We start from the raw sequence: 136,470 nt of genomic DNA, 5'->3' as shown, positions 1-136,470 counted from the left end.
TACCCTCACCCTGGACCAGCTAGTGGACATGTCCATCAGGCTGGATAGCTTGCTGACTACCCGCGGGCGTTCGGACGGGGTCCTGTTGGTTCCACCCTCCAGCACCTCTGCTCCTACCCCCAGGGAGTTAGGAGGTGCTGCAGCGAGGGTGACCGGAGGAGGAGCCTCCTCCTGCACCGGAAGTGGTCGGAGAGGGCACACTACCGACCGGTGTTGGAGGGGCTTGTCTGGGAGTTGAGATGGCAGGCAGAGAACTGTTTGGACACCTCAGGTAAGTCAGCACCAGGCTCACCCAGAGCCCCCTGTTGGTCACATGTTTGTATTGATTTCTTTCCCTGAGTTTTTCCCTCATTCCCAGCATAAGGCGCTAGTCGATTCAGGCACAGCAGGGAATTACATGGATGGTGGTTTCGCACAGAGGTTAGGGATCCCCCAGGTTCCGCTGGATAAACCCTTTCAGGTGCACTCCTTAGACAGTAGACCACTAGGGTCAGGGGTGGTCAGGGAGTCCACGGCACCACTGGACATGGTTACGTGGGGGGGATCATGAGGATACATTTTTTTTCCCCTCATTGATTCTCCTGCGTTTCCAGTGGTGCTGGGGATTCCTTGGTTGGCCTTTCACAACCCTACCATTTGGCAACAGATGGCTCTAAAGAGGTGGTCAGAGGAGTGCTTAGGCAGGTGTGTGGGAGTTTCCGTCGGTGCAACGATGGTGGCGAGTCCAGACCAAGTCCCCACAGTGCACATTCCCCCCGAGTTTTCAGATTTGGCTATCGCCTTCTGTAAGAAGAGGGCGACTAAATTACCACCTCATCGACAAGGGGATTGTGTGATAAACCTCCAGGTAGACAGTGTACCCCCCAGGAGTCACGTGTATCCCCTGTCCCAGGAGGAGACGGTGGCTATGGAAACATATGTCTCCGAATCTCTGAGGCAGGGGTACATTCGGCCCTCCATGTACCCCGCCTCCGCAAGTTTCTTTTTTGTGAAGAAGAAAGGAGGAGGGTTGCATCCGTGCATTGACTATAGAGGTCTAAATTCGATCATGGTGGGGTACAGTTACCCGCTACCTTTCATTGCTACGGCGACGGAGTCATTCCACGGAGCACGCTTTTTCACAAAATTGGATCTCCAGAGTGCGTATAACTTGGTGTGTATCCGGGCGGGAGATAAGTGGAAGACAGCGGTTAGTACCACATCCGGCCATTATGAGTACCTCGTCATGCCGTATGGGTTGAAGAATGCTCCAGCCATCTTCCAATCCTTTGTCGACGAGATTCTCAGGGACCTGCACGGGCAGGGTGTGGTGGCCTATATCGATGACATCTTGATATATTCCGCTACGCGCGCCGCGCATGTGTCCCTGGTGCGCAAAGTGCTTGGGCGACTGTTGGAGCATGACTTATACGTTAAGGCTGAGAAATGCGTGTTCTTCAAACAGTCCGTCTCCTTCCTGGGGTATTGCATTTCCACATCAGGGGTTGAGATGGAGTGTGACTGCATTTCGGCTGTGCGTAATTGGCCGACTCCCACCACGGTGAAGGAGGTGCAGCGGTTTTTAGGGTTTGCCAATTAGTACCGGAGGTTTATCCGGGGCTTCGGGCAGGTGGCTGCTCCCATTACCTCACTGCTGAAGGGGGGACCGGTGCGACTGAGGTGGTCGGCTAAGGCGGACAGAGCTTTTGATCACCTGAAGTCGCTGTTCACCGAGGCTCCCGTATTGGCACATCCGGACCCCTCTTTGGCATTCATGGTGGAGGTGGAAGCGTCCGAGGCTGGGGTAGGAGCCGTGCTCTCACAGCGCTCGGGCACTCCACCGAAGCTCCGCCCCTGCGCTTTCTTTTCGAGGAAGCTCAGCTCGGCGGAGCGAAATTATGACGTGGGGGACTGGGAGCTGCTAGCAGTCGTAAAGTGCTGAAAGTGTGGAGACATTGGCTCGAGGGGGCTAAACACCCTTTCCTCATCTGGACTGACCACCGGAATCTGGAGTACATCGGAGCGGCGAGGAGACCGTTACCTTCCTCTGGTCACCCAGGCATAGATAGGATGGTGCGAAGCCTTAGGGGGAAGTACTGTTGGCCCGCGTTAGCTAAGGACGTGAGGTTTTATGTCTCCTCCTGTTCAGTGTGCGCTCAGAGCAAGGCTCCTAGACACCTGCCTAGAGGGAAGTTACATCCCCTCCCCGTTCCACAACGGCCTTGGTCACACCTATCGGTAGACTTTCTAACCGATCTCCCTCCTTCCCAGGGGAACACCATGGTCCTGGTCGTTGTGGATCGGTTTTCTAAGTCCTGTCGTCTCATCCCTTTGCCCGGTCTCCCTACGGCCCTACAGACGGCGGAGGCCCTAGTTACTCACGTCTTCCGGCACTACGGGGTGCCTGAGGACATAGTTTCTAATCGGGGTCCACAGTTCACGTCCCGGGTGTGGAGGGCGTTCACGGAGCGTCTGGGGTCTCGGTCAGCCTAACCTCAGGTTTTCACCCCGAGAGTAATGGGCAGGTGGAGAGAGTGAACCAGGATGTGGGTAGGTTTCTGCGGTCGTATTGCCAGGACCGGCCAGGGGAGTGGGCGAGGTATATCCCATGGGCAGAGATGGCCCAGAACTCGCTCCGCCACTCCTCAACTAACATTTCGCCGTTTCAGTGCGTGTTGGGATACCAGCCAGTCCTGGTACCATGGCATCAGAGCCAGACCGAGGCTCCTGTGGTGGAGGATTGGGTACAGCACTCGAGGGAGACCTGGGAGGCCGTCCAGGAGCACCTCAACCGGGCCGAGGCCCGGCAGAAGCTGAGCGCTGACCGCCGCCGTAGTGAGGCCCCAGTGTTCATGCCTGGGGATCAGGTCTGGCTCTCGACCCGAAACCTGCCCCTCCGCCTGCCCTGCCGGAAGCTGGGTCCGCGGTTTGTGGGGCCATTTAAAGTCCTGAGGAGGATAAACGAGGTGTGTTATAGGTTACAGCTCCCCGTTATTACTGTATTAACCCCTCGTTTCATGTGTCTCTCCTCAGGATGGTGGTGGCTGGTCCGCTTCAAGACGCTGAGGTACTGGAGGTCCCTCCACCCCCCTGGACATCGAGGGGGCCCCGGCGTACACAGTACGATCCATACTGGATTCCAGGCGTCGGGTGAGGGACCTGCAGTACCTCGTGGATTGGGAGGTGTACGGTCCGGAGGAGAGATGCTGGGTGCCGGTGGGGGACATCTTAGATCCTTCTCTGCTGAGTCAGTTTCATCGCCTCCATCCGGATCGCTCTGCACCTCTTCCTCCGGGTCGTCCTCGAGGTCGGCGTCAGCGCGCTGCTTGATCGACGCATCGGGGGGGGGGGGTAGTCGTCGCCGGCCTACTAGCTGCCACCGATCCCCTTTTCCTTTTCATTTAGTGCTGTCTAGTTTTACACACCTGTGTCTTGTTTTCTCTGATTTAGGTGGGTATAATTTTCCCAGCTGCATTTTCCCCGCTGCATGTACCCTTCTGCTCTCCTGCTCCTGATTCCACACACCTCCCTCTATCGAGAGGCGTTGTTACAACAAATACAATTCTCCCTCGTGGGGACATGTCCCACAAGGACAAAGACTATTTTAAGATTAAGGGTTAGGTATAGGGGTTAAGGTTAGGGGAAATAGGATTTTGAATGGAAATCAATGTTTGCACAAGTATGTGTTTATTACAAAACTCCAAAGAGAAAATAAAGTCAGTTTCAAATGATTTCAAATTGACTAAGTACAACACGCAATAATCCAGTCACTTTTTCACCAAACTTAAATCAGTATTTCATCTAGAAATACTTGTTTCACATTGCATATAAAGTAATAGCTTTTCACAATGCAATGCTCACATTACCTTTGATATGATTGTTTTCTCAAACCAACATTACTGACGCCACACACTTACACCCACACTGTTACGTTCCCCAGCAACAATACCAAAACTTGTTGGTCAAACAGAAGGGGGAACTAACAATGAGCCACTGACAACCAAAACGAAACAGGTGTGGTTTTAGGAGGGGTTCTGAAAGACACCCATGGTGTTCACTGAAAGTTGACTAGCAACAACATCTGGGACCTAAAAGACACCCACCATGAGCACCCACACAAATTTCCCGCTAAGAGGCATACAAAATAAAAACCCACAGCAAACTTAAAGACAGGAAACAAACCAATAAGTTGAGCAAAACGAAAACAGGGAAGACATTTCTAGAAACAAAACAGGGAGCGCCAACTAAAGGTGTTAACATCTCTCAAGACCACTGGAGCACTGGGCCAGCCACTCTTAAATATAACCTGGGCCAGCACAGGTGAAACAGCTACTGACTAACGAGGTGACACCAATCGGTGCGCCCCACGTGCTAAACGTGCTAACGTCCAACCTCGAAATATAAATGGAAAAAAACAATTGCTGTAACACACACGCACACACCCCCTCTTACCTACGCTCCTGCTAAATTGATTATCACAGGAGCATACCATTATGTTTCTGTTCCTTGATTATTGATTGCCATTATAAGTATTTTATTATTTAATACTGCATTGTTGGGAAGGGCTCGCAAGTTAAGCATTTCACAATGCATGTGACAAATGAACTTGAACTTTAAAATAAATTTGCTGTTGCGGTCGTTCCACCATTTGGGTGCCTTTTGATTGTATCTAATTTTAACATTCTGTCATAAAGAGCACATGTTCTGGTACTGGTACTCCCTGTATATAGCCTCACATTGATCAGGTACTGGTACTCCCTGTATATAGCCTCACATTGATCAGGTACTGGTACTCCCTGTATATAGCCTCACATTGATCAGGTACTGGTACTCCCTGTATATAGCCTCACATTGATCAGGTACTGGTACTCCCTGTATATAGCCTCACATTGATCAGGTACTGGTACTCCCTGTATATAGCCTCACATTGATCAGGTACTGGTACTCCCTGTATATAGCCTCACATTGACCAGGTACTGGTACTCCCTGTATATAGCCTCACATTGATCTGGTACTGGTACTCCCTGTATATAGCCTCACATTGATCAGGTACTGGTACTCCCTGTATATAGCCTCACATTGGTCTGGTACTGGTACTCCCTGTATATAGCCTCACATTGATCAGGTACTGGTACTCCCTGTATATAGCCTCACATTGATCTGGTACTGGTACTCCCTGTATATAGCCTCACATTGATCTGGTACTGGTACTCCCTGAATATAGCCTCACATTGATCTGGTATTGGTACTCCCTGAATATAGCCTCACATTGATCTAGTACTGGTACTCCCTGTATATAGCCTCACATTGATCCGGTACTGGTACTCCCTGTATATAGCCTCACATTGATCTGGTACTGGTACTTCCTGTATATAGCCTCACATTGATCTGGTACTGGTACTCCCTGTATATACTGTAGCCTCACATTGATCTGGTACTGGTACTCCCTGTATATACTGTAGCCTCACATTGATCTGGTACTGGTACTCCATGTATATAGCCTCACATTGATCTGGTACTGGTACTCCCAGAATATAGCCTCACATTGATCTAGTACTGGTACTCCCTGTATATAGCCTCACATTGATCTGGTACTGGTTCTCCCTGTATATAGCCTCACATTGATCTAGTACTGGTACTCCCAGAATATAGCCTCACATTGATCTGGTACTGGTACTCCCTGTATATAGCCTCACATTGATCTGGTACTGGTACTCCCTGTATATAGCCTCACATTGATCTGGTACTGGTACTCCCTGTATATAGCCTCACATTGATCTGGTACTGGTACTCCCTGTATATAGCCTCACATTGATCTGGTACTGGTACTCCCTGTATATAGCCTCACATTGATCTGGTACTGGTACTCCCTGTATATAGCTCCATTCTTGTGTATTTTATTTTATTCCTCTTGTGTAGTTACTATTAATTTATTATTAGCATTTTTTAACACTCTGCATAGTTGAGATAGGTTAGTGAGCAAGCATTTCACTGTAAAGTCTACACCCGTTGTATTTGGCACATGTAATCAATACAATTTTATTTTATTTATTTTTTACTTAAAAATAAATAAATACTTTCCCCATCTCAAGAGATAAAAAAACAATTACTATAGTAAGTGCCTATTAAGTGCCAAATTAGGTGACAGGGTTGACTGTATCAGGGTTGACGATTTCATCATACAGTTTTTTTCAATCGCTTTGTTGCTATTTTCACAAGTATGTGGTGAATTTTCTAAATTCTTAGTACAAAACTCCAAACTAGTAACACTTGTAACACAGCAAGTGTTATAAATTCAAAACTTGCTGATCGCGCACCATGTCTGTGAGTTTATAATGTGATAGGCAAGGTCAGGGCCCACCTCTAATACTGGAACCTCATCATGCTAATAGCTAATATACTATGAAGTGTTCACTTTAATAATAAATGTGAAGATCTGCAACAGCTCTGTTTTGGTCCATCACTATGGACCAAGGAATTGCACATGAAGGCGTTATTCAATTCTAACAAAGCCCCAACATGTCTGCTGAAGAAAGAAACCATGAAATAAACTTGCAGGGGTTTTTACATTTTTATTTTGATATTGGGAAGTATGTTATTTTAAATTAAGCACCTACAATTGAAGTCGGAAGTTTATATACACCTTAGCCAAATACTTTTAAACTCAGTTTTTCACAATTCCTGACATTTAATCCTAGTAAGAATTCCCTGTCTTAGGTCAGTTAGGATCACCACTTTATTTTAAGAATGTGACATGTCAGAATAATAATAGAGAGAATGATTTATTTCAGCTTTTATTTATTTCATCGCATTCCCAGTGGGTCAGAAGTTTACATACACTCTGTTAGTATTTGGTAGCATTGCCTTTAAATTGTTTAACTTTGGTCTAACTTTTTGAGTAGCCTTCCACACGCTTCCCACAATAAGTTGGGTAAATTTTGGCCCATTCTTCCTGACAGAGCTGGTGTAACTGAGTCAGGGTTGTAGGCCTCCTTGCTCGCAAATGCTTTTTCAGTTCTGCCTACAAATTTTCGATGGGATTGAGGTCAGGGCTTTGTGATGGCCACTCCAGTACCTTGACTTTGTTGTCCTTAAGCCATTTTGCCACAATTTTGGAAGTATGCTTGGGGTCATTGTCCATTTGGAAGACCCATTTGCGACCAAGCTTTAACTTCCTGACTGATGTCTTGAGATGTTGCTTCAATATATCCACATAATTTTCCTTCTCATGATGCCATCTATTTTGTGAAGTGCACCAGTCCCCCCTGCAGCAAAGCACCCCCACAACATGATGCTGCCACCCCCGTGCTTCATGGTTGGGATGGTGTTCTTCGGCTTGCAAGCGTTCCCCTTTTTCCTCCAAACATAACGATAGTCATTATGGCCAAACAGTTCTATTTTTGTTTCATCAGACCAGAGGATATTTCTCCAAAAAGTACGACCTTTGTCCCCATGTGCAGTTGCAAAGCGTAGTCTGGATTTTTTATGGCAGTTTTGGAGCAGTGGCTTCTTCCTTGCTGAGCGGCCTTTCAGGTTACGTCGATATAGGACTCGTTTTACTGTGGATATAGATACTTTTGTACCTGTTTCCTCCAGCATCTTCACAAGGTCCTTTGCTGTTGTTCTGGGATTGATTTGTACTTTTCGCAACAAAGTACGTTCATCTCCAGGAGACCAAACGCGTCTCCTTCCTGATCGTATGATGGCTGCGTGGTCTAATGGTGTTTATACTTGCCTACTATTGTTTGCACAGATGAACGTGGTACCTTCAGGCGTTTGGAAATTGCTCCCAAGGATGAACCAGACTTGAGGAGGTCTACAATTTCTTTTCTGAGGTCTTGGCTGATTTCTTTTGATTTTCCCATGATGTCAAGCAAAGTGACACTGAATTTGAAGGTTGGCCTGGATATACATCCACAGGTACACCTCCAAGTGACTAAAATGATGTAAACTAGCCTATCAGAAGCTTCTTAAGCCATGACATCATTTTCTGGAATTTTCCAAGCTGTTTAAAGGTACAGTCAACTTGGTGTATGTAAACTTCTGACCCACTGGAATTGTGATACAGTGAATTATAAGTGAAATAATCTGTCTGTAAATAATTGTTGGAAAAATTACTTGTGTCATGCACAAAGTAGATGTCCTAACCGACTTGCCAAAACTATAGTTTGTTAACAAGAAATTTGTGTAGTGGTTGAACAACGAGTTTTAATGACTCCAACCTAAGTGTATGTAAACTTCCGACTTCAACTGTATGAATCAATAGAACCCAGGAAATGATTCAGTTCCATTTCCATGTTGTTATATGAAATGTGGGCCTGATAAAGTTGATTCTTTCTTGGCATGGAAATACAGTGATTCACACACAGAGCATTTCAACAGAGCACCTTCACAACTGAGAACTTTAAACAGCTCTTCTCAGCACAGAACCCAGTCAACAGGAAGTGGTTTTCAGTTTCTTGTCGCAGTCACTCACACTTTGAAAGGGAGCTACACCCCCTGACCCTAAACATATGTGTTAACGTCTCATGTTAAAGTCATGCTAAATGTTTAGACACAGCTCTCTATAATGTTTAGTCATTGTGTCTAATTTCAGCACTTATAAAATGTGTTAGAAATAGCCAATATCTCATTCCCATAACTAAGTCAGACATTTAAAGCTGAGCTAGATTATGGCTCATGAGAATAGCCTTATACCTGTAAAGACAGGCAAAGATAGTTTTTCACACTGTCATTGAAATTCTTATTAATGTTGATAGGAATAGCTAATTTAAGCAACTCAATGTATAGTACCAGTCAAAGTTTGCATACAACAACTCATTCAAGGGTTTTTCTTTATTTTTAGCATTTTCTACATTGTAGAATAATAGTGAAGACATCAAAATTATGAAATAACACATATGGAATCATGTAGTAACCAAAAAAGTGTTAACCTCTCTGGGCTAGGTGGGACGCTTGCGAGCCTCAGTCTGATGGCCCTCTGATCGACCACCATCCAAACACGCTAAAGTTCTTCAGCCAGCGGCTGGAATTACATCATTCAGCTTTTTCCCGGGTTCTGAGAGCCTATGGGAGCCGTAGGAAGTGTCACGTTACAGCAAAGATCCTAAATGTTCAATAAACAGAGCCAAGAAGCCCAAGGAATGGTCAGAGAGGGTACTCCCTGTTTGGAATCTTCTCAGGTTTTTGCCTGCCATATGAGTTCTGTTATACTCACAGACACCATTCAAACAGTTTTAGAAACGTTAGGGTGTTTTCTACTCAAAGCTAATAATTATATGCATATTCTAGTTTCTGGGCAGGTGTAGTAACCAGATTAAATCGGGTACGTTTTTTATCCAGCCGTGCAAATACTGCCCCCTATCCCCAACAGGTTAAACAAATCAAAATACATTTTAGATTTTCAATTCTTCAAAGTAGCCATGCTTTGCCTTGATGACAGCTTTGCACACTCTTGGCATTCTCTCAACCAGCTTCGCCTGGAATGCCTTTCCAACAGTCTTGAAGGAGTTGCCAAGTATGCTGAGCACTTGTTGGCTGCTTTTCCTTCACTCTGTGGTCCAACTCATCCCAAACCTTCTCAATTGGGTTGAGGTCGGGTGATTGTGGAGGCCAGGTCATCTGATGCAGCACTCCATCACTCTCCTTCTTGGTCAAATAGCACTTACACAGCCTGGAGGTGTGTTGGGTCATTGTCCTATTGAAAAACAAATGATAGTCCTTCTAAGCGCAAACCAGACGGGATGGTGTATTGCTGCAGAATGCTGTGGTAGCCATGCTGGTTAATTGTGCCTTGAATTCTAAACAAATCACTGTGTGTCACCAGCAAACCAGCCCCACACCATCACACCTCCTCCTCCATGCTTCACGGTGGGAACCACACATGCGGAGATCATCCATTCACCTACTCTGCATCTCACAAAGACATGGCGGTTGGAACCAAAACTCTCATATTTGGACTCATCAGACCAAAGGACAGATTTCCACCGGTCTAATATCCATTGCTCATGTTTCTTGGCCCAAGCAAGTCTCTTTTTCTTATTGGTGTCCTTTAGTAGAGGTTTCTTTGCAGCAATTTGACCACAAAGTCCTGATTCACGCAGACTCCTCTGAACAGTAGATATTGAGATGTGTCTGTTACTTGAACTCTGTGAAGCATTTATTTGGGCTGCAATCTGAGGTGCAGTTAACTGTAATGAATTTATCCTGTGCAGCAGAGGTAACTCTGGGTCTTCCTTTCCCGTGGTGGTCCTCATGAGAGCCAGTTTCATCATGGCACTTGATGGTTTTTGCGACTGCACTTAAAGCAACTTTTAAAGTTCTTCAAATTCTCTGGATTGACTGACCTTCATGTCTTATTAAGGATCTGCCCCTTTTAAATTTTTTACCTGATAAACCCATGATAAAAACAATAAACCCAAATCTAACTGCCTGTAGCTCAGGACCTGAAGCAATGATATTAATATTCTTGATACCATTTCAAAGGAAACACTTTGAAGTTTGTGGAAATGTGAAATTAATGTAGGAGAATATAACACATTAGATCTGGTAGAAGACAATACAAAGAAAAACTATGTGTTTTCTATATTTTTTTTGTTACATAATTTTTGAAATGCAAGGAAATAGTAAAAATAAAGAAAAACCCTGGAATTAGTAGGTTTTTCCAAACGTTTGACTGGTACTGTATATATTTTGTTATTCAGATTTTTCAGAGGGTGCTGCAGCACCCTCAGCACCTCTACGTCCTGCAGCTATGGCTGCTGATGCACCAGAGATACATATACTGGAAGTAGCTTTAAGATATTGGATATTTCTACGTTTACGATAGCAAAAAGTAGTGCTGAGAGATTAACCTACATGTTGGGTTGTGGAGGTTCCATTTTTTAAACAACTAATTGACTGATGTTTGTTCAATTATTTGAATTCCACTTTGTTCAGTTTTTTTCTGCGAGCTCAATGCACACAATGCACAGTTTCTCTATAGATAAATCAGAACCAGCCTGAACTGTGCGATGAAGTAGGGAGTTGTAGTTTCCAACAGGCCAATATTCTACATAGTTTAGTGCATAAAACGTGGCAATTAACTACAGTGACCATAATCCATTGCGCATCTACTTGTCCGGTTTGTGTTTCTTTTACGCCTGCTACAGAAGAGACAGAAGAATGCATGACCGTGAGGGGACATAGAGAGCAGCTGATGCTTTGCGAGCTATCTCTACCTGGAAATACATGATCATAAAAGTGTGCGTTATTAAAGAACTGCAAAATAGCGATTTTGTCAGACAGCATAGGCAGCAGCTCTATAGAGATGAGATGAAATGGAAAGAATTAATAAACCAATCAAATAAAACAAATGTAATTTACACAACAACTGACATTTTATTAAAGTAAAGTAATGTGAATAAATGATAAGCAGTAATAGACAGTCACTACCATCATGGGACCTATATTAATTGTTTATTTCTTAATTGTAATTTTTTTTTACAGTGTTCAACCCAAATAATCACAACCGAAATCTGTGATTATTTTTTAATAATCGAACCGAAACCGAACAGATCTCAAAAAGCACTAATCGCTTAGCACCAGCAACAAGACTGTAGAGCACAGATCTGTGAAAAAATACTGTCAACCTCATTATTATCTGGCATTATGATTTAATTTGATGCTTTACTTCAGCAAAGTGTGTCATAAGGAAGTCAACTTTGCACAACACAGAAGTCCCCATTGAGTCATAAACAACTTCAAAGAGGACGGAGGAAGTAGTGAGGTGAGTAAATGCTACCGTTGTTTATTTAGACTTTGAGTCATTCAAAGTTGACAGATCAGGGTAAGATACCAGATTTAATCTCCCACACTTCTAAATTGAACATTGTGTGGTTTCTACCTCCTTCTCCTTCTCTTCAGGCTGAGGTTCACATTACAGTTTCCTTTAAGATAGTTGTGAAGTTTTCAAGTGTTCTGACAGTTTGTTGTGTGTATGGTTTTTGTTCTTCTATCCTCGTGGGGACATGAAATCTCCAAAAGTCCCCACAAGGATAGTATAACAAGGACAACTCTCCCTCGTGGGGACATTTACCCACATCCCCACAAGGGCAAAGACAATTTAAGATTAGGGGTTAAGTTTAGGGTTACAATTAGGATTAAGGGTTAGGTTTAAGGGTTAAGGTTAATGTTAGGTCCCCACAAGGATAAAAAAACAAGTGTGTGTGTTCAATTTTCACGTGTATGTGCTTAGTACAAAACTCCAAAGAGAAAATAAAAAAGGCAGTTGTTTCAAAACTCTAAGCAAATTAGAGAGAATATAGTAGACGGTTGCTGTCAAAAAGTGATTGATTAGTTTTTTCTGTCTCCTGTGTTTGACTTGTTAATGTTCTCACAATATTTTGTGTGTGCTTATGTAACTTGATAGTGCAGCTGTTTCTTTGAAGTGAAGCACATGTTTGAAATAAAAAGTGATGGCCTGGTGATTGATCTGTTGCGTAGTGACCTCGTTGAACTTAAAGAAAATGTGTTTGAAAAAATTATTTTCCGGGTATGTCTGCCTGAGTATTAGTAAGTCTTAGACTTGTCCTGTGAACACTATGAGCGAGAAGAAACCTCAAGAGAGGTAAACCACAGAAAACTACAGAAAAATGTCTCTAAGACCTATTCTAGGTGAATTATGTCCTTCATGTTTGGGGCACAATGACAAAACCATTGATGCTGTTCTTTGTGATTCACCTGCTTGTTTTAATGGTGGGATTGATATGAGTGAGGGCCATATGGGTTACATTTTCCAACCGGACGATTCAACAGTGAAGATTTTCACACACAGCTGCCTCAACATCCTATTCCAGCCCAAAAATGGGAGATTTTCTCATGTGTTAACAACAAAAGAAAACATGTATTGTGTAGTGATGTGTAATAATAACAGGTCTGATCCATATAAAGGTTTAGTAATAAACATTTGTGTCATAGTTTAATATTTAATATTGTATAGTACAACGTTTATAATTTGTATACTATACTTAAATGAATGTAGTAAAGTTTTTGAAGAAAATAAAAGATTTGAAAGAAAATTGTATTTACCTTCAATGAATTAAATCTCTCTCTCTCTCTGTCCCCCTGTCTCTCCCCTTGGATGGATGTGTGTGGGTCTTGGTTGCATGGGGTGGTCAGGTTATAATTTGTGGGGTTTCAAGCAGAGAGGGCCCTGCTCAGGGTCTTCTTTTCCAGGAAGAATACATTTCAAAAACAGTCTTTACAACAAAAACAATAATTACACATATAAACATTTATTGGGCATTACGGTGTAGTATTGTGTAATAATAATATGAAGGATTTAAAAAAGGTTTAGTAAAAAAAAACGTTAGTTTAATAGTTTTATATTGCATAGTAAACTTTTAATAATTGTAAATGTATGTTTACATGTCTGTACTAAAGTTTTAGAAAAAAAAAGGTTCTAAAGAAAATGTAAGTTACCTTTAATGAAATCTCTGTGTCTCTCTTTCGCGCTCTCTCTTAGGTTTCAGGTTTTTAGGCTGGATATCTGTAAAAAACTTTCTGACAACTGCTGATGCGAAAAGTGATTTTAAGAAATACATTTGATTGAGTGACAGATTTGTATTATTCTAAAATAATATAATAATATGATTATCATCATCATAATCATCATTATTGTTATTATTGTTATTATTTGTTACAGGTGAGACATACCCAGAAATGTCAACGTCTTGTCAAGTGCTCAAACCCGGCCTTATGGATAAACCCCCCAAAAGACTACATGAGATTGGAGGAGCTGACCGTGAGTGATATAAAAATTAAATAGATGCACTACGATTTCTTTATACAGCAGCCCCAGACAATCATGTACAGTAGCTCCAACTTACAAGAATGGGTTTACATGGCAGTGATAAACAGTTTATATGAGCGCTAATTCAAACATACAATGACATATTTTTGATTCAATTACCCATTCAACATTTTTGTTACAAAATCACTTGTCATTGTGTACATTTCAAGGTTTCACAAACATAAAACAGCAGTTTAACATAAACAATATTTGTCTCCCCTCTAAAAATATACTTTTCGATTATAAACATATAAATATAATAATCTGTTACCTGCAACTGTATGTAAACGATACAGTTGTGTAGTCTATCGCCCTCCCTGCTGATCATGCTCTATCTGAACTACATTATGCTTTCATTATTTTGCAGAAAACTTTTATTGACCTTAAATTATTATTGAATATGTGTAAAACTAATTCAGACTGCTGAATGTGGCTTGTTATACTTATAAAACCTTTAAAGGAGTTAATGTAACCATTCAGTCATGGATGTATGTAAACATATTTAACACGTATTGCTTGTTACAGAAGACTACTGTTGTACATTGAGTAGCCCCTCATCACTGTTACACCTCCTTGATGTGATAGTTCTCTATGTCTGTACATGTTTATAATCCACATAGTGTGAATAGTGGTTTCCATAAAGTTATTACCCCACTAAACCTAAACCTGAATCTGAAATTACCTTTATGATCTTTCTTACCACTATTACTTTTGGGTTCTAATCCCCCTCTTTCAGAATCCCCAGTGTGAACAAATCTTTAACATTCACGATTTTATTGGTGGAGTTTATGGATTTGCATGTGGCTGTGCATTATATAATGCCTGAATAGGAAAGAGGATCTGATCAAGCCTATTGGTATTCTGGATCAATTCTTGAAAAAGACACACAACTGTTTGGGGTTTAATTCCACATCTGTTTGCATTGCTTGGGAGTGTATTAGCATGGTATGAGACAACATAAATAATTCAATTTAAGTAAAATAAAAATGAACAGTATTATCCCAAATTGAGATGTGAATAAAAATGGTGTTATGACATCAACAACATCTTTCAGAATGTACCTGTTTTCAGTATAGAATGACATGTATACAGATTATATTACAACTTCTTGTGTTTTATCTTAATGATTGTTATTTAGTAAATAGAAAACTCAACAGCATGTTAGTCTGAGAAACATTAACTAGATAGTTGTTTTAAGTTTGTGAAACCTTTCAATGTAGAAGTGATTTTGTAACAAAAGTTTTGAATGGGTAATTGTATCAAATATATGTTTGAATTAGCGCTCATATAAACTGTTTTCAGCACTCCCATGTAAACTCATTCTTGTAAGTTGGTGCTACTGGACATGATTGTCTGGGGCTGCTGTACAGAGAAGTCATTGAGCATCTTTTTTAAATACATGTTTTTATATCACTCACGGTCAGCTCCTCCAATCTCATGTAGTCTTTTTGGGGGTTTATCCATAAGGCCGGGTTTGAGCACTTGACAAGATGTTGACATTTCTGGGTATGTCTCACCTGTAACAAAATAATAACAATAATGATAATAAAAAACATAATAATGTTATATTTTTATAATAATACATCTGTCAATCACCTACATGTGTTTCTTAAAACCCTTTTTTGCATTGGCAGTAGTCACAAAGTGTTTTACATATATCCAGCCTAAAAACCTAAGACTAATCAATGAATATGCTGACGCACAGCATCTAGTAAACACTCCCTATAAGTCATAAACTAGGATTAAACATAAAGAGGAACAATGCTCTGAGAGCTGCGCTGGGTGCACATTTAAGAGAACATGTGCCCCTTATTGTTATTCAAGATGTTCCAACGCTGATAGATGACCCGCAGGATCAGATATTAACCAGGGTGGCTATAGAGTGGGCAAAAATTCAACACTCAGGAGTTAATGTCGTGTAATTTGTATTTTATCAGCGAGAGAGAGACAGAGAGAGAGAAGTTTATTTCACTTTTGTATATAATCTACTTCACTTGCTTTGGCAATGTTAACATATGTTTCCCATGCCAATAAAGCCCATTGAATTGAATTGAGAGAGAGAGAGAGAGAGAGAGAGAGAGAGAGAGAGAGAGAGAGAGAGAGAGAGAGAGAGAGAAACTATTACATAAAGTTATCGCAGATGCACACTATGTAACACATTATATTACTAATTCCCCATAAATTTGATGTCATTGTCTATCAGAACTGTTGCAATACAAAACATTGAAACGTTGTTAAATATTATTTACTTTGATATACATTGAGGGACGTAGTAGAAAGAGAGAGCAGTATTACACAATGACATAATAGATCTTCACACCCACAGACATGGCTTCAAAGTCGGTCATAGTTTCTTATCATAGTTTGATCATAGTTTGTCATAGTTTCTAATCATAGATTCCAATCATAGTTTCTAGTCAGAGAGGTTTTGATACGATAAGAGAGTCAAATGGAACCTAAGAAGGCAGAAGCTATTGTCTACAAACAGAATGAATACAAACAACGGCTACTGCTCAATGGATAAATAGCCTTCATTTAAAAATTAAAAACATACATGTCAACGAAAACAACGAATACATATGTCTTAAATAATATATATCTATATCCAAACATCACATTGAATATTCAAATCACCTTCAAAAAGCTCAATGAGGAAGAAAGGATTCCCAGATGATCTTTTAGATGTTCTGACTTCAGGGCATTCTGGGCTGATGGCTGATGGAGAGGGGAGTGGCAGTTGAGTGAGCTAGGGACTTTTGAGGCCCTGTCTCTGGGAGTCTGCCAGCTTGTGACATGATGAGAGAGAAAGAGAGAAATGGCCTACCTGTAAGATATGTTGTGCTACAAACATAATTATATTTGAAGAGGTTTTTGACCAATCAGGGACCTAATCTCAAACACTCATGAAAAAAAATTGTCGCCACTAAAGAATGTGAATTTGGTCATAAAAATGCTTTTTGACAAGCTATATGCACGAAAATAAAGATACTTAAAAACGTGACATAGATATAAAAGCCTTATTCATATTGGAAATTCAACTCACATTCAAAATGCTCCATGAGGAAGAAAGGATTCAAGGAGTCTCTTTAGATATCTTCAGGGCCTCTGTGCTGGTCCTCTGGGTCTTTTCTTGGTTGACTGAGACTTCCAATGGATGTTGAAGTACAAGTCCTGGGAGTGCATTCTGACGAAGAACAGCAAAGGTAATCCAATTTTTCTAATAGTAATTCTGAGTTTACTGAGCCCCGACGTTGGCGGGTCTGAATAGCTAGCCTTGATGGCCGAGCTATGTACTCAGAATATTGCAAAATGTGCTTTTGCCGAAAAGCTATTTTAAAATCGGACATAGCGATTGCATAAAGGAGTTCTGTATCTATAATTCTTAAAATAATTGTTATGTATTTTGTCAACGTTTATCATGAGTAATTTAGTAAATTCACCAGAAGTTTTCGGTGGGTATGTTAGTTCTGAACATCACAGGCTAATGTAAAAAGCTGTTTTTTGATATAAATATGAACTTGATTGAACAAAACATGCATGTATTGTATAACATAATGTCCTAGGAGTGTCATCTGATGAAGATCATCAAAGGTTAGTGCTGCATTTAGCTGTGGTTTGGGTTTATGTGACATATATGCTTGCTTGGAAAATGGCTGTGTGATTATTTGTGTCTATGTACTCTCCTAACATAATCTAATGTTTTGCTTTCGCTGTAAAGCCTTTTTGAAATCGGACAATGTGGTTAGATTAACGAGAGTCTTATCTTTAAAATGGTGTGAAATATTTGATTGTTTGAGAAAATTGAATTGTGGCATTTTAGTTGGTTTTGTATTTCGCGCCATGCGATGCCATTGGCTGTTGTCTAGGGGTTCCGCTGGCGGAACGGGGTTCCGCTAGCGGAACGTCTAGATGCAAGAGGTTAACTTCCTGACTGATGTCTTGAGATGTTGCTTCAATATATCCACATAATTTTCCACCCTCATGATGCCATCTATTTTGTGAAGTGCACCAGTCCCTCTTGCAGCAAAGCACCCCCACAACATGATGCTGCCACCCCCCGTGCCTCATGGTTGAGATGGTGTTCTTCGGCTTGCAAGCCTCCCCCTTTTTCCTCCAAACATAACGATGGTCATTATGGCCAAACAGTTCTATTTTTGTTTCATCAGACCAGAGGATATTTCTCCAAAAAGTACGACCTTTGTCCCCATGTGCAGTTGCAAACTGTAGTCTGGCTTTTTTTATGGCGGTTTTGGATCAGTGGCTTCTTCCTTGCAGAGCGGCCTTTCAGGTTACGTCGATATAGGGCTCGTTTTACTGTGTATATAGATACTTTTGTACCTGTTTCCTTCAGCATCTTCACAAGGTCCTTTGCTGTTGTTCTGGGATTGATGTGCACTTTTCACACCAAAGTACGTTCATCTCTAGGAGACCAAACGCGTCTCCTTCCTGAGCCGTGTGATGGCTGCGTGGTCCCATGGTGTTTATACTTGCATACTATTGTTTGTACAGATGAACGTGGTACCTTCAGGCGTTTGGAAATTGCTTCCAAAGATGAACCAGACTTGTGTAGGTCTACAATTTTCTTTCTTAGGTCTTGGCTGATTTCTTTTGATTTTCCCGTGATGTCAAGCAAAGAGGCACTGAGTTTTAAGGTATGCCTTGAAATACATCCACAGGTACACCTCCAATTGACTCATTTTCCCACATTCTACCCCAGCCAGGTGCATATTGGGGGAGGGACACAACAAATAAATAGCTTTGCATGTGTGGCTCCTTACCACAATCAATCAGAATGGCAAAAATAATCTCTGCTCAGATGGCCTTAGAAATAATTTTTGCAGAGAGAAAAGATAGTGTGGAAGGAGCGTCTTCGGAGTCTGGCGGTGAGTTGGAAGAAGAGGATGAAATTGACCCTCAGCCAGCTTCAGGACCAGCGCATCAGCAGCCAGCCTGAGGACCAGCCTGTCAGCAACCAGCTCATCAGCAGCCTGCAGGAGGAGAAATATGGATGTCAACTAATGGTGAAATTGAATGGTCTTCTTGCCTAAGGAATGAGCAACCCTGCATGGCTGCCAATGTGATAAAGATGCAACCAGAACCAACGGGGATGGCGGTCACTCATGTGCAGGACATAAAGTCTTCTTTTGAACTGTTTATCCCAGACACTATCCAGAAAATCATTCTGGACTGTACTAATTTGGAGGGAAGGCGTGTTTTTGGAGACATGCATACTTTGAGGTTCTTATCCTTGCTGGTGTTTTCAGATCCAATGGGGAATCCACAGAATCCCTGTGGGATGCAGAAACTGGCAGAGAACAACAATGTCCCTGGAAAACTTCCACATTATTTCCAGGATTATCCACTTCGATAACCGAGACACCAGACCAGCTTGGCGGCAGAGAGACATGCTAGCTGCAATCAGGTCAGTGTGAGACAAGTGGGTGGACCGCCTTCCCCTGTTTTACAACCCTGGGCCCAACGTTACTGTTGATGAGCAGCTTATGCCATTCAGGGGCCGCTGCCCCTTCAGTTAGTACATACCGTCAAAACCCCCAAAATATGGAATCAAGATCTGGGCTGCCTGTGATGCTGCTTCATCATTTGCGTGGAACTTGCAAGTGTGTACAGGGAAGCCAGATGGAGGAGCCCCTGAGAAGAACCAAGGAATACAGGTTATCCTGGACGTGACACAGGGACTCTGTGGCCACAACATCACATGCGATAACTTTTTACTTCGCACAAGCTGGGACAGGAGCTCCTCAGGAGGAAGCTGGCGGTGGTAGGAACAGTACGAAAAAACAAGCCAGAGCCACCTCTGCTGTTGAATACAGGGAACAAGCCTATCAATTCCTCTAAGTTTGTGTTGACGGCCGACACGTCCCTAGTGTCCTATGTGCCAAAGAAAGGCAAAAATGTGGTACTCATGAGACGCTGCATAGGGATGGGAGAATCTGTAGCCAGGAACATAATGGATTACAATGCCACAAAAGGAGGGGTGGACAATTTAGACAAGCTGGTGACTGGCTACAGCTGCAAAAGAAGAACCCTACGCTGGCCACTTGTGATATTCTTCAACATCTTGGTGTACAACGCGTTTGTCATCTGGATGGCGTTGAACCCAGATTGGAACAGAGGGAAGCTCCAGAGGAGACGGATCTTTCTCGAGGAGCTGGGCAAGGCATTGGTAAGACCTCAAATCCAGAGGAAATTTGTCCTTCCAATTTGTTCAGTTCAAAGTAATACACATCAATAGTGATGAAAACCTTGTTTCATTTTTATTTATTCAAGATAAACATGATTTATTACACCCATGTCTTGATTATAAAAACGAATAGCACTTTTATTAATTAATGTGATTTAGCAGAGGTAAATGGCAAATATTAACCATGTGTGCTGTCTATATTGCTTGTTATTGATATAAGTCAACATCTTAGTCTAAAGTATTTCTATGTACATTGTTATGGCTGTATTGCTTTAAAAACCCAATAGTGTTGTGGCGCCATCAGACCCGTGAACACTTGGTGAATAACAACAACGTGAAAGGGGTAAAGATAGATGATAAGATGTCAAGTGGACAGATCTACTAAATGGTGCGCCTGTATTTTCCAAATGGAATTAAGCATTGAGGACAGAAGAAAAAGGATAAATACTTTGAAAAGTAAATTGTAAATGAACACAGTTTCATGTTTTAGCCTGGTTTGTTTTTGGTGTTTTATCCCTCGCTGAAAAAACAGGTACAACCTCTTTCTCTCTTTAGGTACCTGGGCTGAAGTCCCCCCAAAGGACCAGTATGGGGCGGCAGGTAGCCTAGTGGTTAGAGCTTTGGACTAGTAACCGGAAGGTTGCAAGATTGAATCCCCGAGCTGACAAGGTAAAAATCTGTCTTTCTGCCCCTGAACAAGGCAGTTAACCCACTGTTCCTAGGCAGTGAAAATAAGAATTTGTTCTTAACTGACTTGCCTAGTTAAATAAAAAAATGGGTTGAAGGGAGATTCAGTGTGTCTGACTGTAGCAGAACCACCTGAGGAACTTAAAGGACTTAGATGGAAGGTCAATAGTACTGTAATAGTTGATGATAAAGAGATCTCTCCAAAATACAAGTAGAAGGTGGATTATAATACAGTGAACCACACACTGCATTATGAATCTGAGTGAAAAAGACAGGGGAACTTACATTGCCTCCTATTAGAGAAATTGGTAAGAGTCAACTATTATGTACAGACTAACAGTGCAGGGTGAGTTTTGTGCAGTTTCGTTTCTGGTACAATCTACTGCATGTTTCTGCTTACATGTAATATATCGTAATGTCTAAAGTCATGCAACATTCTTTCCCAAATCCACTGGTTCTTATAGAAGCTGTTTCCAGACCAGTCATGGAGGTGTTGTCTCTTTACTTTAACTCTACTGGTTCTTATAGAAGCTGTTTCCAGACCAGTCATGGAGGTGTTGTCTCTCTACTCTAACTCTACTGCTGGACGTCACAGTCAACTGTTCAGTTACAGGTGTGTGGGTGCTGTCTGTCTGCGATGGAGGTCAGTGCACACTGTCACAGCAGTCTCTGTCCACACCAGAGTCAACATCACCATCTCCAGTGGCAGTGGCAGAACCCAGCTAGTACAGTGGATTGGGGCCGATTCCGGCTGAGAGTTGGGGAACTCGGCTGAGAGTCAGACTCGGCCGACGTCGGCAGTATTACTTATGGCTAGGATGCGGGGATTGAGCTCGGGCCGATTCCGGTGTGAGTTATGTGGCCCAAATGTATTACATGGGGCTCAGGCCGATTGTGGCTACTCTCTGGCAGATGATTACACGGGCTGCTTTATATAATTAACATTTCATTATTTATTTATTTTTCCATATTTTGTCATTGTTTCTGTGATCAAAAAATGTAATCAACATTTAAATTAAATTCTTTAAGAGTCCTGTTTAAGTAGTATTTAGTATTTTGATACTTTGTGCAAATTGAAAATCATTAAAAACTTGGTGGATGGGACCTCCAGGTGGTGCAGTGGTCTAAGACACTGGGTGATACTACAGATGCTGGTTCGATACCCGTGCTGGCCGTGACCGGGAGACCCATGAGGCAATGCACAATTGGCCCAGCATCGTCTGGGTGAGGGGAGAGTTTGGCTGGCCGGGATGTCCTTGTCCCATTGTGCTGTAGCGACTCTTGTGGTGTGCCAGGAGCAGGCACGCTGACATGGTCTGCTATCGACCTTTGCCTCTCCCGAGGCCGTACAGAAGTTGCAGCGATGGGATAAGACAATTGGATATGACAAAAAAGGGGTAATAAATAAATACAATTATAATTTTTTTGTGGATGGGTATAATTTGTATGTATAAAATGTACAATAGTAATATTTAAAATGACTAAATAAGGTAATTTTGTATACATTTATTTAAATTTACATCGGGCCGCTTCTGGGGGGATTCTTGTAAGATGCAGGCAAAGTCGGCTAAATTCCGGTAGATGGATAAGGCCTGATGTACTTGGGCCGATTCTGGACAGTCCTTCATTTTGATTCTGGGCCGAGTCCGACATCCGATTCCAGGCCGATTCAATCAGTTCCGGGCCCCCGGAAGAGGGCCACTTCTAGGCCGATTCCTCATTGCTAGTTGGGAAATCACTTCGGTGCAGAGACCAACTCACAATGCATGGAGTACATATAAGTCTAATTTAAAAAAATGTTGAACTGTTTTAACATCTTTGCAGTTATATTGTTCTCCAGGAACATTTTGAACAACAGGTAGGTCAGAAGGATGGGCAAACTTCAGCATTACCAGTTGGCACCATTGTGGGCAGTGTAATTGGTGTGTTCTTCTTCGTTGGTGTGTTCCTTGTTGTAGGAGGTATCCTATCTGCCAAAACATGGCCATCCCCTAAAGAAGAACAGCTACTGCAGGTAACATCTCTGTCAATCATTTATTTGGTTTAAACACATTTTTTAAGAATTATCATTTAAATGTTGTTATGATTTCTCATCTCCTAACAGGTAGTTGTTCCAGAAGTTGACAACCCAGTGAACGCTATACCAGATAGACCAAAACCACAGAAACCCTTGGATCTGAGGTGACATCTATCTACGTTAGTGCAGGGAGACCAGGAGCGGCAGTGGAAGTCCACCACCCAGTGGACAAAGTGAGCACTTCATCAAAATAGAAGACTGAATCACAGTCCCCCCCAGCAACCAGCGGTACAAGAGTGCCATCCAATGGAACTCAATTTGTTTGTATGTTCATTAGCACAGAATACATGAACCCAATTTTTGCTTCAAGACGCTGGCAATTTGAAAAAGTAGATTGTGCTGATTTATTGGCACATTGAACCATGTATAATTTTGTTTATACATATATATTTTACAGAGCTGCTACTCACTGTTTATTATCTATGCATAGTCGCTTTACCCCTACCTAAATATACATATTACCAATTTTGTTTAGATATTTTATTTAACCTTTATTTAACTAAGTCAGTTAAGAACAAATTCTTATTTACAATGACGGCCTACACCGGCCAAACCCAGACGACGCTGGGCCAATTGTGCGCCGCCCTATCACGGTCGGTTGTGATACAGCCTGAAATTACCTCGACTAACCTGCACAACTTGGTACCGGTACCCTCTGTATAAAGCCTTGTTATTGTTATTTTCTTATACTACTTTATTTATTTTTTACACATGGGAAATTGTGAAGAAGAGAACTTAAAAAAAACTAAAAATAAGTTCAAAGGCTAAAGGTTACATTTTCCTGAATAGAAGGTTGAGATGACAGTCTAAACCATACAGGCTAAGCCATACAGTCTAAACCATACAGGCTAAGCCATACAGGCTAAACCATGCAGGCTAAGCCATACAGGCTAAAAAACTATGCAAGCTAAACCCATACAGGTTAAACCATACAGACTAAACCATACAGGTTAAATATGTTCTCTAATACTACTGTATTGATCTGTATATCTAATTATTCACTAAAATGCACTAATTGTAGGTCACTGTGGACAAGAGCGTCTGTTAATGAACTAAAATGTCAAATGTTACATGAGAAAACATATTTACCAATATAAATAGAAAAGTTAAATCCATTTCAGTAGGATCTGTCAGATCCAGCTGGCTATGTGGAGGAACCACACAGGTATGACAGTCAATTATAGCTAAAAGCAGAAATATTTGTTGTGTGGACAAAAGCTCAAATAAAGGTAGTACTCTGCATTAATCAAAATGACATTGAACATGTTTAGTCCAGCAATACACTCTTAGAAAAAAAAGGGGCTATCTAGAACCTAAAATATTTTTTTGTCTATCCCCATAGGAAAACCCTTTGAAGTAGTGTTTTTGGTTCCAGGTAGAATCCTTTTGGGTTCCATGTAGAACCCTTTCAACAGAGAGTTCTTCATCTACACAGAACACAAAAGTGTTCTACCTGGAGTCAAAAATGGTTCTCCTATGGGGACAGCTGAAAAACCCTTTTGGAACCCTTTTTTCTAAGAGTGTAGGTTTGATCTGTGTCTAGGAAACTGGCCTTTTATGCTGTCCTACCCAACAATATGGTGCCATGTGCTGGTTACTCATTCAATACACTACATTTGGCTTCACTATGGAGTGGCTGCCCGACTTTCACAGACTGCCCGACTCTCACAGATTCTCTTAGATGGATCGGCACATGGAAAGTCAAACCAACAATTTAGTTTATTGTGACATGTTTGACCAATTCGGACACAGTTTTCTACTTCACCAATAGGCCCGTGGTTATTTGGTTCGCCATAGTCCCAGTATCTAGAAAAGGGAGAAGAGAACCCATTACTCCATACAGTATGTCCCAGAATAAATAAATATTTGCGACCAAATATATTGGCACCATGGATTTTTACAATTTTAATTTTGAAAATAAAGACAAATGGCATGGACTAAATTATTGGCACCCCTGAGCTAGTACTTGGTTGCATAGCCTTTGGCCAAGATCACTCCAGACAAATGCTTCTTGAAGCCATCAATAATCTGTTGCACCTTTCGACTGGCAATTTGGCCCAGTATTTAGCAACAAACTGCTCTAATTCTTCAATTTGAAGGGTGCCCTCCACCAAATGCTGTTTTCTGATCTGGCAATAGGTTATGGATGTGATTTAGATCTGGACTCTTCGCTGGCCACAAACAAACAAAACTAAACTTGAGTTACAGATCAGCACTGTGTTTACCAATGACCAAATTAAGCATTCAATGAAAATAACACCCTCCCTACAATCAAACATGGGGGAGGTTTGCATCTCGTCCTGGGGGCCTTGAACATGAGCAAGGCGTCATGAAATCAGCAGATTATCAAGGTGTTTTGGAGTCCAATGTTAAACCAAGTGTCCAAAAACTGGGTCTCCATTGAAGGTTGTGGGTCTTCCAGTAGGACAACGACCCCAAACACACATCAAAAAGCACCCAGAAATGGTTCAGGAAGAAACGCTGGACTGTTCTAGAGTGGCCAGCAATGAGTCCAGATCTGAATCACATCCAAAATTAATTGGCGATATCCTCCCAAAAATGTTTTATTGTCACCGGATAGGTGTAGTGAAATGTGTTGTTTTACAGGGTCAGCTAAAGTAGTCCTCCGCAAACTAAGCTCAAAGGCACATCAGCAGATTCTTTCACCTTGGGTATTCCAATCAGCAACCTTTCGGTTTAGCTCTATTCGCTAGGCTAACTGCCGATAGGCTAACTGCCGCTAGGCTAACTGCCGCTATAACTGCCGCTATAACTGCCGCTATAACTGCCGCTAGGCTAACTGCCGGCCATCAAAGCAGCTGGTGGAGGGCACCCCTCAAACATTGAAGAATTAGAGAGGTTTGCTGCTAAATACTGGGACAAATTGCCAGTAGAAATGGGGCAGCAAGCTCATTGGTGGCTACAAGAAGCATTTGTCTTCAGTTATGTTGGCCAAAGGCTGCGCAATCAAGTCCTAGCTTCAAGCACATTGTCGATGCCATGAAAATCCAATAACAAAGTGTGGATATCAAAGGTATTTTTTCTATTTCAACTTATTTGAGAAGAAATATGGAATTATTTCATAAAAGTGCAAGGGTGCCAATATATTTGGCCTCAACTGTACAAGGCTTACAAAACTATATATACAACGCTGTGCTTTTGAGTGTACAGCTGATTTGTCCTTGTGTGTGTGTTTGCATGTGAAGCGCGTTCCTGTGAGTGTAGATGCGTGCAAATCTATGCCTTACAAACATCCTTACTTGAGGTTCTCATTAAGAGTTGTATTGTCCATCCACACCCACACATTCTCTTGCTTCTCATCTGTCAGTCCAATCCAGGGGCTGTGTTCATAAGGATCAATTCCAAGTGTTACCACTCTCTGTTTTAGAAACTCCTATGGAGAAAACCACACGTTCGTCAACCAATAGACCAACGGTTCTCATCCTGATGAAAGCCTTGATGGCTGAACGTTCATTTTTTATACTATTCTAAATAAAGTATATTTTTAACTTGAAGAGCGAGAGCCCTGTCTGCTTTCCACTAAAATCAACCAATTGAGACAGACATGCAAAACACAGAGAGACACTAAAAGAAGGCTGTATCCTAACTTGAAGTCTGCCCGTTATGTGTGAGTCATGTAGCAATTAATTACACTAAATTACTAAAAGTAAGTGGACACCTGCTGGTCAAACATCTCATTCCAAAATCATGGGCATTAATATGGACTTGGTCCTCCTTTTGCTTCTATAACAGCCTCCACTCTTCTGGGAAGGCTTTCCACGAGATGTTGGAACATTGCTGTGGGGACTTAATTCCATTAAGCCACAAGAGCCTTATTGAGGTCAGGCACTGATGTTGGGCGATTAGGCCTGGCACGCAGTCGACATTCCAATTCATCCCAAAGGTGTTCGATGGAGTTGAGGTCAGGGCTCTGAGCAGGCCCGTCAAGTTCTTCCACACCGATCTCGACAAACCATTTCTGTACGGACCTCACTTTGTGCATGGGGGCATTGACATGCTGAAACAGGAAAGGGCCTTCCCCAAACTGTAGCCACAAAGTTGGAAGCACAAAATTGTTTAGAATGTCATTGTATTATGTAGCTTCAAGATTTTCCATAACTGGAACTAAGGGACCTAGGCCGAACCATGAAAAACAGCCCCAGATTTTACAGTTGGCACTATGCATTGGGACAGGTAGCGCTCTCCTGGCATCCACCAAACGCAGATTCGTCCGGACTGCTATGCGCTTCAACACTTTGTGGTCCCGTTCTGTGAGCTTGTGTGACCTACCACTTTGCGGCTGAGACGCTGTTACTCCTATACATTTCCACTTCACAATAACAGCAGTCACAGTTGACCAGGGCAGCCTTAGCAGGGCAAAAATGGAACTGACTGTTGGAAAGGTGGCATCCTATGACGGTGCCACGTTGAAAGTCACTGAGCTCTTCAGTAAGGCCATTCAACTGCCAATGTTTGTCTATGGAGGTTGCATGGCTGTGTCATCTATTTTATACACCTGTCAGCAATGGGTGTGGCTGAAATTAACTAATTGACTAACTTCAAAAGGTGTCCATGTAATTTTGTATATATAGTGTACTACACCTCCAATCTTACCTGCTCCTGCTGACTCTCTATGATGACCAGATGTCCTCCATCGTGGATGCAGGCGTACTGACTCTGTTCCCAGGTCAGTTTGTTTTTAGAGAAGTAGTAACATGATCCATTGTAGAACTCCCAGCCAGGAGAACACAGCTGACTGGTATTACATCTCTTCTGATTCCCTGTAAGAGAGAGAGGAGAGACAAGAATGCACCAGAAGACAAGGAGACAAGAGACAATGAGATGCAATTTGTATTTGATCACTTACTACAGTACTACGGTATATACTGTATTTATATGTATATCCAGGATATACAGTAAAATACAGTATAATATTCAGTACTACAGTATATCCTATATTTATATGTATATCTAGTAAATACAGCATAATAATATAAGTACAATATAATACAGTATAATATTCAGTACTACAATATATGGTATATTATAACTGTCCATGAGGCATCCACTTTTGTACTCTCATGCATGGGAGGAGGATAGAACTAACCTTGGATGGTTGCCAGGAGATCTTTGACCCTAGTAAGGTTGGCATTACATTCTTGTAGCTCTGAGGATAACAGCTCTCTCTGGACTAAGAACAGAATAGATTGATATCTTATTAGAATATTTTTCCCATCTTAATCTTTTATTTTTATTGGCCAGTCTGAGATATGGCTTTTTCTTTGCAACTCTGCCTAGAAGGCCAGCATCCCGGAGTTGCCTCTTCATTGTTGACGTTGAGACTGGTGTTTTGCGGGTACTATTTAATGAAGCTGCCAGTTGAGGACTTGTGAGGTGTCTGTTTCTCAAACTAGACACTCTAATGTACTTGTCCTCTTGCTCAGTTGAGCACCGGGGCCTCCCACTACACTTTCTATTCTGGTTAGAGCCAGTTTGCGCTGTTCTGTGAAAGGAGTAATACACAGCGTTGTACGAGATCTCCAGTTTCTTGGCAATTTCTCGCATGGAATAGCCTTCATTTCTCTGAACAAGAATAGACTGATGAGTTTCAGAAGAAAGGGCTTTGTTTCTGGCCATTTTGAGCCTGTAATCGAACCCACGAAGGCTGATGCTCCAGATACTCAACTAGTCTAAAGAATGCCAGTTTTATTGCTTCTTTAATCAGACAACAGTTTTCAGCTGTGCTAACATAATTGCAAAAGGGTTTTCTAATGATCAATTAGACTTGTAAAATTATAAACTTGGACTAACTAACACAACGTGTCATTGGAACACAGGAGTGATGGTTGCAGACAATGGGCCTCTGTACGCCTATGTAGATATTCAATAAAACATCTGTCATTTCCAGCAACAATAGTCATTTACAAAATTAACAATGCCTACACTGTATTTCTGATCAATTTGATGTTATTTTAATGGACCAAAAATGTGCTTTCTTAGTGACCCCAAACTTTTGAACGGTAGTGTATATATTATTTAAAATATGTACAGTACCAGTCAAAAGTTTGGACACACCTACTCATTCAAGGGTTTTTCTTAAATTTTTACTATATTCTACATTGTAGAATAATAGTAAAGACATTAAAACTATGAAAAAACACATATGGAATCATGTAGTAACAAAAAAGTGTTAATCAAATCAAAATATATACATATATTTTTTAAATATATTTTCCTTTATTATAAAATAACTGTTTAATTAAGACCATAATACAAAGGTATGTATTTGACGAACAAAACATTTGAAGTACAAAATTGTCACGCCTGCTCCCGCTCCCCCTTCCTGGCACTCAAAGGCGCCAGGCTCCCCAGCTTTACGCACTCCTGCCACCATCAGTATGAACACCTGCCTTTCCCCGTCACGCACATCAACGCATTATTGGACTCAATCACCTATTTAATACCTTCCCTATATTTGTCATTTCCCCATCTCTGTTCCCCGCTGCTGCATTGATTGTCGTTTGTCGCTGACGCTGTTTCTGTCTTGCTCTTTGTCTGTTCCTAATTAAATGTCAACTCCCCGTAGCTGCTTCTCGTCTCCAGCGTCGGTCCTTACACACAATTACTTTCCAATACACTTCACCACACTGATATGACTAGGTTTCCATTAGGACCAGAAGTCTTTCCTGGTCATGTAAAACCCCTCTGCTTCCTCATATACAGTACAATGATAGCATATACAATATTCAAAGAACATGTTTTGGGGAAGCAATACTACTGTAAATGTATTCGTAACCTTGATAACATGGAACTTTGTAAGGAAATGAGAAGTTTGAGTTAAATTGGGTTCAACTTCCACTTTTGAACTTCACGTTAATAATTAATGAATATATGATATGAATAGGAGCATTGTGGCCAGTCAGTCCCATGTCAGTTGAGTCCTGTTCTAGACTACCTACCTGTTATGTTGTGGGTCTCATTCTGCAGTCTCTTATAGTTGTCTTGCAGTTCATGCAGTTTCCCTGTTATGAAAGAGCAAATAATATGGAGGAATAACATGCATTTATTTACACATCTAACCATAAAGTAAGTAAGTAAACCTTGACCAAGCTAGAATGACCTATTAACAAACAATAGTCCTATTCAAATTAAACAATATTTTATTAATCTATTACAGCGAAACGGCAGTATTTTAATCTGAGCCACACACCCCCATTGACAAACTGCATTTTAATGATTTATATGAAGGGGTCTCTCCAACATTTATATAAGGGGTTGATCATGGTAAAGATCTCTGGATCATTGATATTCTCACCTGTTAGATTCTCTTTCATCTGGGCAAAGCGAGCCTCCTCAGCTTGAAGACTAGTCATATTGGAACCATCTGGAACAGAGACAATGAGACAAGATGGAGGGATGTTATTTTTCTCTTGTGTTTCACACTATCGTACCAACCTGAAATGTACTGGTCTGGGCTGGCTTGGATATTTTTTTGGCACATTGTCATTTTCAGCAGAGTTCCAGGCCAGCAACTATGGTGGATGCATAACCAGTCCAGTTCAGTTCAGTAGTGTAAAAGGGTTCAGTAGTGTAAAAGGGTTCAGTAGTGCAAAAGGGTTCAGTGAAATGTTTCTATACTCACAGAGGACTCCCAGAGTGATAGCCAGGCCCAACAGTAGAACACAGAGACACACCAGGGTCGCCACAGGAACGCTCCCAGACCCTCCCTCAGGGATTGTAGCCTTTGACCCCACTGGGGGAGTGGGGTCACTATTGCCAGGGTCCCTTCCTGTAAAAGGAGTGGGTGTCAGAGGTTAAAGGGTCATAAGGTTTGTTAGATTCGGGGTAAACTTTGAACATTGAGATATTAAAGACATGATAGATCAGACGCATAGTCTATAAGGAGTGAAAGAGACTGGGTTTTATGTCAAGAGGTAATGGGTCTCTGTAGAAAGACAGATGGTTTGGAATGTGTTGGGTGGACGGGGGGAGATCACAGGATTGCTATAGGGGAAGCGGATGGACATCTGTGGATTAGGCGAAGGAGGGGTTGAGGTCAGGTCAGATCCCCTGAAGGGAGTAATAAGGGTTTATTATCATAGTACCCTCTTCCTGTGGAACCATAAGATGTAAGGATTGGAAAGAAGGAGTGTCCAAATTGGAGTATATATACTTGTGATGGTGAGAACATGTTTTTGTCTGAATTACAGCTGTAATGAACCTTTGGGAAGAATTAAACTTGATTAAAGATTCTCTAGTGTCTGTGAGTTATTGACTCTGAAAATTAGAACCTAACAGGTTAAATAAGGGGTATTTAATGTAACCCTTAGCTAACTGTAACACACACACACCTCACCTTCCCCAGGATCCTCCTGCTCACTAGCTCTACCTCCCGGTCTTCTAACCTCAGAGTATGTGACATCTTCTTCACGTTCGGCTACTCCCATGGTTACAGAGAGATGAAGAAAGAGATGGTTCCTTTTTTCACTTATTTTATATATATTGCACCAAATGCGTGATTATATTATTTCCTTAAAACCAACCTCATGGTGATTACCACCTATTAGAATTGTATTATTCTAGTTCCTCTCCCACAATCCACTGTCTCAACATTCTTTTAGAATTGTACCATTCTAGTTCCTCTCCCACAATCCACTGTCTCAACATTCTGTTAGAATTGTGCCATTCTAGTTCCTCTCTTACAATCCACTATCTCAATATTATTTTAGAAATATACCATTCTAGTTCCTCTCTCACAATCCACTATCTCAACATTATATTAGAATTGTACCATTCTAGTTTCTCTCTCACAATCCACTATCTCAACATTCTATTAGAATTGTACCATTCTAGTTCCTCTCTCACAATCTGCTATCTCAATATTATTTTAGAAATATACCATTCTAGTTCCTCTCTTACAATCCACTATATCAACATTCTTTCCTTTGAGCTCTACTAGGTTACAGTTCCTTGACTGGAAGGTCTAACATGCAAATCACTTTATTAACTGTTAGGGTCACTAACCAAAATATACAGTGTCTAATATTCTAATTCAACATATCTGAAGAAAAGCTGACATATTGTTATGAGAAATGAGGAAATACTTTTGGCCATAAACCAAATGTTAAAGGTTGATTCTGTCTGTCTGTCTGTCTGTCTGTCTGTCTGTCTGTCTGTCTGTCTGTCTGTCTGTCTGTCTGTCTGTCTGTCTGTCTGTCTGTCTGTCTGTCTGTCTGTCTGTCTGTCTGTCTGTCTGTCTGTCTGTCTGGAAGTTGGTTCACAGTGTGAAATCCAACAGATACGTCTAGAGTGTGACTAATAACTCATTTAGATGGAACTTTCATCTTCTCATGCCCTTTACATTGCACTAATACTGTACATATCCTTTAAAATAGGATTCTATATGGAGAACCATTGTTGAGGTCGTGTGGAATGTATTCAAAAGGAAATGAACATGTCTGAAAGTCATTAATAAAACACAAACATTGCACTATACATAATTATGCTATAGTACATTCTAAAAGAGATGCCCAGTGTCTCATACAATACCACATGTTAAACATATAGTACAAATTCATATTAATAAGTACAGTTACAAATACACTTCAGAAAAGTTCATATTGATCCAACCAAGATACTGTCTTCTTTTCCCTATAGCCCCTGGGTTTACACAGTTATTGTTCGTAACACAACCACACAGTAAATCATCATCACTATAACTTTAACCAGTTAATAACAGTCTATACAGCCTTCTTCTGTTACTAACTCCTTGTTGAATTATAACATCTCCACCCTCGCCCCCAAAGTGATGAAATGTCGTATTGTAAACTTATGCTTGAAAACTAATAAAGCGCTATAAGTGAGAGAGAACTCACCATTAGAAACTTCACTTTCTGCTCTAGTATCTTGGTTCTGATGCCGAGTGAATGTAACATCGGAGTAGATGATTTCACCAGACATCATCACTACTTTAAGTCCTCTTTCAAAGTGGAGACCAGAAGAGGAAAAAGGCCCTCAACATCACACACTCACTCATTCAAATCCCACAAACACTCAGACACTCAACCACACACACACTAGTAGTACACAAACACAACTGTTACGGAATACACAGGATGTTATGTAAATAACATTCTCACACACACACACACACACACACACACACACACACACACACACACACACACACACACACACACACACACACACACACACACACACACACACACACACACACACACACACACACACACGAATGCCCGCACACACACCCACACGTCCCAGGAGAATGATGAGTAACTGCAGTGTAGGGAGGTGCAATAAAAAACTCATATTCAGTTCCTATTTACAGCTGGGCTTCATTTGAATATGAGGTAAACTAGAACATCATTTGAATATGTTGGAAACTAGCAACCCTGTCATTGAACTGTATTACTGATATAATTTCTAATAGCAGTACCAAGACACTTGGCTTGTCATCGTCATTCAAACATGGCCTGTAGAATTTACTGTAGGTAGGATTCTAGCTAGCTGTAATCATGTAGCGATATAAAATATTATATTTCAGATAAGTTTCATTCATGATAGATGGTTAAAGAGAGCCAGCAGATAATACATTATTTATATAATCCTAATATATTATAGAACATCAGATATCATCAAATAATGTGTTATAATAATCATTTTATAATGACAGCTCCTGTCAATTTGACTCTTTTTGAGGGCTCTCTTGGAGCTCGATACTGACAGCTGTGGAAGCAACTGTTGTTTTCTGTAAATCTATTTGTATAATTGGTGACAGTGACACTGTTGTCATATTTACATACTGTGTCTGCAGCCTGTTGTCCAAGGCAGGTAAATGATGTGGTGAGGTGTATTCAGATGAGATATTGGTCATTTGATCCTCTTTCATGGTTTTAAAATGACCAAATATGGACCTATGTGTCTGAAAAACTAAATTACTTCTACTACTATTACTACCAAGCATGTCCTACAATACATTTGACAAATATTACTGTTTCCCACTGTGTTATTCTAGCATGACTCAACAAAAAGAGAGATGTGTGTCAGTGCACCAATGTCATGTTACTGTTGTCAGATGAAAGAACTCTGTAATGTGTTACATGGAGAAGGCATGTTGAGCTCTAGAACCATCTAACTGAAAAGATACTGTCAACAGCTGTCCACATTACATTCATATGATACTGTCTGTGTGTACTGTAGTGTACATCCAATCCACTACATTCCACTAGGTGTCTCATCAGTCCCATTATTTACAATAGTTACGTAATCATCAGCAGTGGTAGTAGCAGAGACTTAAGAATATGCGAGATATCTCACTAGCTCCTTTTTTGTGCTTCATATGCAGTCAGTCTATGAATTAATCAGATCAATCCCAGCTGCTATCACATTGGTGTCTATGGGAGAGCCACGCCTTAAAGCTGCAATATGTAACTTTTTGGGTAACTCCACCACATTCACATAGAATTGTGAGTTATAGATCTGTCATTCTCATTGAAAGCATGTCTAAGAAGTTGTAAGGTAGATCTGTTCCATGGGCGCCATTTCTATCCTTCCCGTTCTTAAATTACATTTTCTCGTCTTTTACTTTCGGTTTTGTACACCAGCTGAAATACAATAGTTTTGGTTACTTTGGTCACAGCGGTTTAGATGGTAAAACTGGTTCTGTCACATAAATGGAAATTAGGCAAACTATTCGAATTTTTTCATACAGGAAATGGTGAAGCAATTTCTGAATATTGCACCTTTCAGGATTATAAGCAGACCGAAACTGTGACAATTGTTTTTAATGGTAAGCTTTTTGACTGATTAAAAACAAAGGTTGGACTACTTAAGTCAGTTGTTTGTGTCTATGCCTCTCAAGACACAAAATACTGTGCACAAAGGCTGAGAAACTTTACACTAGTTTGTCATAGTGACCACAAACCAACAACCCTCCTCAAACAGAGATGAGTTGAGTGGTTATGGTTTGATCCCTTCCTCTTTAGCAGTGAGGGTTTGTGAAGGAGGGTGGTGTGTGTGAAGCTGTCTTTTTCCACTGTGGGCAGAGAGAGAGAGACATATAGAGAAATGGTTGTAGATGCTGATGAGCAGGCCTATACATGGAAAAAGGGTGTGTTGCTTTTTTGGCAATGCTATTAAACAGTACAGTATACTGTATTTCACTTGTCATATTCATTTCTCAAGATATACACACAGTTTACCTCCAGATAGTTACAGTTGGGACCGAGATTATTGACACCCTTGATAAAGATGAGCAATAATGACTGTATAAATAACTCATTCAAATTCTGAAATATATTTCAAACAAAGAAAGGGGGAATTTATGTAATTTTATACCAATACAATTGCACAGAGAAAGATATTTTGTTTAACAAGTTATTTTTTTCTCTCTAAAAGGTAGGGGTCAAAATTATAGACACCCCTAAAGATTCATAAATAAAGTAGTCAAAAGTTTAGTGTTTGGTCCCATATTTGTAGCACGCAATGACTATATCAATTTTGTGAGATGCATTTGCAGTTCGTTTTGGTTGTGTTTCAGATTAGTTTGTGCCTAACAAAAATTAATGGTATTTCATATATTGTGTCATTTTGGAGTCATTTTGATTATTAATAAGTATAGAATATGTTTCTCAACACTTACATTAATGTGGCTGCTATCACGCTTATAGATAATCCTGATTGAATTGTGAATAATGATGAGTGAGAAAGTTACAGAGTGTCAAAGATAGCATGTCTCGGGGGTATTAACCTCTCACCATTACCAAAAACAGGGGAGTTTCGCATGTCTTCTATTCTTGGTTACGGTAAAGGTGACTCCAAAATGACAAAATACATTACTTACCATTAATTTCTATTGGGCATAAAATAATCTGAAAAACAACTAAAACGAACAATCATTTTGACTCCTACTTTTTTGAGAATTTGTTTTATAATTCTTCTTCAGCCTAGGGTCAATTTTTATTCATTTCCGCCTGACTGACGTGCCCAAAGTAAACTGCCTGTTGCTCAGGCCCTGAAGCCAGGATATGAATATAATTGGTACCATTGGAAAGAAAACACTCTGTAGTTTGTAGAAATGTTCAAATAATGTAGGAGACTATAACAAAATAGATATGGTAGGAGAATATCTAAAGAAAAACCAACCTGAATTTTTTTTTGGAGAGCCCTTGCTCTTCCATTAGAACGTATCGGGAAAATATTTAATCTAGCTCCCAGCATGCAATTCCTATGGTTTCCACTGGATGTCAGTAGGCTTTGTTCAAGGTTTCAGGCTTGTTTCTTCCCAAACGAGGAAGAATTATGAGCTTTAGTACTGGGATACAGACTTGGAAATCAGTCTGTGCGCGTGTGATGAAGAGGATGCACACCTGCTAATATCATTTTCCTATTGAACATACTTCTTTCCGTATGAAATATTATAGTTTAATTACATTTTAGGGTACCTGAGGATTAAATAGTATTTTGACTTGTTTTAACAAAGTTTAGCTGTAGATTTTTGGATTCCTTTCTCTGCATGTTGAACGAGTGGATTACTCAAATCAATGGCGCCAACTAAACTGACTTTTTGGGATATAAAGAAGGATTTTATCTAACTTAACAACACTACATGTTGTAACTGGGACCCTTTGGATGAAAAATCAGAGGAATATTTTCAAAAAGTAAGTGAATATTTAATCGCTATTTGTGAATTTATGAAACCTATGCTGGTTGAAAAATATTTTGATGTGGGGCGCCATCCTCAAACAATCGCATGGAATGCTTTCGCTGTAAAGCCTACTGTAAATCGGACAGTGCAGTTAGATTAACAATAATTTAAGCTTTTAACCGATATAAGACACTTGTATGTTCCTAAATACTTAATATCCACAATTTTTATGATTATTTATTTGAATTGCACTCCCTCCAGTTTCATTGGAAGTTGTCCCACTAGCGGGACGCCTAGCCCAAACACAATCTCTTCTCTGAGCAATCATTTAAAAAACAATTTCCCCATTTTGGGGGGGGAACACACAATATACAGTGCATTCAGAAGATATTCACACCCCTTGACTTTTTCCACATTTTGTTGTGTTACAGCCTGAATTTAAAATTGATTAAATGTGTATTTTTTGTCAATGGCCTACACACAATCCACGAAATGTCAAAGTGAAATTATGTTTTTCTAAAGATTTACAAATTAATAAAAATGAAATCTGAAATGTCTTATAAGTGTCTTATATATGCCAATAAGTATTCGACCCCTTTTTTATTGCAAGCCTAAATAAATGATGGCGTAAATGTGCTTATCAATGACTTTTAATGACTACTTCATCTCTGTACCCCACACATACTGTCACACCCTGATCTGTTTCACCTGTCTTTGTGCTTGTCTCCACCCCGTCCAGGTGTTGCCTATCTTCCTCATTATCCCCAGTGTTTCTCTGTTGCCAGTTCGTCTTCACTTGTCAGGTCTTTCCAGCATGTTTTCCCGTCTACCTGATTTCTCAAGTTCTGTGTCCTAGTTTCCCCAGTTCTAACCATTCTGCCTGCCCTGACCCCGAGCCTGTCTGCCGTTCTGTACCTGCCTGACTCTGACCCGTTAAGAACCTCTGCCAGTCCAGACCCCGAGCCTGCCTGCTGTTCTGTACCTTATTGATTCTGCCCTGGATTACGGGCCTCTGCCTGCCTTTGACCTGTCTTTTTCCTAACCCATGTTCAGGTCAATAAACATCTGTGACTCTAGCTGTCTGCATCTGGGTCTTATCCTGAGTTCTGAAACATACAATTATCTGTAAGGGAGGTTTTCCAATGCCTAGCAAAGAAGGGTACTTATTGGTAGATGGGTAAAAAAAGCAGACATTGAATATCCCTTTGAGCATGGTGAAACTACTAATTACACTTTGGATGGTGTATCTATACACCCAGTCACTACAAAGACACAGGCGTCCTTCCTATCTCAGTTGCCGGACAGGAAGGAAACTGCTCATGGATTTCACCATGAGGCCAATGGTGAATTTAAAACAGTTACAGAGTTTAATGGCAGTGATAGGAGATAACTGAGGATGGATCAATAACATTGTTGCTACTCCACAATACTAACCTAACTGACAAAGTGAAAAGAAGAAATCCTGTACGGAACAAAAAATATTCCAAAACATGCATCCTATTTACAAGGCACTGAAGTAATACTGTAAAACAAGTGGCAAAGCAATTGACTTTTTGTCCACATTACTGAGTACCGCTCTCCATATTTTCAAGCATAGTGGTGGCTGCATCATGTTATGGGTATCCTTAAAACATGTTACTTGGGAGTTTTTCAGGATAAAAAAGAAACGGAATGGAGCTAAGCACAGGCAAAATCCTAGAGAAAAACCTGGTTCAGTCTGCTTTCCAGAGATTAATTCACCTTTCAGCAAGACAATAACCTAAAACACAATGCCAATCTACACTTGAGTTGCTTAGCAAGAAGACAGTGAATGTTCCTGAGTGGCCGAGTTACAGTTTTTACATAAATCTACTTGGAAATCTATGGCAAGACCTGAAAATGGTTGTCTAACAACAACCAATTTGACAGAGCTTGAAGAATTTTTAAAAGAATAATGGGCAAATGTTGCACAATACAGGTGTGGAAACTATTAGGTATTTACCTAGAAAGTAATATATATATTTTTTTATTAAGTTCAACAAAAAAATTAAAAAAATTGGCTCAGGGGTGTGAATACCTATGTAAATGAGATATTTCTGTGGTTATTTTTCAATAAATGTGTAAACATTTCTAAAAACATATTTTCACTTTGTCATTATGGGGTACTGTGTGTAGATGGATGAGAAAAAAGAAATTAAATCCATTTTGAAGGTAACACTACAAAATGTGGAATAAGTGAACGGGTATGACTACTTTCTGAAGGCACTGTAAACCCTTGATGGTTGCTATGCAGCGCCAGTTAACCATCCTCCTGCGAGTTCTTATCTTTGAGGCATGTCACTTTTCCCATCTTTTAACATAGCCCACCACTAAGCATGCGCTGTTTTCTTAACCACAACTGGATGGACCCATAAAGAATTACTGTGAGAATAGAAATCACTGAACCTAGAAAATATTGGAATAAAGTAGATTAATACAATAGAAGTCAGGTATCTAATTGTTGCTTACTGAAACCTCCTAGTCATCCAATCATGATAATACATTTGAAGCAATAGCCTACCAGTGTGTGTTCAACTAGATGACAACTTAAGCACCGTTTTGATTGGGATAGCGCCATCGCACTATGGGGACTCCGATTTTTGTTTTCACTGAATCTCCATTTGGATATTGGTTAGGCTACAATTAAGCTGTGGAAATGTTAGCTAAGTTGAGGTGAGTGCTGACTATGATCACCTTGTCTAGTTGGCTCGTTTATTAGAAACTTTAGCCAGCATGTTATGTAGTTTAACATGGGTAGACTAGTCCTACTCCTGACTTAAAGCCTGTGACTTCACTGTCTTGTCTTTATCAATGTGATTTTGTTTCACTGAATCTCCATCTGTATAGGCTACTTGGTTCATTGGTGTCTGGCTGGGCCAGTAAGGGAAGGTGGTATAGCTCATCTATTCACTTGATCATCTATCACTGATCTGAAATATTTAGGATCCAAAATAGCGGCGGTTCCATATGTTCCCGTGACGCAAGTTGTGTGGGAAAAAATATAATTTGGGTTTTATTCTGTTATATTCCATTAAAATCTTATTACAAAATATATGTGTGTTGACTGTGATCAGGGTAGGTGTGTCTTGAACGCTTAATGAACAAAATAATGAACTAATGATTTCATTCATTTGGACCTAACATAATTCAACTCTACATATGCCATTCTATTGGTTTTACAATACATTTTATTAGTCTTATAATGTTTCTTAATAAGACCTGCCTAAACAAATGAATAATGGATTTATTGTTGATGGTGTATATTCAATGGACCTATTAATCTAGAAACTCACTCACATCCGCACTATACCTCTCTCTCTCTCTCACGCTCTCTCTCACGCTCTCGCTCTCTCTCTGTCTCTCTCTCTCTCTCTCTCTGCATTATTCATCTGTGGACACACTCAAGGAGAGTCGATCTGTGACTAAAAATGTTGTTGTTTAATTCAAGAATCCACTTCACAAAATATCATTAGTTAATATACCATTACCATTATTAGCAAATCAGACAAATTATGCTGCGCTCTGCCTATTGGCTACTTAACTTATTCAAGGCCGTCTCAAAATACAACACTGCCCCTTTAAGAAAAAAGAAGCTCTTTACCTGACTCCTTTTCAAAGATGGTGTAATGTCTCTCTACGAGAGATGGGTGTAGGAGTCAGGCGCAGGAGAGAAGATCATTCCAATAACCAGAGTTTAATAAAGTCCATCAAAAAATCATACAGGCACTGAACAAAAATACACAGTCGAACAATGACCAAAAGAACGAAATCCCAATGACAACCTGAATGAAAAAATGATGAACAAAAACAACGTTTCCCAAACATAACACAGGGAAACGAAAAATAAACCCGCACGACACAAAGCGGGTAGAAAGAAAATAAATACCCACACTAATCAAACCAAACAAGAAACAGGTGCACAACAAAACAGACATGACTAAACGAAAAGGAAAAAAGGATCAGTGGCAGCTAGTAGACCGGCGACGACAACCGCCGAGCACCACCCGAACAGGGAGAGGCGCCACCTTCGGTGGAAATCGTGACAGATGGCTAGAAATGTACACATGTTGTGCTCTTGTAGGAAGCCACCACTCCCCCATTGTTGACTAGAAATGAGCTATAACTGGGCTAATAACTCAGTAACTAGCAAAGAATATGAACAGATGTGCACACATTGCCACTTGTAGCCATCACTTTGAGATCAAATTAAGCTCATGTACTTGCGACCTCTCATACAGTCCAGTTCAAAGTGAATGGCACAGATCCATATGGCAATGGCTATTTGCATAATATGCCTATTGCAGCTCTGATTGGTTATGGCGCACCGGTCTGTGTAGAGTACTGGCCTCTGCCTACAGGAACATCTCTTACACGGTTAGTTTTGCATAGTAAGTCTTGCATAGATTGTTTTGCTTCGGTATGTTATATTGAAAGTAGCTAATATTGTGTTGATTCGATCACAATTCCCACAGTAGAGCGCAACGTTGATAGTGTTACCTAAAGGAGAAAACTGAAGTTCAATCTAGTTGATGTTTCTTCTGCACACAGCAGTTCCCCTGGTCCGCAGGTGCACAGTTTAGAGGTGACATTGCTGGTCTGTATGTAAATCCAAAATAAAAGTGACCATATTACCTACTGAAGTCAGATCATGCTTTGGAAAGATTGGTGCTGTGACTGTAAAGGTCTTCATATAACTGTTTCCACAGCTCTGCCCATTGCCTCAGTGAAGATAGTCACTCCACAGGGTCTCCTCTACCCTGGAGAGACAGTCACTCTGCAGTGTGACATATCAGACTACACAGACTGGACGTACGGCTGGTTTAGATACAGTGAAGAGCTTCCCATTTAGACCAGAAAAACCATCACCATCTCTCTCCCTGACCAGGCTGGTCAGTACCAGTGTGTTGGGACGAGGAGAGCTCGGCCCCAGAAGTCATATTACAGCTCAGATCTCCCCATCATCATCACTGGTAAGCTCACTGTTTAACTTAAACTACAGAGTCTTCTGAATGGAAGTTTTACTGGTACAGACACAGACCAGACTCTACACCAGTAACCACAACCTCTGGATACTCCTACACACTCAGCTGGGTCAATGTCTCTGATGGAGGACAGTACTGGTGTAGAGCTGGGAGAGGAGACCCAGTCTACTACACCCTGTACAGTGACCCAGTCCAGATAAACATTACTGGTGAGTCAAACAGTTTTATGATAAATGGTTGTTATTTTATATGGATAGAAAGTCATCTAGGGTATAATATTTTGTCTGCTCATTGTATCACAACAATTACAGCTAACTTGACGCTATATTCATGAGTAGACCTATTGATAAATTAATACATTTCAAATTGTGTAACTGTTTATTCAGTTAGTTGTCTGTGTTGTGTCTGTGCAGAGAGACCTGTTGCTGTTCTGATCCTCCAACCCAACTGGACCCAGATATTTATTAGAGAGACTGTCACTATGAGATGTGACATACAGGGAGGAGGAGACACTGACTGGGACTACAGATGGTATAAGAATAGTCAGTTATTCAGCCCCTTTAACACAAAGCCTGAGTACAGAATCAGTCCTGTCTACAGGTCTAACAGTGGTTCATATACCTGTGAGGGTGTAAAGGGAAACAAGCTCTCCAATATCAGTGATGCTGTGCAACTGACTGTGTCTGGTAAGTCTATCTAATCATGTAAACATTTCCATGGGTAACAATAATCAATGCAAAGACTGAAAGTTAGAAAACTGAAACATGTCCTCTGTCTGATCACAGATCAACCCCAACCTGCTCTGAGTATCTCTCCTCAGTGGCGGAACCCTGGAGACTTAGTGTCTCTGAGCTGTGAAGTTGACAAGACTTCTACAGGCTGGAGGTTCTTCTGGTACAGGACTGTTCCCTACAGAGCTGGGTTACCCTCCCTATCAGACAAGTCTTACTCTCTACAGCCCCTATCTGACAATGTGACTAGTGAAGACTCCTACACTCTGATCCCTGCTGGTGCTACTCCCACAGGAGGATATGTGTGTAGAGCTGGGAGAGGAGACCCAGTCTATGAAACACTTTACAGTGAACCTTGGTTTCTCTGGTCAGAAGGTAACCAACCTCAATGAACCTGTATTGAATAATATTTAAGTTAATCTCGTGTGTGTGTGTGTGTATATATATATATATATAAAACTATAGGATTGACTCTGTCTCTTCTTGTTTCAGATCTGCAGCCTTCAGTGTCTCTTAGAGTAAATCAATGCATGACGTTATGTTACATTCTGTAACTGAATGATTGCGTCTCATAAAATAAAATACAAGCTCATAAGATGTTGATATATTGTGAGTGATGATTCCAGATTTACAGTATTATTTATATATTATGTTACACAGCTGGTGATGTGATCCTGGAGAGCCCTGTCCATCCCGTGACTGAAGGAGACTCTGTAACTCTGACCTGTACATTTAGATATCAGGAAACAAATCCTAACCCCAAGGCTGATTTCTACAAAGATGGAGTACTCATCAAGAATGAGACGACAGGAGAGATGACCATCCCTACAGTATCCAAGTCAGATGAAGGATTCTATAAGTGTAAATCTGGTCAAGGAGAATCACCAGAGAGCTGGGTGACAGTGAGAGGTCAGAAGAGCAGAATGTGTGCTTGTGAGAAGAGCATTGTGTGTGTTCAAGTGTCTTGATGGTTAAACATGTGTTTTACTAGTCCCTCCAAGTTCCGTTGTCTCCATCTCTCTGCCCATTTATCATCACAAGTTAGTTACCGTTTTATTATCTGCGTGAAAAACATGTGATTTAAGTGTTGATGTTAATATTTGCACTCCCCTAGAAAAGATCTCTCAACTAAATTGTCAAAAGACTGGTCAGCCCACATTCTGTTCATGCTCTATACTCTAAACCTATATAACCTCTCTCAGAGTCTGTGCTGTTCTTTCTCCAGTCTCTCCAGTCTCAGATACATACAGGAATTGAACTACTTTATTTATGTTCCACCTCAGAGTCTGATGGTGTTGTGCTGTTCTCTCTCCAGTCTCTCCAGTCGTATCTCCTGGATCCTCTACTTCAGTCCTAGTAGGAGTGGTTGTGGGTCTGGTTGTTGCTGGTGTTCTACTGGTCATTCTCCTGGTCCTGCTGTGGAGATATCAAAACAGCAAAGGTGAAACTCATCTTCTCTCATTTCATGGAAAACTTCTTATTATGTCTAGGGTAAAAATCAAAACATGAAATTAAAATAGAAATAGTTGAAGAAAGTTCAGTACATAACACAATGTGTTTGTCATCACAGGTTCCTGTTTCAACAGAATATTATTGTGAGTACACCTGTCTCTCAACTATATTGATACACAGTATTCTCTGTGCTTCTTAAGCTGAGTATCTCTCTCCCTCTAGGCCCCCTCAGCCCCGGAGCACAAACCAGGACCCCCAACAGGACCAAGGATCTACCCAGGGCCAGACTCCTGATACTGTTTATACATGTCTGCATGTTCAGTCTCTCAGTCCAGACCTCAACCACTCTTCACTCTGCAACCTCATACACTGACTCATCAACATCCACTTTGTATAACAACATGTTACCATACTCTCTGTCCATAGACAAGCTGAGGGATAACCATCCTAACTAACCTGCCTCTCTCTTCTTTGACCAACAGGTGACACTAACATCTACGATACGATCAATCCCTCAGACAACAATGATAATGGTAGTGTAATGTAATGTTTTCAGTATGAATGTGTAGTAGTCTACTGCTCTTCATTTAATATGACATGTAGTTTGACTAAGTGGAGGTGTTTGTGTATTATGTCTCAGATGCTGCTGGTGCTTCTGCTGCTGGACCAAGTCATGTGACTTACGCCCAGATTCAACTCAAAAGGTTGGACAAGAAAAAGAAAGGTGACTCAACTGTGACATATATTGATACAATTTTTTTTAGCAGTGCATCTAAGATGAGTAAAAATGTGCACATATATATATATATTTACAAATTCTCTGCTTTTCCTCCTCCTCCTCAGAAAAGAGAAATGATCCTGAAGAAAATCCAGTCTACTCTGAGGTGAAGACAGGGAAAACCACAGGTAAGACCCATTCTACAGGTTGGCAGTCATTAAAACCTTAATTCATCATTTCTGAGTTTGGGACGAAGAGGCAGAATATGCAATAATCTAAGTCCTTCATTTGTTGACTGGAAATGTCCATTGTCAGCAGCAGCTGGACCTGTTGATGTGATCTATGCTGAGGTGGACCTTCAAAAGAAGGCCAAAGTCAAGAAGAAGAGAGGTAAGTCTGGACATCCCTCCCTCCATATTCCCCTTATCAGAACCTCATATCACACATATACAAACACACATATACAAACACAATCACACGCACACACACACACAATAATACATTGTAAAAATGTTTTATTTTTTGTTGTTGATAAAAACACATTTTATTGAGTCATGGTTTAATTGTGTATTACTGTAACAGCTTTTTAAACAATGATATGGTGTAATGATGATGGATCTTATCTGCAGCTACAGTAATTGTATCTGTATTGTATTGTGTATTGAATTGTATTGCTTGTGGCTTTTTAAATTTGAGTCATTTCGCAGATGCTCTTATCCTGAGTGATTTACACGAGCAGTTAGGGTTAAATGCCTTGAGGTACAGACACATTTTTCACTTAGTCAGTTCGGGGATTCAAACCAGCAACCCTTTGGTTGCTCCTAACCACTAGGCTAGCTGTTGCCCTAGTTTAGTTTATATATTTTATTGCAATAAAGAGCAGCTAAAAACTGAATTGCTTATAGAAGAACAAACAAAAAACATCAACAAATCTATAAATTGTGAGAGTAATGGAACTGGAAGAGATGATGGATGATCAGGGAAGCAGATCTGATGGTATTGAGATCTGAGGAAGCTTTGATGGTCTGATGATCCTATGAGTGGAGGAGGGAGCCAGTCAGAGTAGAAAGACAGTCAGGGTCCGTATCCTCAGCAGAACCCCATGCTGTCCCCTCATGTCCTCCGTGATCTGGGCTGGTGATAGTTATCTTAGCTGGCTAGCCACTCCTCTCCACTAACTCTATGTAGCTCCCACTTAGGTAATGCTATTATGCTGCCACACAGTCACTAGAATAATAATATTAACAGTCAGAGTATCTTATGCACTAGTCCCAGCCATCTCCTCATGCAGTCCTCTCACTTCTTCTGCTTCTCTCCAAGCCAGTGTTGTGGCATTCTAATCCATTCAAATCCAAACAGTCTCCAAGCTAGCAAGTAAGCCAGAAAACTGGCACGGTCGAACTTAAAATTCAATTATTATTCACGGATTCTGAAAAAGCAATCAAAAATCAAAAATCTGATTGAAAAATAGCAATACGAAAATACTTAAAGGCCTAGCGCAGCCAAAAATGTGATTTCCTGTGATATTTATATATACGTATATATATCCACCCTATGAGGTTGGACTAATACTGTGAAATTGTGAAAATGATAATGCCCTATTAGTGTTAGAGATGTTTGAAAGGACTTCCTGGAATTTCAAAGTTTTGGCCTACCTGGTGTCATCACCAATTCAGTTTTCCCCTCCCCACTCAGACCACTAACAGTCAGTCCTAGCAACATTTTTGCTTGGGAAATTGCTATTTGCTAAGAAACTATAAGGTACTTAATTGTTACCCAGAAATGATTTGGTATTAAGATAAAATCAGTGACATTGGACCTTTAAAAACAACTAATATGATTAAATGTTTAAAATTATGGGAGCGATCATCCATGACTGCCATAGCGGTGCCATCATTGCAATTCAAGGACCTCTCACTATACTTTAACATTAAACTACAGTAGTTCTAAAACCATCACACACAAATGCATTGTGTGTTTTTTAATATTGAAATTTGGACACGCACGGCCTATGATTGCAAAGGGGTCTTCCAAGAACATGATGGGGTCAACTTGGGGTCATGATAGGGGCTGCACCAAATGTTTGATGTATTATAATAATTGATTATGCTTATGTTGTATTAATAGAAGGGGAAGGGCTATTAGACCCCTTCCCCACTACATGTATAGGGTCCTGGACTAAAGATTAGCAATATATATATTCATTATAAGGTTTAATATTGTTCCCCAGTTCTTTTATAGTCTTTTCTTATTTTAAGAAACGGTCTGAGAGATGTTTGAGTTATTGCAGTCAAAACAGGGTGTCTGTGAGAAAGCACCTCAAGGCTAAAAGAGATTCATAGACACAGAACCCTGCAGGGGAGTGAAAGAGATAAGACATACCACTATAAAGCAACTTGGAGAGTGGAAAATTATTGCTGAGCCCTTAGAAATCACTGGAACTATTGTCTCTCCTGCAAGTTTGTAAAACTGTATATGCATGGTCTTGGTCTCATGAGTAGAAGGTGTTGACCTAGGCAGTTACATCATTAGGGGTTGACTGCAAGCATATTAAAAGCAACATGGAATTTTCCTATTTTGCAGAACTCAGGAGAGACATCAGTTGTATGTTTGATGTTTGATCTTTGACTTTTGTCTACAGCTGTATTTTGATAAAAATTGTTATGATTTATAAGTGCACATTTTGAGCATTCCTTATTTGTTAAGTAAATAACGGAGCCCAGAAAAGCGGAACCAACAAACGCAAGGTCAGACTCATAAGTGTGGTGTGGTATCTACATGGAAATAGTATCAATATTTCCATTACTGTGTTACATTCCATGTATAAACTACCTGACCAGGTCTTGCTCATAGCCTCACCATCCTACAGACAAGGTCACCATGATTAATGACAGTGTCCCTGCATGGTTGGTAAGGCCACTGTTCCTGTTAGGGATTTCTGTGTCTATGTGTTTATATCCAACACAATCTCACACTCAATTAGTGAAAATATGTACTAAAAGTATTTCAGCAGATTTTGTGTGTTTTTGTGCATTTTTGTGTGTCATGTCCTGATCAGCAGAGGGAGTAATTGTATTAGTTTTGGTCAGGACGTGGCAGAGGGTTTGTGTTTTGTATGTATTTCTACGTTCTGTCTAGTTTAGTTTTTCTATGTTTAGGTTTGGGTGTTGGACTCTCAATTGGAGGCAGGTGTTTCTAGTTGCCGCTAATTGAGATTCCTATGTATAGGTGTGTGTTTGGTTTGGGTTTTTGTGGGTAGTTGTATTTGCACTGCTGTTTGTTTAGCCTGCAAATCTGTTAGCTGTTGTTCTGTTTCTTTTTTTTCCCCGTTACTCACTTTAAATAATAATATTAAAGTATGAGTATTCAGGTACCCGCTGCGCCTTGGTCTCATCTCTTCGACAGCCGTTACATTGTGTGGCTCAATTCGTGTTAAAATACATATTTTGTGTGACTTAATTCGTAGAAAAATACATTTTTGGGGGGACACCCTTCGGAACAGTCTTTCGAAAGTTTTGGGAGCAATGCATTTTGGAAAATTGTGTTCTACACTGCCTTTTTTTGTGTCCCATATTTATTTATATAAAAAACAAGTGTGTTAACAACCCAATATTGTTAATTAACCAGGTTGTCACTGAAATACTTATAATATAATAGTAGACTTATGTTTTTAAATGTTTTATTATTAATACCAATACTGTATTTTATGCTTGTTTTTCGCATAATATTTTATGAGGGTTGCCAGATTGGAGTAAAAAAACTGTATTTGTCAGGTTTTTTGTGTGGTATCGTAATTTGCAGAAAAAGACACATTTTTGTGCAACTTCATTCATAGGAAAATACATTTTTGGGGGGCAAACTTCGGAACAGTCTTTTGAAAGTTATTAGATCAATGCATGATGGGAAATGGTGTTCTACACTGCCTTTTTTTGTGTCTCACAAAAACAAACGTGTTAAAAACACACAGAAATAATTATAATATAATAGTAGCTTTGCGTTGTTTTTTATTTTATTAATGCCAATACTGTTTTATATGGTTGTTTTCACTTAACTTTGGGATTCTGGTGCACTTGTAGTAAGGAAGGCCTTTTTTTGTAGGCAACAGTAGGCCTACACGATTTTCTTCATAACGCATTTCATATTTCCTGGAGCTTACATTACACAATGTTCTTAAATGCATTGAGTACACGTCTCCACTTTTTCATGTATATTACACAATTTCTTTCATAATGCGTTTTATACAAAGCTATGTCGAATTTTATGAAGGTTATCAGATTGGGAAAAAAATACAGATCTTTTTTTTGTGGTATCGATTAAAGTATTTGATTGGGGAATGGGGATACATTTCATGATGGGAAATTATAATACACACCACCTCTGGGGAATAACATGTTGGGCAAAGTGGTATAGGAGAGGCTGACAAAAAAGTATTCACCAATTGGAACCAAGAGCGGCCTAGCTTTGTCCTTCATGATTGGGAAAGGCCTTGATTCTAGGCTGTAGAAAATCCTACATCCATTACATTAAATCAGAACAGGATGGATCAACAGTGATTCATATTACTGGTTTGCATCCAAAAAAAGGATAGTTTTTTTTTTGTTGCTTCATAACACAATTACATTATTTGTCTACCCATATGATGTGGATATTGTCAGGTTATTGTATATATAAGCTTCAGTAACAAACTAACAACATGGTTGTAATAACACTTTAAACAGGTAGTTTGTAAATGTGAAGAGTGTGTTTGTTTTGGGTCAACACTGGTACGTTAAGTTATTTAAATTAGACAGTCACAGAGGATTTTCTACTGAATAACTGGTCAGGGCTTAGCACTTTCCATTCAGCTTCAGGCAACTTTGATCACAGCTGGAGTGACTACATCTGTCTGTCATGCTCATTGTTGCTCATCCATTGTTCACTAGAAATATCAATGGATTTACACCCAACTCTATGTGGAAAAAAATAATGCTTCCCACCACTAGATGACATAACTAGACGTGAGCTGAACGTGATTCCAACGCTGCCACCAATGTAGCAGAAGAAAGTGAAAGCTGCAACAGGGACTCTAACCAGGGCTCATACACGGCAAAGTGAGCTCTAACAGCCATTGCCATCAAAGCCTAGTATTCCTCTGGACAGAGGCAGAAGGCCTACAATGCTGGCCTTGTTATAATAGACTAAGTACTGTATATACAGTGCATTTGGAAGTATTCCTTTTTCCACATGTTGTTACGTTACAGCCTTATTCTGAAATGGATTAAATACATTTTCTTCCTCATTAATACACACAATACCCCATTATGACAAAGCAAAAACAGGTTTTTAGAAATGTTTGCAAATGTATTAAATATAAGGGGGACTTTGTCAGTAAGTTAGGACCCACTTCCTCCTGAAAACGCACAAGTGGGCGGGTGTTTCATGTACCTCAGCCACACTGAGCAATGAGCATGGAAGATAACTCATGCAAACCCTTCTGCAGGCATGCAACACCTACATGAAAATACACACACACACTGTTCTGATACCATCAGCCTGATCAGCACAGTAACAGACCCCAAACACACCCACTCCTCTTGGTCTAACTCTCCAGCTGAGTGAAGGGGTATTTTCAGAGAATGACTATAGAGTGTGACTTCCTTTTCAGCTAACATACAAAGCCCCCCTTCAACTGACATGACAAAGGCCTCCTTCTACTAGCTACCAGTCTCATCAAAATAAGTCTCATCTCTAATCTCTCTTCTCTGTGTGTTTTGGTGAGTCTAGCAAGCTACTAGTCAGTCACAGAGAAAATACAGACTTACAACACCTAACGGAGATGTCTGGTGGTCCCCTCTCCTGCTTCTCCAAACAGGGAATACTCCTACTCTCTATACTCCACTATGGTTAGTATTGTATGGATTATTTACTTTCTCCTGCTCATGTTTTGTATCTATTAAATGTGCTTGCTTTCATGATACAGTTAGGAATACAGTTAAACAATTAACTTCTTTGTTGGTTTTTACATGGTGTGTTGAATGTACTGTAGAATGACTAGTCATCAGTGATTGTGTGTTAAAGTGTTTACTTGCATGATAAAGTTAGGAATACAGTTAGCTTTCTCTAACTTGTTGTTAGTTTTTCGTGGTGTGTGATACCGTATATTGATGATGCTTGTTTTTAATGAAACACATTCACATATATTTGATGTGTGTGTCATTGGTGTGGTTGGGTCAGCAGCCCTTGCAGTGCTTTCAGAAAGCAAGATCTTATGATCCTGTGCTAGAAGCATGTGATTCATTTAAGGCGATACTGGATTGTATCCAATTATTGTTTATAAATCGTCACTTACAAAAAAGAACTGGTAAATAATAAGACAAGGACAAGTACAGATATGTCCTCAATTGTAGTTATCTTTGTATTTTATTTCTTACGTCATGACAGAGTTATTTCTTTCTAAAGTTTAATAATATATGATTGTAGACTGCCCCCAGCAGGCCAATTAAACCTTCTGCATCTTATTGATAACTGTAACGTGGGTCGTACAAAGGGGACCAAGGCGCAGCATGTTGAGTGCTCATCTTCTTTTATTGAAGTAACGTGAACACTTAAACAAAAATAACAAAATGACGAAACAGTTCCGTAAGGCAACACAGGCTATACAGGAAACAACCACCCACAAAACACAAGTGAAACAACATCAACTAAATATGGCCTCCAATTAGAGATGACAACCAGCTGCCTCTAATTGGAGGTCATGCCAAAAAACCAACATAGAAATAGAAAAACTAGATTTAACCATAGATATAGAAAACATAGAACAAAAATCAAAAACACCAAAACACACAAAACAAACACCCCCTGCCACGCCCTGACCATACTATAATGACAAACAACCCCTTTTACTGGTCAGGACGTGACAGATAACAACCTGTAATACAGTATATGGTTGTAGACTGCCATGTAATAATCACCGTTTTCAAGGTGTGTATATACAGTGCATTCGGAAAGTATTCAGACCCCTTGACTTTTTCCAAATTTTGTTACATTACAGCCTTATTCAAAAAAAATATAAATACCTCATTTACATATGTTTTCAGACCCTTTGCTATGAGACTCGAAATTGAGCTCAGGTTCATCCTGTTTCCATTGATCATCCTTGAGATTTTTCTACAACTTGATTGGAGTCCACCTGTGGTAAATTCAATTGATTGGACATGATTTGGAAAACCATACACCTGTCTATATAAGGTCCCACAGTTCACAGTGCATGTCAGAGTAAAAACCAAGCCATGAGCTCAAAGGAATTGTCCGTATATCGCCGAGACAGGAATGTGTCGAGGCACTGATCTGGGGAAGGGTACCAAAACATGTCTGCAGCATTGAAGGTCCCCAAGATCTGGTAAAAGATAATACAAAGAAAAAAACACGTTTTTGTTGGTATTTTTTGTTCCATCATCTTTGAAATGCAAGAGAAAGGTCATAATGTATTATTCCAGCCAAGGCACAATTTAGATTTTGGCCACTAGATGGCAGCAGTGTATGTGCAAAGGTTTAGACTGATCCAATGAACCATTGCATTTCTGTTCAAAGTGTTGTATCAAGACTGCCCAAATGTGCCTAATTGGTTTATTAATAACTTTTTAAGTTCATAACTGTGCACTCTCCTCAAACAATAGCATGTTATTATTTCACTGTAATAGCTACTGTAAATTGGACAGTGCAGTTAGAGTAACAATAATTTAAGCTTTCTGCCAATATCAGATATGTCTACAGTATGTCCTTGGAAATGTTCGTATTACTTACAACCTCATGCTAATTGCATTATGCTACATTATGGCCTTTCTCTTGCATTTAAAAGATAATGGTACAAAAGAAATAGAAAAAATACAGTTTTTTCTTTATATTATCTTTTACCAGTGTTTCCTTTCAAATGGTGTCAAGAATATGCATTTCCTTGCTTCAGGGCCTGAGCTACAGGCAGTTAGGTTTGGGTATGTCATTTTAGGCTAAAATTGAAATAAGGGGTGGATCCTTAAGAGGTATTAAGTAAGAGTAGTCGGATTCAGTAATAGTAAAAAAAAATAGAGATGAGAAGACAATCATATTAAAAGTAATGTGAGAATTGCGTTGTGGAAAGCTTTTATACTGAACAAAAATATAAACACAACATGTAAAGGGTTGGTCCTGAAATAAAAGTTCCAAAGAAATGTTCCATATGAACAAAAAGCTTATTTCTCTCAAATTCTGTACAAATTGGTTTACATCCCTGTTAGTGAGCATTTCTCCTTTGCCAATATAATCCATCCACCTGACAGGTGTGGCATATCTAGAAGCTGATTAAACAGCATGATCATTACACAGGTGCACCTTGTGCTGGGGACAATAAAAGGCGACTCTAAAATGTGCAGTTTTGTCATACGACACAATGCCACAGATGCCTTAAGTTTTGAGGGAGTAGGAATGTCCTGCAGGAATGTCCACCTTAGCTGGTGCCAGATAATTTAATGTTCATTTCTGTTCCATAAACCACCTCCAACATCGTTTTAGATAATTTGTCAGTACGTCCAAACGGTCTCACAACTGCAGCACAAGACCTCCACATCCGGTGCTGAGGAGTATTTCTGTCTGTAATAAAATGTATTTCAATTGACTGATTTCCTTAAATTAACAGTAACTCAGTAAAAACATGTATTTCTAGATTAACACTTATTAACATTATCCCTATCTGAATAAACAGGTGCCAACTCCGAGCCCAGTGAACCTCTTCCTCTCTCTTTAGGGACCTGGGCTGATGTCCCTCCAAAGGACCAGTATTGGTTGAAGGGAGGTTCGGTGTGTCTGGCTGTTGCAGAACCACCTGAGGAACTTAAAGGACTTAGATGGAAGTTCAATAGTGCTGTAATAGTTGATGATAAAGAGATCTCTCCTAAATACAAGGAGAAGGTGGATTATAATCCAGTGAACCACACTCTGTGCATTAAGAATTTGATGCACACAGACAATGGAATTTACATTGCAAATGCAAAGAAAATAGATTGGTCAGATTCAACGTCTTCATACAGACTTAAGGTGTTGGGTGAGTTTAGTGTTTTTTAGTGTTTTGGTAGTCTGCTATGTGTTTCTGCTTTGTTTCAAAAAGCTAATCTCCTTTAAAGTGTCTTCACCAGTCATACATGTAAAATGTATCTTTCTGAACTGTATTGGTTGTTGTAGAAGCTGTTCCCATTCCAGCCATGCAGGTGACCTACTCTAACCAAGTAACACTACTCCAAAGACACCCAATTGGGAGAATGACCCTAGATGTATTTGTCACATGCACAACTACAGTAAAATGCTTAACTTGCGAGCCCTTCCCAACAATGCAGTATTCAATATCAAAATAGTATAACAGAAAAACTAACAAAAACAAGAGAAATAAGAAAGAAAAAATAAGAAATGAATAAAGGAGAGTGTAAGCTATATACAGAGTCAGTGTCAGTACATGGACCGCAAGTCCGCACGTCCTTGGAACAGGAAGTTGAATTTTCGTCAACGGGTTTATATAGTGGTGAAAGAAGGGCGTGTTTCATAGTTTTCAACCGATGTCTGTTCACTTGGGCGAGGCCTTTGAGTGAGCAGAGTTTCTCTGTTATGTGATCCTTCCTTAACCCATAGAAGTCCCACCCAGTTGACTTCTTCAAAATCGTGAAAGCCCTCAATGGCGCTGACCATGCTAAAATACTATTTGGGTACTATAGTTCTCTATCTATCTCTATGGATACACTAGCCAAAGGCGATCATCTCCAATCAAAGAAGTGAAGAGGCAGTGGAGCGCTGCGTCAAATCGGGTTTCCAGAAAAACCAGAACTGCAGCCATAAAGCATTTTTTAATCTGAGAAAGCGGTTGCATTTAGGAGAAGTATATCTATAATTCTGTGCATAACATTTGTATATTGATCAAAGTTTATGATGAGTATTTCTGTAATATATGTGCTCTTAGGGCTCGCAAGTTAAGCATTTTACTGTACTTGTGCATGTGACAAATACATCTAGGGTCATTCTCCCAATTGGGTGTCTTTGGAGTAGTGTTACTTGGTAAAAAAAAAAAAGATTTCCGCTCATTTTAACATATCTGTATTCCCAGTCAAATGAAATTCATAGACTAGGGCCTAATGAGTTTATTTCAATGAGGAAATCAGTCAATTGAAATAAACTCATCAGGCCCTAGTCTATGAATTTCATATGACTGGGAATACAGATATGTTAAAATGAGCGAAAATCTTTTTTTTACCAAGTAACACTACTCCAAAGGCATGGGTTCAGTGGCACGCGCAGAGACTTGAATGAATATGAACTCAGCTCGCTCCCAAGTCTCTGCGCGTGCCACTGAACCCATATCTTATAATGGGACACCTATATCCTTGGGCTGTTATTCCCTTCAAATTCACCATAGAATCCTCAAACAAGGTTCTAAAGACTGTTGACATCTAGTGGACGCCTTAGGAAGTGCAAAATGAACCCTAAATCACTGTGTACTGTAAAGGCAATCAATTGAAAAAACTACAACCTCAGATTTCCCACTTCCTGGTTGGATGTTTCTCAGGTGTTTGCCTTCCATATGAGTTCTGTTATACTCACAGACATCATTCAAACAGTTTTAGAAAGTGCAGAGTGTGTTCTATCCAAATCTACTAATAATGTGCATATCCTACCTCCTGGGCCCGAGTAGCAGGCAGTTTAACCTACTCAACAGCCAGTGTAATCCCGTGGAGCAATATTCAAATACCTTAGAAATGCTATTACTTCAATTTCTCAAACATATGACTATTTTACACCATTTTAAAAACAAGACTCTCGTTAATCTAACCACACTGTCCGATTTCAAAAAGGCTTTACAACGAAAGCAAAACATTAGATTATGTCAGCAGAGTACCCAGCCAGAAAAAATCAGACACCCATTTTTCAAGCTAGCATATAATGTCACATAAATCCAAACCACAGCTAAATGCAGCACTAACCTTTGATGATCTTCATCAGATGACACTCCTAGGACATTATGTTATACAATACATGCATGTTTTGTTCAATCAAGTTCATATTTATATCAAAAACCAGCTTTTTACATTAGCATGTGACTAGCATTCCCACCGAACACTTCCGGTGAATTTACTAAATTACTCACGATAAACGTTCACAAAAAACATAACAATTATTTTAAGAATTATAGATACAGAACTCCTTTATGCACTCGCTATGTCCGATTTTAAAATAGCTTTTCGGTTAAAGCACATTTTGCAATATTCTGAGTAGATAGCCCGGCCATCACAGGCTAGCTATTTTGACACCCACCAAGTGTGGTACTCACCAAACTCCGATTTACTATTAGAAAAGTTTGATTACCTTTGCTGTTCTTCATCAGAATGCACTCCCAGGACTTCTACTTCAATAACAAATGTTGGTTTGGTTCCAAATAATCCATAGTTATATCCAAATAGCGGCGTTTTGTTTGTGCGTTCAAGACACGATCCGAAGGGTAAAGAAGGGTGACGCGCCCGACGCGTTTCGTGACAAAAAAATGTCAAAATATTCCATTACCGCATGTCAAACGCTGTTTAAAATCAATTTTTCTGCGATTTTTCTCGTAAAAAAGAGATAATATTCCGACCGGGAGTCGTTGTTTTCGTTCAAAGAGAGAGAAAGTAAACATGGTGTCCGCTCGTGCACGCGCCTCCAGTCTCATTGTCCTCAGATCGACCACTATCCAAATGCGCTAATGTTTTTCAGCCATGGCCTGCAAAGTCACCATTCATCGTTCTGGCGCCTTCTGAGAGCCTATGGGAGCGTTAGAAAATGTCACGTTATGCCAGAGACCCCCTGTTTTGGTTAGAGATGATCAAGAAGGCCAAGAAATAGTCAGAGAGAGCGCTTCCTGTTTGGAATCTTCTCAGGTTTTGGCCTGCCAAATGAGTTCTGTTATACTCACAGACACCATTGAAACAGTTTTAGAAACTTTAGGGTGTTTTCTATCCAAATCAAACAATTATATGCATATTCTAGTTACTGGGCAGGAGTAGTAACCAGATTAAATCGGGTACGTTTTTTATCCGGCCGTGCAAATACTGCCCCCTATCCCCAACAGGTTAATTTGGGTACATTTTTCATCTGGCCGTGAAAATATTGCCCCCAATCCCTAACAGCACACATATTACAGAAATACTCATCATAAACTTTGATCAATATACAAATGTTATGCACAGAATTATAGATATACTTCTCCTAAATGATACTGCTGTGTCAGATTTCAAAAATGCTTCACGGCGAAGCACACTTTGTAATAATCTGAGTACTGCGTTCAGACCACAACAACAAGCCAACCAGAAACCCGCCATGATGGAGTCAATAAAACTAAGAAATTACATTATAAATATTCGCTCCATCATGGCGGGTTTCTGGTTGGCTTGTTGTTGTGGTCTGATAGGAGTGCATTCTGATGAAGATCATCAAAGGTAAGTGAATATTTATAATGTAATTTCTTAGTTTTTATATTTCTATGTTTTTTTGGGGGATGATCTCCAATTAGGGGCAGCTGGTCATCGTTGTCTCTAATTGGAGATCATACTTAAGTAGTTGTTTTTCCCACCTGGGTTTGTGGGAGATTGTTTTTGAGTTAGTGTATGTTGCACCTCTTCGTCACGGTTTGTTGTTTTGTTTATTAGTCTCTTTATATGTCTTGCATAGTTTCACAGTTAAAATAAAGAAAATGTGGAACGATACACACGCTGCGCTTTGGTCCGCTCCTTCACACGACAAACGTGACAGAATCTCCCACCACCAAAGGACCAAGCAGCGTGGTCAGGACAAATGGATATGGGAAGAAATCCTGGATGGGAAAGGACCCTGGAGGCAGGCCGGGGAGTATCGCCGTCCGAATGAGGAGATTAAAGTAGCGAGAGCAGAGTGGCGACGATACGAGGAACTAGCACGGCAACAACGGAAGCACGAGAGGCAGCCCCAATAAAAAAAAATGTTGGGGGGGGGGGGGGCACACGGGTTGGTCGGCGAAGCCGAGGGGTGAGTCTGAGAGCGAAGAGGAATATTGGGAGAGACTGAGCGAGGAGTACTGTGAGATAGTGGAGGGGGGGTGATGACAGAGAGCTGTTGGTTTGGCGTAGTATGTATGGCATTTTCCCTGAGGAGCGGGTTAGCCGTCAGATGCCACCTGAGTCAGCTCCCCATACTCATCCCAAGAAGTGTGTTAAAGTTCCGATACAAATGAGGCCGGCTATATGCACCAGGTCTTCAGTGCGCATTCACAGCCCAGTACGTCCTGTGCCAACTCTCCATACTCACCGTGGGGAGCATGTGACCTGTCAGGCACCATGTTTTGCAGTGATACGCACGGTGTCTCCAGTGCGCATTCACAGCCCAGTGCGTCCTGTGCCAGCGCCCCGCACTTGCCAGGCTAAAGTGAGCATCCAGCCAGGACAGATTGTGCCAGCCCTACGCTCCAGACCTCCAGTGCGCCTCCACAGCCCAGTACGCCCTGTGCATGCTCCTCGCACTTGCCCTGAAGTGCATGTCACCAGTCTGGGGCCACCTGTCCCGGCTCCACGCACTAGGCCTTCAGTGAGTCTCTCCAGTCCGGTGTGTCCTGTTCCTGCTCCCCGCACTCGCCCTGAGGTGCGTGTTACCAGTCTTGCGCCACCTGTGCCAGCCCCACGCATCAGGCCTCCAGTGCGCATTCCCAGTCCAGAGCTTCCGGCGACAGTTCCCAGTCCAGAGCTTCCGGCAACAGTTCCCAGTCCAGAGCTTCCGGTGACGTTCCCAGTCCAGAGCTTCCGGCGACGTTTTACAGTCCGGAACCTCCTGAGACGGTCCGCAGTCCGGAACCTCCTGAGACGGTCCCCAGCCCGGAACCTCCAGCGGTGGCCCGCAGCCCAGAACCTCCAGCGACAGCCCGCAGCCCAGAACCTCCAGCGGCGGTCCGCAGTACAGAGCCTCCGGCGATGATCTACAGTCCGGTTCCTTCGACAACAATCCACGGTCTGGTGGCACAAAAGCAGAGGGATCAGCGGGCGGAGCGGGGGTTACGCCCCGAACCGGAGCCGCCTCCTCTGTTAGAGGATCCGCGGGATGAGAAGGTTATGTGTACTGCACCAGAGCCACCATAGACAGTAGTTACCCACCCTACCCTCCCTTTTTTTTGGGGGGGGGGTTTGTTTAGGTGCGGTCGGAGTCCGCACCTTTTGGGGGGGGAGTACTGTCACGTTCTGACCATAGAAAGATGTTATTTTCTATGGTAGAGTAGGTCAGGGCGTGACAGGTTTTTTATTCCTATGTTTTCTATTTCTATGTTGTCATGTTCTAGTTTTGTATTTCTATGTTGGGTTTCGTTTGGGATGATCTCCAATTAGAGGCAGCTGGTCCTTGTTGTCTCTAATTGGAGATCATACTTAAGTAGGGTTTTTTTCTACCTGGGTTTGTGGGAGATAATTTTGAGGAGTTTATGTTTCACTTCTGCGTCACGGTTTGTTGTTTTTTGTCATTCAGTTTATTTATGTATTGCATAGTTTCACAGTATAAATAAAATGTGGAATGACACACACGCTGCACTTTGGTCCGCTCCTCCTTTCGACAACCGTGACACCTGGTTTAGAGAGCATGTGAGAAAACCAGATTGGGCAAGAGAAATAGTGATTTTTATGTGCACTACCCCTTATGAAAAAAACATGAATTTCACATGTGAACAAGTGACCGCATGTTATCTCGTGTGATAACATAAAACTACACATGGCAACATGTTAGCACATGTGAGAACATGATCTCATGTTAAATAACTGTAACAACATGGGGATGCAAAATCTCAACATGTGATAACATGAAACTACATGTGACAGCATGTAAGCACATGTGAAAACACAATCTCATGGGTTATAAATGTGATATGGTTAGGCAAAATTTCAACATGTGATACCATGAATGTGATGCTGTATTTTTACAGCTAAATTAAGGTGGTAATGTGAAAGGACAGTATGATGCTGTATGCTGATTACTTGGGACTCAATTTACTTGGGATTTGAACTCATAACATGTTGGTTAATAGCTACCTGAAGTTCCTGCAGCGCCACCAAATCTACAGACATAACGGAGATCGTCTGTATATTTTTTGCCAAGAATACACTTCTGCCATTAGCCTAAAGTTGCAGTAAGGATTAAGTAAATCTATACAAACATTTCAAGGTGTTATTTCTATAAAATTACAGTATGCTGCTGTATTCTGATTTCAATTACCATAAAATGTTCTATTGTGACCACAATTAGGACTTACTTATTGTAAAGAATGCATTTCTGCACTTTGATAAAAGCTGCCCAGAATCAGGTAAATAATTGTCCAATTATTACCACCAATGTAACATTAACATACAACTTGCAGTGCTGAAGGACATTAGATATCAGAGAGTATACATGAATTCTTTGGGGATTTGAACTTGCAACCTCTTGGTTGGGAGTGCATTCATGTTTCTGCAGTGCCACCAGGTTCATCCTTATTGCTTGGACCATATATTAATATGCCAGTGTTATCCATTTAATCAACTTTATTTGTAGATTTGATTAGTAAAATAGAGTTATAGTAATGAATAAAGTCCAGTTACAGTTTGTTTTCACAAAATAGAAACAAAAATATTATAATAATATAACCTACCAGGTGCACAGGTGAAATGATTTGTACTATTCCTTAAAAAAACGCACCATTGCATGAACAATCGTAAAGGATGAATTGCATAAAGAAATATTAATGGAAATATATTCATGGCAAGATATAAAAACAGTCATTTGTTATTGTATTGGAAACTATTGTGCCCTTATACGCGTCTTGTGCCTTCACGCATTAATCAATTTCGTTGTCGCTTTATCCTTTGTGTCCACAGTCAGCACAGAGCTTCGGGGCTTTGTGTGAACAATTGTCACAAACAAATCGGTTGCACTGGACAAAGTTTTCATGGGCCTTGATTCGTGTGCACTTGCCGCAGATGTGGAATAATCTCTCTGAAGCAGCTGTGTGGCATGGTCTCTCTGGAAAAAGCAATGAGCAACAGTACAAACTCTGATGTGCTCCAACAAAATTTGATTTGTCACGTGCCGAATACAACAGGTGTAGAGCTTGCAGTGAAATGCTTACTGACAAGCCCTTAACCAACGAAGCAGTTTTATGAAAATGCCTAAACAATAAAAATAAAAAGGTAAGAGATCAGAAAATAGTCTGGGTAGCCATTTGATTAGCTGTTCAGGAGTCTTATGACTTGGGGGTAGAAGCTGTTTAGAAGCCTGCATGTCACAAACTGCTCACTATTTTCTACCCAAACTGTGCCATCCCTCCCAGACTCCTGTCTCTCCGTCTCAGTTGGCTCTGTTCTGTTTTTTTCTCTGGTGAGGCTCAGAGATCAGAGGCGGAAGCTCGAAGTCAACATCAGAATCAGATGAAGCCTCTTCATCAGAAACGTTGATTTCAAGCTCAATACCTGATCCTCGATCTGACTCCAACTTATCTAAATTCTGCAGCATTTTACAATGCTGGCAGTGCATCCCTTCGTTTGGTTCGGCTTGTCATTGTGAACTACACACATTGTATGTTGTATTCCATTTCTGATTTCTCTCAGAGGGGAAATTGTATCCCATTTCCAGCATTTCATAATTTTTCACACAATTTTTCATCATTACACTATTGTTCTAAATTCAGTCATCCTCTTCACCCTCATCATTCAGATCCATCAAATTGAATCACCCTCATCATTCAGCTCTGTCATGACTTTGCCCTGTTGGGATAGGTTTATGACCCCCCATAAATACCTTTCCCCATTTTTCTCTCCACTCTACAGACTGGACTCTTGGAAAGCCCTTTGTTAACATAGAGAGAGTATGGTAACATCAAAAGTTTGGTGAAAATAACAATCTTTCTGTAATGCAACCAGTTGAAAGTGTCCGTTGGTACTTAACGAGTATGATGTCAGATCAGTTGTCATCTGAGACATTATTACTGATGATAGGACAACATGAATTGAATTTTGGAAAGTCTACACATTCTAGTTATCAGATTCACATGGAATTGTTGTGCAATTTAAATGTTTAAATATGAAACTATTTGTGAAAAGATTAAATATAAATGTAGCTTCTAAATGAGAGAATTGTTTTCATAAGTGAACTATGCTCACTCAGTGGCCCTGCCCAAGTGAACAGACATTGGTTGAGAACTATGAAACACACCTTCTCTCCCCCACTACAAAAGCACGTTCATGAAACTCCACCGGTGTTCCCGATGACGTGAGGACTGATGTCCATACGTTCAAAAGGGCTAATTTCAACATGGAGGTGACGATCACCACGCTGGAAGGATACATTTCAACTACAGCAGCCAGAATACAGCACGAGCTAAGTATGGCGACTTGGTATGAACTTTGAACTCTTATTCACTAAAGTGATACATACCAGATGTTGAGTTATCAGCAGCAGCTGTTCTACTATACGACGACAGAGTACAATGTATCTCCCCTACGACCAGAAATATTCTTCAAAGGACAAAGGCGATCTCTGCTGGACAACCCAGCCTTCCATCTTCGACCAATCTATTGAAGTGTAGCTCAGAGTAAATATATTTCTGGCACTTTCCTTTTCCGAATGGGTGGTTATTTAGGATGCATAAGATTCTGTATTTACGATAGCATAGCTTCATAAGGTCCGATAGAGACCCAATCCTTTTGTTCCTCAGTCTTCCCGCTCTTTCATTCAAACCAAACCCCATTTCTTTGTGTAACCAGCCGTCATATCGGTTTTGTCCTCTAGGGACGATTTTTATGACATGATTTGTAATCAATGTATGATCCATCCTGTGTATATGTAATTTTGTGTGATTATTTAGTAGATAAATAATTCAACCAAATTTTGTATTACTGATTCAACTTGTTAGCCAGGGTTCGTGAAGATAACCAAGAATGTTACGATGCTCAGGTGAGACTGATAGAAGGTAAAGAAAAATTCATGACTGACTGCTATTGATATAAAAGATTACCAAATCTTTAAGAGTTTATTCAGAAGACAACAGCTCTGTAAACATTCTTCCATGGTGCCCCGACTTCCTAGTTAATTACATATACATGATTAGTTTAATCAGGTAATATTAATTGGAGAATTGATGAGCATGTCATATATCAAGACACTACAGTTCATTGAAGTCACATGGACTATTATCAGCTTCTATCTGGTTTCTATCACCCATTAAGTTACTAGTTTTTGCTTAGTAGCCAGAGTAATGCTGCCGTGTGAGTGGTCATATACTGAATGCATAGACAGCATGGATATTCTTGGAAAAAGTGACATTTGGAAATATAGGTTTTGAGAGTTATTTGACAAAGGTAAGAGTCATAGAAACTGCCGAATATGCTCTTTCGGATATTATATAGAAATCAAAATATTTTACCTGCATGTGACTCTGAAGGAGGATTTGATAAAGCTCCTTTCCCTGCATCGGTCAATGACAAGATACACCCATCCCTTCATGTATTATTTGACAACTGATACGCCTAATATTGTCACTCATCAGATTATTGTCAATTTAGTTGTGTCTATAGGCTAACTCTTATGTGTGAAATTAGTTTCAGTATAGTTTAGGTTTCGATGGGCCGGCTGTGCAGGCTGACTGTCATCATTTCTTTCCCTTTCATCAACTTAGTAGAGTCAAGGATATGTTTTATACTATTCTAAAAGCTTACTTGCAACATGTAGCATGTTTTCGTTTCCCTTACAACGCATTAGAATAGTAATGGAGTTAGAGTAAATAAAACTGTCCCATAACAGCTTCTTTTTACAAAGACTAAAAAGAGAATGGTATCAACCCACAAGGCACGCAGTCAAATTATTTGATGCTGATAAATAGGCATAAAACAAACTCATCATTACACTATTGTCTTTCTAAATTAAATCAACGTCTTCACCCTCCTTATTATTCAGTTAGGCCTAATTTAAATTAAACTGTGAACAAGGTGCACAAAAATGGCCTGTTCATCTATTCATTCAGTGAGGAGAGAGAGAGACGCATTAGCGCCTGGCTGGTTAGCAACATTATTTGTTGTTACAAAATCAAACATCAGTGGCAGTTGGCCTGTGGCGGTTCTAGTGTTAAATCAAAAACAAGACATTATTAATGAACGCAATCTATTTTATATGGTTTTTGTAAACAAATGTGTTTACAAGCATGACAGCTGTACTTTTAGTTTATGATTTACGCAGCTTGTTGGCCATTAGAGTTCAAAGCAAGTGAATGCGTCCAACTGGTGTATACGATTTCACAACTGGTAAATTTCCATCTTCCAAATGGTCCCGGAAACAGCATTAAATGGAATATATTAGGCAGAAACATTATACTAGATTATCTGAACATTTACCCTAAAAGGTACCGACCAGTACCATGTGAGTTCCTCTGAGGGTGCCTTATGTGTACCTTTGACCTTTTTGTACACCATGGAACAACACCGTACCATAACTCAGATACACCTCTGACACTGCCAAAACACCAGCTATGTGGGTGTCGGCTGTCACGTTTTTACACTTGATCTGATTGAATCTAGGCCTTAATGTCATGTGTCCCTGAGCAGTGCTACATTCTCATTGGTGTTGTCAGATAATCTCACAATTATTGACTTGATTTCAGGCAACTTTTAGCAACGTGCAGAAATGTACACTGAGTACACAAAACATTAAGGACACCTGCTCTTTCCATAGCATAGACTGACCAGGTGAATCCAGGTGAAAGCTATGATCCCTTATTGATGTCACTAGTTAATACACTCCAATAGGTGTAGATGATAGGGAGGAGACAGGTTAAAGAAGGATTTTGTGGTAGGCCAGGGAGGAGACAGGTTAAAGAAGCACACAAGCTCACAGAATGGACGGCTGAGTGCTGAAGCGCATAGAGCGTAAACAGTTTGGTTGCAACACTCACTATTGAGTTCCAAACTGCCTCTGGAAGCAACGTCAGCACAAAAACTGTTCATCGGGAGCTTCATGAAATGGGTTTCCATGGCCGAACAACCGCTCACAAGCCTAAGATCACCATGCACAATGCCAAAAGGTCGGCTGGAGTGGTGTAAAGCTCGCCGCCAATGGACTCTTGAGCAGTGGAAACTCGCCATCTTGCAGTCTGACGGGTCGAATTGGGTTTTGGTGGATGCCAGGAGAACGCTACCTGCCCCAATGCCTAGTGCCAACTGTACAGTTTGGTAGAGGAGGAAAAACGGTCTGGGGCTGTTTTTCATGGGTCGGGCTAGGCCCCTTAATTCCAGTGAAGGGAACTCTTAACGCTACAGCATACAATGACATTCTAGATGATTCTGTGCTTCCAACTCTTTAGCATTATTATTATTATAATTTTCTTTGTATTTATCTAGGCAAGTCAGCTAAGAACAAATGATTATTTACAATGATGGCCTACCCCGGCCAAACCCTAACCCGGATGACGCTGGGTCAATTATGCACCACCCTATGGGACTCCCAATTACGGCCGGTTGTGATACAGCTTGGAATCCAACAAGGGTCTTTAGTGACACCTCTAGCACTGAGATGTAGTGCCTCAGACCGCTGTGCCACTCGGAAGGCCATTTCCTGTTTCAGCATTTACATTTACATTACATTTAAGTCATTTAGCAGACGCTCTTATCCAGAGCGACTTACAAATTGGTGCATTCACCTTATGATATCCAGTGGAACAACCACTTTACAATAGTGCATCTAAATCTTTTAAGGGGGGGGGTTAGAAGGATTACTTTATCCTATCCTAGGTATTCCTTAAAGAGGTGGGGTTTCAGGTGTCTCCGGAAGGTGGTAATTGACTCCGCTGTCCTGGCGTCGTGAGGGAGCTTGTTCCACCATTGGGGTGCCAGAGCAGCGAACAGTTTTGACTGGGCTGAGCGGGAACTGTGCTTCCTCAGAGGTAGGGGGCCAGCAGGCCAGAGGTGGATGAACGCAGTGCCCTTGTTTGGGTGTAGTGCCTGATCAGAGCCTGAAGGTATGGAGGTGCCGTTCCCTTCACAGCTCCGTAGGCAATCACCATGGTCTTGTAGCGGATGCGAGCATCAACTGGAAGCCAGTGGAGAGAGCGGAGGAGCGGGGTGACGTGAGAGAACTTGGGAAGGTTGAACACCAGACGGGCTGCAGCGTTCTGGATGAGTTGTAGGGGTTTAATGGCACAGGCAGGGAGCCCAGCCAACAGCGAGTTGCAGTAATCCAGACGGGAGATGACAAGTGCCTGGATTAGGACCTGCGCCGCTTCCTGTGTGAGGCAGGGTCGTACTCTGCGAATGTTGTAGAGCATGAACCTACAGGATCGGGTCACCGCCTTGATGTTAGTGGAGAACGACAGGGTGTTGTCCAGGATCACGCCAAGGTTCTTAGCACTCTGGGAGGAGGACACAAGGGAGTTGTCAACCATGATGGCGAGATCATGGAACGGGCAGTCCTTCCCCGGGAGGAAGAGCAGCTCCGTCTTGCCGAGGTTCAGCTTGAGGTGGTGATCCGTCATCCACACTGATATGTCTGACAGACATGCAGAGATGCGATTCGCCGCCTGGTTATCAGAAGGGGGAAAGGAGAAGATTAATTGTGTGTCGTCTGCATAGCAATGATAGGAGAGACCATGTGAGGATATGACAGAGCCAAGTGACTTGGTGTATAGCGAGAATAGGAGAGGGCCTAGAACAGAGCCCTGGGGTACACCAGTGGTGAGAGCGCATGGTGCGGAGACAGATTCTCGCCACGCCACCTGGTAGGAGCGACCTGTCAGGTAGGACGCAATCCAAGCGTGGGCCGCGCCGGAGATGCCCAACTCGGAGAGGGTGGAGAGGAGGATCTGATGGTTCACAGTATCAAAGGCAGCAGATAGGTCTAGAAGGATGAGAGCAGAGGAGAGAGAGTTAGCTTTAGCAGTGCGGAGAGCCTCCGTGACACAGAGAAGAGCAGTCTCAGTTGAATGCCCAGTCTTGAAACCTGACTGATTAGGATCAAGAAGGTAATTCTGAGAGAGATAGCAGGAGAGCTGGCCAAGGACGGCACGTTCAAGAGTTTTGGAGAGAAAAGAAAGAAGGGATACTGGTCTGTAGTTGTTGACATCGGAGGGATTGAGTGTAGGTTTTTTCAGAAGGGGTGCAACTCTCGCTCTCTTGAAGACGGAAGGGACGTAGCCAGCGGTCAAGGATGAGTTGATGAGCGAGGTGAGGTAGGGGAGAAGGTCTCCGGAAATGGTCTGGAGAAGAGAGCCAGAGGATGACAATGACCAAGTGCACATGGCAAGGTCCATACAGAAATGGTTTCGCCCCTCACCCTGACCACAGATTTTAACATCTTCTTTTCCTTGGGGTTGTGTTCAGTAAACGTTTGGGAACCCCTGTAGTAACTAGTTTAGACACAACTGTTCAGACATTGGCAAAGACAATCTTTACAATTTAGAGAGAGTCTTTCAACCATTTTGAGATTGAAAGGTAGAGCTAGTATACGCAGTCTGTCTATGGTGAGGCCAGTTATGAGATTGTTTATTAATAACTCTTTCTCATGTGCTTTGCAATCATCAGATCAATGTTATGGTTGGATGCACTCAAAGAGGAACTGGTGAAACAAGAATAGCAAATAAGATTGTGGTGCAAAACAGCCAACCGTTTGCTATGAGACTCGAAATTGAGCTCAGGTGCCTGTTTCCATTGATCATCCTTGAAATGTTTCTACAACTTGATTGGAGTCCACCTGTGGTAAATTCAATTGATTGGACATGATTTGGAAAGGTACACACCTGTCTATTTAAGGTCCCATAGTTGAAACTGCATGTCAGATTAAAAACCAAGCAATGAGGTCAAAGGAATTGTCCATAGAGTTCCGAGACAGGATTGTGTCGAGGCACAGATCTGGGGAAGGGTACAAAACAATTTCTGCAGCATTGAAGGTCCACAAGAACACATTGGCCTCCATCGTTCTTAAGAGGGAGAAGTTTGGAACCACCAAGACTCTTCCTAGAGCTAGCTTCCCGGCAAACTGAGCAATCGGGGGGAAAGGCCTTGGTCAGGAAGGGGACCAAGAGCCCGATGGTCACTCTGACAGAGCTCAAAAGTTTCTTTGTGTAGATGGGAGAACCTTCCAGAAGGACAACCATCTCTGCAGCACTCCACCAATCAGGCCTTTATGGTAGAGAGGCACATGACATCCCGCTTGGAGTTTGCCAAAAGGCACCTATAGGACTCTCAGACCATTAGAAACAACATTCTCTGGTCTGATGAAGCCAAGATTGAACTCTTTGGCCTGAATGCCAAGCATCACATATGGAAGAAAACTGGTACTATCCATATGGTGAAGTATGATGGGTGCAGCATCATGCTGTGTGGATTTTTTTTCAGTGGCAGGGACTGGGAGACTAGTCAGGATCAAGGGAAAGATGAACGGAGCAAAGTACAGAGAGATCCTTCATGAATACCTGCTCCAGAGTGCTCAGGACCTCAGACTGGGGCGAAGGTTCCCCTTCCAACAGGATAATGACCCTAAGCACACAGCCAAGACAACGCAGGAGTAGCTTTGAGACAAGTCTTTGAATGTCCTTAAGTGGCCCAGCCAGAGCCCAGACTTGAACCCGATTGAACATCTCTGGAGAGACCTGAAAATAGCTGTGCAGCAACACTCCCCGTCTAACCTGACAGAGCTTGAGAGGATCTGTAGAGAAGAATAGGAGAAACTCCCCAAATACAGGTGTGCCAAACTTGGAGTGTAATACCCAAGAAAACTCAAGTCTGTAATCGCTGCCAAAGGTGTTTCAACAAAGTACTGAGTAAAGGGTGTAAATACTTATATAAATGTTATATTTAAAACATATGTTTTTTTTGGGGGGGGCTGAAATGTCAACAAAAAAATCCTTTGTCATTATGGGGTATTGTGTGTAGATTGATCAGGGGGAAAAAAACGATTGAATCCGTTTTAGAATAAGGCTGTAACATAACAAAATGTGGAAAAGGTCAAGGGGTCTGAATACTTTCCGAACGTTTTCTATATGGGGTGACTCAATTAAAGAAGGTGAGAGATGAGTAATGCTACAGTACCTCATTTTTTTTTTTTTGTCACTCAATTTTGACAGAGATCAGGGAACGATGCCAGACTGTATCTCTCTCACTTCTAAATGGAATATTCTTTGGTTTCTACTCATCCTGACAGGTAACCTATATACATTTATTTCAAGGGATTGAACGGGATCTTAAGGACAAAAAATGTCTAACGATTTGTATGAATTAGATTCATATATCAATTGGATTTGTAAACAATGTTAAGAATAGAGAAACATTTACAGATTCAGGGACCAGTTTTGGATCGTGAGCACTACTTAAAAAAAATATTGGTTGATATTATACAAAACGGATAGATTTACTAAATAAGGACAGATTTACTTAATAATAACGGTGCACCTGTATTTTCCAAAGGGATTAAGCATTGAGGACAGAAGAAAAAGTTAAAATAAGAATTGTAAAAGTAAATTGTAAATGAACACAGTTTCATGTTTTAGCCTGGTTTGTTTTTGGTGTTTTTTCCCTCGCTGATAAAACAGGTGCAACCTCTTCCTCTCTTTAGATACCTGGGCTGAAGTCCCTCCAAAAGACCAGTATGGGTTGAAGGGAGGTTCAGTGTGTCTGACTGTAGCAGAACCACCTGAGGAATTTAAAGGACTCAGATGGAAGGTCAATAGCACTGTAATAGTTGATGATAAAAAGATCTCTCCTATATACAAGGAGAAGGTGGATTATAATCCAGCGAACCACACTCTGTGCATTAAGAATTTGATGGACACAGACAGTGGAATTTACATTGCAAATACAAAGAAAATAGATTGGTCAGATTCAACGTCTTCATATAGACTTAAGGTGTTGGGTGAGTTTAGTGGTTTTTTTGTGTGTTTTGGTAGTCAGCTATGTGTTTCTGCTTTGCTTGAAATAGCTAATCTCCTTTAAAGTGTCTTTACCAGTCATACATGTAAAATGTATCTTTCTGAACTGTGTTGGTTGTTGTAGAAGCTGTTCCCATTCCAGCCATGCAGGTGACCTACTCCAACTCAAGTACAGGACTTTGTAACATCACAGTGAATTGTTCAGGCTGGATGTTTTCTGTCTGTGATGGAGGTCAGTGCCCACTGTACCAGGAATCTCTGTCAGTCTCTGAGGTCAACATCACCGTCTCCAGTGGTAATGGATTCATCCAGTGTATCGTCAACAATCATGTCAATGCAGAGACCAAATCACAACTCATGGAGGACATATGTCAGTCTAATTTACTAGCTTCTACCTTCTCTGCATACCTTCTATCCATCTATCATTATACAAATCTATTTATATATCAACAAGGTTTTAACATCATATTTATTATTGTTCTCCAGCAAAATGTTGATTAGCTGTGTGTGTGTGTGTGTGTGTGTGTGTGTGTGTGTGTGTGTGTGTGTGTGTGTGTGTGTGTGTGTGTGTGTGTGTGTGTGTGTGTGTGTGTGTGTGTGTGTGTGTGTGTGTGTGTGACCTCTCAGGTATTGTTGAGAAGAAGGGGAGAGCTGCAGCATCAACAGTTGGCACCATTGTGGGTGGTGTTAGTGGTGGATTGTTCTTCATTGTGTTAGTTGGTGTAGGATGGATCATGTCAACCAGAAGACGGTGTAAATAAGAACTGTCAATGCAGGTACTTTAAATTCATGTAAAAACTAAATAAAATCACCAAAATGTGAGATACAAGGTCTTTCTAGGATGATGGAATGTTGTTTTTATAACATTTTAAAGAATGACTGTTTGAATGTTTTTACAGTATGTCTCATCTCCTAACATGTCAACCCAGTGAGCTCTCTACCAGGGGAGAGTCTGGAACCACAGAACACAGTGGGTCCTGAGGTAACATCAATCTACGACACTGCAGGGAGACCAGGAGCAGCAGTACCAGCAGCAGTAGCAGGAGGAGAAGAGGGCCAACCAGGGTACAAGTACACCACCAGAAGAGAGGAAAGAACTAAAGTTCCCCCAACAGGCAGATGCATTTTACAGCACTGTGCAGCAACCAGCGGTACAAGATCCCCATCAAGTGGACAAAGTGTGCTCTCCACCAGAAGAGAGGCCAGGACCACAGAGCCCTTCTGAGGCAGAGCCTATATCAGTCTTCTACAGTCTTCTACAGAATAGTATAGAAACCAGCTGCAGCACAGCGCCACCCAAAGAGTGGAATAACGTTACAAACCAGACAGTGTATTGCACAATAGGAGATACATCCGTCTCAGAAACCCCCTGATGTTACATGTTTGTAGCTGGCAGCCTACATGCACTTACCACACATTCTTTGTTTTGCTAAGTTCTGAGTATTTTACATTTCTCTCTGTTAATATTTTGCTGTATGTTGATCAGCACAATATACATGATCCCAATTTTAGCTTCCAGATGCTGTCAATTTGAAAAAGTAGATTGTGCTGATTTATTGGCACATTGAACCATGTCATTTAAAAACTCAGTGGACATTAATAAAACAATGATGTCATATCTGAATTCTGCCATCTTTATGCATCTTCCATTACCTGCACGGTGCATTTCCATTCAACTGACTTGAGACGTAATCAGAAAAAAAACATTTAATTTTTTTATTTAATGAAATAGAATTTCAGTATAGTTTCTGAATTGGACCCAATCAATCATTCAATTAACCATTCCAGCAACCATCCAACCAATCAGTCATCTGAGTATATACTTTTCTTTTCTATAATATTTTTTTGAAATATATACTGTATGTCTAATTATTAATGAGATGGAATATTTACAAATATAACTAGAAAGTTATCGATCTATCCATTTCAGTAGGTTCTGTCACATCCAGCTGGTTGTGTGGATGAACTACAGAAGTAAGACAGTCAATTACAGCTAAAAGCAGAAGGATTTGGGCTTAACGTCAACAAACCAGACAAAGTGTACTGCACAATAGGAGATAAACTACCCTGCTAAACTACCTCTCCATCCCTCTCAGAGACTCCCTGACGTTACATTGACTAAGACTTGACATAGACTCAGATACCGAACCGCAAACACAGAGAGAATCAAATGTTTACTTATTTTTTTACTTTGTGTCTAATTACATCTAGCATTGTACATATTTAACATATACATGTATACAAAACAGCTGAATTGACAAATTCAATCCAATTGTTATAACCCATCTCTAACTACATAGTTACATTTTCCTGAATAGAAGGTTGAGATGACAGGCTAAATCAACAATAGCAATACAAGGGCCTTGGTCAGGGAGGTGCCCAAGAACCTGATGGTCACGCTGACAGAGCTCCAGAGTTCCGCTGTGGAGTTGGGAGAACCTTCCAGAAGGACAACCATCTCTGCAGCGCTCCACCAGTCAGGCCTTTATGGTAGAGAGACCAAATGTTTTTTTTTTTCATTTCAACTTATTTGACAAGAAATAGGGAATTATGTAATAAAAGTGGAAGGGTGCCAATATATCTGGCAGCAAATAACCTAAGTATACAATGTTTTGCTTTTGAGTGTTCAGCTGAGTTGTCTTTGTGTGTCTTTGTGTGTGTGTGTGTGTGTGTGTGTGTGTGTAGATGTGTGCGAATGTATGCCTTAAAAACATCCTTAGTTTATGTTCTCATTAAGAGTTGTATTGTCCATCCGGACCCACAATTTATCTTGCTTCTCATCTGTCAGTCTTATCCAGGGGCTGTGTTCATAAGGATCAATTCCCAGTGTCACCACTCTCTGTTTTATAATGGAGAAAACTACACATTGGTCAACCAATGGACCAACGGTTCTCATCGACATGCAAAACACAGAGACACTGAAAGAAGGATGTATCCTAACGTGAAGTCTGCACTTGATCTGAGAGTCATGTAGCAATAAATTACACTACATGACCAAAAGTATGTGGACACCTGCTTGTCAAACATCTCATTCCAAAATCATGGGCATTAATATGGACTTGGTCCCCCCTTTGCTTCTATAACAGCCTCCACTCTTCTTGGAAGGCTTTCCACTAGATGTTCAATAATTGCTAACTTGAAGTCTGCACTTTATGTGAGAGTCATGTGGCATTTAATAACACTACACGACCAAAATCTCCTAACTACTCTCTATGTCTTTAGAGAAGCAGTAAAATGATCCATTGTGGAACTCCCAGCCAGGAGAACACAGCTGACTGGTATTACATCTCTTCTGATTCACTAGAAGAGAGAAGAGATAACATCATTTAAATTTGATGACTTTCACTTCTATATCCTGTGATGTTCTTGTTAAATGTGTGTGTGCCCCTTTAAGAGAGCACAATAGTTATGGGCTAAGGGAGAGATAACCAGAAAGAGAAAGGAAATAACTGGAATGAGAAACAATGACATACTGCGTTTACACAGTCAGCCTAATTCTGATCCTTTGCCCAATTATTGCTCTTTTGCACAATCAGATCAGATCTTTTGACAATAATTGGGCAAAATATCAGAATTGGACTGCCTGTGTAAACACAGCCTTAGAGTCAGAATGTGAATAAATGAGCCCAGGGTTCACATATTCCTCACACTGACGGCATTTACACAGGCAGCCCAATTCTGATGTTTTGCCTAATTATCAGCAAAAGATCTGATCTGATTGTTCAAAAGCAGTTGAGTCAAAATGCAGAGTTTAAAATAGCAACACAAGAGGAATAAAATAAAATACACAAGAATGGAGCTATATACAGGGAGTACCAGTACCAGATCAATGTTAGGCTATATACAGGGAGTACCAGTACCAGATCAATGCGAGGCTATATACAGGGAGAACCAGTACCCGATCAAGGTGAGGCTATATACAGGGACTACCAGTACCAGAGGTAGATATGTGCATGAAGGAAGGGTAAAGTGACTAGGCATCAGGATAGAGTAAAATAAAGAACCATTTGTAGTGAATGTGTGTGGGTTTTGTGTGGGAGTGTCAATGTAGTGTGTGTGAGTGAGTGTGTATATGGTTATATATGTAGTCTAGTGAGTGTGTATATGGTTTGTATATATAGTCTAGTGAGTGTGTATATGGTTGTGTATATAGTCTAGTGAGTGTGTATATGGTTGTGTATATAGTCTGGTGAGTGTGTATATGGTTGTGTATATAGTCTAGTGAATGTGTATATGTTTTGTATAAATATATATAGTATAGTGAGTTTGTATATGGTTTGTATATATAGTCTAGTGAGTGTGTATATGGTTGTATATATAGTCTAGTGAGTGTGTATATGGTTTGTATATATAGTCTAGTGAGTGTGTATATGGTTTGTATATATAGTCTGGTGAGTATGTATATGGTTGTATATATAGTCTGGTGAGTGTGTATATGGTTGTATATATAGTCTAGTGAGTGTGTATATGGTTTGTATATATAGTCTAGTGAGTGTGTATATGGTTTGTATATATAGTCTAGTGAGTGTGTATATGGTTTGTATATATAGTCTAGTGAGTGTGTATATGGTTGTATATGTAGTCTAGTGAGTGTGTATATGGTTTGTATATGTAGTCTACTGAGTGTGTATATGGTTGTATATATAGTCTGGTGAGTGTGTATATGGTTTGTATATGTAGTCTAGTGAGTGTGTATATGGTTTGTATATGTAGTCTAGTGAGTGTGTATATGGTTTGTATATGTAGTCTAGTGAGTGTGTGTATATACAGTATGGTTTGGTGAGTGTACGTAGGGTCAGTGCAAGATACAGTCAGTGCAGATAGTTTGGGTACTTAAGTGACTATTTAGCAGTCCTATAGTCCATGATCAGCTCCATGGTCTTACTGATGTTGAGGGAGAGATTGTCACGTCCTGACCAGTATGAGGATTATTTGCTATTGTAGTTTGTTCAGGACGTGGCAGAGGGTATTTTGTTTATGTGTTTCGGGGTGATGGTTTATGTAGTAGGGTGTTTGATTTATTATTTCCGGGTTTTGGTCTATGTTCTATGTTTTGTATTTCTATGTTCTTTCTGGTTTGTGGTATTTCTATGTGTAGGTTAATGGGGGGTTGGACTCTCAATTGGAGGCAGGTGCTTTCTCGTTGCCTCTGATTGAGAGTCCTATATATGGGTAATTGTTTGGTGTAGTGTTGTGGGAGATAGTCTTGTCATGCTCACACAGGCGAAACAGTTTTGTTGTTCGTGCGTTCTTTGTTTTGTTATTTTGGTGTTCTCTTTAATTTAAAATAAATAACAAGATGAGCATCCACATTCCTGCTGCGTTTTGGTCCTCCATTCCCGACGACAACCGTTACAGAGATTATTGTCCTGGCACCACACTGCCATGTCTCTGACCTTCTCCCTGCTGACTCATCACTTTCTGTGATCAGGCCTACCACTGTCGTTTTGTTAGCAAACTTGATGATGATGTTGGAGTTGTGCGTGGCCACGCAGTCGTGTGTGAACAAGGTATACAGGAGGGGACTAAGTACACACCCCTGAGGGGCCTTTGTGTTGAGGGTCAGCGTGACGAAGGTATTATTGCCTACCCTCACCACCTGGAGTCAGAATGTCAGGAAGTCTAGGATCCAGTTGCAGAGGGAGGTGTTTTGTCCCAGGGTCTTTGCTTAGTGATAATCTTGGAGGGGACTATGGTGTTGAACTCTGAGCTATAGTCTATGTATAGCATAGTATAGAATCTGTAGTTTATGTGAATTGGAGTGGGTCTAGGCTGTCTGGGATGATGGTGTTGATGTGTGTCATGACCAGCCTTTCAAAGCACTTCAATAATTACAGATTTGATATGACAATATTCTGATATGAATAGGAGAACAGCAGCCAGTCAGTCCCATGTCAGTTGAGTCCTGTTCTAGACTACCTACCTGTTATGTTGTGGGTCTCATTCTGCAGTCTCTTGTAGTTGTCTTGCAGTTCATGCAGTTTCCCTGTTATGAAAGAGCAAATAATATGGAGGAATAACATGAATTTATTTACATATCTAACCATAAAGTAAAGAAGTAAACCTTGTCCAAGCTAGAATGACCTATTATCTAACCATAGTCCTATTAAAATGAAACAATATTTTACGTATCTATTATGGTGAAACTGACGTGTTTTAATCTGAGCCAGTCCCCTGTTGACTAACTGCATTTTAACGATTTATATGAAGGGGTCTCTCCAACATTTATATAAGGGGTTGATCATGGTAAAGATCTCTGGATCATTGATATTCTAACCTGATTCCCTTTCATCTGGGCAAAGCGAGCCTCCTCAGCTTGAAGACTAGTCATGTTGGAACCATCTGGAACAGAGACAAGGAGACAAGATGGAGGGTTGTTATTTTTCTCTTGTGTTTCACACTATCGTACTAACCTGAAATGTACTGGTCTGGGTTGGCTTGGATATTGTCACGACTACCGCCGAAGTTGGCCCCTCTCCTTGTTCGGGCGGCGTTCGGCGGTCGACGTCACCGGCTTACTAGTTACCACTGATCTATGTTTCCCTGTTCGTTTGGTTTTGTCTTAACTTCTTTGGGATAGGGGGCAGTATTTTCACGGCCGGATAAAAAATGTACCCAATTTAATCTGGTTACTACTCCTGCCCAGAAACTAGATTATGCATATAATTAGTAGATTTGGATAGAAACCACTCTAAAGTTTCTAAAACTGTTTGAATGGTGTCTGTGTATAACAGAACTCATATGGCAGGCCAAAACCTGAGAAGATTCCATACAGGAAGTGCCCTGTCTGACAATTTGTTGTCCTTCTGTTGCATCTCTATCAACATTACAGCATCTGTGCTGTAACGTGACACTTTCTAATGCTTCCATTGGCTCTCTAAAGCTGCCAGAAAGTGGAATGGGGTGTCTGCTGTCTCTGGGCAAAGAACAACAGCTCTGTTTGTAAGTGGTCAGCCTGGGGACAGTGAGACTGAGATGCGCATTAACGAGACTTCTCACATTTTTTTCTTTCAGCATTTGAATGAATACAACGTTGCCTGGTTGGAATATTATCGCTATTTTACGAGAAAAATAGCATAACATTTTATTTTAAACAGCGTTTGACATGCTTCTAAGTACCGTAATAGAATATTTTGAATTTTTTTGTCACGAAATGCGCTCGCGCGTTACCCTTCGGATAGTGACCTGAACGCACGAACAAAACGGCGGTATTTGGATATAACTATGGATTATTTGTAACCAAAACAACATTTGTTGTTGAAGTAGAAGTCCTGGGAGTGCATTCTGACAAAGAACAGCAAAGGTAATCCAATTTTTCTAATAGTAATTCTGAGTTTAGTGAGCCCCAAACTTGGTGGGTGTCAAATTAGCTAGCCTGTGATGGCCGAGCTATGTACTCAGAATATTGCAAAATGTGCTTTCGCCGAAAAGCTATTTTAAAATCGGACATAGCGATTGCATAAAGGAGTTCTGTATCTATAATTCTTAAAATAATGTATGTATTTTGTCAACGTTTTATCATGAGTAATTTAGTAAATTCATCGGAAGTTTTCGGTGGGTATGCTAGTTCTGAACATCACATGCTAATGTAAAAAGCTGGTTTTTGATATAAATAGGAACTTGATTGAACAAAACATGCATGTATTGTATAACATAATGTCCTAGGAGTGTCATCTGATGAAGATCATCAAAGGTTAGTGCTGCATTTAGCTGTGGTTTGGGTTTATGTGACAAATATGCTTGCTTGGAAAATGGCTGTGTGATTATTTGTGTCTATGTACTCTCCTAACATAATCTAATGTTTTGCTTTCGCTGTAAAGCCTTTTTGAAATCGGACAATGTGGTTAGATTAACGAGAGTCTTATCTTTAAAATGGTGTAAAATATTTGATTGTTTGAGAAAATTGAATTGTGGTATTTTAGTTGGTTTTGTATTTCGCGCCGTGCGATGCCACGGGTTTCTCCTAGCGGAACGTCTGTCCTCAACAGGTTAATTATACACACCTGTTTATGATTCCCTGATTATGTTCATTATTTAACCCTCTGGCTTCCCTGTTTGTCTTGTCCGTGATTGTTTCCTGTTTCGTGGTTGTTGGAGGTGTTTCTCCCAACCATGTATTATTACTGTGGGAGAAGTTTTATTATGGTTTTGAGTAAACACGTTTTGTTTGCACGCACCCTTTTTCCTGCGCCTGACTCCGGTACTTCTCCTAACGAAATCATTACAGAATCACGGGCAATTATAATGGAGTCAGCAGGAGCAGCCAGCCCTCCTCTTCCATTAAAGGAGCGTGTCCAGCAGCACGCAAAAATGTTACAGAGACACGGGACAGCCATGGATCGCGTGCGGCAGACTATGGAGAGATTTGAGAGAAGAGGATTTCCCTTCGACCCAGCCATTCCACCGCCACCCGCACCTCATCATACACCCATGTCCACCAATCCGTCGTCAGTATCCAGTGGGATTTGGCTCTCGCTCCCGGGAGCATATGACGGAACAGCTGCCGGGTGCCAGGGGTTCCTACTCCAGCTGGAGCTCTACCTGGCGGCTGTCCAGCCGGCACCTTCGGGACGCGAGAGATTGAGTGCCCTCATCTCCTGTCTGACTGGTAAAGCCCTGGAGTGGGCCAACGCCATCTGGGGAGGGGAAGGCCCGACTCTGGATAACTACGAGGACTTCTCCCGCCGCTTTCGGGCAGTATTTGATCATCCACCGGAAGGGAGAGTGGCGGGGGAGCGCTTGTTGCATTTAAGACAGGGGATGAGGAGCGCTCAGGAGTTTGCGCTGGACTTAAGTACTCTGGCGGCGGTTGTGGGATGGAATGAGCGGGCCCTGATCGACCACTACAGCTGAAGTATGCGAGAGGACGTTCGTAGTGAGCTAACCTGCAGGGACACCACACTCCACCTGGACCAGCTGGTGGACTTATCTATCCGGCTGGATAACCTGTTGGCCTCCCGCGGACGTCCGGATCGGGGTCCGTTGGTTCCATCCCCCAGCCCCTTAGACCCAACACCTATGGAGTTGGGAGGGGCTGGTACGAGGGAGACCGGAGGGGGAACCATTCCATGCACTAGCTGTGGCCACAGAGGGCACACTGCTGGTCGGTGCTGGGGAGGTTCTCCAGGAAGTCGAGGTGGTAGGTGGAACACTGGTGGTTCATCTCAGGTGAGTAGGCACACGACTCACCCAGACCCCCCTGTTGCTCACATGTGGTTATCTATAGGATTTCCGGGGTTTTCGCCGCATTCCCAGCATAAGGCGCCAGTAGATTCAGGCGCAGCTGGGAACTTTATTGATCGGACCTTGGCTCATAGATTAGGGATTCCTAATGTTCCCATTGATGTTCCCTTCGCTGTACATGCCCTAGATAGTCGTCCTTTGGGGTCGGGGCTGATTAGGGAGGTCACAGCTCCCATTGCTATGGTAACGCAGGGGTGTCATGAGGAGAGAATTTGTCTCTTTCTGATTGACTCTCCTGCCTTTACCCGTTGTGTTGGGTCTTCCCTGGTTGGCTTCTCATGATCCTATTATTTCGTGGCAACAGAGGGTTCTCAAGGGATGGTCCTGTCAGTGTTCAGGGAGGTGTTTAGGTGTTTCCTTAAGTGCTACTACGGTGGAAAGTCCAAACCAGGTTTCCACCATGCACATTCCCCCCGAATATGCCGATTTGGCAATCGCCTTCTGTAAAAAGAAGGCGACTCAATTACCACCCCATCGACCGGGGGATTGTGCGATAAATCTCCAGGAGGGCGCTGCACTTCCCAGGAGTCATGTGTATCCTCTGTCACAGGAGGAGACGGCGGCTATGGAGACATATGTCACCGAATCTCTGGGACAAGGATACATTCGGCCCTCCATTTACCTGTCTCCTCGAGTTTCTTTTTTGTGAAGAAGAAGGATGGAGGTTTACGCCCGTGCATTGACTATTGAGGTTTGAACCAGATTACGGTAAAATACAGTTACCCGCTGCCTCTTATCGCTAGTATGACAGAGTCATTGCACGGGGCGCGCTTCTTCACAAAATTGGACCTCAGGAGCGCGTACAACCTGGTGCGTATCAATGGAGGGGATGAGTGGAAGACGGCATTTAGCACCACTTCTGGGCACCATGAGTACCTCGTCATGCCATATGGGTTAATGAATGCTCCATCCATCTTCCAATCATTTGTGGATGAGATCTTCAGGGACCTGCATAGGTGGGGTGTAGTGGTTTATATAGATGACATTCTAATATACTCCACTACCCGCTCTGAGCATGTGTCCCTTGTACGCATGGTGCTTGGTCGACTGTTGGAGCATGACCTTTACGTCAAGGCGGAGAAATGTCTGTTCTTTCAACAGTCCGTCTCCTTCCTTGGGTACCGTTTGTCCGCGTCAGGGGTGGAGATGGCGACTGACCGCATTTCAGCCATGCGTAATTGGCTGACTCCAACCACGGTAAGGAGGTGCAGCGGTTTTTAGGGTTTGCCAACTACTACCGGAGGTTTATCCGAGGTTTTGGCCAGATGGCGGCTCCCATTACCTCCTTACTGAAGGGAGGACCGGTGCGAATGCGGTGGTCGGCTGAGGCGGACAGAGCTTTTGGTAACCTGAAGGCTCTGTTTACCACAAGTCCAGTGCTGGCGCATCCTGATCCCTCCTTAGCGTTCATAGTTGAGGTGGACGCATCCGAGGCTGGAATAGGGGCTGTGCTATATCAGCGCTCGGGTAAGCCACCAAAACTCCGCCCCTGTGCGTTCTTTTCGAAGAAGCTCAGCCAGGCAGAGCGAAACTATGATGTGGGGGATAGGGAGTTGTTGGCTGTTGTCGGGGCTCTGAAAGCGTGGAGACATTGGATTGAGGGAGCTAGACACCCTTTCCTCATTTGGACTGACCACAGAAATCTAGAGTACATTCGGCCAGCGAGGAGACTGAACCCTCGCCAGGCTAGGTGGGCTATGTTTTTCACACGCTTTGTTTTCACCCTTTCCTACAAACCAGGTTCCCAGAACGTGAAGGCAGACGCACTGTCCCGGCTGTATGATACAGAGGAGCGATCCAATGAGCCCACTCCCATAATTCCAGCTTCTTGCCTGGTGGCACCGGTGGTATGGGAGGTGGACGCGGACAAGAAACGGGCGTCACCTGTAGAACCCATTCCCCCCAGTGTCCTGTTGGGCGTGTGTACGTTCCGTTTGAGGTTCACGATCGTTTGATCTGTTGGGCCCACACATCACCCTCCTCTGGTCATCCTGGTATCGGTCGGACGGTGCGCTGCAGTGCGGGGAAGTACTGGTGGCCCATGTTAGCTAAGGACGTGAGGGTTAACATCTCCTCCTGTTCGGTATGCGCACAGTGCAAGGCACCTAGACATCTGCCCAGAGGGAAATTACAACCCCTTCCCGTCCGCAACGACCGTGGTCACACCTATCGGTGGATTGTGACGGATCTTCCCCCGTCACGGGGTATCACCACGATCCTGGTCGTTGTGGATCGGTTTTCTAAGTCCTGCCGTCTTCTTCCTTTGCCCGGTCTCCCTACGGCTCTACAAACAGCGGAGGCCCTGTTCACCCATGTATTCCGGCACTACGGGGTGCCTGAGGACATAGTGTCTGATCGGGGTCCCCAATTTACGTCTAGAGTCTGGAGGGAGTTTATGGAACACCTGGGGGTCTTGGTCAGCCTTACCTCAGGTTTCCACCCCGAAAGTAACGGGCAGGTGGAAAGAGTCAACCAAGAGGTGGGTAGGTTTCTGCGGTCCTATTGCCATGCCGGCCGGGAGAGTGGGCGTCGTTTATCCCCTGGGTGGAGATGGCCCAAAACTCCCTACGCCACTCTTCTACTAATCTTACCCCTTTTCAGTGTGTGCTAGGTTATCAGCCGGTCCTGGCACCATGGCATTAGAGCCAGATCAAGGCTCCTGTGGTGGATGAATGGTTTCGGCACTCGGAGGAGACATGGAACGCTGCCCATGTACGTCTACAATGAGCCATCAGGCGGCAAAAGGCGAGTGCCGACAGCCACCGCAGTGAGGCCCCGGTTTGGACCCAAAACCTGCCCCTTCGCCTGCCCTCCCGGAAGCTGGGTCCGCGGTTTGTGGGGCCATTCAAAGTCCTGAGGAGATTGAATGAGGTTTGTTATAGGTTACAACTCCCCCCTGATTATCATATTAACCCCTCGTTCCATATGTCTCTCCTCAGGCCGGTGGTGGCTGGTCCGCTCCAGCAATCTGAGGTGCGGGAGGTTCCTCCGCCCCCTCTGGACATCGAGGGGGCCCCGGCGTATACAGTACGAGCCATTATGGACTTCAGACGTCGGGCGAGGGGCCTTCAGTACCTCGTGGAGCAGGAGGGGTATGGCCCGGAGGGGTACGGCCCGGAGGAGCGAAGCTGGGTACCGGCGGAGGACATCCTGGACCCATCGTTAATCCAGGAGTTTCACCGCTTCCGTCCGGATCGTCCTTCTCCCCGTCCTCCGGGTCGTCCCCGAGGCCGGTGTCGGTGCGCTGCTGGAGCGTGTCAAGGGGGAGGTACTGTCACGACTTCCGCCGAAGTCGGCCCCTCTCCTTGTTCGGGCGTCGTTCGGCGGTCGACGTCACCGGCTTACTAGTTACCACCGATCTGTTTCCCTGCTCGTTTGGTTTTGTCTTAATTATACACACCTGTTTATGATTCCCTGATTATGTTCATTATTTAACCCTCTGGCTTCCATGTTTGTCTTGTCCGTGATTGTTTCCTGTTTTGTGGTTGTTGGAGGTGTTTCTCCCAAAGATGTATTATTGCTGTGGGAGAAGTTTTATTATGGTTTTGAGTAAACACGTTTTGTTTGCACTCATCCCTGTGTCCTGCGCCTGACTCTGATACTTCTAACGAAATCATTACAGATATTTTCTTTGCAAATTGTTCTTTTCAGCAGAGTTCCAGGCCAGCAACTATGGCGGACCAGTCCAGCTCGGTTCAGCAGTGTAAAAGGGTTCAGCAGTGTAAAAGGGTTCAGCAGTGTAAAAGGGTTCAGCAGTGTAAAAGGGTTCAGCAGTGTAAAAGGGTCAGGGTTCAGTATAATGGTTATATAATCACTGCGGACTCCCAGAGTGATAGCCAGGCCCAACAGTGGAACACAGACACACCAGGGTCACCATGGGAACTCTCCCAGACCCTCCCCCAGGGATTGTAGACTTTGACCCCACTGAGGGAGAGGGGTCACCAATGCCAGGGTCACTTCCTGGAAAGGAGTGGGGGTCAGAGGTTATCCTCTCTAGGGTATCGTCCCACCTACTCAACAGCCAGTGTAATCCCGTGGCGCGTTATTCAAATACCTTAGAAATGCTATTACTTCAATTTCTCAAACATATGACTATTTTACACCATTTTAAAGACAAGACTCTTGTTAATCTAACCACACTGTCCGATTTCAAAAAGGCTTTACAACGAAAGCAAAACATTAGATTATGTCAGCAGAGTACCCAGCCAGAAATAATCGACACCCATTTTTCAAGCTAGCATATAATGTCACATAAACCCAAACCACAGCTAAATGCAGCACTAACCTTTGATGATCTTCATCAGATGACACTCCTAGGACATTGTTATACAATACATGCATGTTTTGTTCAATCAAGTTCATATTTATATCAAAAACCAGCTTTTTACATTAGCATGTAACGTTCAGAACTAGCATACCCACCGCAAACTTCCGGTGAATTTACTAAATTACTCACGATAAACGTTGACAAAAAAACATAACAATTATTTTAAGAATTATAGATACAGCACTCCTTTATGCAATCGCTATGTCCGATTTTAAAATAGCTTTTCGGCAAAAGCACATTTTGCAATATTCTGAGTACATAGCTCGCCATCACGGGCTAGCTATTTTGACACCCACCAAGTTTGGCACTCACCAAACTCAGATTTACTATAAGAAAAATTGGATTACCTTTGCTGTTCTTTGTCAGAATGCACTTCTAGGACTTCTACTTCAACAACAAATGTTGTTTTGGTTCCAAATAATCCATAGTTATATTCAAAGAGCTCCGTTTTGTTTGTGCGTTCAGGTCAATATTCAAAGGGCGACGCGCGGGCGCATTTTGTGACAAAATTTTTCTAAATGTTCCTTTACCGTATTTAGAAGCATGTCAAACGCTGTTTAAAATACATTTTTATGCGATTTTTCTCGTAAAATAGCGATAATATTCCAACCGGTCAACTTTGTATTCATTCAAATAGAGAAAGAAACAAAATGGTGGTCTCTCCTGACCGCACATCTCCTGTCTCTGAGCCACCAGACAGACCACTCTCAAACAGAGTTCATGTACCTTGCCCAGAGACAGCAGATGCCCCAATCCACTTTCTAGCACCTTCAGAGAGCCAATGGAAGGCATAGAAAGTGTCACATAACAGCAAAGATACTGTAATTTCAATAGAGATAACACAGAAGGAACACAAATTGTCAGACAGGCCACTTCCTGCTTGTAATCTTCTCAGGTTTTTGGCTGCCATATGAGTTCTGTTATACTCACCCACACCATTCAAACAGTTTTAGAAACTTTAGAGTGTTTTATATCCAAATCTACTAATAATATGCATATTCTTGTTTCTGGGCAAGAGTAGTAACCAGTAAAAATCGGGTACGTTTTTTATCCGGCCGTGAAAATACTGCCCCCTAGACCCAACAAGTTAATTGTGTATTACTGTAACAGCTTTTGAAACAATGATATGGTGTAATGATGATGGATCTTATCTGCAGCTACAGCAATTTTATCTGCATTGTATTGTGTATTGAATGTTGGTTCGTTCATTTTTTAGTTTTGACATTTCAGTAATATAGCAGCCGCTCTAATCCAGAGTTATATACAGGAGCAATTAGGGTTAAGTGCCTTGCTCTGATGTTTCACTTAGTCGGTTTGGGGATTTCTTGTTAATAGTAGAATTGTGGGATAATTATTGTCACGGTTGTCGTAGAGAGGAGAAGCGGACCAAAGTGCAGCATGTGTTTTTTTCCACATTTTATTTACACTGTGAAACTGTGCAGTACAAGTATATCAACTGAATACCAAAAACAACAAACCGTGGCGCAGAGTTAACATACACAAACTCAAAACTAATCTCCCACAAACCCAGGTGGAAAAAAACCCTACTTAAGTATGCTCTCCAATTAGAGACAACGAGGACCAGCTGCCTCTAATTGGAGATCATCCCAAACAAAACCAACATAGAAATACAAAACTAGAAACTGACAACATAGAAAAAGAAAACATAGAAAAAAAAACTTGTCTCGCCCTGACCTACTCTACCATAGAAAATAACATATTTCTATGGTCAGGACGTGACAGTACCCCCGTCTCAGGAGGTTCCGGACTGCGGGACGTCTCAGGAGGTTCCGGACTGCGGGACGTCTCAGGAGGTTCCGGACTGCGGGCCGTCTCAGGAGGTTGCGGACTGCGGGCCGTCTCAGGAGGTTCCGGACTGGGAACTGTCGCCGGAAGCTCTGGACTGGGAACTGTCGCCGGAAGCTCTGGACTGGGAACTGTCGCCGGAAGCTCTGGACTGGGAACTGTCGCCGGAAGCTCTGGACTGGGAACTGTCCCTGGAAGCTCTGGACTGGGAACTGTCGCCGGAAGCTCTGGACTGGGAACGCCGCCGGAAGCTCTGGACTGGGAACGCCGCCGGAAGCTATGGACTGGGAACTGTCGCCGGAAGCTCTGGACTGGGAACTGTCGCCGGAAGCTCTGGACTGGGAACTGTCCCTGGAAGCTCTGGACTGGGAACTGTCGCCGGAAGCTTTGGACTGGGAACTGTAGCTGGAAGCTCTGGACTGGGAATGCGCACTGGAGGCCTGATGCATGGGGCTGGCACAGGTGGCACCAGAATGGTAACACGCACCTCAGGGTGAGTGCGGGGAGCAGGGACAGGACACCTTGGACTAGGCAGGCGCCCTGGTGGCCTGGTACGTGGGGCAGCCACAGGATATACTGGGCCGTGGAGGCGCACTGGAGGTCTCGAGCGTAGAGCTGGCACAACCCGTCCTGGCTGTATGCTTACTTTAGCCCGGCAAGTGCGGGGCGCAGGCACAGGATGAACTGGGCTGTGCAGGCACACAGGCAACACAGTGCGCAGAGTCGGCGCAGGATATCCTGGACCGAGAAGGCGAACTGGAGACCATGAGCGCCGAGCTGGCACCACCCTTCCTGGCTGAATGCTCAACCTAGCTCGACCAATGCGGGGCGCGTGCACAGATCGCACCGGGCTGTGAAAGCGCACTGGCGACACAGTGCGCATCACCGCATAACACGGTGCTTGCTTCTTCACTTGCTCCCCACGGTAAGCACGGGGAGATGGCTCAGGTCTCCACCCTGACTCTGCCGATCTCCCCGTGTGCCCCCCCTTCAAATTTCTTGGGGGGGCTGCCTCTCACACTTGCCTCGTGGTTTATATAGTGCCTCGTAATATCGCCGCTCCGCTTTCGCTGTCTCAATCTCTTCTTTCGGACGGCGATACTTCCCAGCCTGACTCCAGGGTCCTTCCCTGTCCAGAATTTCCTCACATGTCCATTCCTGTTTCTCCTGAGCACGCTGCTTGGTCCTTTGTTGGTGGGAGATTCTGTCACGGTTGTCGTAGAGAGGAGAAGCGGACCAAAGTGCAGCGTGTGTTTCGTTCCACATTTTATTTACACTGTGAAACTATGCAGTACATATATATCAACTGAATACCAAAAACAACAAACCGTGACGCAGAGTTAACATACACGAACTCAAAACTAATCTCCCACAAACCCAGGTGGAAAAAACTTTACTTAAGTATAATCTCCAATTAGAGACAAAGAGGACCAGCTGCCTCTAATTGGAGATCATCTCAAACAAAACTAACATAGAAATACAACACTAGAATCTGACAACATAGAAAAAGAAATCAGAAAAAAACTTGTCACGCCCTGACTTACTCTACCATAGAAAATATCATCTTTCTATGGTCAGAACGTGACAATTATACTGAATGTTAATGTAAATGTACATTCTGCCAATGTTGATGTGTGTTAAATTGAGTTTTTTTACTTTGAGTGGTAGGACCAATTTGAATAACTGAGTAATGTCATTCTAAGTTTTGGTTGGATAATTAATTGGGTTCTAATTATGATTTGATTTGGAAATTGAATGATTTTTAAAACTGAAGGATTGATTTGAGTTGAGTATGTTAATATCTATATGAGTGAAGCAATTAATGTATTAGGGATTGATTGTTTTCATTGTTGTGCTGTACTAAAGATGTTGACATTATTCTAAGTATGCCATGGTGAATGGAGAGGGTGAACTCTGATCTGGAGAGTGAAACTGATCCTAATCTATTTGATCTATAGGCATTGCCTTATAAATAGTGGGATCATGATGCTTGTCTTGGGTCATGTTCATTAGGCACCAATGGAATAAAATGTAGTCACTACCTGGATTTTTCCAACAAGATATGGAAATTTTAGTCATTTCCACCATACTATGCTGATCCATTGGAGTGTGATAGATAACTAAAGCTTATTTTATTAAACTCCATTGTTGCATGCACTGCATTATGCATTAAATATGTGCTTTTCACTGTCTATGGAAGATATAGCTTTGAATCTTATAAACTGTATGCATTTTTGTTTTTCTTCATGGGTTCGTGCAGGTGACTGTGTATAATAACCTTCCCAGACAAATTGTTAGAGTGCTTAGAAAATGTGTTGGGGGTTGAAATAGGAGACTGTGCTGAGTTTTTTGGAAGGTGGCTGAGCCAGTGCTTTGGCAGCTGGTCATGTGCAGGAACCCCATGCAATGAGTTATTGTTTTTGTGATTCTTGGTTTATGTGGAATATATTTTCTACATATGAATGTATGAATGTTTTTAAATCTTGTAATTTTCTTTTAAGTTGAGAGGACTCTCAAAATGGGGGAATGTCATGTTGCTATAAAATGCTTTTAAAGCAACAATTGGTTGTTTTATTCGACAGAATAGAGTATTATGTTAACTATTGTGTGTGTGTTCTACTGAGGATGGGCCTCTGGGAGATAACACTGAAAGGAGATCTATGATGTCTTTGGGTGATAAAACCTAAAGAGCATTCCAGAGAAGGAGTTCATGTTTCTGCTCTAGACTGTAGCAGGGAGGGCCAGACACTGGTCTATACAATGAAAACTGTTGACACAGCAGATACTGTCTGCTATGTTTTATAGGTATCTTTCATACAGATCTTAACCTTGTGACCCATTCTATGTATCTGTTGTTCGTCATGTAGGTTGAAAGGGGTGTATCTTGGCTATAAAAGACCTTTGTACTTTTGTCTCGCCACTCTCAACGGATCATTAGAAATGGTGAATCATTGACAAGTCATTGCTATTGCAAAGCTCTTATTAAAGATTTAGTTTAAGTATAACTCTGACTTGTGTGATAAGTTTGTCTCTCTCTCATTTGATAGTAAAGAACTTAACCACCACACTACAACAAATAACAAATACCCCAGACACACAAATCTCAATAGGAATGAATTAAGACTTATTTTTTAACTAAGACAAAATCATTTATAACTGAATTTTTCCAGTATAATATAGCTTCAGTAAATCCCCTTATTGTTTGGGATACCTTCAAATGTACCTGCAGGGGTCATTCAATTCAATATTCATCAATAATAAAAAGCAGTTTCTGGCTAAGGAGACAAGACTAACAAGGGTAATCCATGAACTAATAGTACAGGTAGATAGCAATAAAAACGAAACTACAGAGATACAAAATAAGTTAGAGGAAATACAGAAAGAACTTGAGGAACTTATTCAAGAACGATCTTATGTAATATATTACAAACAAAGCAAATGTCACGGCTGTTCGAAGGAGCGGACCAAGATGCAGCGTTTTCGTAGTTCCACATAATTTATTAAAATAGTGAAACCGAACGAAAAACACAAAATAAACTTAAATTACAAAACAACAAACCGTGACGCAGAGAGGTAAACACACTACTCAAACGATAATCACCCACAAAACACAAGTGCAGCAAACATCAACTAAATATGGCTTCCAATTAGAGACAACGACAACCAGCTGCCTCTAATTGGAGGTCATGCAAAAAAAACAACAACATAGAAATAGAAAACTAGAATTGAACATAGAAATAGAAAACATAGAACAAAAACCAAAAACACCCCCTGTCACGCCCTGACCTACTCTACCATAGAAAATTACAACTTACTCTGGTCAGGACCTGACAGCAAACTGGATGGAATATGGAGAAAAATGCACAAAATTCTTCCTATATACTCCTATTGTCACAGATTTCTTCGTCGCTAGACGATATAGCGAAATCATCGTCGGAGAATGTTGACCAATACGCAGAGGAGTTAGTGCTCATCATCTTAATTTATTAAACGAATGTGAACACGGAGGAAAAACAATAAAACGAAATAAGACTAGTGACATTTTTACAGGCATAAATAACGCAGTGCAAAATACAACTACCCACAAAACACAAAGACAAACACACCCTATTATATAGGACTCCCAATCAAATGCAAATCAACACACCTGCCTTCAATTGGGAGTCCAAGCCCAATTAACTATACATAGAAAAACAAACCTAGAACCTATACCAACAACTAACACCCCACTACACCACACACAAAACCCCAAAATACAAAACAAATATACCTCTGCCACGTCCTGACCAAAATATAATACAAATAATACCTAAATATTGGTCAGGACGTGACATTACCCCCCCTAAAGGTGCATACACCGAATGCACCAACATAAAGAAAACCCAATACAAAATAAACCCCCTAAACTAAAGGGAGGGAAGGGAGGGTGGCTGCCGTCAACGACGGCACTGTGCTACACCCCCCCTCCCCAACCCACCTATATTGGAGGTGGCTCCGGTTCTGGCCTACTGCCCTCCAGACCGTAGACAGACTTGCTTGGCTTTGGACAGTAGGCAGACTCCTTCGGTTCCAGGTCGTAGGCCGACTCCTTCGGTCCCGGTCTGTAGGCAGACTCATTACAGTCACAGTTACTTAATTCAAATTTGGGATCGTAGCCAGACTCACCCGGTTCTGGGTCACAAGCAGATTCCCTCAGTCCCGGGTCGCAGGCCGACCCCCTTGGTTCCGGGTCACAGGTAGACCCCTTCGGTTCTGGGTCACAAACAGACCCCTCCGAGCAGACGGGCCACTCTGGCTGATCCGGGCAGACGGGCCACTCTGGCTGATCCGGGCAGACGGGCCACTCTGGCTGATCCGGGCAGACGGGCCACTCTGGCTGATCCGGGCAGACGGGCCACTCTGGCCGATCCGGGCAGACGGGCCACTCTGGCCGATCCGGGCAGACGGGCCACTCTGGCTGATCCGGACAGACGGGCCACTCTGGCTGATCCGGACAGATGGGCCACTCTGGCTGATCCGGGCAGACGGGCCACTCTGGCAGCTCCTGACTAGCGGGCGGCTCTGGCGACTCCTGACTGGCGGGCGGCTCTGGCGACTCCTGACTGGCGGGCGGCTCTGGCGACTCCTGACTGGCGGGCGGCTCTGGCGACTCCTGACTGGCGGGCGGCTCTGGCGACTCCTGACTGGCGGGCGGCTCTGGCGACTCCTGACTGGCGGGCGGCTCTGGCGACTCCTGACTGGCGGGCGGCTCTGGCGACTCCTGACTGGCGGGCGGCTCTGGCGACTCCTGACTGGCGGGCAGCTCTGGCGACCCCTGACTGGCGGGCAGCTCTAGCGACTCCTGACTGGCGAGCAGCTAGGGTGGCACCAGACTGGCGAGGCTGGGCTGACGCACTAGATGCCTGATGCGTGGGGCTGGTACTGGATGTGCCAGTCTGGGCATACGCACCTTAGGGATAGTGCGGGGAGCGGGAACAGGCTGAACAGGACTAGGCTGACTATTTGGAAGCTTGGTCCGGGTTGCTGGTACTGGTCGTGCTAGACTGGGAGTACTCACTCCCGGGATACTCTGAGAGGCAGGAACCGGAACGACTGATCCATGGAGGTGCACAGGTGGCCGTGATCGCACCGCCTGCACAACCCGTCCTGGCTGGATGGAACTAGTAGCCCTGCACAAGCGGGGTGCTGGTACTGGGCGGACTGGGCTGTGCGTGCGTATGGGCGAGATAGTGCGCACCTCGGCGAAACATGGCACTCTCCACCTTCTTCGCCCCTTCCTGCACTCACGGGTAGCTGGCTTATGGCTCTTCCTACGCCCAGCCAAACTACCCGTGTGCCCCCCCCAAAAGATTTCTTGGGGGTGCCTCTCCGGCTTCCTAGCCAGACGTGTCCCAATGTAGCATTCCTGTTCCACCCCAGCCTTCTTCCACGGGCCCAATCCGGCCAGTATCTCTTCCCAAGTCCACTTTTCAGAATAATCCATGTATTCCGCGTCCCACTCTTTACTCCGCTGCTTGGTCCTGTTGTGGTGGGTAGTTCTGTTACAGATTTCTTCGTCGCTAGACAATATAGCGAAATCATCGTCGGAGAATGTGGACCAATACGCAGAGGAGTTAGTGCTCATCATCTTAATTTATTAAACGAATGTGAACACGGAGGAAAAACAATAAAACGAAATAAGACTAGTGACAGTTTTACAGGCATAAATAACGCAGTGCAAAATACAACTACCCACAAAACACAAAGACAAACACACCCTATTATATAGGACTCCCAATCAAAGGCAACTCAACACACCTGCCTTCAATTGGGAGTCCAACCCCAATTAACTATACATAGAAAAACAAACCTAGAACCTATACCAACAACTAACACCCCACTACACCACACACAAAACCCCAAAAATACAAAACAAATATACCTCTGCCACGTCCTGACCAAAATATTATACAAATAATACCTAAATATTGGTCAGGACATGACACCTATACTCCTAATACTCCTATAGAAATGCTAGTATGTCAGGTACTCAGCAGGAAGGTCTGATTCTCTATTGTTATAACAAGACCCAGATTGCAAATATAAAGACCCAGTCTATCTAAAAAACTGGAGGCCCCTTACACTTCAATGTTATGATGTAAAAAATACTAGCAAAATGCATAGCACTCATGATTAAAAGGGTTTTACAAAGTATTGTTCATCCTGATCAGAAAGGTTTTTTACATGGACAATACATTGGAGATAATATACGACAACTACTAGAAATAATAGAACACCATGATGTCATATGCGTCGTGATGGACAGACCAAGGCGCAGCGAGTAAAGTGCTCCTACTGAATTTATTCGATGAAAACACTTAAACAATATAAACAAACGATGAAAAACAGTTCCATAAGGCATCCAGGCTATACAGAAAATAACCACCCTTCAAACCCAAAGGAAAAAAAGGCTGCCTAAGTATGGCTTCCAATCAGAGACAACAAAAGACACCTGCCTCTGATTGGAATCCATACTCGGCCACACATAGAAAATGAACATAGAAAAAGAAAACTAGAACATATCCCCTGGAAACAAACAAACCCCAAAACACACAGAAACAACACTCCCTGCCATGCCCTGACCATACTACAATGCCAAATGAACCCTTTTACTGGTCAGGACGTGGCACATGAAACATATAAGAAGCCAGGAATGTTATTTATAGCGGACTTTGAAAAGGCATTTGATAAAGTAAGACTGGATTTTATTTATAAATGCCTGGATTTTTTCAATTTCGGTAATTCTCTTATAAAATGGGTAAAAATAATGTATAGCAACCCCAGGTGTAAAATAGTAAATAACGGCTACTTCTCAGAGAGTTTTGAATTGTCAAAAGGAGTTTAACAAGGGTGTCCGCTGTCACCATATCTATTTTTTATGGTCATCGAAATGCTAGCTATTAAAATCAGATCCAATAACAACATTAGAGGATTAGAAATCAAAGGCTTAAAAACAAAGGTGTCCATGTATGCCGATGACTCAAGTTTTATATTAAGACCGCAAGCTAGATCCCTGTAATATCTCACTTGAAAATCTAGATAACCTTTCTGAACTCTGGACTAAAACCTAATTTTGATAAGTGTACAATATTACATATTGGATCCTTAAAAAATACAACATTTGCATTACCCTGCAGTTTACCTATAAAATGGGCTGATGGTGAAGTAGACATAGTCGGTATTCATATCACAAAATATCTAAATAAGCTCTCCACAATGACTTTCAATAGAAAACTTGTGAAAATAGACAAGATCTTGCAACCATGGAGAGGTAAATACCTGTCTATTTATGGAAAAATTGCCCCGATTAACTCCTTAGTCATATCTCATTTTACTCACTTACTTATGGCGCTGCATACTCCTGATGATTCATTTTTGAAATCATATGAGCAAAAAATATTTTGCTTTATCTGGGATGCTAAACCAGACAAAATAAAACGTGCCTAAATATATAATGAATATGAATTGGGTGGGTTGAGATTATTAAATATATAAGCTCTCTCTAAAAGCTTCACTCATTCAAAAGATTTATTTGAACCCTAAATGGTTCTCAAGTAGATTACTAAGAAAAGCTCATCCATTGTTTAAAAATTGCCTTTTTGGCTTTGTGCAGATTGCCATGTATCATTTTTGATTAATTGAAAATTATACTTTTTTCAAAGTATCTCTCTTTTTCAAACAAGTATTGCAGAGCTGGCTACAATTTCAATTTCATCCCCCTGAAAAAATAGAACAAATATTACAACAGATATTATGGCTGAACTCAAATGTGCTGGTTGATAAAATACCTGTATTTATGGGAAAGATGTTTGAAAAGGGTATTTTGTTCTTAAATGATATTACAAATTGGAATGGTAGAGTTGTGTCCTTCATGGAGTTATCAGAATTGTACAGAAAGGTCTGCTCAATCCAAGAGTACAACAAATTGATTACAGCATTACCCCAAAAATGGAGGAGGCAGGTGGCAGCGGGAGGAGGTAGGGAACTGTCTGTCTGCCCAATACAAAGGATCAAAACTGGCGGAGGAATAAAAATAGCTTAATTAGGGCTAGGGGGCAGTATTGACACGGCTGGATAAAAAACATACCCGATTTAATCTGGTTACCACTCCTACCCAGTAACTAGAATATGCATATACTTATTACATATGGATAGAAAACACCCTAAAGTTTCTAAAACTGTTTGAATGGTGTCTGTGAGTATAACAGAACTCAAATGGCAGGTCAAAACCTGAGAGATTCCTTTACAGGAAGTGGCCTGTCTGACCATTTCTTGAACTTCTTTTCCATCTCTATCTTTTACTAAGGATCTCTGCTCTAACGTGACACTTCCCACGTCGTCCATAGGCGCTCAGAGCCCGGGAAAAAACAGAATGTCGTCATTCCAGCCCCAGGCTGAAACACATTATCGCCTTTCTCAAGTGGCCGATCAAGGGACTCTGGGCTTATGCACGTGACCCGACCGCCCCCGCCTTTGTGATTTTTTCCTCTGTTTGCCGAAAAGGAGATTCCCTGTCGGAATATTATCGCTTTTCTACGAGAAAAATGGCGTAAAAATTGATTTTAAACAGCGGTTGACATGCTTCGAAAGTACGGTAATGGAATATTTAGAATTTTATTGTCACGAATTGCGCCATGCGCGCGACACTTCTTTACCATTTCGGATAGTGTCTGGAACGCATACGAACAAAACGCCGCTATTCGGATATAACGATGGATTATTTTGGACCAAACCAACATTTGTTATTGAAGTAGCAGTCCTGGGTGTGCATTCTGACGAAGACAACAAAAGGTAATCAAACTTTTATAATAGTAAATATGATTATGGTGAGTGCTAAACTTGCCGGGTGTCTAAATAAGCGAGCCCGTGATGCCTGGGCTATGTACTTAGAATATTGCAAAATGTGCTTTCACCAAAAAGCTATTTTAAAATCGGACATATCGAGTGCATAGAGGAGGTCTGTATCTATAATTCTTAAAATAATTGTTATGCTTTTTGTGAACGTTTATCGTGAGTAATTTAGTAAAATGTTAGCGAATTCCCCGGAAGTTTGCGGGGGGTATGCTAGTTCTGAACGTCACATGCTAATGTAAAAAGCTGGTTTTTGATATTAATATGAACTTGATTGAACAAAACATGCATGTATTGTATAACATAATGTCCTAGGGTTGTCATCTGATGAAGATCATCAAAGGTGAGTGCTGCATTTAGCTGTCTTCTGGGTTTTGGTGACATTATATGCTGGCTTGAAAAATGGGTGTCTGATTATTTCTGGCTTGGTACTCTGCTGACATAATCTAATGTTTTGCTTTCGTTGTAAAGCCTTTTTGAAATCGGACAGTGTGGTTAGATTAACGAGAGTCTTGTCTTTAAATGGCTGTAAAATAGTCATATGTTTGAGAAATTGAAGTAATAGGATTTTTAAGGTTTTGAAAATCGCGCCACAGGCTGCAAGTGGCTGTTACATAAAGGATAAATAGGAAAGTATACCAGTTTCATTTGAGGACCATGAACAATGTAACTTATAAATGCCTCATGAGCTTAGTTCAATTGCCGTACCCCATCAGCTGAAGACACATTGAGATTTCATAATGACTTTTTAGGGAAGGGTGTGCCTGAATTGGACAGTTTTCTAATGTCATATCCTCTCTGCAGCAGTTCTGAGGAGCTGGTCAGTACTGGTACTGTGTATCACTTCCTCTTTAACAAACCAGGAAAAGTTCTAGGGTGGCAACATTTCAGTTTGAACCACATTGCTGATAGCAAAACTATAATTGAATGTCTGACATGACATTGAAATACCCCTGGTAATAAAACATAATATAATATTATAGACTGTTATAGAATATTATAGAATAGAACAGAAATGTCAAAAGATAACTCTCCAAACTACTACTTTAGGTTGATCAGTTATAGTTCAGTTGCAACATCAGGAAATACTAACAGAAATAACTTGGGACATGACATCCGTTCTCTGATAAAAATTGTAATGTGCAACATTTTATAACCCCTCTCATCTAAGATAGCAACGACCTCTCACTATACTTTAACATTAAACTACTGTAGGTCTACAACCAACACACACAAATGACAGGCTTCAAGAACATGGTCGTAAGATCTCCTACTTTCCAAAACTGAAATGGGTTTGCTAGGAGGTCTTCCAGGTAAGCAAAAGGTCAACATCAGTGTGGGGTATTTACATGGAAATGTAAATGTTGTACATTTTCTGTAATTTAGCAGATGCTCTTACCCAGAGTTATTTACAGTGACTGCATACATTTTCATACTTCTTCGTACTGGTCACCCAAGGGAATCGAACCCACAACCCTGGTGTCTCAAGTGCCATGCTTTACCAAATTATTCTTAATTTCCATTACTGTACTACATTCCATGTGTAAACTACTTGACCAGGTCTAGCTCATAGCCTCAAATCCTACAGACAAGGTCATAGTGATTTATGGCACCATGCTTCACCGTAGGGATGGTGCCAGCTTTCCTCCAGACGTGACACTTGGAATTTAGGCCAAAGAGTTTAATCTTGGTTTCATCAGATCAGATCATCAAATCTTGCTTCTCATGTTCTGAGTCCTTCAGGTGCCTTTTGACAAACTCCAAGCGAACTATCATGTACCTTTTACTGAGGAGGGGCTTCCATCTGGCCACTTTACCATAAAGGCCACTGTATTCTTGGGGAACTTCAATGCTGCAGAAATGTTTTGGTACCCTTCCCCAGATCTGTGCCTCGACACTTTGTCATTATGGGTTATTGCGTGTAGATTGATGAAGAAAAAAATACATGTAATCCATTTTAGAATAAGGCTGTAATGTAACTAAATTTGGAAAAAGTCAAGGGGTCTGAATGCTTTCTGAATGCACTGTATGTGGACAGACAGACAGACAGACTGTGTTTCTGTCACGGAGACCACCATGCAGGAAGTGACACAAGATGATACCTGAAACATAGAAGGGGACCTTTGGCAGTAGTCAGGGGCCCACTTCCTCCCGAAAACACACAAGTGGGCTGGTTTTTCATGTACCTCAACCACACTGAACAATGAGCATGCACGAGAACTCATGCAAACCCTTCCGCTGGCATACAGCGCCTACATTAAAATATACACACACTGTTCTGAAACCATTGTCGTGGAAATATTTGGTCAATCATATTTCACAAATACCGGAGCATGTGAGTTCAAATAGACTTTTTATTACTTCATAATAAAAGCGGAGCTGGATCATGAATACAACTGCCTTTCAGTCTTGGCACAGAATACTTTATACATTTGTCCTCTTTACGTCATACTCATAGTAACTCCTCTTAATGGCTCATCACCTCTGGCATTTAGCCACCGCCATCATATTGCCTTCATATTAGGACATGGAACCTGTAGTCACAGAAATAGTGTCATGCATGTAGGACCATAGCAACAGACCTCGGCACTCTACAGGAATAACCAATACATGTCATCCTGCTAACTATTCTGAAAGGGACACCCCTGTTCTGGAAAAGACTCAAGAAGTGTAACCATAGTAACAGTAAATAGTTGGCCGTAACAGTTACAAGAATAACCAGCCGTGCATGTCTAATAGTGTCAAATGACCCAAAGCACATAACTAGTTTTGCTGGCTCCTTCTGAAATAAATAATTGCCACATGTGTACTGAAAAATGCACAATACCATAAGTCTGATCTGTACAGTAACAGACCCCAAACACACCCACTTCTCATGGTCTAACTCTCAAGCTGAGTGAAGGGGTATTTTCAGAAAACGCCTACAGAGTGTGACTTCCTTTTTAACTAACATACAGCGAGTCTATTCTAGAACAGCAGACCTCACCAAAGGAAATCTCTTCTCCATCTTCTTTACTCTCTCTCTCTCTTCTCTGTGTGTTTTCACGAGTCTAGCTAGCTACCAGTCAGTCACTTAGAGATAGGTAGGACGTTCAGCCAGAGGAAACAAACATACAACGCCTGCCAGAGATGTCTGGTGGTACCCTCTCCTCCTTCTCCAAACAGGGAATACTCCTACTCTCTATACTCCACTATGGTTAGTATTGTATGGAATCTTTACTTTCTGCTGCTCCTGTTTTGTATCAATTACATTTGCTTGCTTGCATGATAAAGTTAGGAATAATAGTTAAATGGTTAACTTCCTTGGTTTTTAACTCTAACTTTAACCCTTATCCTAAACTTAACCTTTACCCCAACCATTATTCTAAACTTAACCTTAACTTAACCTTAGCAATCAGTTGCTTATCAACTGATAGTTTGTTGATAGTATGACCATCTGTAGATCATCTACAGTGCATTCAGAAAGTATTCAAACCCCTTCCCTTTTCCCAATTTTCTTAAGTTACAGAATTATTCTAAAATGGAATAAATAAATCCACATTCTCATCAATCTACACACAATACCCCATAATGACAATGCGAAAACAGGTTTTTACAATTTCTTGAAAAATGATTTAAAATAAAAATGATTCCTTACTTACATAAGTATTCAGACCCTTTGCTAAGAGACTCGAAATTCAGCTCAGGTGCATCCTGTTTCCATTGATCATCCTTGAGATGTTTTTAACAACTTGATTGGAGTCCACCTGTGGTAAATTCAATTGATTGGGCATGATTTGGAAAGGCACACACCTGTCTATATAAGGTCCCACAGTTGACAGTGCATGTCAGAGCAAAAACCAAGTCATGAGGTTGAAGGAATTGTCCGAGGCACAGATCTAGGAATGGTACCAAAAAATGTCTACAGCATTGAAGGTCCATCATTTTTCAATTGAAGAAGTTTGGAACCACAAAAACTCTTTCTAGAGCTAGCCGCCCGGCCAAACTGAGCAATCAGGGGAGAAGGGCCTTGGTCATGGAGGAGACCAAGAACCCGATGGTCACTCTGACGTAGCTCCAGAGTTCCTCTGTGGAGATGGGAGAAACTTCCAGGACAACCATCTCTGCAGCACTCCACCAATCAGGCCTTGGAGTTTGCCAAAAAACACCTAAAGGACTCTCAGATCATGAGAAACAAGATTCTCTGGTCTGATGAAACCAAGATTGAACTCTTTGGTCTGAATTCCAACCGTTACATCTGGAAGAACCCTGGCACCATCCCTACGGTGCAGCATGGTGATGGCAGCATCATGCTGTGTGGATGTTTTTCAGTGAAAGGGACTGAGAGACTAGTCAGGATCAGGGAAAGATGAACAGAGCAAAGTACAAAGAGATCCTTCATGAAAACCTTCTCCAGAGCGCTCAGGACCTCAGACTGGGGCAAAGGTTTGCCTTCTGACAGGACAACGACCCTAAGCACACAGCCAAGACAACACAGGAGTGGCTTTGGGACAAGTCTCTGAATGTCCTTGATTGGCCAGCCAGAGCTCGGACTTCAACCTGATCGAACATCTCTGGAGAGACCTGAAAATAGCTGTGCAGTGACGCTCCCCATCCAACGTGACAGAGCTTGAGAGGATCTGCAGAGAAGAATGGGAGAAAAAGCACAAGTACAGGTGTGCCAATCTTGTAGCGTCAAACCCAAGAAGACTTGATGCTGTAATCGCTGCCAAAGGTGCTTCAACAAAGTACTGAGTAAAGCAGGCCTGTGGCAACTCCAGTCCACGGGGGCCTGATTGGTGTCACAGTTTTGCCCCAGCTAACACACCTGACTCCAATAATCAACTAATCATGATCTTCAGTTTTAAATGCAAATATACTGCTCAAAAAAGTAAAGGGAACACTTAAACAACACATCCTAGATCTGAATGAAATAAATAATCTTATTAAATACTTTTATCTTTACATAGTTGAATGTGCTGACAACAAAATCACACAAAAATAATCAATGGAAATCCAATTTATCAACCCATGGAGGTCTGGATTTGGAGTCACACTCAAAATTAAAGTGGAAAACCACACTACAGGCTGATCCAACTGTGATGTAATGTCCTTAAAACAAGTCAAAATGAGGCTCAGTAGTGTGTGTTGCATCCACGTGCCTGTATGACCTCCCTACAACGCCTGGGCATGCTCCTGATGAGGTAGCGGATGGTCTCCTGAGGGATCTCCTCCCAGACCTGGACTAAAGCATCCGCCAAATCCTGGACAGTCTGTGGTGCAACGTGGCGTTGGTGGATGGAGCGAGACATGATGTCCCAGATGTGCTCAATTGGATTCAGGTCTGGGGAATGGGCGGGCCAGTCCATAGCATCAATGCCTTCCTCTTGCAGGAACTGCTGACACACTCCAGCCACATGAGGTCTTGCATTGTCTTGCATTAGGAGGAACCCAGGGCCAACCGCACCAGCATATGGTCTCACAAGGGGTCTGAGGATCTCATCTCGGTACCTAATGGCAGTCAGGCTACCTCTGGCGAGCACATGGAGGGCTGTGCGGCCCCCCAAAGAAATGCCACCCCACACCATGACCGACCCACCGCCAAACCGGTCATGCTGGAGAATGTTGCAGGCAGCAGAACGTTCTCCACGGCGTCTCCAGACTCTGTCACGTCTGTCACGTGCTCAGTGTGAACATGCTTTCATCTGTGAAGAGCACAGGGCACCAGTGGCGAATTTGCCAATCTTGGTGTTCTCTGGCAAATGCCAAACGTCCTGCACGGTGTTGGGCTGTAAGCACAACCCCCACCTGTGTTCGTCGGGCCCTCATACCACCCTCATGGAGTCTGTTTCTGACCGTTTGAGCAGACACATGCACATTTGTGGCCTGCTGGAGGTCATTTTGCAGGGCTCTGGCAGTGCTTCTCCTGTTCCTCCTTGCACAAAGGCTGAGGTAGCGGTCCTGCTGCTGGGTTGTTGTCCTCCTACGGCCTCCTCCACGTCTCCTGATGTACTGGCCTGTCACCTGGTAGCGCCTCCATGCTCTGGACACTACGCTGACAGACACAGCAAACCTTCTTGCCACAGATCGCATTGATGTGCCATCCTGGATGAGCTGCACTACCTGAGCCACTTGTGTGGGTTGTAGACTCCGTCTCATGCTACCACTAGAGTGAAAGCACCGCCAGCATACAAAAGTGACCAAAACATCAGCCAGGAAGCATAGGAATTGAGAAGTGGTCTGTGGTCCCCACCTGCAGAACCACTCCTTTATTGGGGGTGTCTTGCTAATTGCCTGTAATTTCCACCTGTTGTCTATTCCATTTCCACAACAGCATGTGAAATGTATTGTCAATCAGTGTGGCTTCCTAAGTGGACAGTTTGATTTCACAGAAGTGTGATTGACTTGGAGTTACATTGTGTTGTTTAAGTGTTCCCTTTATTTTTTTGAGCAGTGTAGTTTAAATCAGCTGTGTTTGCTAGGGATGGGGGAAACGTGTGACACCAATCAGGCCCCCGAGGACTGGAATTGCCCAGGCCTGGAGTATAGGGTCTGAATGCTTATGTAAATATTATATTTCAGTTTTGTATTTTTTATACATTTGCACACATTTATAAAAACCTGTTTTTTCTTTGTATTTATGGGGTATTGTGTATAGATTGATGAGGGAAAAAACAATTTAATCCATTTTAGAATAAGGTTGTAACATAATACGATTTGGAAAACGTCAAGGGGTCTGAATACTTTCTGAATGCACTGTATATGGGACTATCCAAATAAAATGTGACCAAATAACTCTTGCATAGTAAATTACACTGCAGGACAAGAACAACTGCTGTTATGTTCTACATATTAAAGTTTGCTTTGTTGTAACTGTATCATTCTATTATTTTATTCTTACTTAATGAAAGACATTGTTTAAAGGTTAATAATATGACTAATAGTAGACTACCATGAATTTATTATGTTGCCCATGCAGTGTATTTATCACGGCTCAGTATATTGACCCAGATTGACACAGGAGGCGGATAGTACAGTTCTCAGATGATTTACTGTGCACACGGGGCAGGTCGAGGACAGTGTCGTAACGTTGCTATCATTAATGTTCGACTGTTATTTTATCAAATCACTTAACTGTGTTTAATTATTAAAATGATTAAATTTTACATTTTAGTCATTTAGCAGACGCTCTTATCCAGAACGACTTACAGTAGTGAATGCATACATTTCATACATTTTTTTCCCGGTACTGGTCCCCCGTGGGAATCGAACCCACAACCCTGGCGTTGCAAACACCATGCTCTACCAACTGAGCCACACGGGACCATTAAATGAATCATGTAACAATTAACTCATTAGTAATCTTGGGACACCACAGGAAAAGTTATTGAACGAGTTACTGACTAAACTCTAAAGATATGCACTACCGTTCAAAAGTTTGGGGTCACTTAGAAATGTCCTAGTTTTTGAAAGAAAAACAAATTTTTTGTACATTAAAATAACATCAAATTGATCAGAAATACAGTGTAGACATTGTTAATGTGCTGCAAGCCCAGCTTCAGACGCGATCGTTAGGCAAGGGTAATTTCAGTGTAGGAAAGGATGAAACAGCGTCTGTGCCACCAGTAAGTACAGATAGTAACGTTAGTATAAACCCCCTCGCACGGTCCCCGCAGCCGGACATCTTTCTCATGGCTTCTGGAGGGAAACGCTGTAGGAATGCTCAACCGGTGTCGCTTATTCAGCCGACAGAAACTTTCAACCGGTTCTCCCCATTAAGCGAGTCGGAGTCGGAGGCCGAGACTTCTCTGGTCTCTACTCCTCCCATTGTGGGGTCTGAGACGCCGACGGCTCCCACCATTAGCTCTGACAAATTGAAAACCCTAGTCATTGGCGACTCCATTACCCGCAGTATTAGACTTAAAACTAATCATCCAGCGATCATACACTGCTTACCAGGGGGCAGGGCTACCGACGTTAAGGCTAATCTAAAGACGGTGCTGGCTAAAGCTAAAACTGGCGAGTGTAGAGAGTATAGAGATATTGTTATCCACGTCGGCACCAACGATGTTAGGATGAAACAGTCAGAGGTCACCAAGCGCAACATAGCTTCAGCGTGTAAATCAGCTAGAAAGATGTGTCGGCATCGATTAATTGTCTCTGGCCCCCTCCCAGTTAGGGGGAGTGATGAGCTCTACAGCAGAGTCTCACAACTCAATCGCTGGTTGAAAACTGTTTTCTGCCCCTCCCAAAAGATAGAATTTGTAGATAATTGGCCCTCTTTCTGGGACTCACCCACAAACAGGACCAAGCCTGGCCTGTTGAGGAGTGACGGACTCCATCCTAGCTGGAGGGGTGCTCTCATCTTATCTACGAACATAGACAGGGCTCTAACTCCTCTAGCTCCACAATGAAATAGGGTGCAGGCCAGGCAGCAGGCTGTTAGCCAGCCTGCCAGCTTAGTGGAGTCTGCCACTAGCACAGTCAGCGTAGTCAGCTCAGCTTTCCCCATTGAGACCGTGTCTGTGCCTCGATCTAGGTTGGGCAAAATTAAAAATGGCGGTGTTCGCTTTAGCAATCTCACTAGTATAAAGACCTCCTCCATTCCTGCCATTATTGAAAGAGATTGTGATACCTCACATCTCAAAATTGGGTTACTTAATGTTAGATCCCTCACTTCCAAGGCAGTTATAGTCAATGAACTAATCACTGATAATAATCTTGATGTGATTGGCCTGACTGAAACATGGCTTAAGCCTGATGAATTTACTGTGTTAAATGAGGCCTCACCCCCTGGTTACACTAGTGACCATACCCCCCGTGCATCCGGCAAAGGCGGAGGTGTTGCTAACATTTACGATAGCAAATTTCAATTTACCAAAAAAAAAATGACGTTTTCGTCTTTTGAGCTTCTAGTCATGAAATCTATGCAGCCTACTCACTCACTTTTTATAGCTACTGTTTACAGGCCTCCTGGGCCATATGCAGTGTTCCTCACTGAGTTCCCTGAATTCCTATCGGATCTTGTAGTCATAGCAGATAATATTCTAATTTTTGGTGACTTTAACATTCACATGGAAAAGTCCACAGACCCACTCCAAAAGGCTTTCGGAGCCATCATCGTCTCTGGACCTACTCACTGCCACAGTCATACTCTGGACCTAGTTTTGTCCCATGGAATAAATGTTGTGGATCTTAATGTTTTTCCTCATAATCCTGGACTATCGGACCACCATTTCATTATGTTTGCAATTGCAACAAATAATCTTCTCAGACCCCAACCAAGGAGCATTAAAAGTCGTGCTATAAATTCTCAGACAACCCAAAGATTCCTTGATGCCCTTCCAGACTGCCTCTGCCTACCCAAGGACGTCAGAGGACAAAAATCAGTTAACCACCTAACCGAGGAACTCAATTTAACCTTGCGCAATACCCTAGATGCAGTTGCACCCCTAAAAATTAAAAACATCTGTCATAAGAAACTAGCTCCCTGGTATACAGAAAATACACGAGCTCTGAAGCAAGCTTCCAGAAAATTGGAACGGAAATGGCGCCACACCAAACTGGAAGTCTTCCGACTAGCTTGGAAAGACAGTACCGTGCAGTATCGAAGAGCCCTCACTGCTGCTCGATCATCCTATTTTTCCAACTTAATTGAGGAAAATAAGAACAATCCGAAATTTCTTTTTGATACTGTCGCAAGCTAACTAAAAAGCAGCCTTCGCAAATGGAGGATGGCTTTCACTTCAGCAGTAATACATTTATGAACTTCTTTGAGGAAAAGATCATGATCATTAGAAAGCAAATTACAGACTCCTCTTTAAATCTGGGTATTCCTCCAAAGCTCCATTGTCCTGAGTCTACACAACTCTGCCAGGACCTAGGATCAAGGGAGATACTAAAGTGTTTTAGTACTATATCTCTTGACACAATGATGAAAATAATCATGGCCTCCAAACCCTCAAGCTGCATACTGGACCCTATTCCAACTAAACTACTGAAAGAGCTGCTTCCTGTGCTTGGCCCTCCTATGTTGAACATAATAAACGTCTCTCTATCCACCGGATGTGTACCAAGCTCACTAAAAGTGGCAGTAATAAAGCCTCTCTTGAAAAAGCCGAATCTTGATCCAGAAATTATAAAAAACTTTCGGCCTATATCGAATCTTCCATTCCTCTCAAAAATTTTAGAAAAAGCTGTTGCACAGCAACTCACTGCCTTCCTGAAGACAAACAATGTATACGAAACGCTTCAGTCTGGTTTTAGACCCCATCATAGCACTGAGACTGCACTTGTGAAGGTGGTAAATTACCTTTTAATGACGTCAGACCGAGGCTCTGCATCTGTCCTCGTGCTCCTAGATCTTAGTGCCGCTTTTGATACCATCGATCACCACATTCTTTTGGAGAGATTGGAAACCCAAATTGGTCTACATGGACAAGTTCTGGCCTGGTTTAGATCTTATCTGTCGGAAAGATATCAGTTTGTCTCTGTGAATGGTTTGTCCTCTGACAAATCAATTGTACATTTCGGTGTTCTTCAAGGTTCCGTTTTAGGACCACTATTGTTTTCACTATATATTTTACCTCTTGGGGATGTCATTCGAAAACATAATGTTAAATTTCACTGCTATGCGGACGACACACAGCTGTACATTTCAATGAAACATGGTGAAGCCCCAAAATTGCCCTCGCTAGAAGCCTGTGTTTCAGACATAAAGAAGTGGATGGCTGCAAACTTTCTACTTTTAAACTCGGACAAAACAGAGATGTTTGTTCTAGGTCCCAAGAAACAAAGAGATCTTCTGTTGAATCTGACAATTAATCTGGATGGTTGTACAGTCATCTCAAATAAAACTGTGAAGGACCTCGGCGTTACTCTGGACCCTGATCTCTCTTTTGAAGAACATATCAAGACTGTTTCAAGGACAGCTTTTTTCCATCTACGTAACATTGCAAAAATCAGAAATTTTCTGTCCAAAAATGACGCAGAAAAATTAATCCATGCTTTTGTTACTTCTAGGCTGGACTACTGCAATGCTCTACTTTCCGGCTACCCGGATAAAGCACTAAATAAACTTCAGTTAGTGCTAAATACGGCTGCTAGAATCCTGACTAGAACCAAAAAATTGGCAAGGGCTGATTTCAAGGTTTTACTGCTAACCTACAAAGCATTACATGGGCTTGCTCCTACCTATCTTTCCGATTTGGTCCTGCCGTACATACCTACACGTACGCTACGGTCACAAGACGCAGGCCTCCTAATTGTCCCTAGAATTTCTAAGAAAACGGCTGGAGGTAGGGCTTTCTCCTATAGAGCTCAATTTTTATGGAATGGTCTGCCTACCAATGTGAGAGACGCAGACTCAGTCTCAACCTTTAAGTCTTTACTGAAGACTTATCTCTTCAGTAGGTCCTATGATTAACCTGCTAGGGCTAGGGGGCAGTATTGACACGGCTTGATAAAAAACATACCCGATTTAATCTGGTTACCACTCCTACCCAGTAACTAGAATATGCATATACTTGTTACATATGGATAGAAAACACCCTACATTTTCTAAAACTGTTTGAATGGTGTCTGTGAGTATAACAGAACTCAAATGGCAGGTCAAAACCTGAGAGATTCCTTTACAGGAAGTGGCCTGTCTGACCATTTCTTGAACTTCTTTTCCATCTCTATCATTTACTAAGGATCTCTGCTCTAACGTGACACTTCCCACGTCGTCCATAGGCGCTCAGAGCCCGGGAAAAAACAGAATGTCGTCATTCCAGCCCCAGGCTGAAACACATTATCGCCTTTCTCAAGTGGCCGATCAAGGGACACTGGGCTTAGGCGCGTGACCCGACCGCCCCCGCCTTTGGGATTTTTTTCCTCTGTTTGCCGAAAAGGAGATTCCCTGTCGGAATATTATCGCTTTTCTACGAGAAAAATGGCGTAAAAATTGATTTTAAACAGCGGTTGACATGCTTCGAAGTACGGTAACGGAATATTTAGAATTTTATTGTCACGAATTGCGCCATGCGCGCGACACTTCTTTACTATTTCGGATAGTGTCTGGAACGCACTAACAAAACGCCGCTATTCGGATATAACGATGGATTATTTTGGACCAAACCAACATTTGTTATTGAAGTAGCAGTCCTGGGTGTGCATTCTGACGAAGACAACAAAAGGTAATCAAACTTTTATAATAGTAAATATGATTATGGTGAGTGCTAAACTTGCCGGGTGTCTAAATAGCGAGCCCGTGATGCCTGGGCTATGTACTTAGAATATTGCAAAATGTGCTTTCACCAAAACGCTATTTTAAAATCGGACATATCGAGTGCATAGAGGAGGTCTGTATCTATAATTCTTAAAATAATTGTTATGCTTTTTGTGAACGTTTATCGTGAGTAATTTAGTAAAATGTTAGCGAATTCCCCGGAAGTTTGCGGGGGTATGCTAGTTCTGAACGTCACATGCTAATGTAAAAAGCTGGTTTTTGATATAAATATGAACTTGATTGAACAAAACATGCATGTATTGTATAACATAATGTCCTAGGGTTGTCATCTGATGAAGATCATCAAAGGTGAGTGCTGCATTTAGCTGTCTTCTGGGTTTTGGTGACATTATATGCTGGCTTGAAAAATGGGTGTCTGATTATTTCTGGCTTGGTACTCTGCTGACATAATCTAATGTTTTGCTTTCGTTGTAAAGCCTTTTTGAAATCGGACAGTGTGGTTAGATTAACGAGAGTCTTGTCTTTAAATAGCTGTAAAATAGTCATATGTTTGAGAAATTGAAGTAATAGGATTTTTAAGGTTTTGAAAATCGCGCCACAGGCTGCCAGTGGCTGTTACGTAGGTGGGACGCAAGCGTCCCACCTAGCCCATAGAGGTTAAGTATAGTCTGGCCCAGGAGTGTGAAGGTGAACGGAAAGGCTGGAGCAACGAACCGCCCTTGCTGTCTCTGCCTTGCCGGTTCCCCTCTTTCCACTGGGATTCTCTGCCTCTAACCCTTTTACAGGCGCTGAGTCACTGGCTTACTGGTGTTCTTCCATGCCGTCCATGGGAGGGGTGCGTCACTTGAGTGGGTTGAGTCACTGACGTGGTCTTCCTGTCTGGGTTGGCGCCCCCCCTTGGGTTGTGCCATGGCGGAGATCGTTGTGGGCTATACTCGGCCTTGTCTTAGGACGGTAAGTTGGTGGTTGGAGAATCCCTCTAGTGGTGTGGGGGCTGTGCTTTGGCAAAGTGGGTGGGGTTATATCCTGCCTGTTTGGCCCTGTCCGGGGGTATCATCGGATGGGGCCACAGTGTCTTCTGATCCCTCCTGTCTCAGCCTCCAGTATTTATGCTGCAGTAGTTTATGTGTCGGGGGCTAGGGTCAGTCTGTTACATCTGGAGTATTTCTCTTGTCTTATCCGGTGTCCTGTGTGAATTTAAATATGCTCTCTCTAATTCTCTCTTTCTCTCTTTCTGTCTTTCTCTCGGAGGACCTGAGCCCTAGGACCATGCCTCAGGACTACCTGGTATGATGACTCCTTGCTGTCCCCAGTCCACCTGGCCGTGCTGCTGCTCCAGCTTCAACTGTTCTGCCTGCGGCTATGGAACCCTGACCTGTTCACCGGACGTGCTTGTTGCACCCTCGACAACTACTATGATTATTATTATTTGACCATGCTGGTCATTTATGAACATTTTAACATCTTGACCATGTTCTGTTATAATATCCACCCTGCACAGCCAGAAGAGGACTGGCCACCCCTCATAGCCTGGTTCCTCTCTAGGTTTCTTCCTAGGTTTTTGGCCTTTCTAGGGAGTTTTTCCTAGGGAGTTTTTCCTAGCCACCGTGCTTCTTTCACATGCTTTGCTTGCTGTTTGGGGTTTTAGGCTGGGTTTCTGTACAGCACTTTGAGATATCAGCTGATGTACGAAGGGCTATATAAAAATAAATTTGATGATTTGATTTAATGTTGTAAATGACTATTGTAGCTGGAAACAGCAGATGTTTAATGAAATATCTACATAGGCGTACAAAGTACCATTATCAGCAACCATCACTGAAGATCTCGTGTGCACTACGCTGTGCACTACTCCCTTCACAGAACAGCACAAACTGGCACTAAGAAGATTAGAAAGAGAAGTGGGAAGCCCCAGTGCACAACTGAGCAGAGGACAAGTACATTTGAGTGTCTAGTTTGAGAAACAGACGCCTCACAAGTCCTCAACTTGGCAGCTTTATTAAATAGTACCCGCAGAACACCAGTCCTATTGCTCAGTTGTGCACCGGGGCCTCCCACTCCTCTTTCTATTCTGGTTTGAGCCAGTTTGCGCTGTTCTGTGAAGGGAGTAGTATACAGCGCTGTACGAGATCTTCAGTTTCTTGGCAATTTCCTCGCATGGAATAGCCTACATTTCTCAGACAAAAATAGACTGTTGGGTGTCAGAAGAAAGTTATTTGTTTCTGGCCATTTTGAGCCTGTAATCGAACTCACAAATGCTGATGCTTCAAATACACAACTAGTCTAAAGAAAGCCAGTCTTATTGCTTCTTTAATCCAAACAACCATTTTCAGCTTTTCTGACATAATTGCAAAAGGGTTTTCTAATGATCAATTAGCCTTTTAAATGATAAACTTGAATTAGCTAACACAATGTGCCATTGGAACACAGGCGTGATGGTTGCTGATAATTGGCCTCTGTATACCTATGTAGATATTCCGTAAAAAATCTGCGGTTTCAAATCAAATCAAATTTTATTGGTCACATACACATGTTTAGCAGATGTTAATGTGAGTGTAGCGAAATGCTTGTGCTTCTAGTTCTGACCGTGCAGTAAAATCTATCACGACTCAGGATATTGACCCAGATGCAGACACAGCTACAATAGTCATTTACAACATTAATGATGTCTACACTGTAATTCTGATCAATTTGATGTTATTTTAAGTACCACCAACTATTTCCCACATTATTTACGTTAGAAATATCGTTTCAATGTCCAACCTTTTGATGTTACAGTACTGCAACATTTCTCTCTGTTGCAATAAAGGGATTTTTTACTTCCATTTCTGCGTAGTGAGAGAGAGTTCCTGTAAGGTATTTGTGACAGTCATTATTACGTTCTCCCCTCGGGTGTAGCTCGTCTGAGGAGGAGACGTAAATGCCTGGGCCTAAACACACCAGGTAATACAGATGAAAGGGGAAGAAATGTGGGGTGCAATGAGCGATAAATAAATCAGACCACAACCAGAACTCAATTTTAACCCTCAGGGGATGTTTAGTGAATTAGTTAAATAAATAAATAATATAAAACACCCATAAATAATCAATAAGAAACAAAACAACCACAACAAGGGAAGGTAAGAGAAGGGAAATGTTTGGGATCGGGGTCCAAGTAATGAAAATAAACAAAATCCTTCCTAACACACTCTAAGCCCTAACCCACTGTCCTACCTGGTTCCAAGAAAAATACAAGGGTGACACCCGCCCGGCTAACCTAGTGTATAAAACAATGGGTTATCTACGTGAGAATGTACACCCATGGGCAGATCTACCTTTTCCCTTCTCCAGGACCTAGGTAGGGTGGAGCGCCTCAGGAGGACAGGCTGAAACAAAGAAATTAACACAAATAATCAAACAAAAAAAAACAAGTGTCCTCTCTCTCCCCATCTCTCTCTCCTTCTCTTCTCACACGGCAAACAGATATCCTCTCTGTAATCAGCTACAGCCACGCCCACCATCGTTAGCCGCAACTCGGTATACCTGTAATGCCCAAGACAAACACACTAACAGGGGAAAATGGGGAACAAGAAAAACGTAACACGTAACAGTCATAAAACTGGCCAACTCCCCCAACTTCCCCCCCTTCCTCTCTAGTGGGGGAGGGGGATCTCTCTGATCCTCACCCAGGAGGGAAAGTCATGACAACAGGCAGGGGTTCGGGATCAGGTCAGAGTCAGGCAGGTACAGGACGGCAGGCAGGCTCGGGGTCAGGGTAGGCAGAAATGTCAGAACCGGGAAAACTAGGAAACAGAACTTGAGAAACAGGAAGACAGGAAAGCACGCTGGTAAGACCTGACAAGTCAAAACGTACTGGCAACAGACAAACAGAGAACACAGGTATAAATACTCTGGAGATAGTGGGGAAGATGGGTGACAACTGGAGGGGGGTGGAGACAAGCACAAAGACAGGTGAAACAGATCTTGGTGTGACAGTATGATGCATTTCTGGTGCATAATTACACAGTAAACAGATTATGTAATAATAATAATAAAAACAAGTAATATTAAAAATAATAATAGTAAAATTAATAATAACATTAATAATAATAATAGTAATACATGGTATTTCTATAGCACTTTCAAGGATCCAAAGTCTCTTACATGTGGTGTTTGCATTTTCACATAGATGATTTGTACTTAGACGTGAGCAGAGGAGCATTTATTGATAAAGATCCACCCCCACTTCTCTTTTCCTGTAATCTCATCCTGTTCTGCTGAATGTGGGGGAGGAGTGGACTTTAATAAAGTAAAGTAGACCCACACACTCAAATATGTAAAGATATGTTAAATGCAGAGATGTAAAGTGTCATACAGTATATATAAACTTGGAAAGTGCTATTTAAATTAAATCCATTATTACCTATTCATTGATGGGGTAAGACTTTACATTGCAGTAAATTATTGTGTCATTATTTGTGTAGGCACACTGTAGGTACACTGTGTACAGTCTATCATGAGTAATTACAATACTTTCTACACTGTACTTTCATTAACAATAATTACACAGTAATAAGAGCCCTGTAGTGTAAAGTGTAACCATTGATCAATGTCAGAATGTCATGTTGTGTACTTGTGTGTTTCAGGTGTGGGTATTTCTCTGTTCAACAAAGCAGTGGGGGACTCTGTGGAGCTGCCCTCAGGCTTAGAACGGGAATGTATCAAGTCAATGGAGTGGAAGTATAGAAAAATGGTCATTGCAGAATTTGATGGGAACGTTTCCTTACCAAGATCACAGTTTAAGGGGAGGCTAGAGATGAACGACAGTAACTTCAGTTTAACAATCCAAGAACTGACACTGCAAGACTCAGGGGAATTTCTAATTTCTGCCGCGTCAAACAAAGGACGCCAGATTCCAACCAAGACCATACATCTTCAAGTCCATGGTAGGCTGCTTTGTGTTATTCCATCGTTTTATCTTGTATTGTCTTTCTCCGGAAGGTATGGTCCATTTAGAATAATTATCTCTCCTTCTCTCTCTCTCATTTTCTCTCTCTGTTTCGCTCTCTCTCGCTCTTGCTCTCTCTCTCTATCTCAGAGCCTATATCCAAGGTGGAGATCCAGAAGGAGATCAAGCTATTGGCCAACCAGTCCTGTTCAGTGTGGCTGCTGTGCAACGTGTCAGTCGGCTCCAACCTCTCCTACACCTGGGAGAGAGGGAATGAGACGTACAGGGACGACCAGCAGATACACTTCTCTCTGTCACCAGCAGACGGAGACATCAGTGTAACCTGCAACGGCTCCAACCCAGTCAGTGAGAAATCTTCCTCGGCAACTGTAAAGTGTAGTAATGACACAACCACCCCAGGTAACTAGATATGATAACAATCCACCATACACTTTTCATATAGTGTGCTTCTATGCTTATGTTGTGAAATATAATATACAGTATTATGTAGTATATGTGATGACATTGAGTAGATATAATATACAGTATCATGTAATATATGTGATGACATTGGGTAGATATAATATACAGTATTATGTAATATATGTGATGACATTGGGTCGATGTAATATACAGTATTATGTAATATATGTGATGACATTGGATAGAAATAATACACAGTATTATGTAGTACATGTGATGACATTGGGTACATATAATATACAGTATTATGTAATACATGTGATGACATTGGGTAGATGTAATATGGAACTCTGTAGGCTTTAGCGTATTGCATAGTCTAATCCAGTGGTTCCCAGCTCCAGTCCTCCAGTACCCCCAACAGTACACATTTGTATTGTAGCCCCGGTGACAAGCACACCTGATTCTACTTGTCATTAATCATCAGGCCCTCAATGAGTTCATTCAGGGGTTTTTTTGTCCGGGGCTCCAACAGAAAATGTGTGCTGTTGGGTGTACTAAAGGACTGGAGTTGGGAACCACTTCAGTGTTTCTTAATCCTGGTCCTGGGGACCCAAAGGGGTGCACATTTTAGTTGTTGCCCTAATACTACACAAGTGATTCCACTAAGGTATGATGATGAGTTGATTAGTGGAATCATGTCTAGGGCAAGAAATAAAATGTGTATCCCTTTGGGTCTCCATGACCAGGTTTAAGAAACACCAGTCTAATCACGTTTGTGTTATAGAGTATGATACATGGATGAAGTGGTGTAGGATCTACATCGTGGTCCCAGTAGGCGGCGCAGTGGTGTTGATTGTAGCTGTGGCAGTGTATTACTGCAGGGGGCGCTGTAACACGGGTATGTACAGCATATGTTGCCTCATCTATACTTAAAGTTACATTTTAGGCTCTGGAAGTATTCTTAGGATGATTATGTGGTATTGTCACAACTCTCGCCGAAGTCGACCCCTCTCCTTTTTCGGGCGGCGTTCGGCGGTCGACGTCACCGGCTTACTAGTTGCCACCGATCGATGTTTCACTGTTCGTTTGGTTTTGTCTTTATTGTGTACACCTGTTTTTGATTTCCCTAATTATGTTCATTATTTAAACCTCTGCATTTCCTGTTTGTCTTGTCGGTGATTGTTTCCTGTTTTGTGTGGTTGGAGGTGTTTCTCCGAACTATGTATTTTTCTATGAGAAGATTTGTTGATATTTTGAGTAAACACGTTTGTTTACATTTATCCCTGTGTCCTGCGCCTGACTCCTCTACTTCTCTAAAGAAAACCATTACAGGCACAAGCATAATTTGATTTTTTTTCTTCAAAATGTGGGCCTTGGGGATATTATGGATTTCGGAAAAAGTGTGTGGAACCTCATAAGTGTGTAATTTACACATTCTTGGGTATGTTTGTGGATAACCTGTCTATTATCTATCTGATTTGTTGATATTTTGTTCTTGTCATACATAGCAGCTCTGACTGACGACACAAGAATGAAAGATGTAAGTATGCATTGCCGTTATTATGTACAGTTGAAGTCGGAAGTTTACATACACTTAGGTTGGAGTCATTAAAACTCGTTTTTCAACCACTCCACAAATTCCTTGTTAACAAAACTATAGTTTTGGCAAGTAGGTTAGGACACCTACTTTGTGCATGACACAAGTAATTTTTCCAACAATTGTTTACAGACAGATTATTTCACTTATAATTCACTGTATCACAATTCCAGTGGGTCAGAAGTTTACATACACCAAGTTGACTGTACCTTTAAACAGCTTGGAAAATTCCAGAAAATGATGTCATAGCTTAAGAAGCTTCTGATAGGCTAATTTACATCATTTTAGTCACTTGGAGGTGTACCTGTGGATGTATATCCAGGCCAACCTTCAAATTCAGTGCCTCTTTGCTTGACATCATGGGAAAATCAAAAGAAATCAGCCAAGACCTCAGAAAAAATATGTAGACCTCCACAAGTTTGGTTCATCCTTGGGAGCAATTTCCAAATGCCTGAAGGTACCACGTTCATCTGTACAAACAATAGTACGCAAGTATAAACACCATGGGACCACGCAACCGTCATACCGCTCAGGAAGGAGAGATGAACGCACTTTGGTGCGAAAAGTGCACATCAATCCCAGAACAACAGCAAAGGACCTTCTGAAGATTCTGGAGGAAACAGGTATAAAAAGTATCTATATCCACAGTAAAACGAGTCCTATATCGACATAACCTGAAAGGCCGCTCAGCAAGGAAGAAGCCACTGCTCCAAAACCGCCATAAAAAAGCCAGACTATGGTTTGCAACTGCACATGGGGACAAATATCGTACTTTTTGGAGAAATGTCCTCTGGTCTGATGAAACAAAAATAGAACCTTTTGGCCATAATGACCATCATTATGTTTGGAGGAAAAAGGGGGAGGCTTGCAAGCTGAAGAACATCATCCCAACCGTGAAGCACGGGGGTGGCAGCATCATGTTGTGGGGGTGCTTTGCTGCAGGAGGGACTGGTGCACTTCACAAAATAGATGGCATCACGAGGGAGGAAAATGATGTGTATAAATTGACACAACATCTCAAGACATCAGTCAGGAAGTTAAAGCTTGGTTGCAAATGGGTCCAAGCATACTTCCAAAGTTGTGGCAAAATAGCTTAAGGACAACAAAGTCAAGGTATTGGAGTGGACATCACAAAGCCCTGACCTCAATCCTATAGAACATTTGTGGGCAGAACTGAAAAAGCGTGTGCGAACAAGGAGGCTTAAAAACCTGACTCAGTTACACCAGCTCTGTCTGGAGGAATGAGCCAAAATTCACCCAACTTATTGTGGGAAGCTTGTGGAAGGCTACCCGAAATATTTGACCCAAGTTAAACAATTTAAAGGCAATGCTACCAAATACTAATTGAGTGTATTTGGGAACTTGATGAAAGAAATAAAAGCTGAAATAAATCATTCTCTCTACTATTATTCTGACATTTCACTTTCTTAAAATAAACTGGTGATCCTAACTGACCTAAGACAAGGCATTTTTACTAGGATTAAATGTCAAGAATTGTGAAAAACTGAGTTTAAATGTATTTGGCTAAGGTGTATGTAAACTTCCGACTTCAACTGTATGTGTACTGTATTACACTATACTTTGTACTGTAATTGCTGATTGCTGTGTATTTTTTTGGCTCAAATAGGCAGTACTTTTATGTTTTTGTGCAATGTTCATCCATTTTGTTTATTGGTTTAAGTACCTTTTTCTGTTTTTATTCCAGACAAGATCAAACAGTCAGGTAATGTCCATCTATGAGAACGTAGATGATCTGGCTGTCCCAAGACTGAACACGGTGAGAGTGAGATATGAATGGTCATACCTGATATCTTTGAACATAAATAAAATTAAAGTCTCTGCATGAAAGGGAGACTATGTAGTCTACTTGGAAATTGTCTATATTTCATAATGCTGAAACAGTTTGTTCTTGGTTGCCTGTCACATTTAGTTGCAGACTCTGTATGACAAGATCACATTTGGACGCCAGCCAGAAACCCCCTGTTCTTCCTACCAGGAAGTACTGTGAGCTGAATAGGATGTGGTCATAAGCTGGGCTTCTATAGATATAGAACCCTCTGCATCCTCTGAATCCTACATGTGTACCTTCTGTACATAGATGTTAATGTTTCATTTCATCACTACCAGCACATTTCTGTTTTTATTTTCTTACTTGTTCAGAACTCCAATCCTTGTCTGTTCATGATCATTGTGTGGTACAACTTGTTATTTTCAAGATATTCAGAGTTCCATAACTTTTTGTTAGGTTCTATTGCATTCTATTGTTGCATTAACTGTTTATATTTGTGTAATAACGACTAATGGCAATTCAAGTCTTTTATCTTGACTCTTGTAGAGTCTTTTGGACTCTACAAGAGTTGAAAACAAGTTATTTGTATTTCTATGTATTGTAGTTTAGATGTGTCTATTGTACAGTAAAACGTTTTACATTCCACAGACATGCTTTGTAGAAATTACATAGGCCACATTCACATCAATTCAGCATATGCTCACAAGCTATCTTTTGTTGTTGTGTGAAATCAGATATTGAATAGACCTTAATACAATAATACCATCTTTACATATTGAGAAAAAGGAGAGAACATCCTAATAAATATAACTATTTGTAGCAATCATAACGCATAGATCATATGATTCAAAGTAAAAAAAGTGCAGTATTTGAGAAAGGCTACCTTCTAGTGATAGAAAAACAGGAATTAGAACAGAATTAATGCTGTGTATTATCCTCTTTAAGACATAATAATAATAGATTTATTTTAAATAGTGCTTTCATTTAAGAACCTCCTAGTGACTTACAAAACAAAGGGATCTGGCAGATTCTTGGGCGATTGGCTTCAACAGCTTCAGATGATAAGGCATTGAGGCAGTATGGGTAGGCAGTAGCTTGAGTGGGGGAGCATAGATGGTACAACCAGGGAGAAATGTCAGTCAGGGAAGATGCTCTTCATCAGGCTACGATGTTCTGTTCCTCTCTATAGGTAGGCAGGAGTTTTGGTTTGACAGCTACGATGTTCAGCTCCTGTCTACAGGTTGGCTGGGGTTTTGGTTTGACAGCTACGATGTTCAGCTCCTCTCTATAGGTAGGCTGGGGGTTTTTCAACTCCCGAAAGTGTAGGACACAACTTGTTGATGCTTTGACCCCTGTAAAAACACCCAAAAATATCAACACACCTTGGTACAGACATGTGATGTACATACCCACTGGTCAAACACTGGTTGAATCAACATTGTTTCCAAAACAGTCTGTGTGAGGAGATTGAATCAACATGGAAAAGTGATTGGATTTGCAAACAACTCAGCAATGTAAGGCATTTCATCTTTTTTTCGGCTAACTTTTAACCTAAATCCAAGGACATGCAGATTTTTGGGGGTAGATTTGACATTGAATTCACATTATTTGGCAACTCTAGATCTGTAAATCAAATCCAGAAGTTGAGCTGATTGGTGTCTGTACCCAGTGGAAAGTAGATTCTAAAGAAAAGTGACTTGTTGAACCTGGATGATAAGCATGTGAGGGACTATATGAGAGACATAAAACAAGGCAGTCAGTGATATCTTCTATTTTCCACCTAGCACACAAAAGAGAAGTTGCAACGCGTCTTCATTTCAGCTAAGAATATGCAACATGTGTTTTTTTTCTTATTTTTTTATACCAAGAACTTTGAAATGCAAGAGAAAGGCCATAATGTATTATTCCAGCCCAGGCACATTTTGATTTTGGCCACTAGGTGGCAGGAGTGTATGTGCAAAGTTTTAGACTGAGCCACTGAACCATTGCATTTCTGTTCAAAATGTTGCATCAACATTGCAAAATGTGCCTTTTCAAGTTCATAACTATGCACTCTCCTCAAACAGATAGCATGGTATTATTTCACTGTAATAGCTACTGTAAATTGGACAGTGCAGATAGATTAACAAGAATGTAAGCTTTCTGCCAATATCAGATATGTCTATGTCCTGGGAAATGTTCTTGTTACTTACAACCTCATGCTAATCGCATTAGCCTATGTTAGCTCAACCATCCCGTGGGGGACCCAACGATCCTGTAGAGGTAAAGGGAGCATCTATTTACACACAGGGCACTGTGAAATTTGATAGAAATTAAAATGTATTGTAATTTAATTCCCACTCACCTCTAAAAATATATGTTAAAAGACATCTGAACAGAAATCCTAAGAGCAACATTACGATCCCGGGGACGCGGTTCTCCCTCTCCACCACCACGTCAGGCTTTGGCTGTTCATCTGAGGACATAGGGAGAGAAAAAATTAGTATGGTAACAAGGTAAGAACACAAAAAAGGCCTCACTTTGTTCACAAATTCAACTGCAAGCTTGACCAGCATCTACAATAATTCCTCCCTGTCTCACTGCATAACTGGCTGGCCTAATAACTCCCGCTCAAGGTTCATGAATACACCAGTTTTTCCTGGTCAGGTCATGTGTTACAGAAATAAATCCTGGCCCTAGAAATGACTGTACCTTGGCATATCTCCCTCACAACCTTAGAGGCGTTAGTGAGCCCGTTTCTGGAAGTACATATGAAGGTGGCATTTCTGTTGGGGCTGTAAGACGCCCAGACAACAGAGATGTTGGCGTTGGGACTCCCCCTCCAGAAAGAGCCATCAAACGAAGCTTCTGGTTCCCAAAGACAGCTGGTGTCCTCCACTGAAGAGGAGCACTGAAGAGGCATCACACAGTGGCCGTCCATTGAAACACTGAATACCTAGGCTCAAAGAGACGCTCTGGACATTTGAAGAGAAACAAGGGAATGTCTTGTGAATAGACAACACATTTTAAATACACAAAACTGGCAATGAAATTTGAATAAAGTAGAGATCAAAATGAGGAACAATTTGAAATGATTTGAAAGACCAGTTTTGCCTATAATAGGCTGGCAAACTAGTGAAATGTAAAACGTAAAATTCCCAAACTTGTGTAGAATGTGACTTACGTCCAATAAGTGACATTTTTGGGGACCTTTGGCATTTTGGCTCACTTGCGCCCCTAGAGGCAAATGATGCATAAATCCTACAGAGCGCACCTTTAAAACAGGGAACAGTTGTGATTGAGACCATTACCTGTCACAGTGAGCCATACCTTATTGATCTGCTGCTCCCCCTGACTGTGTGTGAGGAGAACAGAGTAAACCATGTCATTCCCTCTCCGAACATCTCTGATCTCCAAGTCATCAGATTCAGATACATACAGGAATTTAACTACTATATTTATTTTCTACCTCAGAGTCTGATGGTGTTGTGCTGTTCTCTCTCCAGTCTCTCCAGTCGTATCTCCTGGATCCTCTACATCAGTCCTAGTAGGAGTGGTTGTGGGTCTGGTTGTTTTTGGTGTTCTACTGGTCATTCTCCTGGTCCTGCTGGTGAGATATCAACCAGCAAAGGTGAGACTTTTACTATGTCTCATTTAATACATTCTATTACATGTTTCGGAGAGAAATGTCAACATATAATTGTCAGAAGAATTTTCTATTCTAATGATAATAATTAACAATCAATAAGTTTTGACCAATCCCCAAGGTTTGTAAGACAATGGGTTAATAATAATTAGGCAAAGACTCAGCTTCTGCAAAAGGTTCGTACAGTTTATTCAGAGAACGTTCTGAAGTCCATTACACAAAGTCATTCATTTTATCCTCCCTCCTCACTTACGCACATACCTACACATAAACATACACACTAACAGTAGGTGAATTGTATCACTCCCTGGAGTTCTCACCACTGTTAATCACTACCCAGCGCTGTCTGTTCCTTTCCCCCGAGATTAGAGGGACCTTGAGGGTTATTCCCTGTTTTCTCCTAAGTCTCTCCACGTTGGGTCAAACACATGTCTACAGTTCTCTTAGGCCCACTAATACACACACACATTTCTCTTCCTCCCAGGCCTCTACTAGACCTTATGGGACTTACGTTCAGCACTTTAATTTTTCATTTCACATGCTACATAACTACTAATTACTAATCAGTTACGTTTCAGGGTTGGATTCTTTAATCACTTACCTTTAACATATTATTCCCTTATCAATAATATAAAAAGGTTACTGTTTCAACAGAATATTCTGGTGAGAACACCTGCCTCTCAACTATATTGATACATACAGTATAACATCTTCTCTGTACTACTTAAGCTGAGTATCTCTCTCCCTGTAGGCCCCCTCAGCCCCAGAGAAACAACCAGGACCCCCAACAGGACCAAGGATCTACCCTGGGCCAGGCTCCTGATACTGGGTATACACATCAGCAGCATGGTCAGTCTCTCAGCCAAGACCTCTACCACTCCTCTCTCTGTAACCTCATACACTGACTGATCAACATCCACTTTGTATAACAACATGTTACCATAATCTCTGTCCCTAGACAAGCTGAGGGATAACAAACCTGACTAACCTGTCTCTCTCTTCTTTGACCAACAGGTGACACTAACATCTACGATACGATCAATCCCTCAGACAACAATGATAATGGTAGTGTAATGTAATGTTTTCAGTATGAATGTGTAGTAGTCTGCTGCTCTTAATTTAATTTGACATGTAGAGTTTGACTAAGTGGAGGTGTTTGTGTATTATCTCTCAGATGCTGCTGGTGCTTCTGCTGCTGGACCAAGTCATGTGACTTACGCCCAGATTCAACTGAACAAGTTGAACAAGTTCACATACACCTTAGCCAAATACATTTAAACTCAGTTTTTCACAATTCCTGACATTTAATCCTAGTAAAAATTCCCTGTCTTAGGTCAGTTAGGATCACCACTTTATTTTAAGAAAGTGAATTGTCAGAATAATAGTAGAGAGAATGATTTATTTAAGCTTTTATTTCTTTCATCACATTCCCAGTGGTTCAGCAGTTTACATACACTGAATTAGTATTTGGAAGCATTGCCTTTAAATTGTTTAACTTGGGTCAAACGTTTCGGGTAGCATTCCACAAGCTTCCCACAATAAGTTGGGTGAATTTTGGCCCATTCCTCCTGACAGAGCTGGTGTAACTGAGTCAGCATTGTAGGCCTCCTTGCTCCCACAAATTTTCTATAGGATTGAGGTCAGGGCTTTGTGAAGGCCACTTAAATACTTTGACTTTGTTGTCCTTAAGCCATTTCGCCACAATTTTGGAAGTATGCTTGGGGTCATTGTCCATTTGGACGACCCACTTGTGACCAAGCTTTAACTTCCTGACTGATGTCTTGAGATTTTGCTTCAACATATCTACAAATTTTTCCTTCCTCGTGATGCCATCTATTTTGTGAAGTGCACCAGTCCCTCCTGCAGCAAAACCACCTCACAACATGATGCTGCCACCCCCGCGCTTCACGGCTGGGATGGTGTTCTTCGGCTTGCAAGCCTCTCCCTTTTTCCTCCAAACATAACGATGGTCATTATGGCCAAACAGTTATATTTTTGTTTCATCAGACCAGAGGACATATCTCTAAAAAGTATGATCTTTGCCCCCATGTGCAGTTGCAAACCATAGTCTGGCTTTTTTATGGCAGTTTTGGAGCAGTGGCTTCTTCCTTGCTGAGCTGCCTTTCAGGTTATGTCGATATAGGACTAATTTTACTGTGGATAAAGATACTTTTGTACCTGTTTCCTCCAGAATCTTCACAAGGTCCTTTGCTGTTGTTCTGGGATTGATTTGCACTTTTTGCACCAAAGTACGTTCATGTCTAGGAGACAGAACGCGTCTCCTTCCTGAGCAGTATGGCGGCTGCGTGGTCCCATGGTGTTTATACTTGCGTACTATTGTTTGTACATGAATTTGGTACCTTCAGGCATTTGGAAATTGCTCCCAAGGATGAACCAGACTTGTGGAGGTCTACAATTTATTTTCTGAGGTCTTGGCTGATTTCTTTTGATTTCCCATGATGTCAAGCAAAGAGGCACAGAGTTTGAAGGTAGGCCTTGAACTACATCCACAGGTACACCTCCAATTGACTCAAATGATGTCAATTAGCCTATCAGAAGCTTAAAAAGCCATGACACCATTTTCTGTAATTTTCCAAGCTGTTTAAAGGCACAGTCAACTTAGTGTATGTAAACTTCTGACCCACTGGAATCGTGATACAGTGAATTATAAGTGAAATAATCTGTCTGTAAACAATTGTTGGAAAATTACTGGTGTCATGCACAAAGTAGATGTCCTAACCTACTTGGCAAAAATATAGTTTGTTAACAAGAAATTTGTGGAGTGGTTGAAAAACGAGTTTTAATGATTCCAACCTATGTGTATGTAAACTTATGACCCACTGGAATCGTGATACAGTGAATTATAAGTGAAATAATCTGTCTGTAAACAATTGTTGGAAAATTACTGGTGTCATGCACAAAGTAGATGTCCTAACCTACTTGGCAAAAATATAGTTTGTTAACAATTTTAGTGACCCCAAAGCTTTGAACGGTAGTTTTTCTTTGCAACTTTGCCTAGAAGGCCAGCATCCCGTAGTCGCCTCTTCACTTTTGACATTGAGACTGGTGTTTTGTGGGTACAATTTAATGAAGCTGCCAGCTGAGGACTTGTAAGGCGTCTGTTTCTCAAACTAGACACTCTAATGTACTTGTCCTCTTGCTCAGTTGTGCACCGGGGCCTCCCAGTCCTCTTTCTATTCTGGTTAGAGCCAGTTTGCGCTGTTCTGTGAAGGGAGTAGTACACAGCTTTGTACGAGATCTTCAGTTTCTTGGCAATTTATGGAATGGCCTTCATTTCTCAGAACAAAAATAGACTGACAAGTTTCAGAAGAAAGTCTTTGTTTCTGGCCATTTTGAGCCTGTAATCGAACCCACAAATGCTGATGCTCCAGATACTCAACTAGCCTAAAGAAGGCCAGTTTTATTGCTTCTTTGATCAGCACAACAGTTTTCAGCTGTGCTAACATAATTTGCAAAGGGTTTTCTAATGATCAATTAGCCATTTAAAATGATAAACTTGGATTAGCTAACACAACGTGCCATTAGAACACAGGAGTGATGGTTGCTAAAAAAGGCCTCTGTACGCCTATGTAGATATTACGCCAAACTGGCACCCCTCATAAAATCTGACATAAGCACCAGCATCCCAAAGTATTAAGCGAAAACAAGCATAGAAAACAGCATTGGCATTAATAAAAAAACAAAAACCATAAAGCTACTGTTATAATATAAGTGTTTCAGTGACAACCTAGTTGATTAACAATATTGGGTTGTTAACAAGTTTTTTTTTTTCTAAATATACTGCTCAAAAAAATAAAGGGAACACTAAAATAACACATCCTAGATCTGAATGAAGGAAATAATCTTATTAAATACTTTTTTCTTTACATAGTTGAATGTGCTGACAACAAAATCACACAAAAATAGTCAATGGAAATCCAATTTATCAACCCATGGAGGTCTGGATTTGGAGTCACACTCAAAATTAAAGTGGAAAACCACACTACAGGCTGATCCAACTTTGATGTAATGTCCTTAAAACAAGTCAAAATGAGGCTCAGTAGTGTGTGTGGCCTCCACGTGCCTGTATGACCTCCCTACAACGCCTGGGCATGCTCCTGGACAGTGTGTGGTGCAACGTGGCGTTGGTGGATGGAGCGAGACATGATGTCCCAGATGTGCTCAATTGGATTCAGGTCTGGGGAACGGACGGGCCAGTCCATAGCATCAATGCCTTCCTCTTGCAGGAACTGCTGACACACTCCAGCCACATGAGGTCTTACATTGTCTTGCATTAGGAGGAACCCAGGGCCAACCGCACCAGCATATGGTCTCACAAGGGGTCTGATGATCTCATCTCGGTACCTAATGGCAGTCAGACTACCTCTGGCGAGCACATGGAGGGCTGTGCGGCCTCCCAAATAAATGCCACCCCACACCATGACTGACCCACCGCCAAACCGGTCATGCTGGAGGATGTTGCAGGCAGCAGAACGTTCTCCACGGCGTCTCCAGACTCTGTCACGTCTGTCACGTGCTCAGTGTGAACCTGCTTTCATCTGTGAAGAGCACAGGGCTCCAGTGGCGAATTTGCCAATCTTGGTGTTCTCTGGCAAATGCCAAACGTCCTGCACGGTGTTGGCCTGTAAGCACAACCCCCACCTGTGGACGTCGGGCCCTCATACCACCCTCATGGAGTCTGCTTCTGACCGTTTGAGCAGACACATGCACATTTGTGGCCTGCTGGAGGTCATTTTGCAGGGCTGTGGCAGTGCTCCTCCTGCTCCTCCTTGCACAAAGGCAGAGGTAGTGGTCCTGCTGCTGGGTTGTTGCCCTCCTACGGCATCCTCCACGTCTCCTGATGTACTGGCCTGTCTCCTGGTAGCACCTCCATGCTCTGGACACTACGCTGACAGACACAGCAAACATTCTTGCCACAGTTCGCATTGATGTGCCATCCTGGATGAGCTGCACTACCCGAGCCACTTGTGTGGGTTGTAGACTCCGTCTCATGCTACCACTAGAGTGAAAGCACCGCCAGCATTCAAAAGTGACCAAAACATCAGCCAGGAAGCATAGGAACTAAGAATTGGTCTGTGGTCCACCTGCAGAACCACTCCTTTATTGGGGGTGTCTTGCTAATTGCCTATAATTTCCACCTGTTGTCTATTCCATTTTCACAACAGCATGTGAAATTTATTGTCAATCAGTGTTGCTTCCTAAGTGGACAGTTTGATTTCACAGAAGTGTGATTGACTTGGAGTTACATTGTGTTGTTTAAGTGTTCCCTTTATTTTTTTGAGCAGTGTATATGTGAGACACACAAAAAAGTTCAAATTGTATTGCTCCAATAACTTTCAAAAGATTTGTCTGAAGTTTGCCCCCCAAAAACTGTATTTTCCTTTAAATTAAGTCGCACAAAAATGTGTATTTTCCTACGAATGAAGTCGCACAAAAATGTGTCTATTCCTACGAATTAAGTCGCACAAAAACGTATGAAATCTGCTGAAATACTTGTTTTGTCAGACAGACAGACAGTAGTGAGGTCATTGTGTCACTTCTGAGAAACAGATGCAGGTTGCCACAGAGACCAATAGATAGAGGAAGAGACATCACCACAATATGTTATCTGAAACAAAGAAGGGGGCCATTGTCAGTAAGCTAGGACCCACTTTCTCCTGAAAACGCACAAGAGGGCATGTGTTTCATGTGCCTCAGCCACACTAAGCAATGAGCATGGAAGATAACTCATGCAAACCCTTCTGCAGGCATACGACGCCGACATGAAAATGCACACACACACTGTTCTGATACCATCAGCCTGACAGTAACAGACCCCAAACACACCCACTCCTCATGGTCTAACTCTCCAGCTGAGTAAAGGGGGGTATTTTCAGAGAACCACTATAGAGTGTGACTTCCTTTTCAACTAACATACAGGGATTATTTTCTAGAACAGCAGCCCTCATCAAAAGAAGTCTCTTCTCTCTCTTCTCTGCGTGTTTTGGTGAGTCTAGCTAGCTACTAGTCAGTCACAGAGAGATAGGGAGGGCGTAAAGACAGATGAAACAGACATACAACGCCTAACAGAGATGTCTGGTGGTCCCCTCTTCTCCTTCTCCAAACAGGGAATACTCCTACTCTCTATCCTCCACTATGGTTAGTATTGTATGGATTCTTTACTTTCTGCTGCTCATGTTTTGTATCTATTAAATGTGCTTGCTTGCATGATAAAGTTAGGAATACAGTTAGCTTTTGCTAACCTCCTTGTTAGGTTTTTTGTAGTTTCTCCTACAGTACATTGATGCTACATTTTTTTATGAAACACGTTCACATATATTTGATGCGAGTGTAATTGGTGTAGTTGGGTCAACAACTTTTGCAGTGCTTCCAGAAGCAAGGTATCTTATGATCCTCTGCTAGACGCAGATGATTCATTTAATTTAACCTGTTGGGGGTAGGGGGCAGTATTGACACGGCCGGATAAAAAACGTACCCGATTTAATCTGGTTACTACTCCTGCCCAGTAACTAGAATATGCATATAATTAAGAGTGTGCTCCTAATCTCAGCTCGTTACCTGTATAAAAGACACCTGGGAGCCAGAAATCTTTCTGATTGAGAGGGGGTCAAATACTTATTTCCCTCATTAAAATGCAAATCAATTTATACAATTTTTGACATGCGTGTTTCTGGATATTTTTGTTGTTATTCTGTCTCTCACTGTTCAAATAAACCTACCATTAAAATTATAGACTGATCCTTTCTTTGTCAGTGGGCATTTGATCACACCCATACATTTCGGGAATGGGATAAGATTCCAGAAATGATCCATGTGAACAAAACGTTTATTTCTCTCAAATTCTGTGCACAAATTGGTTTACATCCCTGTTAGTGAGCATTTCTCCTTTGCCAAGATAATCCATCCACCTGACAGGTGTGGCATATCAAGAATCTGATTAAACAGCATGATCATTACACAGGTGCATCTTGTGCTGGAGACAATAAAAGGCAACTCTAAAATGTGCAGTTTTGTCACACAACACAATGCCACAGATGGCTTAAGTTTTGAGGGAGGGTGCAATTGGCATGCTGACTGCAGGAATGTTCACCAGGGTTGTTGCCAGATTATTTAATGTTCATTTCTCTACCATAAACCACCTCCAACATCGTTTTAGATAATTTGGCAGTACGTCTAAACGGTCTCACAACCGCAGCTCAAGACCTCCACATCCGGTGCTGAGGAGCATTTCTGTCCATAATAAAATGTATTTAAATTGACTGATTTCCTTAAATTAACTGTAGCTCAGTAAAAACATGCATTTCTAGATTAAACACTTATTAAGATTATCCCTATCTGAATAAACAGGTGCAAACTCTGCGCCCGGTGAACCTCTTCCTCTTTCTTTAGGGACCGTTGCTGAAGACCCTCCAGTAGACCAGTATGGGTTGAAGGGAGGTTCGGTGTGTCGGCTGTTGCAGAACCACCTGATCAACTCAAAGGAATTACATGGAAGTTCCAAAAGGATGTAATAGTGGATAAAAAAGACATCTCTCCTAAATACAAGGAGAAGGTGGATTATAATCCAGCGAACCACACTCTGTGCATTAAGAATCTGACAGACACAGACAGTGGAATTTACATTGCAAATGCAAATAAAATAGGTTGGACAGATTCAACGTCTTCATATAGACTTAAGGTGTTGGGTGAGTTTAGTGATTTTTTTGTGTGTTTTGGTAGTCTGCTATGTGTTTCTGGTTTGTTTCAAAAAGATAATCTCCTTTAAAGTGTCTTCACCAGTCATACATGTAAAATGTATCTTTCTGAACTGTATTGGTTGTTGTAGAAGCTGTTCCCATTCCAGCCATGCAGGTGACCTACTCCAACTCAAGTACAGGACTTTGTAACATCACAGTGAATTGTTCAGGCTGGATGTTTTCTGTCTGTGATGGAGGTCAGTGCCCACTGTACCAGGAATCTCTGTCAGTCTCTGAGGTCAACATCACCGTCTCCAGTGGTAATGGATTCATCCAGTGTATCATCAACAATCATGTCAACGCAGAGGCCAAATCACAACGCATGGAGGACATATGTAAGTTTAATTAACTCACTTCCACTTTCTGTGAATTCCTCTAGCATTATAAAAAAAAAAATCAACAAAGTTGTAATATCATTGCAGTTATATTCTTCTTAAGCAAAAATGTGGATATGCTCCTTTTTGTGTGTGTTATGTAAATGAGTGGGTCTGTGTGTGTGTGTGACATCTCAGGTATTGGTGAGAAGAAGAGGATCGCTGCAGCATCACTAGTTGGCATCATTGTGTGCATTGTTACTGGTGGATTATTCTTAGTTGGTGTAGGATGCATCATATCAACCAGAAGATCCCCTAAAGAAATACTACCACTGAAGGTACCCTCTCATTAATCTATGTTTAAACAACCGTAGAGTCTATTGACGCACCATTGCGTAACTATATGTAAAATAATAATAAAATCCACGTTCAAATCTGTCAGGTTAAGCTAGACATCAGTTTTTTTGTTGCATGGGCTGAATCTCAATCAACCGTAGATACGGAAGGCCGCTATAGACGGATGTGGTAGATTGAGATGCAGCCCATGCTACAGCAGTGTTTGTCAGACCATGAGACATCCCTGAAATCGGTTGTCTCAGGAAAATGTCTGTAGCATCTGAACGGTTTTGGCTACAAACGAATGTGACCACACTGTAGAAAGGGGAGCTTTTTTTTCTCCATTTTGCTCTACGACCTGTTTGAAGGTAACCGATACTTCTTTAAAAAATGTATGGAAGTATGGAGGTATAGTTAAATATGTGGGGGGAAAAAAGCAAATATATTTGCTGAGATTTCTTGTATCTCCTAGATATAGGACAGACACTTCAAAACCTTACTCCTTAATTATTTTTAACAGTCTTTTTTGTCATTTATGAATGTGTTATTCAATGCGTTTCTATGGGATTTGGGACTAAAGGCCAAATTCAATATTTTATCAAAACATTTACAAATTCAATATCAAATAGCTAAATGATGCATGGTATGACCATGTTAAAACATTTCCCCACCGCCCAACATCTTAGAGTCTAGAGAATTTTAAACAATGATCATTTGCATGTTATGATTACTCATCTCCTAACAGGCCGTTGTTCCAGAAGTTGACAACCCAGTGAGCGCTGTACCAGGAAGACCAGAACCACAGAACACCCCTGGATCTGAGGTGACATCTATCTACGTTACTTCTGGGAGACCAGGAGCAGTACCAGCAGTAGCAGAAGGAGAAGAGGGCCATCCAGGGGACAAAGAGTACACTTCATCAGAAGAGAGGAAAGAACCACAGTCCCCCCCACAGGCAGAGACACTCTACAGCACCCTACAGATACCAGTTGCAGCACAGCGCCACCCAGTGGGCAAAGGAAATAATCTAAAGAAACCAGACACGGTGTACTACACAATAGGAGATTACCCCTCCATCTTCTCAGAGACCCAGTGATGTTACTTTGATTAAGATTTAACCCATAGACTCAGGTACTGAATGCAAACACAGGGGAAATTATGAAGGAGAGAGAATTATGATAATGGATTTTTTATTTTTTGTCTGATTTCATCCATATTTAAAGTGGCAATCTGCAATTCCTTTGTACTTTTAAATTCATTGTATATAACTATTGATCCATGCTGAATACATATGCTTTTTTAACTCCATTGTTTGTAAAAATGGTATTTGTAAAAAAAATTGGTGGCAGGGTACCCGCGTTGTTATGATTTAAACTGCAGATTTCCCCTTTAGTGATAGAATGTTTTACATACTGTTATTTTCTGTAAACAAAAATGAAACCATGCAGATGAATACAGTAGCGCTGTACATGCTTTAAAAAAGTGTTTATATACAAAACAGCGGTTTGAAAATGGGAAGCCCATCCATTCAGTCAATCAATCAAATCGACCAACCAATAAATCAATACATAAACCAATCATTCAGTTAATAAAAAAAATCAAGCAAGTTACAGCCTACCCAGTATGAAATAATGTTTCTATTTTAATACATACTGTATGTCTAATTATTTCATACGATGAGAATTCATATTTACAAATATAACTATAAAAAGGTATCTGTCACATCCAGCTGCTTATGTGGAGGAACTACAGATATGGCAGTCAATTATGACTAAAAGCATTTGTCCTGTGGACAAAAGCTCACATATCGGAGTGGCTGCAGTTCTGGATTTTCTGGAAACCCGATAATAGTTTATTTATTTATATAGATGCTGTCTACTCCGCTGCCTACATAGCTGCTGCTAAACTCTCCACTGCCATTAGCCTACATCATCACACAAAACGCAGATTGTTTTTGCTCCAATGTGTAGGGACTGATTCCTGCTTGTGCAATTGCCATTAAAAACAGAGAAGGTTGTAACCTTCATAAAGGCCTTGACTGTTTGTTCAAACGAGGCAGAGATTTAGGCTACATCATCATGGTTCAGAGGATGGTGAGTAAAGAGAGAAACGTGAAGGGAGGTTGAGTGTGAACAGCAGCTACGTAGAAATAATGTGTGTATGTAAAAACAGAATGTGATCCGTAGCTTTAAGAGGTTTCCAGAGCGGTGGTCCTCAAATACAGTGAAATATAGCTAGTACTCTGCGTTAACATCCACATCATACATTATGGGTTCGTTTTCCTGGACATAGATTAAGCCTAGTCCCAGACTATAAACTACGTTAAATGGAGAATCTTCACTGAATATGCTTCTTAGTCCAGGACTGAATTGACTGGAATTTTAATGGATTTCAAACCAACCCTGTCGTTTAGTGTTACTGTTATTTTATGTTTTCTTCTTCACTGGAATATATGTATTGGCAGTGGCGATTTTAGCATGTAAATCTTGGTGGGGCAAAAAATAAATGAAGTGGAATGCATGCCAGCAAAGCCACTACACAACACAACACTAAACAATACATGCATTTCACTATATCGGTGACAAACGCACAAACTGTTAGGACGTACACAAAGCTGTCCCAACAGCAGAGTCCCAACACCTTACCGCACCGCTTCACCTGGCTATCAGCGGAGCCTCGTCTGGCAGCAGAACAGTTCATTCAGCCTAATTTACTGCCTTTAAAAAATAACATAGCTATATGCCTGACTTGCTAAACAAATGTGGTTTCTACTGACATTTGAGATGTACAAGCTATGGCATAAGGGGACGACAAGCGGATGAGGCAATCCGTAATTTCGATTAAGACATTAATGAGCGAGGGCGGACGTAGTCAATATAACTATTTGTTCAGCACTTTTGAAATGTAAAGCGACATAATTCAGAACATGGGCCGCTCTTATAGACCAAATTATTAGGGTGAGGAACATTGAACGCCGTTTGGGTCTTTGCGTGTCAAAACAGATACAGGTCATATAGCACTATTTGACACGTTAAATAACACAATTCTATTATAGAATGTTGTGTGTGCTGAATTTGCACGTGCAAGCCAAGCGCCACCACTACTAGCAGCACCACTGTCAAAGCTGTACATAAAAGTTTGCAAACAAGCACACGAACAATGTGTTTACAATTCCGCGTTGGTGAAAATAGACCAAATTATTAGGCTGAGGCACATGTTCTACTAACAGCTTACTAGCCAACATACACTTAGTATTACTTTCTTAGCTACATCATACATATCTCCCTGGCATATTACATCAATTATTCAGCAGCATACAAGACATTTTCGGACTCACGTTGTGATGTGCTCACTTAAACAGGAACAAGCTATGGCATAAGGCGACGACAAGCGGATGAGAGGCAATCCGCGGCGGTCCTTTATGGGCAACTTTTGTCATCAAACTTTGTCATCAAAGTCTGGCATTCTCTGGATTTATGGTGGGGATTCAGAAAAAAGACACACAGCCACTCCATTGAATAGCAGGCTAGTGGATGCTTTGCCATTCTTGCAGTTAGCCAGTGATTCCTTCCAAACCACTCATTGTTGAATTTGCGATTTCCAAATTGTTGTGTAATTTTTATGTCCAATGGCCGATGAGCACCGATACATTTTATCAATAATTTATATTCATATGACAAGGTTTAAAAAGGATTTGCCAGTAGATTGTTGACTTGATTCATGATGATGACTGCTAGCTAAGACTTTGAAAGTAAGACGTTGACATGATCAGTCCAATCACAGCAACTGTACATATAACTTGATTTGATTAACTTCATTTTATCTGTGGCTAATGACCTTGAGCCTTCTTGGAAGGGCACTTGTAATATAACTCTACAGCAGTACCCAAAGGGCTGCAATTTTGGATGTCTACCCTTGCTAAGGACTTAAACTTGGCGATGACGTAGTGTCCTCGTGAGTGACAGAACACTGAGCCAATCACGGCGCAATGCTCCTATTTTTTGAAGGCTCGCCCCTCCATCACAGAAAGCACTGAGCTAGGCTGAAACACCTGCATTTTGGAGCTGCCTTACTCAAGAAAACAAAAAAGACACCATGTTTGTATGCGTCTTTATTAACTAAATTATATATATGTGTTTTAACATTGTTTGCAAACTGATATGTGAGAGGTATAAATGGCAAAATAACATGCAAAACAGGCAAGACCCACCCTCCCAAAATAATATATATATATATATATATATATATATATATATATATATATATATATATATATATATATATATATATATATACAGTGGGGGGGAAAGTATTTGATCCCCTGCTGATTTTGTATGTTTGCCCACTGATGAAGAAAGGATCAGTCTATAATTTTAATGGTAGGTTTATTTGAACAGTGAGAGACAGAATAACAACAAAAAAATCCAGAAAAACACATGTCAAAAATGTTATAAATTGATTTGCATTTTAATGAGGAAAATAAGTATTTGACCCCCTCTCAATCAGAAAGATTTCTGTCTCCCAGGTGTCTTTTATACAGGTAACGAGCTGAGGTTAGGAGCACACTCTTAAAGGGAGTGCTCCTAACCGCAGATTGTTACCTGTAAAAAAGACACCTGTCCACAGAAGCAATCAATCAGATCCCAAACTCTCCACCATGGCCAAAACCAAAGAGCTCTCCAAGGATGTCAGGGACAAGATTGTAGACCTACACAAGGCTGGAATGGGCTACAAGACCATCGCCAAGCAGCTTAGTGAGAAGGTGACAACAGTTGGTGCGATTATTCGCCAATGGAAGAAACACAAAAGAACTGTCAATATCCCTCCACCTGGGGTTCCAATGCAAGATCTCACCTCGTGGGGTTGCAATGATCATGAGAACGATGAGGAATCAGCCCAGAACTACACGGGAGGATCTTGTCAATGATCTCAAGGCAGCCGGGACCATAGTCACCAAGAAAACAATTGGTAACACACTACGCCGTGAAGGACTGAAATCCTGCAGCGCCTGCAAGGTCCCCCTGCTCAAGAATAATTATACATGCCTGTCTGAAGTTTGCCAATGAACATCTGAATGATTCAGAGGACAACTGGTAAAAGTGCTGTGGTCAGATGAGACCAAAATGGAGCTCTTTGGCATCAACTCAACTCGCCGTGTTTGGAGGAGGTGGAATGCTGCCTTTGACCCCAAGAACACCATCTCTACCGTCAAACATGGAGGTGGAAACATTATGCTTTGGGGGTGTTTTTCTGCAAAGGGGACAGGACAACTTCACCTCATCAAAGGGACGATGGACAGGGCCATGGACCATCAAATGTTGGGTAAGAACATCCTTCTCTCAGCCAGGGCATTGAAAATGGGTCATGGATGTGTATTCCAGCATGACAATGACCCAAAACACACGGCCAAGGCAACAAAGGAGTGGCTCAAGAAGACGCACATTAAGGTCCTGGAGTGGCCTAGCCAGTCTCCAGACCTTAATCCCATAGAAAATCTGTGGAGGGAGCTGAAGGTTCGAGTTGCCAAACGTTAGCCTCGAAACCTTAATGACTTGGAGAAGATCTGCACAGAAGAGTGTGACAAAATCCCTCCTGAGATGTGTGCAAACCTGGTGGCCAACTACAAGAAACGTCTGACCTCTGTGATTGCCATCAAGGGTTTTGCCACCAAGTACTAAGTTATGTTTTGCAGAGGGGTCAAATACTTATTTCCCTCATTAAAATGCAAATAATTTTCAAACATTTTTGACATTAGTTTTTCTGGATTTTTTTGTTGTTATTCTGTCTCTCACTGTTCAAATAAACCTACCATTCAAATTATAGACTGATCATTTCTTTGTAAGTTGGCAAACGTACAAAATCAGCAGGGGATCAAATACTTTTTCCCCCCACTGTATATACACACACACAGTTGACGTCAGAAATTTAAATACAACTCAGCCAAATACATTTAAACTCAGTTTTTCACAATTCCTGACATTTAATCCTAGTAACAATCCCCTGTCGTAGGTCAGTTAGGATCACCACTTTATTTTAAGAACATAAAATGTCAGAATAATAGTAGAGAGAATGATTTATTTCAGCTTTTATTTCTTTCATCACATTCCCAGTAGGTCAGAAGTTTATATAAACTCTAATAGTATTTGGTAGCATTGCCTTTAAATTGTTTAACTTGGGTCAAATGTTTCGGGTAGCCTTCCACACATTTCCCACAATAAGTTGGGTGAATTTTGGCCCATTCCTCCTGATAGAGCTAGTTTGAGTCAGTTTTGTAGGCCTCCTTGCTCGCACAAGCATTTTCAGTTCTGCCCACAAATGTTCTTTAGGATTGAGGTCAAGGCTTTGTGATGGCCACTCCAATACCTTGACTTTGTTGTCCTTAAGCCATTTTGCTACAACTTTGGAAGTATGCTTGGGGTCATTGTCCATTTGGAAGACCTACTTGCGACCAAGCTTTACCTTCCTGACTGATGTCTTGAGATGTTGCTTCAATATATCCACATAATTTTCCCGCCTCATGATGCCATCTATTTTGTGAAGCGCACCAGTCCCTCCTGCAGCAAAGCACCCCCAAACCATGACGCTGCCACTATGTTCTTCACAGTTGGGATGGTGTTCTTCGGCTTGCAAGCCTCCCCCTTTTTTTCTGCAAACATAACGACGGTCATTGTGGCCAAACAGTTCTATTTTTGTTTCATCAGACCAGAGGACATTTCTCCAAAAAGCACTATCTTTGTACCCATGTGCAGTTGCAAACCGTAGCCTGGCTTTTTTATGGTGGTTTTGGAGCAGTGGCTTCTTCCTTGCTGAGTGGCCTTTCAGGTTATGTCGATATAGGACTCGTTTTACTGTGGCTATAGATACTTTTGTACCTGTTTCCTCCAGCATCTTCACAAAGTCCTTTGCTGTTGTTCTGGTATTGATTTGCACTTTTCGCACCAAAGTACGTTCATCTCTAGGAGACAGAACGCGTCTCCTTTCTGAGCGGTATGACGGCTGCGTTGTCCCATGGTGTTTATACTTGCATACTATTGTTTGTACAGATGAACGTGGTACCTTCAGGAGTTTGGAAATTGCTCCCAATGATGAACCAGACCTGTGGAGGTCTACCATTTTTTTCTGAGGCTGATTTCTTTTGATTTTCCCATGATGTCAAGCAAAGAGGTACTGAGTTTGAAGGTAGGCCTTGAAATACATCCACAGGTACACCTCCAATTGACTCAAATGGTGTCAATTAGACTATCAGAAGCTTCTACAGCCATAAAATAATTTTCTGGAATTTTCCAAGCTGTTTAAAGTCACAGTCAACTTATTGTATGTAAAATTCTGACCAACTGGAATTGTGATACAGTGAATTATAAGTGCAATAATCTGCTCAAAGTAGATTGCCAAACTTTTAGTTTGTTAACAAGAAATTTGTGGAGTGGTTGAAAAACAAGTTTTAATGACTCCAACCTAAGTGTATGTAAACTTCCGACTTCAATTGTTGTGTGTGTGTGTATATATATAAATATAATATTATTCTTATTATATATATTTTTGGGCTAAAAATGTGGGGCCAAAACAGGTGGGGCTCAGCCCCACCTGCCCTGAATGACGGGTCGCCACTGTGTATGTTAACATGGAAGAACTGAGTCATTTTCAGCTTCCAGGAGTTGTGTACAGATCCTTGCGACATGGGGCCTTGCATTATCATGCTGAAGAATCAGGTGATGCTGGTGGATGAATGGCATGATAATGGGACTCAGGATGGGTCACAGTATCTTTTATTTTTTATTTAACATTTATTTAACTAGGCAAGTCAGTTAAGAATAAATTATATTTATTATATTATAAATTGATTTTGGGAAAGATGAACGGAGCAAAGTACAGAGAGATCCTTGATGAAAATCTGCTCCAGAGCGCTCAGGACCTCAGACTGGGGTGAAGGTTCACCATCCTACAGGACATCGACCCTAAGCACACAGCCAAGACGATGCAGGAGTGGCTCCGGAACAAGTCTTTGAAAGTCCTTGAGTGGCCCAGCCAGAGCCAGGACTTGAACCCGATCAAACATCTCTGGAGAGACCTGAAAAGAGTGTGCATAGCTGTCATCAAGGCAAAAGGTGAGTATTTTGAAGAATCTAAAATGTTAAATATATTTTTATTTGTTGATCACTTTTTTGGTTACTACATGATTCCATATGTGTTATTTCATAGTTTGTCTTCACTAATATTCTACAACTTTGAAAATAGTAAAAAAAATAAAGAACAATTGTGGAATGAGTAGGTGTGTCCAAACTTTTGACTGGTACTGTATATATATATATATATATATATATATATATATATATATATATATATATATATATATATATATATATACCCTAACCCTAACCCATTTGTGAAAATGTCTAAAAATCTGTTTTTGCTTTGTCATTATGGGGCATTGTGTGTAGATATTTTTTTTCCTTATCAACTTAATAAAATTTGAATAAACCTGTAACGTAACAAAATGTGGTGTGAGGATTGCATTGTGAAAAGAAATAACTTGAAATGAACATGCATTGCGAGGTGAAATATGTATGTCTAGATGAAACACTGATTAAGTCTGGTGAAAAAGTGACTGGGTGATTGTATCATGACACAAGGCGAGACCCAGATGCAGACACAGGAGGCAGAGTTTAAGATGTTTAATAAACCAAAAAGGAGTTGGCAAAAGAATGGTCGTGGACAGGCAAAAGGTCAAAACCAGTTCAGATTCCAGGAGATACAGAGTGGTAGTCAGGCTCGAGGTCAAGGCAGGCAGGTACAGAGTCCAGAACAAGCAACGGCTGTCACAACTTCTGCCGAAGTCGATGCCCCTCCTTATTCGAGTGGTGGTCGACGTCACCGGTCTTCTAGCCATCACTGATCCATTTTTCATTTTCCATTGGTTTTGTCTTGTTTCCTTACACTTCTGGTTCCAATCCTATTCATTACCTGTTGTGTATTTCACCCTCTGTTTCCCCTCATGTCCTTGTCTGAGATTGTGTGTATGTTACTTTGTTTCGTGAATTTTGTAGTAGTGAGCTACGGGTATTGTTGCCCATGTTATTTTATGTTCGTTTGGTTTTGGAGTTTGTTGTTTGTTTATTATTTATTAAAACAACTCCAGTAATACCAAGTTGGTTTCTCCTGCGCCTGACTTCCCTGCCACCTACACACATGACGATGACAATGGTCAAAACTGGGAGGACTAGAAAAGGGAGAATAGCAAAGGCAGGAGTACAGGGAAAACCACTGGTTGACATGGAACATACAAGACTATCTGGCACAGAGTGACAGGAAACACAGGGGAAAATACACTGGGGAAAACAAGCGACACCTGGAGGGGGTGGAGACAATAACGAGGACAGGTGAAACAGATCATGGTGTGACAGATTGTGTGTTGCGCTTGGTGAAAATGTATTTAGAGTTTTGAACCAACTGCCTTTTTGATGATCTGTTT

General features: G+C 41.6%; 4 protein-coding genes and 2 long non-coding RNA genes across 9 annotated transcripts; 5 read left to right on the top strand and 1 right to left on the bottom strand.

Moving 5' to 3' along the window:
* Nucleotides 1-22,719: 22,719 nt before the first annotated feature.
* LOC106578037 (CD209 antigen-like protein A) lies at nucleotides 22,720-32,929 on the bottom strand. Of its 3 annotated transcripts, none has more exons than XM_014156584.2 (9): nucleotides 32,652-32,929; nucleotides 31,133-31,213; nucleotides 30,419-30,565; nucleotides 30,092-30,160; nucleotides 29,736-29,798; nucleotides 27,884-27,967; nucleotides 27,391-27,557; nucleotides 26,037-26,170; nucleotides 22,720-24,582 (listed from the first exon to the last, which is right to left on the bottom strand). In XM_014156584.2, the coding sequence occupies exons 1-9, from the start codon at nucleotides 32,737-32,739 to the stop codon at nucleotides 24,402-24,404; spliced, it is 1,014 nt and encodes a 337-aa protein (XP_014012059.1). In that variant the 5' UTR covers nucleotides 32,740-32,929; the 3' UTR covers nucleotides 22,720-24,401. The 3 variants fall into 3 exon arrangements, with proteins under 3 accessions (XP_014012059.1, XP_014012058.1, XP_014012061.1); XM_014156583.2 differs by having other exon boundaries at nucleotides 31,133-31,216; nucleotides 32,652-32,901; XM_014156586.2 differs by lacking the exon at nucleotides 31,133-31,213 and having other exon boundaries at nucleotides 32,652-32,905.
* Nucleotides 32,930-39,213: 6,284 nt separating this feature from the next.
* Nucleotides 39,214-119,261, top strand: LOC106578032 (high affinity immunoglobulin gamma Fc receptor I-like). The gene is made up of 8 exons (XM_045700599.1): nucleotides 39,214-39,217; nucleotides 41,170-41,292; nucleotides 41,463-41,654; nucleotides 41,859-42,131; nucleotides 42,231-42,455; nucleotides 42,837-43,085; nucleotides 43,492-43,617; nucleotides 119,233-119,261. Exons 1-8 carry the CDS (start codon nucleotides 39,214-39,216, stop codon nucleotides 119,259-119,261), a joined length of 1,221 nt encoding a protein of 406 aa, XP_045556555.1.
* On the top strand, nucleotides 44,110-44,518 carry LOC123728627 (uncharacterized). Its single transcript, XR_006760250.1, has 3 exons — nucleotides 44,110-44,161; nucleotides 44,269-44,352; nucleotides 44,472-44,518. It is a non-coding gene; the product is annotated as an uncharacterized lncRNA (long non-coding RNA).
* LOC106578038 (SLAM family member 9) lies at nucleotides 96,954-115,798 on the top strand. 2 transcript variants are annotated; one of them, XM_014156588.2, is made up of 7 exons: nucleotides 96,954-97,221; nucleotides 110,859-111,158; nucleotides 111,311-111,580; nucleotides 112,368-112,481; nucleotides 113,095-113,123; nucleotides 114,886-114,957; nucleotides 115,111-115,798. In XM_014156588.2, the coding sequence occupies exons 1-7, from the start codon at nucleotides 97,155-97,157 to the stop codon at nucleotides 115,186-115,188; spliced, it is 930 nt and encodes a 309-aa protein (XP_014012063.1). In that variant the 5' UTR covers nucleotides 96,954-97,154; the 3' UTR covers nucleotides 115,189-115,798. The 2 variants fall into 2 exon arrangements, with proteins under 2 accessions (XP_014012063.1, XP_014012062.1); XM_014156587.2 differs by having other exon boundaries at nucleotides 96,955-97,221; nucleotides 113,092-113,123.
* On the top strand, nucleotides 119,262-119,842 carry LOC123728628 (uncharacterized). Its single transcript, XR_006760251.1, has 3 exons — nucleotides 119,262-119,443; nucleotides 119,609-119,659; nucleotides 119,769-119,842. It is a non-coding gene; the product is annotated as an uncharacterized lncRNA (long non-coding RNA).
* A 3,990-nt stretch (nucleotides 119,843-123,832) lies between these two features.
* Nucleotides 123,833-128,609, top strand: LOC106578024 (uncharacterized). Its single transcript, XM_014156572.2, has 5 exons — nucleotides 123,833-124,753; nucleotides 126,005-126,300; nucleotides 126,441-126,686; nucleotides 126,864-127,003; nucleotides 127,747-128,609. The coding sequence occupies exons 3-5, from the start codon at nucleotides 126,461-126,463 to the stop codon at nucleotides 128,095-128,097; spliced, it is 717 nt and encodes a 238-aa protein (XP_014012047.2). The 5' UTR covers nucleotides 123,833-124,753; nucleotides 126,005-126,300; nucleotides 126,441-126,460; the 3' UTR covers nucleotides 128,098-128,609.
* The last annotated feature ends 7,861 nt before the right edge of the window (nucleotides 128,610-136,470 follow it).

The sequence above is a fragment of the Salmo salar genome, chromosome ssa18 (assembly GCF_905237065.1).
Source record: "Salmo salar chromosome ssa18, Ssal_v3.1, whole genome shotgun sequence".
NCBI classification, from domain to species: domain Eukaryota; kingdom Metazoa; phylum Chordata; class Actinopteri; order Salmoniformes; family Salmonidae; genus Salmo; species Salmo salar.
Note: the sequence above shows the minus strand (reverse complement) of the source record. Positions and strands in the feature narration are given on the sequence as shown.

What these genes read in the sequence shown, in the direction of transcription:
- LOC106578037 (XM_014156583.2), bottom strand. Translation starts at nt 32,739, where the DNA reads ATGATGTCTGGTGAAATCATCTACTCCGATGTTACATTCACTCGGCAT. An exon ending in AGAAAGTGAAGTTTCTAATG is followed by an intron (nt 31,217 to 32,651) that starts GTGAGTTCTCTC and finishes TAACCATGGGAG; the next exon opens with TAGCCGAACGTGAAGAAGAT. An exon ending in TATCACTCTGGGAGTCCTCT is followed by an intron (nt 30,161 to 30,418) that starts GTGAGTATAGAA and finishes TCTCTGTTCCAG; the next exon opens with ATGGTTCCAATATGACTAGT.
- LOC106578038 (XM_014156587.2), top strand. Translation starts at nt 97,155, where the DNA reads ATGTCTGGTGGTACCCTCTCCTCCTTCTCCAAACAGGGAATACTCCTA. An exon ending in CAGGGGGCGCTGTAACACGG is followed by an intron (nt 112,482 to 113,091) that starts GTATGTACAGCA and finishes TGTCATACATAG; the next exon opens with CAGCTCTGACTGACGACACA. An exon ending in CTGTCCCAAGACTGAACACG is followed by an intron (nt 114,958 to 115,110) that starts GTGAGAGTGAGA and finishes TGTCACATTTAG; the next exon opens with TTGCAGACTCTGTATGACAA.
- LOC106578032 (XM_045700599.1), top strand. An exon ending in GTACGGCTGGTTTAGATACA is followed by an intron (nt 41,293 to 41,462) that starts GTGAAGAGCTTC and finishes CTTAAACTACAG; the next exon opens with AGTCTTCTGAATGGAAGTTT. An exon ending in TGTGCAACTGACTGTGTCTG is followed by an intron (nt 42,132 to 42,230) that starts GTAAGTCTATCT and finishes GTCTGATCACAG; the next exon opens with ATCAACCCCAACCTGCTCTG.
- LOC106578024 (XM_014156572.2), top strand. Translation starts at nt 126,461, where the DNA reads ATGCAGGTGACCTACTCCAACTCAAGTACAGGACTTTGTAACATCACA. An exon ending in ACAACGCATGGAGGACATAT is followed by an intron (nt 126,687 to 126,863) that starts GTAAGTTTAATT and finishes GTGACATCTCAG; the next exon opens with GTATTGGTGAGAAGAAGAGG. An exon ending in AAGAAATACTACCACTGAAG is followed by an intron (nt 127,004 to 127,746) that starts GTACCCTCTCAT and finishes ATCTCCTAACAG; the next exon opens with GCCGTTGTTCCAGAAGTTGA.